Raw genomic sequence first — 144179 nt, 5'->3', positions numbered from 1 at the left:
TATAAAGAACGTCCAAAACACAGTTCGTATGCAAAAGTTACGACAATTATAAGAAAACAAACCAGTAAAACACTGGTTTTCTTTAAACTGCTAAAACCGAATCAATCCGTGAAGGCACTGGCACGCCTCAGATGGAAATTCTGAGAGCATTTTTGGATTCAAGTTGTGATCTAATATTTAATTTCATACTTGTCACACCCCCAAACCAGAACGGCGGAAACGTCTGGGGGCGGATGATTTCATGTACAATATCATAACAATTGAATATGAATTAAACATAGCAACCAAACATCACACATTACAATATACCAACATTCATTGTTTTACAAATTATACTCGTTTAACAATTACATAAAAATAACATAAAGTAGGATGGCTCAAAAGGTAGTAAAATAATCCAGATCCAAGGCTTGAGTACATGTTCATTAAAGTCCCTGAGAATACAAGTCGTTTGAAAAGCGTCAACATAGAATGTTGGTGAGTTCATAAGAATGTTTGTAGGAAAAACTTTGTAATATCGTTGCTTATAATAAATTTCAAAACTCCAGAAAATCCAATATTTTGTATAAAAAAAAAAAGTAAAATAGTTTGTGAGTATCATTCTAAAACCATGTATATAATTGCATGCATGTTCTTTGTTATCCTTTCTTTATATTTGAAAAGAGTGTATCCCTAGAAAATCTTATATTTTCTGTATAGAAGGGTGTTGTGGTCTTAAAACCCTAAGACTCGAGTGGTGAAATCAGTTTACAAAGTATACGAAACATAGTTTGGTATTTTGTAAAAAAAAAAAAAAAAAAAAAAAAAAAAAAAAAAAAAAAAAAAAAAACTAGTAGAGTGGAATCCTTTGTAAATCCAAATAATGTTGTTACTCTCTACGTGTCTTTTCCTTGGAGAGTAAAAATGAATGTGTCCAGAAAATCCAATATTTTCTTAATAGCGAATTGTAGTCTTAAACCCTAAGACCATGATGAAAATGAATATTGTACAGCCATTTGCATGTATAGTTTCATTTGTTTTAATAAAACTAATGAAGTAAAGTTTCTCGTAAACCAAAATGGTGTTTTTATTCCCTATGTGAGTCGCTATAACTATACTAACATGACGGAGTGCCTGTCTTGATGCTCATCAGGCGTCGGTTTGGTTGAAGATATTTGTCACCCTAGACTGCCCTAGTCTAGCTGTAGCGAACAGCTCAGGTGTGGGATGTCAACCCCGTATAGATCTATACACAAACTCTCGTTCTCCCTCCAGGAGACTCTAGTTATAACTAACAAGACTTATCGCGTACGCTAGGTAGGTACGACTAAAGGTGAGTCTCACAATAGCCTTAACATATTTACGTAAACTATGACTTCTCTTTCTTGTAAAACGACTTGAGTATATCTAGTGTAATTGAAAAAATGTATATATTCAAGTATATAAGCATATGCAAGTTATCATGTCTAGGTGTTTTCAAAAGGTTACAACCTTTAAACTTACATCTAAACACAAGTATAAGCACTTTTAGTATGTTAAAACAATTTTCTGGTTTTTGGCTTTTCTGTCCCTGTTTTTAGAAAAATTATAGAAAAATCATCGTAAGTCGAAATTGGGATCCGTAAACTCTGGGAGTTTGGAAAATGAGTTTACTTGGTTCAAATTTTTTCTCACAGACTGGTCCGAGATTATTCCTGAAATGATAGGCAGTTTTGTAAAAATCGCCAAAAATTGTAGAAAAATCGTATGAATGCGTGAGACTAGTCATTTGAAAGTATAAACCTGAAATCTTTTCATGTAAAACAGTTTTGAAAAATATTACATTAAAGGTGGTCAAAACAGTTTGTGAATGACACATAACTTTTCTGTTGATAGTTATTGGTTAAGTTTAGGTTATGCATGTTTGAATACAACACTCATTTTTGGTATATTTGAGTATATAACCCACTTTTACAGGTTTACATGTAACATATATGATAACACATACTTTTATCATGATTTTTATGAAGATCTATATGATAAACTTCATGTTCAAGTAATAACCCAAAAGTTAAACACATAACACAATGGTCCATGCAATTATCCAATGGTTAACCGAAACTTTGACTTGTATCCCCCCCCCCAAAGAGTATGAAAACATGAAAAATAAAGGGGTATGATGTGACATCCCCATTTTCACGGCCAGAAAAGACCGATTTTGTTTATGCTTGTTTGAAAATCAGAGTAATATTTTTCATAAACGTGTTGCGGAATTTGTTCCCAAAATAAAATATGATAAAGATTTATCAAAGCATTTCCATAGAAATGTATTTCATTAAAAAGACTCGGGATGTCATGTTCCATACAGATCAAAAGCATAAACAGTACAATATAAGCCTTACTACATTATTTCATATCTGCAGGCCTATATCCGTAATCCCTGATCCAAAACATCACATCTATGCTCATGCGTCACTACCTGTAATACAAGAAACTTAGTGGGTCAGGCTTGGGAGCCTGGTGAGCACATAGGGTTTTCAACCCACAATAAATAAGTTATTTAATTTCATCAACCAACAATAACCCGATTACCCGTTCCCGTTATCCTTACTTTACTTCCCTAAACATCTATCATAAGGGACCTAGCCTAAGGATCATCATCGGGATGGACACCATATCTAAGGGGATTCCTCGGCAATAAATGTCCTTAAGACAACCATGTGGGGGATGGAGTACACCGGTGAACACATCGTTCACAGACACCTACAGGTTGCGAGCTACTAGTGTTCTATTGGACTGTCTAGAAGAGTCCATGGTCGTCATCCATACTCCGCTAGATGACAGAATCAACAACAACAACATCGAGGCCTCTCATCATTTTATCACACATTGTCTATTACATCTACCCATGTTTTACCCCAACATTTTTTGTAGATATAAAATACATATACAGTTTAAATCATTGAAAACATGTATACAAATCGTTCATCCAGCATAGATAGCAAGTATACAGATAATATGCACACATAGCATGTAGTTTATATAAAATACTTCATATCCATCTGTAAGATGAAAGTGACTATGCACTCACCTGATAAGGTGGTGATTCTGAATTCAGACAGCGCTTCGTTACTTCTTAAAACAATTTCCTTCGACAAAAACCTAGTATCATTTCCACTAGGGTTTAGTTTAATATTCACCGAGACTAATTAATAGTATAACTATTGTTAATATTATATAAGCGTTAAAAAATACTTATATAACCCATAATAATAGCCCAAGTACTTATTATAAGTTCCTAATAACATTACTATATTAAAACATACGCTATACTAAAGATAGGTTAGGCGTATCTCACTTACAACGTGTTTTTTCTCAAAACCAGGCTTCACTGGAGCAGCGTTTCCGAGCCGAAAGGCTCTTCTTCTCAGGGCCGTCAGGCACTCCAGGGCTTCCGCCTCGTGCTAGGGGGTTCCTAGGCTTTTCGGGGGGTTTTAGGGCTTAAAGAGAGAGTATAGAGAGAGAGGAATGAAGTGTTAAGGTGTGAGGAATGAAGGAGAGGGGCGTCTCTATTTATAGGAGGCTGAAGAGGCTTTCACGTTGTGGCCAGCTGGGTACAGCCAGGCACAGCCTGGTACTGACACGTGGAATCACACACAAGGTAGATATCAACCGATTTTCAAAAATTCATAACTTTCGCATACGAGCTCCGTTTTTAACGTTCTTTATATCCATGCGTAGGTAAAAATAAGATCTACCACTTTCATTTCGACTCTGTAGGCTAATTCTCGACCGATCTTAAATTTAACAGTAGAAGGAGATTATATTGTTAAATGTCCGCGTAAAATTCATAACTTCTACATACGGACTCCGTTTTCGTCTGTCTTTTTATCATTGAGTTCCTATTAATGAGATCTTCAACTCTCATTTAGGTCGCGTAAGCCAAAAACCGCTCGAACTAAAATTCGAGTTTCGGGTCGTACACTACTAAGCCAATTCTTAGAAAAATCATAACTTCCTCATAAGAAGTCAGATTTGGGCGTTCTTTTTATGGACGCTCTCAGGTTAACATATTCTATGACTTTTATTTAGATCACTAAGGCCAAAAAGTCCTCTATCATAAATTCACTATTTTATGTTTCCCGGTGTCGTGCCGTTCTGTTGCGAAACTTCGACGGGTCATAACTTCTTCGTTATAACTCGGATTTCGGCGTTCTTTATATCACCGGAATCCTTGATTCGACCAATACATCTTTATGTAAAGATATAGGGCTTATCTCATACTTTATTTTTGACGCTTATTTTTATTCTTTATTAATTATACTTTTATAATTAAGTTATAAGCATGCAAATACACATCATTCACATAGTATTCAAATATGTCATCTTTATTACTTCAAAAAGAGTTACAATAGTTGGCCTAGACTATTACATCATCTAAAATGCTTAGCCCCGAAACCCGGGCGTTATAATTCTCTCCCCTTTAGGATGATTCCGTCTCGGAATTATGCATCAGCAAACAGATGCGGATAACGACTCATCATGTCACTCTCTGTTTCCCAAGTGAGATTCGGCCCATTCGTATGTTTCAATCGGACTAGCACTAAGTCGACCATCTTGCATTGTAACTTCTTAGTCTTACGGTCAACATTTGCCTCAGGCTCTTCGATCAACCTCTTATTCTTATCCATTCTTAACTCTGAGATTAGAATTATGTCGGGAACTTCTCCCGTGAACTTCCTCAAATAACACACATGGAAAGTGTTATGAATACCATCTAGTTCTTCTGGTAATTCGAGCTTGTAAGCTTGGTTCCCAATCCTCTGAAGAACTTTGAACGGTCCAATAAACCTTGGACTCAACTTTCCTCGTTTCCCAAATCTTATAAGTCCCTTCCACAGTGAGACTTTAAGCAAAATTGAATCCCCAACTTCGAAGGTAATTGGCCGTCTCTTATTGTCAACATAGCTCTTCTGACAATCCTGGGCTGCTAACATCCTTTCCCTAATCACCTTCAACTTCTCAGCAGTCTCATGGACTATTTTTGGGCCCATAAACTGCTTTTCTCCAACCTCAAGCCAACAAGACGGCGTACGACACTTCTGTCCATACAAAGCTTAATAGGGTGCCATCTTGATGCTCATGTGGAAACTGTTGTTGTAGGAAAATTCTACCAGAGGTAAGTGCTCGTCCCAGTTCCCTAGGGACTCCAGGGTACATGCTCTTAGCATATCATCAAGTGTTTGAATCGTTCTTTCGCTCTGACCATCAGTCTGCGGATGGTAATTTGTACTCAAACACAACTTCGTACCTAATTCCTCTTGTAGACTTCTCCAGAACCTTGACATGAAACGACTATCACGATCTGATACAAGCGTAATAGGAACACCGTGAAGTCTTACTATCTCCTTCACATAAGCATTTGCAAGCTTATCTATAGACCACCTCTCATTGGCTGATATGAAGTGTGCACTCTTAGTGAAACGATCCACGACCACCCAAATCATGTCGTGACCGTTCTTCGTCTTGGGCAGTTTAGTCACAAAATCCATGGTGATGTCTTCCTATTTACCCATCGGTACAGGTAAAGGTTCTAAACTCCCATGCGGTTTTTGATGTTGTGCCTTAACTCTTGCACAAGTTACACACTCGGCCACATACTTTGCAACATCGAGCTTCATCGTCGGCCACCAGTGGTAGGGTTTTAGGTCCCTATACATTTTAGTGCTACCAGGATGAATTGATTACATGGTCTTGTGCGCTTCCTCCATCAAAAGATCTCTTATCCCTCCCGTCTTAGGTACCCAAATCCGATCTTGGAATACCTTCAGCCCTTGACTATGTGTACCGAATTCCAACGTCTTGCCCAAACGTTCTTCCTTTCGGTCATTCTTTACTATAGCTTCTTCTTGAGTTTTCTTGATACTTTCCACAATCTTCGAGACAACTTCTATTCTCAACGCTCTTTGCCTTTTCCTTTCAAGATTGACTTTCTGACTGAGAGCATCAGCGACAACGTTTGCTTTCCCGGGGTGGTAAAGTATCTCACAGTCGTAGTCCTTGAGTAATTCTAGCCAGCGTCGTTGCCTCATGTTCAATTTTTTTTATTAAAGAGATATTTCAGACTCTTATGATCAGTAAAAAGCTTGCACTTCGTTCCATAGAGGTAATGCCTCAATATCTTTCTATCGCCGCCAACTCCAGATCATGAATGGGGTAGTTCTTTTCATGCTCCTTCAATTGTCGAGATGCGTATGCTATCACCTTTTCTCTTTGGGTCAGAACACAACCCAACCCATCTCCCGACGTATCGCTATACACCGCGAAGTCTTCAACTCCATCGGGTAGAGAAAGAATCGGTGCTTCGCATAACTTCTTCTTTAGCTTCTCGAATGCCTCTTCGTGTTTCTCGCTCCATGTATATGTGGCTCCTTTGTGGGTCAACGCTGTCAATGGAGAAGATATCAAAGAAAAGCCTTGGATAAATCGTCGAGAATATCCGACTAATCCTAGAAAGCTTCGAATCTCTGTGGGACTCTTTGGACATTCCCACTTCATTACAGCTTCAATTTTTGCTGGGTCAACCATTATTCCTTCCTGGTTAACCACATAACCCAATAATTGGACTTCTCGGACCCAAAAATCACACTTGGAGAACTTTGCATACAACTTCTCCTTCTTCAGCACTTCTAATACTTCTCGTAGATGCTCGCCATGATCCTCCTGACTTATTGAGTATATCAGAATGTCGTCTATGAACACTATCACGGATTTATCGAGGAATGCTTTACAAACCCTATTCATCAAATCCATGAACGTTGTTGGTGCATTGGTTAGTCCGAATGACATAACCAAGAACTCGTAGTGTCCATATCTTGTTCTGAATGCAGTCTTCTCAATATCCTGCTCTCTTACCTTCAGCTGATGATATCCTGACATGAGATCAATCTTTGAGAAATAGCTCGAGCCTTGCAGCTGATCGAATAGGTCATCAATCCTTGGCAATGGATACTTGTTCTTCACCGTTACCTTGTTCAGCTCTCGGTAGTCTATACACATTCTCATGCTTTCGTCCTTTTTCTTCACGAATAACATCGGAGCTTCCCAGGGTGATGAACTAGGTCGAATGAAACCATTGTCCAACAACTCCTGAAGTTGCGTCATGAGCTCCTTCATCTCTGTCGGTGCTAGTCAGTATGGTGCTTTTGCTATTGGTGTTGTCTGTAGCACCTGATTCCTGGTATGTATTCGTGATTATTAAATCTCTTTATTTTGCATAATTAGCCTTGGAATCGGCGAGTTGAGGGACTGAATCACCGAGTAGAAGCGGGACTAGACGCGGGATCTACTCGGTCTACTCGGCGAGTAGGTCCGATGGACTCGGCGAGTAGACCCTGTTTGGACTTAAACCCTAACCCGGGTGTTTGCACCATATTTAATCAATCTAACCCAGCCTCCACTTCCCTTAGCACTCCCAGAGACCTGTAGAACGAAACCCTAGCCTCCTTTGTGTCCTTGTGGGTGATTGTTAACATTTTAAAGGTGTTTTGGGGCTTGGGAGAAGAAGTAGAAGATTGAAGAGTGCAAGAAGGGAAGGAGATCCGGAATCTACTCTGTGAAAGGCCTCCATTCAGGTAGAAAAGACCCTAACTTGATCTTTAGCTCGTTGGTCCCCTTTTTGTCCCTAAGAAAAGAGGTTTTAAGCCCTAAAAACCTAAATCTCTATTTGTTTATGGCTAATGTTCTGCAAGGACTTCGGATGTGGACCTTTTGGACTTCATAGTAGCATAAAGTCTCTGAGGTTGAGGTAGTGGAAGTCCCCAATGAGCATAGGACCTCTTGTATAGCTTGGAAGTGCATGTTTGAGCTCATAGGGCCATGCATGCACGTAAAGTTTACAACTTTACGTGGTAAATGAACCCCAGGACCATGGATCTGTCGTCTGGAAGTGTTGCATGTCCTAGATTTGGCCTACTCAGGAAGTGGGTCGAAGGACTCGGCGAGTCCCAAGGTGGAACTCAGCGAGTTCTATGAAGATGGTCGTCGACTCGGCGAGTTGGATGAACAAACTCGGCGAGTCCTATGAAGATTGCCTGGAACTCGCCGAGTAGTTCTTCAAACTCGGCGAGTAATATGAACATCCATAGAACACGAGGGGTTTAAGCGTCAAAGGCTCAACCCTTCGTACCTGTGCACGGAATTAACCGTATAACGTAGTCTCGAAACCCCCAAACCCTCGAATGGGGTGTTTTGGTGTGGATTAGAAGCAAGCAGAGGACCTGCTCGAGGAACTCGGCGAGTTGGTACTCGAGTCGGCCCCAAAGTCCCGGATAGCGAGTCAGGGGTGACTCAGTGAGTGAAAGAGGGACCTGGTGAGTGGGACCGGATCAGTGAGAGATGGACTCGGCGAGTCCAGTCAACTGGAAGTTGACTTTGACCTGGTCTTTGACTTGGTGAAGGGTAAAAGGGTCATTTTACCCTAAGAACATCTAGCGTGTTTGACTGATCGTTTTGTGGGAATTACAGTCGAGGGACGTTAGCAGCAGCAGCAGTAGACAGCCAGTTCCCACACAGACCAACAGCCTATTCGAGGTGAGTTACCTTCCAATAGCGGTGGGTCTAAGGCCACAATGCCGACCCACCAGTAGGAGACGTATGATAGATGATTGTCTTTGTGATACCATCTAGGTTGCTACCACCTGATATGTTATATGCTAGCATGATATGTTGTATGTGATAGTAGTCGAGTTCGGTTGTTAGGACCGAAGTGTAGTCAGACACCCCAGTTACGTCTGACAGTATGTGATGATATGTTGCATGCTGGCTTGCTATGTTATATGCGATAAAGGTAGTATGAGGGGACCAGTCCCTGTGTTCGGTTGTTAGGATCGACGGGTAGTCAGCACCCCAGAATGGCTTGACACGGGTAGTCAGCACCCCATAATGGTTTGACATGGGTAGTCAGCACCCCAGAATGGCTTGACACGGGTAGGACGGCACCCCAGAACGGCCGTACCGGGTAGTCAGGCACCCCAGAATAGCCTGGCAGTATGCATGTTAATTGTTTGTATAATATGTGGTACGATGGGGGAACTCACTAAGCTTTGTGCTTACAGTTTATGGTTTTGGTTTCAGGTACCTCTTCGTCGAAGGGGAAGGAGCCGGCACGGTAGCGGCACATCATGCACACACACGGATTTCCGCACTTACGAGATTCTCTGGGATTTATACTCTGATATTATGATGATTGTATGATTTGATTTTTTTTAGACATGGCTTACGTTTTGTTATGGTTTGATCAATCAATGTGTTTAACAATTAATGTTTCTCTAAAGTAATGTTTTTAAAATGAAATTTTTGGGCGTGAAATTTGGGTCGTTACAAGTTGGTATCAGAGCCCTGGTTTGAGGGATTCGGACACACCCTCGGAAGTGTCTGAACTCAAATCGAGGGATTAAAAGGTTTTCTAAAGGAAAAATGTTTTCTAAAATTGAGAAAAAAGTTTTGAGAAAGAACAAAGTGTGTGATGTGCGCGACCGGCCAAGCTCAAGTAAGTATTCCCCAAAGTACCCATACAAGTTTATGTTATGTTTATCAGCTTTTGTAGAACAGCATGCTAGAATAGGACTAAGGACCTAGGAGTGATGCCTTATGTGCCTGCTTTATGTGTTCCAGTTGTATGAGAACTTGCATGCTAGTTATTGAGTAAACAGTAAGTAGGATAGCCTGATTAGGTTATGCCTGGTAGTATGAGCTTAGCACTTTATGCTAGCTCAGTTCTTGAAAGTAGATAGAGTTAATTGAGATTGTTACCCTTATCTGAATGTTGCTTGCTTCGTGCTATGTGGGACTCTGAATAATGGGAGTTAGCCATTAGGCGAATGCGTCACGTCACATGTGATCAGGGTTGAATAATCTTAGAGTGCCAGATTTGACCCTACTGCACTACTCTTGTTTGAGTCCAACCGTTGTAGGGACGAGTCAGGTACTCGAAGGATTATCTGAGCCTCGTCACATGTGATGGTATTCGAGTAATGGCTAATTGGCATTACAAGGAGGCCTGCAGCAGCTGAGGACTGGTTAGAGTGGGATTAGAGATTTCCCTAGGGCAAGCCTAGGACGAGTATAGCAGTGATCAGCAGTAGTGAAAGGGATCTGGTGGAGTCGAGGCATTCCTTGAAGAAGGTACGGATAGATGTGGAAGGTAGTATGGGCCCGTACTACTGAAAGCAGAGGATCCGAACCCGAACCAAGGAAGGCCAAGATAAGACCAGGGAACTTGTAAGTAGTTGTGATCCCTTAGGGAGTATCAGTATCACTAATGACTGTTGTGATGTATTGCAGAATGGTGGTACTTCGATTGAGGCTGGTAGATGGCGGTTCAGGAGAGGGGTCAGGTTCAGGATCAGATTCCGAGCCGATTGATGAGGGACTACGCGAGTTCATCGCGTCTGAGATTACCAGAGGCATCCTTGAGTCGACCCCCATTCTTTTTGGGTCGATCAAGGAAGGGATCATGGAGTTGATGGAGGATCGCCTTCGGGCATTCAGGAGTGATATGGCATCTAGCCAGTCAGGATCTCGCACGCCGTCCTTCAAGGACTTCAGGGACAATGGTGCGCCGGATTTCCATGGGGTGAAAGACCCCATTGCTGCCAGGCGATGGATTGCAGACATCGAGTCTGCCCAGTTGACTAGCTTCTGCCCCGAGAGGTCGAAGGTGAGGTATGCAGCAGGATGTTTACGGGACCGAGCCCGGGATTGGTGGGAGTCAGTGGGTGACTCGTTGGGAGCCTCAACTATCGAGGCGATGACCTGGTCGGACTTCGTGACCAGGTTCAGGGCAGAGTTTGCGCCGGCTGTCGAGCTTCAGCAGCTGGCCAGGGAGTTTCTTGACATGAGACAGACGACGGAGACTGTGGCGGAGATCACCGCCAAGTTCCGGGAGAGGGCTTTGTTGGTGCCCCAGTATGCCGGTGACGAGGACATGAGGAGGACTCGTTACCATGATATGCTACAAGCTGACATCCGGGAGCATGTTAGCTTTTCGGCTTGCCCTACCTTGGACTCTATGATTGCCAGGGCGAGGGAGAGGGAGATAGATTTAGAGCACATCCGGAAACGGAAATTGGAGGAGGGACAGGCAGGAGGGGCTTCGGGGAAGAAGCCCAAGGGATCAGATGGTAGGCCGAAAGGCCAGTCAGGACCGAGCCGCTGTAGGAAATGCGGCAGGCCGCACGAGGGGGCGTGCAGGATGGGATCATCAGGCTGCTACAAGTGCGGCAAGTCTAGGCACATCAGCAGGGATTGCACTGCTCCGGCAGCAGTTATCCAGACATCAGAATTGCTGTGTTTTCACTGCAACCAGAGGGGCCACAAGAAGGCCAATTGCCCCCAGTTGATAGTTTCAGCGCCGGTGAAGGCGCCAGCTCCAGCGACCCTGCGGATCATGGATGGCCGGCAGGGCAAGTCAGAGGCTCCAGTGGTGAGGAGCCGAGCATTTCAGCTGACTACCGAGGAGGCACGCTCCGCACCCGATGTGGTGACGGGTATGATTCTTTCCCTCTATCTTATTTTTATGATGTTATGTTATTGATATGTGCTCTGTATGTATATGTATGCATTAGGATCGTTCCATGTGAACGGCCTCCCAGTTCAGGTGTTATTTGATTCGGGTGCATCCCGATCATTCGTTTCCCTTGCGCTTAGCAAGAAGTTTCATGATCCATCGGGCGAGTTAGGTTGCCCTTTGGAGGTGGAGATTGCTGATGATCGATCGGTGCGGGCATCGATGGTATTTCGAGACTGCGTGCTGCGTTTGTTCGAGGAGCGCTACTTGGTAGATTTGGTTCCCATACCGTTGCGTGGGAACAAGGTGATTATAGGCATGGATTGGCTGAGCCCTAATGGGGCTGTGATAGATTACGCGCAACAGCTAGTGCGGGTCAGGACCCCAAGCGGGGGAGAGTTAGTGATTCATGGTGAGAGGCCCCAGTATGGACCCGCTGTATGTTCAGCAGCGAGGGCTAGGCGCTACCTTCAGCAGGGATGCGCAGGATATGTCGCGTATGTGATGGATACCCAGGAGGCGGGTAAGGCGATAGTGAGCGAGGTTCCGGTGGTCCGAGAATTTGCAGATGTTTTCCCAGAGGAGCTTCCTGGGATACCTCCAGAGCGACAGGTGGAGTTCAGGATTGACCTTGTTCCTGGTGCGGCTCCGATAGCCAAGGCACCGTATCGGTTGGCTCCTCCCGAGATGCAGGAGTTGTCTACGCAGATGCAGGAGCTGCTAGACAAGGGATTTATTTGTCCGAGCAGTTCGCCCTGGGGAGCCCCGATTCTGTTTGTGAAGAAGAAGGACGGGTCACACCGGATGTGTATAGATTATCGGGAGCTGAACAAGGTAACGGTGAAGAACCGTTACCCGCTTCCGAGGATTGATGACCTCTTTGACCAGCTTCAGGGAGCATCTTGGTTCTCCAAGATTGATTTGCGTTCGGGTTATCATCAGATGAGGGTCAGGGAGGAGGATATGCAGAAGACCACATTTTGGACGCGCTATGGCCATTATGAGTTCGTGGTGATGTCGTTTGGGCTCACCAATGCTCCTGCCGCGTTCATGGACCTCATGAACCGTGTATGCAGACCGATGCTGGACCGGTCTGTGATAGTCTTTATCGATGATATCTTGGTTTATTCCAAGACTTGGGAGGAACATGAGGAGCATCTGAGAGAGGTGTTAGAGACCCTGAGGAGGGAGAGCTTGTATGCCAAGTTCTCCAAGTGTGAGTTTTGGTTGCGCGGGGTGCAATTTCTTGGACACCTCGTCAACCAGAACGGGATTCTGGTCGATCCGGCCAAGGTCGAGGCCGTGATGAGATGGGAGGTTCCGAAGTCTCCATCTGAGATTCGGAGTTTCCTGGGATTGGCAGGCTACTATCTGAGATTTATTCAGGATTTCTCCAAGATAGTCGTGCCCCTGACGCGGCTGACGAAGAAAGCCGTGGACTTTCGGTGGGGGCCCGAGCAGCAGGCTGCATTTGAGACGCTGAGACAGAGATTGTGCGAGGCGCCAATCTTAGCCCTGCCAGAGGGCGTGGAGGATTTTGTGGTTTATTGTGATGCATCCATTTCTGGGTTGGGCGCGGTACTGATGCAGAGGGGGCATGTTATTGCCTACGCTTCGAGGCAACTCAAGCCTCACGAGGCGAACTACCCGACGCATGATTTGGAGTTGGGGGCGGTGGTTTTTGCCCTCAAGATTTGGCAACATTACCTCTACGGGGTTCGATGTACCATCTACACGGACCACAAGAGTTTGAGGTACCTCATGGATCAGCCAAATCTGAACATGAGGCAGCATCGGTGGTTGGATGTGGTGAAGGATTATGATTGCGAGATCCTTTACCACCCGGGGAAGGCCAACATGGTGGCCGATGCGCTCAGCCGCAAGGTGGCGCCAATCAGGTACGTCTGCTTGAGGATGACCGTGGTGACTCCCCTGTTGGAGCAAATTCGGGAGGCTCAGCAGGAGGCTATCAAGGAGGAACATCGGAAGAGCGAGCGTGTGGTGGGTCAGGTTTCCTCCTTTGACTATGATAGCCGAGGATTATTGACTTTGCACCGTAGGGTATGGGTGCCGTATCACGGGGGTGTGCGCCAGACTTTGATGGAGGAGGCGCACAAGTCCCGATTCTCTATTCATCCCGGGGCGACGAAGATGTATAGGGATCTTCGTCTGGGTTACTGGTGGCCCTGCATGAAGCGGGATGTGGCATGGTACGTCGAACGGTGTTTGACCTGCAGGAAGGTCAAGGCCGAACATCAGAGACCGCATGGCAAGATGCAGTCGTTGGATATTCCACTGTGAAAATGGGAAGATATCACGATGGATTTTAGCACGAAACTTCCCAGGACCGCACGTGGAGTGGATTCAATTTTGGTCATCATGGATAGATTGACCAAGAGTGCTCATTTTATTCCGATTCAGGAGAGCATATCGGCCGAGAAATTGGCCGACATCTATATCAGGGAGATTGTGGCACGGCATGGGGTGCCAGTATCGGTGATCTCGGACAGGGATGTGCGTTTTACTTCCAGATTTTGGAAGAGATTCCATGACGAGTTGGGCACTCGTCTACATTTTAGCACTGCCTTTCACCCGCAGATGGATGGTCAGAGCGAGCGGACCATCCAAACTCTGGAGGATATGCTGCGGACGTGCGTGCTAGACTTCGGTGGTAGCTGGGATACCTATCTTCCCCTGGCCGAGTTCTCCTACAACAACAGCTATCACGCGAGTATCGACCGCCCTCCCTTCGAGATGTTGTACGGACGGAGGTGCAAGACCCCGATATGCTGGGGTGAAGTTGGCCAGAGGGTCATGGGGAGCACTGAAGTGGTGCTCAAGACGACCGAGAGGATCCAGCAGGTCCGGAGCAGGCTTCAGACTGCTCAGAGTCGGCAGAAAAGTTACGCGACAGGCGTCGATCCGACTTGGATTTTCGAGTCGGGGATATGGTTCTCCTGAAGGTGTCGCCTTGGAAAGGCGTCATCCGATTCAGGAAGCGGGACAAGTTGGGCCCGAGGTTCATAGGACCGTTCAGGGTTGTAGCCCGGGTGGGCAAGATGGCGTATAGGTTGGATCTGCCAGCCGAGCTCAGCCAGATCCACAGCACTTTCCATGTCTCTCAGCTACGAAAGTGCTTAGTGGACGATTCAGCGGTAGTGCCGCTGGAGGATATTCAGGTTGATGACAGCCTGAATTACATCGAGTGCCCAGTCGCAATCCTCGACAGGAAGTCGAAGGATTTAAGGAACAAGAGGGTGGAGCTAGTGAAGGTGCAATGGCAGCACCGCAAGGGTTCGGAGTGGACTTGGGAGCCGGTGGACGAGATGATGGAGCACTATCCCGAGCTGTTTCAGGATCGAGCAGCAGACTTCGAGGACGAAGTCTAAAATAAGTGGGGGAGATTTGTAGCACCTGATTCCTGGTATGTATTCGTGATTATTAAATCTCTTTATTTTGCACAATTAGCCTTGGACTCGGCGAGTTGAGGGACTGACTCGCCGAGTAGAAGTGGGACTAGACGCGGGATCTACTCGGTCTACTCGGCGAGTAGGTCCGATGGACTCGGCGAGTAGACCCTGTTTGGACTTAAACCCTAACCCGGGTGTTTGCACCCTATTTAATCGATCTAACCCAGCCTCCACTTCCCTTAGCACTCCCAGAGACCTGTAGAACGAAACCCTAGCCTCCTTTGTGTCCTTGTGGGTGATTGTTAACATTTTGAAGGTGTTTTGGGGCTTGGGAGAAGAAGTAGAAGATTGAAGAGTGCAAGAAGGGAAGGAGATCCGGAATCTACTCTGTGAAAGGCCTCCATTCAGGTAGAAAAGACCCTAACTTGATCTTTAGCTCGTTAGTCCCCTTTTTGTCCCTAAGAAAAGAGGTTTTAAGCCCTAAAAACCTAAATCTCTATTTGTTTATGGCTAATGTTCTGCAAGGACTTCGGATGTGGACCTTTTGGACTTCATAGTAGCATAAAGTCTCTGAGGTTGAGGTAGTGGAAGTCCCCAATGAGCATAGGACCTCTTGTATAGCTTGGAAGTGCATGTTTGAGCTCATAGGGCCATGCATGCACGTAAAGTTTACAACTTTACATGGTAAATGAACCCTAGGACCATGGATTTGTGGTCTGGAAGTGTTGCATGCCCTAGATCTGGCCTACTCAGGAAGTGGGTCGAAGGACTCGGCGAGTCCCAAGGTGGAACTCGGCGAGTTCTATGAAGATGGTCGTCGACTCGGCGAGTTGGATGAACAAACTCGGCGAGTCCTATGAAGATTTCCTGGAACTCGCCGAGTAGTTCTTCAAACTCGGCGAGTAATATGAACATCCACAGAACACGAGGGGTTTAAGCGTCAAAGGCTCAACCCTTCGTACCTGTGCACGGAATTAACCGTATAACGTAGTCTCGAAACCCCCAAACCCTCGAATGGGGTGTTTTGGTGTGGATTAGAAGCAAGCAGAGGACCTGCTCGAGGAACTCGACGAGTTGGTACTCGAGTCGGCCCCAAAGTCCCGGATAGCGAGTCAGGGGTGACTCAGTGAGTGAAAGAGGGACCTGGTGAGTGGGACCGGATCAGTGAGAGATGGACTCGGCGAGTTGCTCTGGACTCGGCGAGTCCAGTCAACTGGAAGTTGACTTTGACCTGGTCTTTGACTTGGTGAGGGGTAAAATGGTCATTTTACCCTAAGAACATCTAGCGTGTTTGACTGATCGTTTGGTGGGAATTACAGTCGAGGGACGTTAGCAACAGCAGCAGCAGCAGTAGACAGCCAGTTCCCACACAGACCAACAGCCTATTCGAGGTGAGTTACCTTCCAGTAGCGGTGGGTCTAAGGCCACAATGCCGACCCACCAGTAGGAGACGTATGATAGATGATTGTCTTTGTGATACCATCTAGGTTGCTACCACCTGATATGTTATATGCTAGCATGATATGTTGTATGTGATAGTAGTTGAGTTCGGTTGTTAGGACCGAAGGGTAGTCAGACACCCCAGTTACGTCTGACAGTATGTGATGATATGTTGCATGATGGCTTGCTATGTTATATGCGATAAAGGTAGTATGAGGGGACCAGTCCCTGTGTTCGGTTGTTAGGATCGACGGGTAGTCAGCACCCCAGAATGGCTTGACATGGGTAGTCAGCACCCCAGAATGGCTTGACACTGGTAGGGCGGCACCCCAGAACGGCCGTACCGGGTAGTCAGGAACCCCAGTTTATGGTTTGTGCTTACAGTTTATGGTTTTGGTTTCAGGTACCTCTTCGTCGAAGGGGAAGGAGCCGGCGCGGTAGCGGCACATCATGCACACACACGGATTTCCGCACTTACGAGATTCTCTGGCATTTATACTCTGATATTATGATGATTGTATGATTTGATTTCTTTAGACATGGCTTACGTTTTGTTATGGTTTGATCAATCAATGTTTTTAACAATTCATGTTTCTCTAAAGTAATGTTTTTAAAATGAAATTTTTGGGCGTGAAATTTGGGTCGTTACATTGTCCCTAGTAACAAGTCTATTCGAAACTCTACTTGTCTATCAGGTGGTAATCCAGGAAGATCTTCGGGAAAGACTTCCGGATAATCACACACGATCGGTATATTCTGCACCTCCTTCTTTTCCTTCATAGCATCCATCACAAATGTCAAATATGATGCACATCCTTTGGACAAACATTTTCTGGCTTTCATCAGGGAGATAATTCCTGAATTTACTCTGCGTTTGTCCCCGTACACCATGAATGACTCTTTTCCGGGTGGGTTTACTCTTACTATCTTCTTTCGGCATAATATTTCGGCATCGTTGGCGCTAAGCCAATCCATTCCAAAAACGATATCAAAACCGTTTAACTCTATGGGTATTAGCTCCTTGTGGAATTCGTTTCGGTTTAGGTCGATGACGATGTTCCTAATACGATCACTAACAGGTATGAACATGCCACTGGAAACTTCCACAACTAAGGCATTATCAAGTTTTTCTACGGGCAATGTAGTTCCCCACCAAACTTATGTGACTCAAAGGAGTTGTTTGCTCTAGAATCAAACAGTATATTGAAAGGCAAACCATTTACAAGAAAGGTACCTGAAGCGACGTCTGTTGCCTCCTTCGCAGCCTCGAGCGTCATCTGGAAGGCTCTTCCCTTCGGCTTCGGTGGAATGTTGGGTCTTCCTACCTCCTTCTTCTTCAGGCAGTCCCTAGAAATGTGCCCTTCCTTGTTGCACTCATAACAGACCTTCTTAGTGAACGTGCACTCGTTAGCATAATGCCCAAGCTTTCCATATTTGAAACATGTGACCCCTCCGTCACATTTTCCTTGGTGCTTCTTCTTGCATTTTTTCGCACCATTTTGCTTCGGCTCCTCCTCCTCTCGAACCAGACTTCGAAAATTTGCTTTTCTTGTTGGACCTTGAAGATCCATCGAATTTCCTTTTCTCACCAACCTCGGCCCTCTCCATACCCCTTTCCTTCTGCTGGGTCTCCATATTCTTAGCCGCTCGAACAGCTGATTTCAGCGTGGTTGTCATCTTGACTGTTGGGCCAAAGTCGGCTGACAATCCATTTGCGAACTTCTTAATTTTGGAGTGTTCGGTTGGCACAAGGTATGGAAACAACTTCATCTTTTCCGTGAATGCAGCAACATAGTCGTCGATGCTCATTCTCCTCTTCTTTAAGTTTTGGAACTCATTGTTCAGATCAATCAGATCTATCTCTGAACAGTACTGTGCCTTCAGTTGTTCCAAGAACTCATCCCATGACATCTTCAGAGCTTCTCCTCATGGCATTGTATCCGCCAATAGCTTCCACCAGCTCAAGACTCCAGTTTTCAGTTGTCTTACAGTGAAGACGGTCTTCTGTTTCTCGCTACAGTCGCAGCTCTCAAACACCATCTCCATCTCGGAAATCCAATCCATAATCTCAACAGGTTTTGGGCTTCCCGAGAGACTCGGTGGTTTTGCACCCAAGAAATTCTTGTACATTCGCCCATCCTTTTCGTTTCTCCTCTCCGGGCCATCCCTTAGTTCACCTTGAGTCCCCACTTGACTCACTTGGCGGCTGTAGTTCCCTTCCTCCGATTTCTCGGGAATCAGCTTGGGTTTCTCTATGGGCATGGTAGGTTCGTCCCACTTTTCGTGCAACATCTGCCTCATTTCCTCCCTTTGTTCTACTAACAAAGCTCGAATCATGGCTTGTACTCCAGCCATGGTGATTGGCTCGGGTGCAACTTCTACTACAACAGGTACTTGCCGAATCACTGGGTTTGATTCCTACTCCCATTCGCATTCCCAGCTCCACTGCGGGTTCTCGTCATTTTGATCTTTACACCGAATAAGGTGAATTTAGATCTTTATTTAGGATTGTCATTTAAATCATCATTATCCCTCCGAAACATTTATATGCTAGTTCTAATATCGTAGTCATACATTTAGAATCCTAAACACATAAGGTTTCCAGATTTGGTCAGCAACAGACCATAGATCCGAACAAATAACAACATATCAGGCACAAAGCATTTAGCACATAAAAACATTTTAGGCATAATTCCTAAAATAACCTAGTGCTCACATCTCGCGATCATCGCTTAGCATTATAAGTTTAAGTCTACAAATCCTACAAATTCCTAGTTCGCTTAAACTAATGCTCTGATAACAACTGTGACATCCCAATTTCACGGCCAGAAAAGACCGATTTTGTTTATGCTTGTTTGAAAATCAGAGTAATATTTTTCATAAAATTGTTGCAGAATTTGTTCCCAAAATAAAATATGATAAAGATTTATCAAAGCATTTCCGTAGAAATGTATTTCATTAAAAAGACTCGGGATGTCATGTTCGATACAGATCAAAAGCATAAACAGTACAATATAAGCCTCACTACATTATTTCATATCTACAGGCCTATATCCGTAATCCCTTATCCAAAACATCACATCTATGCTCATGCGTCACTACCTGTAATACAAGAAACTTAGTGGGTCAGGCTTGGGAGCCTGGTGAGCACATAGGGTTTTCAACCCACAATAAATAAGTTATTTAATTTCATCAACCAACAATAACCCGATTACCCGTTCCCGTTATCCTTACTTTACTTCCCTAAACATCTATCATAAGGGACCTAGCCTAAGGATCATCATCGGGATGGACACTATTTCTAAGGGGATTCCTCGACAATAAATGTCCTTAAGACAACCATGTGGGGGATGGAGTACACCGGTGAACACATCGTTCACAAACACCTACAGGTTGCGAGCTGCTAGTGTTCTATTGGACTGTCTAGAAGAGTCCGTGGTCGTCATCCATACTACGCTAGATGACAGAATCAACAACAACAACATCGAGGCCTCTCATCATTTTATCACACATTGTCTATTACATCTACCCATGTTTTACCCCAACATTTGTTTGTAGATATAAAATACATATACAATTTAAATCATTGAAAACATGTATACAAATCGTTCATCCAGCATAGATAGCAAGTATACAGATAATATGCACACATAGCACGTAGTTTATATAAAATACTTCATATCCATCTGTAAGATGAAAGTGACTATGCACTCACCTGATAAGGTGGTGATTCTGAATTCAGACAACGCTTCGTTACTTCTTAAAACAATTTCCTTCGACAAAAACCTAGTATCATTACCACTAGGGTTTAGTTTAATATTCACCGAGACTAATTAATAGTCTAACTATTATTAATATTATATAAGCGTTAAAAAATACTTATATAACCCATAATAATAGCCCAAGTACTTATTATAAGTTCCTAATAACATTACTATATTAAAACATACGCTATACTAAAGATAGGTTAGGTGTATCTCACTTACAACGGGTTTTTCTCAAAACCGGGCTTCACTGGAGCAGCATTTCCAAGCTGAAAGGCTCTTCTTCTCGGGGCCGTCGGGCACTCCGGGCCTTCCGCCTCGTGCTAGGGGGTTCCTAGGCTTTTCGGGGGGTTTTAGGGCTTAAAGAGAGAGTATATAGAGAGAGGAATGAAGTGTTAAGGTGTGAGGAATGAAGGAGAGGGGCGTCTCTATTTATAGGAGGCTGAAGAGGCTGAAGAGACTTTCACGTCATGGCTAATTGATGCCCACGTCGTGGCCAGCTGGGTACAGCCAGGCACAACCTGGTGCTGACACGTCGCATCGCACACAATGTAGAAATCAACCGATTTTCAAAAATTCATAACTTTACCATACGAGCTCCGTTTTTTACGTTCTTTATATCCACGCGTAGGTAAAAATAAGATCTACCACTTTCATTTCGACTCTGTAGGCTAATTCTCGACCGATCTTAAATTTAACAGTAGAAGGAGATTATATTGTTAAATGTCCGCGTAAAATTCATAACTTCTACATACGGACTCCGTTTTCGTCTGTCTTTTTATCATTGAGTTCCTATTAATGAGATCTTCAACTCTCATTTAGGTCGCGTAAGCCAAAAACCGCTCGAACTAAAATTCGAGTTTCGGGTCGTACACTACTAAGCCAATTCTTAGAAAAATCATAACTTCCTCATAAGAAGTCAGATTTGGGCGTTCTTTTTATGGATGCTCTCAGATTTACATATTCTACGACTTTCATTTAGATCACTAAGGCCAAAAAGTCCTCTATCGTAAATTCACTATTTTATGTTTCCCGGTGTCGTGCCGGTTCTGTTGCGAAACTTCGACGGATCATAACTTCTTTGTTATAACTCGGATTTCGGCGTTCTTTATATCCCCGTAATCCTTGATTCGACCACTACATCTTTATGTAAAGATATAGGGCTTATCTCACACTTTATTTTTGACGCTTATTTTTATTCTTTATTAATTATACTTTTATAATTAAGTTAAAAGCACACAAATACACACAATTCACATAGTATTCAAATATTTCATCTTTATTACTTCAAAAAGAGTTACGGTAGTTGACCTAGACTATTACATCATCTAAAATGCTTAGCCCCAAAACACGGGCGTTACATATGAAGCTCACCTTGGTGTTTTCAAGATCTAGATGAAAAAGGAGAAGGATTTTTGAGTCCTAGCTTGCTTCTTTGAGGAGATCTTTAAATTTATGGTGTTCTAAGAGTATAAACACAAAAAATGGAGTGTAAGAAGAAGGATTCTAGTGTAAACTTGGACAAAACAAAAGATTTTTACCATGGGCTTACCAAGTTCTTGAGGTGTCTTGATGAAACTTCACAAATGGCATGCATTCATTCAAAATTTTGGAGTGAAAAAGGGAGGAAGTTATAGTGAATTAAGCGAAGGAAATGAAGTTTGTGGGGGGTGTGTGTGTGTATGTATGCTGAGAGGTAGAGAGAGGAGGGAAAGAGATGGATCTTATAGCCTTGAGACATGTTGGACATTTAGCAAAGTGCATAGATGTTTGTGGGTTACTTTCTTAGATATTTGATGTGTAATAATGAGGTGTCATGCCTTTTACACAATTATTACTTATTTTATTTTTTTTTATTTTTTGTTTAAAGGCCCACAAATATTATTTGTTGGCCCAATTAAAGCCCATGTGTGTGTTTTTGGCCCAAAAAGATGTTAAATAAAAGTTTTCGGCCCAAATAGAAGATCCAATAACAAATTGTGGCCCATTAACGCTAAAATAAGGTTTTTTGGCCCAATAATGTTTTTGGAAGGGTATTGGCCCAATTAAGGGTTTTAGTTTGAAAATTTATGGGTTAAGGCCCAAAAATGATTGGGCTTAGCTTACTGGATCGAGTTTTGGGTTTGAATCACAATATATGAAAGTATGAACTTAAATGACATCGTAGTTTGAATTTTACTAGCTAGGTCCTTATAAGTTTACATGGAGGAATCATCTCGTTCGCGGATTAAGATCTAACCCTAATTTGATAGTTGTGACAATACTTAAAATATTTTTAGCGAAAATATTTTCAGAAGTTGAAAATCGAGCGTTTCAGACCATTTAGATGCAAAATTTTAAACGCGATTTCCTAGAGTTCTACAACCCGAAAAATTAATATGTTCAGGATTTTGGAATCCTTGAACTTGGTTCTATCAAATGACACTTTCAGAAAATTATTCAATGTATGGATCTCGACACACCAAACTAGGATTGTTTTTTAGGACTTTTGCTAAACATGACATCATTGTGGGGCTCAGCTAACCTTTCCAGACAAAAAATCATATTTCCTTTGATGTTCTTAGGCATAACAAAACAAATTTAAAACTCTTAAGTGTGCATGAAACCTAAAACAAGATCTATGTTTTAACTATTGAACCTATAACTAAAAACATCAGAATAAAAACCCTAGAAACCCTAGGTAATTTTCGAAAAACACAATAAAGGGTTTAGGATTACATACCTTATTGTTATTATAGTAAATAACAATTATCCTTGACTTGTAGAACCTTTGGAAGCAAGCACCATAAATGACGTATCTTTAATGTCTCACATCCAAGCTTGCAAGAAGGAGATTAAGGATATGGGAGGAGGAAGGCTTAGAATTTTGGCTATCTCTCTTAGAGAATGAGTGGTCGAAAATGTGAAGGTGAGGAGTCCTTATATGGTGCAACTAGAAAACCCCAGATAAGCCCAAAACCAATATAATAATATTATCTTGAATTGGTAATTATCCAACTTCTTAATTGTCCTCCAAAGATAATTCCAGAAACCCTAAAGGCCTATAGAAACTGTCAACCCCATGTGTGGAAGGTTCTGGAGCCTTTTGTTCAACTATTGAACAATTGCACTTTAAACCATACACTTTTAATTAATTCCATTAATCCTGAAATTAATTCCAATTAATTTCTGGTTAATTATTAATAAAATATTACTATTTCTAATTAATATATTGTTCTCATAATATATTAATATTTATTTCAATTTATTAATCAAATAATAAATCAACCTCTCTCTCCAAAAATCATCATGTCCAATTGCTAGGTTTGAGGGCAACCCAAAAAGATTGTGCTACTATCAATTCAAGTTTATACCAATTGTAGTTATGTGCTTAGTCACCTAGTCCAACATCTTTCCCCTCCTTACCCTAACCCACGCGACCATCCATTCCTCGACACCACCTTACCTCTTCCATTCTTCTTCTTCTTAGCTTACACACTCCCCGAAAAAGGTACAAGCATGGAGTGATGGAGCATGGTCTTGTAAGAGTTTCCTACACTATAAATAGAGGCTTAAGGCTCCCTCAAATCCTCACAAATCACAACGACATCAACTCCTAAACTCTCCATATCCATCTCTTTTCTTCTTGATTTAGAAAACATCACCTTTCCACCACCGAACCACCACACCACCTCCTTTATCCACTATTTTAGCGAGACAACACCACCCAAAACCACCCTCTTCCCTCCTTCCACCAACAACCTACCCCTCTTCATTTTTGGAAGCATAAAACTAAAGAAGGAGGCAACAAGAGGTTGTCGGAGCCCCTCACCACCCCTATTGCCGCTAGAGTTTCGGCCACCACCACCTTTTACGTGATGTTGATTCGTAAGTCCACCACACTTAACAAGAGAATGATATATGAGAGAGGAAGAGGGAGCTTTAATTTTTGGCTACTCTTCTTAGGGTTTCATGTGGCTAAAAATACCAAGGGTGAGGCTCCTTATATAGTAAGGTGACTTAGAGCTAAAGCTAGTGTTTTAGGAGGAAACCCAAATTCCTTAGCTTAAGGACCAAGCAGCCCATAACCTTCCATTTAATAGCCCTTGGACGAAAATTCTAGGGCCTTCCTAGATGTTTTCGTCCAAGCGTCTTTAGGGAGGTTCTAGAGCTTCTTTCCTCAACTATCAATAAATTGTCAAACAGCCCCTACACTTTTAATTAATTCAATTAATCTTAAAACTAATTCCAATTAATTTCTGATTAACTATTAATTAAATAATATAATTTCTAATTAATATATTATTTCCATAATACATTAACAAATAATAAATTCTTCCTCTTTCTCAATATGTCATCCTGTCTAGTTGCTAGTAAGAAGGCAACCCAGAAGGACTGTGAAACCATCAATTCAAGTATATACCAATCATAGTGATGAGCTTAGACACCTAATCTAATAGTCTCCCACTTGGATAAGTCTAATAACTATAGTTGTCAGTATAACTTCAAAAACTGATTAGCAAATTGTAGCTCTCAAAGCTGCTAATGAACTCTAACCTAGTCAGTAATGTGTCCTAAGACAAGTGATCATATAATGCTCCATTCTGCAAGATATTGTGTGGACAAAAGACATGGAACTAATTTATTCTCATTGTCCAACAGTTTGTTTCTCGATTTCTGATTTGTAATGACAAAGAACTACAATTGAACACATCAATTGAATCCTTGTCGGGCTCGACACTATAAGTCAACACCAAATCATCGAGGGACCAAGATATTGCTTTTCCCATTTTAGGGCAAAAGGAACAGATAAATTTTGACTTATATGCTTGCACTATTTACTTGTCAAATCATGCACAACAATACCTTTTATAACATCAAGTTACTGATGCGTTTACCGTATCATCAATGCACAGTCAACTCGTAAACAACAACTCCTATATCTCCATTTCAAGATTATAAGATATTATTGTCTCAGAATTACTCGTGATAAATTCCATGAAGTAGTTTTTGAGTGTGGGTTAATTTAATACTTAAATTCTTCATTTCAAAAGTACTCATGAATGTTGCATCAAACCATTGTTATGTCTAAACCCTTAGACAATCTACAATCCAATTCATGACAGTCTTGATTCATTACTAAATTCTAAAAGTGTGATCGACTATGGATGTTTAAATAATATAATTATTCGGGAAGTAAAACATGCAAAATGAAACAAAATAATAAACGATTGACTAAAGATAGTAAACAATACTCATAAATAAAACTCTATTATTTAATTATCAAAAGTCAATTACATTTACTTTGTTACAAGTTTCTAAATATCTATCTAACCACTAAAACTAATGTCATCCTTCAGACCAATGTTCCTTGTATGCTGAACGTAACCCTACTTAGACCCTTTGTGAGGGAGTCTGCGGGATTCTCTTCTGAGGATACCCTCTTCACGACGAGGCGTCCTTATACTCTATGTCTAATAAAGTGGTATTTTATGTTGATATGTCTAGATCTGCCATGACCTCTTGGTTCCTTTGTTAAGGCAACTACTCCTTCATTATCATAGAAAATCTTCATTGACTCCTTTATGGTTAGCACAACTCCAAGGTCTTTGATGAAGTTCTTCAACCATATAGCCTCCTTCGATGCTTCGCTTGCTGCAATGTACTTTGAATCACATGTTGAATCATCCACCGTTTCTTGTTTGGAATTCTTCCAAGTTACCGCTTCTCCATTAAAGGTAAACACCCAACCAGATTGAGAATGGAAGTTGTCTCTGTCTGTCTGAAAGTTGGCGTCACTATACCCTGTTCCTCTCAAGTCATCATTGCCACAAGCATAAGGACCCAGTCCTTAGTTCTTCGCAGATACTAGAGAATATTTTTGACCTCTATCCAATAAGCTCTACCCGGATTTTCCTGATATCGACTAACCATGCTCAAAGCAAAAGCCACATCAAGGTGAGTACACGTCATAGCATACATGATTGATCCAACGGCGGAAGCATATGGAACTCGACTCGTTTATGTTATTTTTGCATCAGTACTAAGACTTACTCAACTTCGTAATATTCTGGATATGCAACTCTCCTTTCTTGGAATTCTCCATGATAAAATGTTTTAACACTTTATCCAAATACATACTTTGACTAAGTCCAATTAGTCTTTTACTCTTGTTTCTCAAAATCCTTATTCCCAAAATGTAAGCAGCCTCTTCCAGATCCTTCATAGCGAAACACTTTCCAAGACAGGACTTAACTTCCTGCATGGTTGGAATTTCATTTCCTATTAGGAGTATGTCATCAACATACAACAATAGAAAGGTTATTATACTCCCACTAACTTTGACATATACACAAGATTCATCTTCGCTTCTAGAGAAGCCAAACTCTTTAACTTTCTCTTCAATGCAAATATTTCATCAGCGAGAAGCTTGTTTCAATCCATAGATTGATTTCTCAAGCTTACACACTCTATTGGGGTACTTAGCATCCACAAAACCCTCTGGCTGACTCATGTAAACATCCTCAACGAACTTCCCATTAAGGAAAGTGGTTTTGACATCCATCTGCCAAATATCATAGTCATGAAATGCAGCTATGGCTAGCATAACCCTAATAAATTTAATCTTAGCCACTTGTGAGAAGGTCTCATCATAGTCAACCCCTGGGGTTTCAGTAAAGCCCTTTGCAACCAAACGAGCCTTGAAAGTGTGCAATTTTCCATCCACGCCGGTCTTCTTCTTGAAAATCCACTTGCACCTAAGTGTCTTACGACCTGGTACATTGTCAACCAAATTCCAAACTTGGTTGTCATACATGGAATTGATCTCGCTGTCCATTTCCTCTTTCCACTTGGTAGACTTAGGACACACTATGGCTTCATTGTTGTTAGAAGGTTCATCCAAATTTACCAGTGTACTATCACTGATAAACGTATCACCATCTGTAGTAATGTGGAAACCATACAACTCAGGTGGAATTCTAACTCTACTGAACGTCTAAGAGGTAATGACTCGTCAATTGGTTCAGCTAGAATTTTTCCTCAGGTTGAGTGCTAGTATTAGAGGTTCCTTCATCGGTTGACTCTTGAATTTCTTCAATATTAATTGTACTCCCGCTGTCCTCTATTCATATGATCTCTCTCTCTCTCTCTCTCTCTCTCTCGCGCGCGCACACACGAAGGACTTCTCTCTGTGCTACGAAGACCATGTTCTCACTAGGTCTGTAGAACAAATATCCAAAGCACTTCTGTGGGTATCTCATTTCGAGGTTCAAAATTGTCGTGAGTCTCTCGTCTAACAAAAGCTTCACAGCCCCAAACTTTGATATGTGCTAGCGAGGGAACCTTTCATGTCCACATCTAGTGATGTGTTTTGGCAACCTTCTTAGTCGGGGCTAGATTAATAATGCGGGCGGCAATCTCAAAGGCATACCCCCATAATTAGATTGGAAGTGAAGCTTGACTCATCATGGAACGAACCATGTCCAACAAGGTCCGATTTCGCTTCTTAGCTACACCATTAATTTGTGGTGTCCTAGGAGGTGTCAATTGTGAAACTATTCTACATTCCTTGAGGTAGTAGTGGAATTCAATACTAAGATACTCACCACCTCTATCATATCTGAGCATCTTGATCTTCCTGCCCAATTGATTCTTGACTTCTTGTTTGAACTCTTTGAACTTTTCAAAGGTTTCTGACTTATGCGTGATTAAGTAGATATATATCCATATCTGCTATAATCATCATTAAAAGTCACATACAATCTATTTGCATCCCTTGTAGTGGATCTGAAGGTTTCACACACATTTGCATGTATGAGATCCAACAATCCTTCACCTCTTTCACATGAATCAGTGAAAGGTGATTTAGTCATCTTTCCAAGAAAACAAGACTCACATGTATCATTCGACCTTAAGTCAAATGATTCCAACACTCCATCCTTTTGGAGTTGGGCAATGCGCTTCTTGTTGACATGTCCAAGAGGACAATGCCACAAGCATGCTTTGTCTAAACCGTTAGACGAATCATTTGTTAAAACATTATTACCTAAATTGTCTACTATCATCCAGCTTGAGACTTTCCCTTCCAACTTTGTTTAGGAGGACCTTTCCTCTTCTTCACTTTTCCTTGCCCTATGGCCAAGACAGGAGCAGCAGCAGTAGGAGTGGAGGCAACACTTTTTCCCTTCATTCCACTTTCAGCAATTTACAACAGGTTCTGAAGTTGAGCCAATGTGGTCTCTTGGTTGTTTAAATGATAATCCATGATAAAATGATCATAACAACTGGGAATGAGTGCAAGACTATATCAATAGCCAATTCCTCATCAAATTTCACATTAAGCTTCACCAGGCGTTCCACGTATCGTTGCATTCGTTGCAAGTGACTATTAACGGACTCTCCATCTTTCATCTTGTTGGTGATGAGAGACTTTACTACCTCATATTTCCCTTAACGAGCTCGTTGGTGGTACTTTTCCACCAAGTCCTTGTTCATATCATACGGTCAATAATCCTCATAGAACCTTTATAGCTCAGGAGTCATAGTAGCCACCATGATGCATGCCACTTTGGTAGCATGATTATAGTGCCTCCTATACTCAGCTAGTTCTTTAGGAGTAGCTTTTGTTTTATTAATCTCGAAGAGTTCCTTTTCGAGCATATACTCCTTGTCCTCAAAGCGTAGAGCCATCTAGATGTTTAGCATCTAATCATTGTAATTGGTGACATCAAAGGTAACCATCGAGCGGATGTTCAAGAGTGAGAAATTGTTTTTGGAGGAGTTGTTGTTGGAGGAGGAACCAGAAGCATCATTGGGAGCTGACATCTTGAAAAAGAAGAAGGACAAGTTTTGGTTAGATTAGAATATTCCTCAATATAACACTCAAATGAAATATTAAAGCTAGGATTCAACTAGACATTTCACAACTTAGAAAAGGCATGTCGTAATCTAATTGTAAAATAAATAAAGGTATGTAAATGATGATTTACCAATTTCACCACGAAAAACAAAATTTAAACGAATTAGGTTTTAAATGAAATTCCTATATCTTTTGAGATTCATTGAACTATTCAATGACATGTTTAATCTCGATTATGCTCTTCCAGTTGTGATTTTGATACCGAGGATCACAAACAAGATGTGAATAATCATGCAAATTAGTTTGGTACTCTCGATGTCATTTATCATCTAGTTAATGTGTCGATTAGCCACACGCGCTCCATCAATCAATTATAATTTACGAGACACTCATTGCCACCCATTATTAGTCCATATTAGTGTGCCTGTTAACCACACACGCTCCACTAACAACTTATATAAAGTGCAATGTGTAATTTCATGGATTAGCATCAAATTCACATTTTTCCTAAATTAACTAAGATTGGTAATTTTTTTTTAAAAAAAAAAATTAGTTACTTTATAATTTCATTAAACTTATTAATGAGAATTGATTCTCCTATCAAATTCGTTCGGCTAACGACCCTCCACCAATCAAGGGAGCAGTGGGTAAGAGTGGATACCCAATGGCGGTCATTTTATAGGTTGCTTCCTTAAACTCCCCTTATAGATCGGCTTTGTGAATGAGACGTACTAGCGGTTCGACCGAGTTTTCTTATATATATATATAAACCTTTTAATGTTACATGTAATATAAGGTTGTATTTTTAAAACTTTTCAAAAATACTAGGTTATATTTAAAAATTTTCAAAATAAATATTCAATTAATTAAATTAAAATATAAAATCAATCATGAATTCAAGATAAGGATATCAAATTACATTTTAGAAAATTCAGATTTATAGAATTAAACAATACTATAAAAGGTAATTGATAGGTGCATTTTATGCACCTATTTTGCATGTTTATTTCCGTCCTTTCATAGCATTCTACTTCATAATTCTTGTATTTAGTTAATTATTAGGGCAATTGCATATTTCTTTAAGAATGTCTGATACTTCACTATTTTTGATTTATTTTGCAGGCATTATGGAGCGTGGAGCTTGGAAGCATGGAGCTTGGGAGCATAAAGAAAAGATGAACCGGTCATGTAATGGAAGAGAACAAGAAGACAGAACCCGAGTCATTATGCATTATCATCATAGCAAAGGATCGCATTTGAAGCACGGTTCTTGTCACACTGACATGGGTCATGTTTGTCTTTTCTCATCTTATATTTAGAGCAGCATGACTCATGGTGAAGCTAGACTAAAGATAGAGCCAACAGTGAAGACTTATTGGACTTTTAGCAAAAAGCATGGGTCATGCCAAAAACACATGGTCAAAACAAATGGCCATGCCAAAAACGCATAGGCAAAAGGCATGACCATGCTAAAAACGCATGGCCTTATGGAAAGCATGTGAACATTAATAAAAACAAGTGAAGATATCGTCATTTCGGAGAGGACAGTTTCTGGAGCAATTTTGGGCGATTTCTTGGTGTTTTTGAGAAGATCTAATCATTGCAAACACTTTAGATTTCATTTTGTAAGCATTAAACATTTCCAATTCCATCTTTTTCCTTGATTGATTTGTTCTTAGCCATGTGTGGCTAAGAAACCCTAGTTTCTAGTTCTTGTTCAAAACATGTTGATTGCTTGACTTGAAGCATATGATTTGATGTTTGATTTGTGATTCTATTATATTGATTATGTTCTTGTTTAAACTAGAATCCTTAAACTTGATTTGTGTTTGATTGGCCACTTCCATGGATTGAATTTTTGTGTAGTTAATTAACTTTTAGGGCACCTAATCGTTCTATAAAGTTAATGATTGGTAACAAACAATAGGTTTCCTTATTGTAGAACATTATTCACATGTTTTCACACTTCCGAGTGTATGAGAAGAAATGAACATTGTTGGGAAGCTTGTACAAGACTTAATGCAGTTTTTCAATACAATCTAAGAGCGTGTTTAGGTTGAATTAGTAAAGCTAGGTCTAGTCAAAGAGCGTGTTTTGGTTAGATAATTTGGCAAGCGAGAGTAATTAGAGCGTGTTAATATCTTTCAGTACCAACTTAGATTAGCAATCACAAATTACATCAAGTCATAATCAGGTTAAATGACAGCATTAAGAACTAGAATTGGAAGCACTTTTACAACTTGTTTACAAACCTATTTCATTTTCTACATTTTTCAAAGTTGATTGTTATTTTCATTATTTGACTTTTGCAAACAAATCCCCCTTTGTGACAAAAGTACCTTGCGCAAAGAGGTATAAACTTTTATTTCGTGTCTCTGTGGTTCGACCCTTCTTGCCTTGTACTATTTTTTAGAGCATTAAAGCAGTGTATTTGGAGTCTATTGTACCCCTATCATTTGTTGGGTTTGACACGCCTAACAAATTGGCGCCGTTGCCGGGGACACAGTGTTATTAATTGTTTATACCAAGATTTTTGTGAGCAGGTACATCTCTATAAAAAAACGAAAAAAAAAAACAATAACAAAAAGTGTGGCTCGGAGATGAACACTCCTTACATTAAAGACCAACTTTCTGAGCTAGCCCAAATTGTTATGATGATTGGAAATGACCAACGTATGTAGCCCAAACCTATCCTTTGTGATTTTTGCACTCAAAATGGACATGACACCAACATGTGTCCATATTTACAAAGGGAATGAGAGGAAGTGAAGGAAAGGGGAAGCTACTACTGGCCAAATCAATGGAGTTATGATCAACCTCAACATGATCAATGGTGGGGAAACAACCAATGCCAAAACCCATACCAAGCTTGGGGAAATGACCAATACCAACCAATTCCACAGTTCCAACCACCATATTCTGCACCTCCCCAACAAGCTGAAACTTCGAGCATGTCCTTAGAAGACATTGTGAAAAGTATTGCAACTACTACCCAAATCTTCCAGGAAACAACCAAAGCTAGCATCAAAAGCTTAGAGGAACAAATTGCACAACTTGCTCAATCTGTGAGTATATTGGAAACTCAAGGCAAATTACCATCGCAGACTGAAGAGGACCCAAGGCATACCGTTTCTACCGTTACCTTGAATGATGGGAAAAATTTTGATGACCCAAGATTGCAATTTGAAGACTGGGAGGAGGAGGAAAAAGTAGAAGTGGAGAAGGTTGTCAAGGAAGAAGTAGAAATAGAGAAGGATGACATGGAAGTTGTAAAGGATGTATTGGAGGTTGATGAAAAAGAGACTGTGCCACCCACTACCAATGAGAAAATCATATCACTGGTAGACCAACTATTAGAGTCGGAAACGATAAATCTGTGGGACCCTTTAAAGGATACATATCCCGAGAAAGAAGACACCCAATCAGTCATCAACTCAACCACCTTATCAAAAGAAAAAAAAAAGTCACTAGGACTAAAACACACAAAAAATGAAAACCAAAAAGGACCAAACACAAACAATTTGATAGTTGTACTGAATCAGTATAATTTAACAAATCAAATAGACCAATGTCTAATTTTATCTATTGAATTAGAAAAAACTAATCGATTAAAAATAAATGTTATTCCCTCCGTCCCAATATTATTGTCCACAGAGAAAAAACACACAAATTCTGAAAAACATTAATTACCACTAATGTTATTTAATAAAATGACAGTTTTGTTCTTACGTTGCATTTAATGTTTCATTAAATGTTTAGTTTATTAAGTAATAATGAAGAAGTATTTTCATAAAAATATTATTTATTTTTAGAAGTAGACTATTATTTTGAGACAAAAAAAATAGACTATAATTTTGAGACGGATGAAGTGTTATGCCATTAAAATCCGCTCGAAGCCTGTTAAAATCCAATTATGGCACCAAAGGCCCTCAATGAGTCAATGGGTTTTTGGATTATGTTAAATCGGTTTTTAATACATAGAATTTGGGCTAGCTTCTAAAAGTTTTATATACAGGAATAATTTTAGGCCCAACAAATATCAAGAACAATCGGACACGAACACTAGACCAGAACACGAAGCTCTGTCTCGGCTTCTTCCATACTCACCTCTCTAACTCAAGTAAGTTTCAACCTAATTTTGCTTTTTTATTTTGTAAACCCTAAATTACTTGTTGGATTAGTATTATGGTGTATTATATGTTAATTACTTGTTTGGATCAGTGTATATAGGCTCTCAGTTTTAATTTTTGTCGCTTGTTTGAAGTCATGAATTTGTGAATTTCGTGCCATGAACCAATTTATATATGAACCTCAATGTTAACTGTTAAACAACTTAGCCGCGACACCTTAGTAGGCTGTTCTATAACGTCAGCTTACCTGATGATCCCTGGGCGATTTCTCTTTTACACAGCATTTGTTTATCACTTTTACTTATTTCCCACTACAGATATGTCGTTTTGATAGTTTTCTGTTAATTGATATCGCTTTTTAATTTGATTTACCAACAAATTGCTGGGTATCAATGGTGTGAGATCAAATGGAGCACAGCTCGTTAACTCAACTTCAATCGATTTGGAGTTTTTGGATTTCTACATTGTGAATTTGTTTGAACACGTTAATATATTAGTATATTTGTCTTGTGAAAAGCCCTAGGATGGATCAACATTACCTAACAAAGTTACGCCCATGAGATGTTTGATGAAATGTCTCAACAGAAAACATGAAACTTAACTCCGAAACTTTCATCTGACATTAACAGGTAGCTCAAAAATGGCAGCAAGTTCTTTTTCCAAATGTTTTCGTGGTAAGTTTTGAATCTTGTCTCTCAACAAACTTTTCCATTTCATGATTCTTTCTGACCTATTTTGTATAGTGGGTCATTCTTTGTTGTCTTCCAGTATCCAAAGATCATCATCATCACAAGAAGCCACCTGCAACAATCTCTTAACTCAGGTTTTGTACTTTAATGTATAAAGTTTGAACCTTTTTAAACCATTTTACAAAATCTTGAATCTTTTTGTACTTTTCAACAGCAAATAAGGACATTCATACAGATGAGGACGAATCTGAAAGTTGTAGATAACTCAGGGGCAAAACGGGTAATGTGCATACAAGCTTTAAAGGGGAAGAAAGGGGCAAGATTAGGGGACACGATAGTTGCATCAGTGAAGGAAGCACAACCTGGTGGGAAAGTGAAGAAAGGGCAGGTTGTTTATGGTGTGGTTGTTAGGGCAGCTATGCAAAAAGGGAGGTGTGATGGAAGTGAAGTGAAGTTTGATGATAATGCTGTTGTGCTTGTGAATAAACAAGGTGAGCCTATTGGGACACGTGTCTTTGGACCTGTCCCACATGAGTTGAGGAAGAAAAAGCATGTTAAGATATTGAGTCTTGCACAACATATTGCTTGAAAAGGTATTGGTTTTTTACCTTTTTATGTGAAAGGTGAAATGAATAAGATTTTTCAGGATTTTATGTTTTTTTTGGAACGAAAAGTTATGGTATTACTATTATGATGTTAGTATTTATCTGATTTAGTCAGTGTATTCTGTTTTTTAGAATGATTCTTGTTAAATTACTTGGATTTTAATTGTGACAGTTAAATTGATGTTATGGATAAGGGGTTGTTTCTTTTTTTCATTGTTAAGTTCTGAATGGGTAAGGTGTCCTAATGAGTAATGTTTGTTTGGATAAAGTGTTTTATACCATATGGTCTTGACTTAATGAAACTAAATAATCAGTTTATCCTTGTATTCCAAAAAGCTAATTTCAGAACATTCATAGTGGATGAAAAAGTTTGATTTTAAACTGGTTAACCCCAATTTTTATAGTGGATTATCAAATTACAATGTCTTAATAAGAATATAATCTAAAACTACACAACATTCACTTATATTTTAAATTTAACTTTTTCCTATCTCTCTTTTTTTTTTCGATTCTAAATTTATCACATGAAAAATATTAAACATTTCATAGTCCCCGTTTCTCAAAACCCTACGAAATTGTCAAAACGAATGGTCGTTTTGTTCTTTAATTTGTGTCTTATTTTCAAAATATATTCCTAATTTCTTATATTTAGCCCAAACTTAACAGGTTCAAATTCAGAAAAAAGGTGGTTTATTTCTTTTTTCTTTTTTTGCTCTATTGCTCTTTCAAAACATTTATACGACTCACATATCTAAAACAACATGGCATCATAGACTCTTAAAATTTAAACATCGATTCAAATCTTACATACTCAAATGGAAAACCTGATTTTACTCAAAACATGTCTTTCTTTTTTAAATTGATAATACAAATATTTGATTTTACTTTAATTCTAAAACAGATCAGATCACCTTCCTCTTCCACCACCAGGAGGCCCACCTCCACGCCCTGCAGCTTGAGCCTGCATAACCATTACTCCATTACTCCCAACAACTTTAAAAATAAAAAATAAAAAATGCAAATAACATTTTTCAAAAAAAAAAATAAAAATATATGCACTTGTTTTTTTATTTATTTTTCAAATTAACTGTAATACTTACTCGAGCTCGCATAGCAACAGCGCGTCCCCGACCAACACCAAGTGCTGAACCCTTACCCTGAAAAAACAAAAAAAAAAATATTTACATTAATAATAATAATAAAAATAATAATAGCAATAATAATAATAATAATTACCTTAATTCTAGCTTCTAAACGCTTGAACATAGGAGCATTCTTAAGCATGTCTGGTATGATCATAAACCTGCAAGATTTATTTATTAGGAATATTTTAACATTTCCACTAAATAGTGTAAGAAAAAACAAAATATTATTGTAAATAGAGAGAGAAAAAAAAAGGGTATAAAAATGAAAACTTGTACTCAAAAAATCATTTCAAACCTGACTTTGCTGCCACGAATGAAGACATGTTCAAGTTGAGCCACCTTCCCATCCTAAAAATGTGCACAACAATATCAAGCTAAATGCTTTTCAAGAATATAAACTTAATCTCACAAAAAGAAAAAAAAAAAAAAAAAGTTCATGTTTAAAGTTTTGTATATATGTTGAGCACAGCTACAAATGGTTGTTTCTTACAAAAACTGGATTAACCCATTCAGCCATAAGTTTAACTAGCTTTATGCTTCATATCTTCTCCATATTTCTGATGACATGTTTCTTATAGTAACAATGTTTCATAAAAGCAACACAACAACTAACAGACAAGGATCTTGAAGTACAGTTTTCTAAAACAATTTTTAAAATCGCATGCAATATTCTCTCATAAAGAAAGTGACAGGTAACATTCTAGCAAAACAAGAAGTTTTTCCTTCAAGAAAACTTGTGTCATTTGCAATTTTCTTCCACTCCATAATTTCTAAAGTTTAGTAATTAGTATTATGACTTATGATTAACTAAACATACCAGTCAAAACATTATAAGAATTACACTCACAGAAATTTTGCAAATATATGGACACAAGCAATCAGTAAGAAAAGAGAACTGTATTAACCTTGGAATATACAAGAAAATTAAAGAGGGTACTAATCTGAGTGCTTCAAAATCCTATCTGTAGGTGAGAAGTCAGTGATAATGGTATACAAAACGGTAACTCCATGGAAGAGAAGAGATAGTGACAGTGGAAAACATGAAACAATACCTATTGGTGATTGCAACTAGGAAATGGAAGTCACACACCAACACAACAGAAGAACAATATATTGGCCTATATCAATATCTAGACTAACAAAAAAGAGCACTCCAAAATCTAAACCTGCTAGACCTATGAAATCTTAATCCATTTTCGTGACTATGAAAATTACACAAACGAAAAGGAGTATGGTCATATACCCTAATGGTGGTAAATCTCCAAAGCAGATATAATTCGAAAAATAGTTTCCAGAATTTCATATTGTTCTACCAGACAATTAGATAGAATTTCTCTATGAATAAAAATAATCTGAATTTCTGCTATACAGTGGAGGTACTGTCAATGCAAACTTATTTTAACACAATTATTATGGGTTCAAGCACATTCTTGAAGATATTGTTTATGGTATAGGTTTAGGAACATTCCCGAATTGTGCCAGCATTTGGTTGTATACAATCATAAAATTTTACCCTTTGCAGAGCCACCCCGAAAAAAAATGTATATATTAGGTTTCGAGTGCCTAACGAAACCCCAGAAAACGCAAATCGAGAAGAGATAAATCAAGCGAGGAATTAGAAACTACAAACAGGTTGCATTGAGATCAAGAATCAGGTGTACTAACCTTAGCAGTGAAAGTGATGTTTTCTAGTTGGCAATTCCAGTTATCTTCGCATTCTATCATGCTTCCTCTGTAAACTTCACCGCTCTTGAGTTCTACCGTCACTATGTGTCCGGCAGCTTCGTGCAGCAGCTTTACCGGAATCCCAAGGCTCCGACTCATCCTGGCCTGATTCTTTGTCTCCCTGTAGAATCGTGTGGTGATCGGCGGCGAGGGTTGCGGTTGAAGGGTTTTGAAAGTGGAGAGTCCCGCGATTGGTCTATTTACAGTGAATTAAGGTCAAGGGCATTTTCGTCAAACGAACAAAATTCTTTTCTTCCCGTCAATAGCATATATTAGGGTTTTGGCTGTGTGACGTTATTAAATTGTTAATCCAACGAGTATCCATATAATTTTGTTTCTTAGAGATTTTTCAAAAAACAAAAACACACATAAAATTTAGGTATGTTTGGCATGTATCGTTTGCAAACTTCTAACTTTTAACATTTAATAAAACGTTACATTTTAAATAAAAAACATCGTTTGACACTAAATGTTTTTAGCATTTAGTTTAAACAATACTTTAAATCTAAAAGTTATTAAATATATTAAAATATAATTTAATAATTATATTAATATTTAAAATAAAAAAAATATTTTATTAATTTAATTAAAAGCCATTACGTACTTGAAAACGACAATTAAATTAAAAAAAATACAAAATAAGTCTACTTTCATAATTTATTCTTTTGCCTCAAACCTATAACAAGTTTGTCTCCTGAAAGATTTCGTTGTTTCGTGTTAAAGATCTTATATCGCGACCTTTTGTTTTACTTCTCACATTTTTATTTCTTCTCTTATGCTTTTTTTCCTTAGTCAATTTCTTTTCTTCTTGGTCTTGAACTCTTGATGCATTAGAGGAAGACCTATCTTTTTTACCTTATATCTACCAATCAGGTAGACTATATCTTTGAAATCAAGTTAGTCAACTTGGTTCAAGTTAAACCCGAGACGAACATGTAACTTGTTTCATAAATTTTTGTTCGTTTTGAACCACCTTTTTTTTTCAATAGACTCTTTCCATTTTTGGTGATTGGATAAAACTTCTAAACATCGACAAATTTTAACGGCCTCTAATATTGTTGATTTTAAATATTTCAAGCGTTGTATCGAAAGCGTTCGCATCAGTTTTTACACTTTTTCTTTGGTTTTTCAAGTTGTTGTACATCCCGTTGAACTTTGTAACTATCTCTTTCATTTCATGAAACTTGGTTATACAATTGGTGCTTTGAATGGTACTTGCCAATACAACACCCCGTTTTCGTCTTGCAGTATAAATGACTGAATACGTAAAATAGACTTTTCGATAGAGGACTATGTAGGACAGATAGTCTTGAAAAAAAAATTGTAGTAATCGTAAAAGCGAATTCATACATATAAAAAAACGCACAAATTTGATTTCGTATGAGAAAATTATGATTTTTAGAAGTTTTAGCGTATCACGTGTACAACACAGATACTTAAATTAAGATCGATCGGTTGTTAGGAAAAACAATCTAAATGAGAGTCGAATATCTCGTCCATATCTATCCGTCGATATAAAGACAGTCGAGAATGAATACCGTATGAAAGAGATATATGATTTTTACACAGACTTTAACAGTCCAATCCTGTAAAAAATTAACTTTAAAAATAAAGTGAAAATTATCCGACTGAGTCTAAACAAAAGTTGTAGATCTCATCGATAATTTCACGTGGATATAAAACGCGTCGAAAACGGAGCTCATACGTCGAAAACAAAAGTTGACATGTATACTTTCTCGACCTATTCAACCAACTAGTCAAATAATTTTATTTTTATTGAATGATAATGAAAAATTGGAATAGACACTAAAATTACAAAAGAAACTATTTGAGACCAAAACTGGAACTTTTGACCAAACTCATGGACCAAAATGTAATTTACTCTACAATATAAATCTAAAGATATGATCACATCACGGATAAATGTAGGGGTGAGAATATTAACCAAAAAACAGAATCATAACCAAATTAACCAATATAACTGAACCATTACTAAAATATATGAAGCGGTTTCTATTTTTGATTAACCGAATACATATGGTTCGGTTATAGTTTTCATCCAAAACCGAATCACTATTAACCGAACCGAACCAATAATATTAATAAATATTTTTAATATAATATAATATTAAATACTCTTTCATCCCATATTTATTATCCACTTTTGACTTTTGTCGTATTTATTCTTCTACTTTAACGTTAAACATTTATGTTTTTAATATATATAACTTGACGCAAAATATATAAATGAATTGTTTTTTAAAATGTCTTTTTATTTTTATAAGTTTCATCAAGTAATTTATAACACAAATAAGAATATTTAAGGTCAAAGTTAAATAATAAATACTTCAAAAGTTAAAACTGAACAATAAATAGATGACAGAGGGAGTATAATGTATATAATATATTGAGAATTGAAAATTTAAAGGAAATTACTTGGAATTAGATATGATAAGTAATCTTCTATCAATATAGTTATATATACACAATCTTTCATTTTTTATAACAATGGATTTATGTTTTTCAATTTTTATAGAAAAATATTTTGATTTTTATGTCATTTTTGGACCATTATGGTTAACCGATATTAACCGTTAACCATAATCATTAACCAACGAAAACTGTTATCCAAAACCAATATTAACCGTTACCTAATGGTTATTGAAATACATTAACCAAATGTAATGGTTATGGTTCGGTTTTGACCAATAACCGAACCAAACCGCCCCATACACACCCCTAGATAAATGAAACAGACACGACTCAAATCGTTCATAATGTCATATAATATTTTATTATAATAAGTCAAACAGAACATTATAAATCTCACCTAGCCAAAAAACAATTTTTGCTCATACACAAGTTTGGCTTTCTCCCTCAAAACAACCTTTTGTGTTTTCCCCGTTGATGTTTTAAGCAAATCATCAAACACCACCATTCATGGGGTCATATTTTCTGGTAATCGACTTCGTCAATACTTTATTACTTCATTAGCATCCACGACATATCCTTTTTTTCAACTTCACAAATGTACAGAGCACTTCCCCTAAACGATCATCACTTCATCAGGAACTCCAACAACTGCCACCTCAAGCACTTTTGGATGACTAAAGATCACAACTTCCACAACGATTGAGCTAATGTACTCACCGGATGATAAGATAATGTCACTAGACCGATCTTTTAGTTCTATGTAACCATCCGTGTGTTTAACTCCTAAATTTCCACTTTTGTACCATCCACCTTTAAATGCATTTTTAGTTGCTTTCACGTTTTTTATAGTACCCACTAATTCTTGTGTTGCCTCTAAGCATGATCTCACCTATGCTTTCAACGTTCGATGGGACGGTGTTCATCGTAAATGGGATCTTTCACATCGACTTCCTCCATGCCAACATGGTTTAACCCATGTCGAGCCTTGAGGTTCGCTTGTGATTCTAAAGGTAAAATATTTCACTCAGGTTTCCATGTACATATGGTCCCTGGACCATAGTACGCAGTACTCCCATAACAGTGATATACCTTAAGCCCTAATTCCTCCATTTTTAAAAGTATTTCTGGCGGAGGGGCTGCACCACCTGTCATGACCTTTATGATCCACACAACAGGGATATGGTTATTGTAACATCCCAAAAATCGAGACCAAAATTTTTATGTTTTAATTATAGTGCTTATAAAATTTGTTTGAGGAAAACATTACTGATATCATATGAATTCATAAACCATAGTTACATTTCTCAAAACCATATGATCAAATAGTAATAATGTCAGAGTACAATCTCAGAAATCTCAAATGCGGAATCATGTGTGTGCGATGCGCTGCTACCCTGTCGGCTCCTTCCCCTTCGACGAAGAGGTACCTGAAACCAAAACTGAAAACCGTAAGCCCAAATTTTAGTGAGTTCCCTCATCATACCACATACCATACAATCATACATACCACCAAGCAATTCTGGGGTGCCCGACCTACCCATGTCAAACCATTTTGGGGTGCTGACCTACCCGTGTCAGGCCATTCTGAGGGTGCCTGCCTATCCACCGGTCTATCTCAACCGGGCACGGGGACTGTTTCACCCCTTACCACTATCACATAATGTAACACCCAAAGTCAGGAAGGCCAAGAAAGGAAAGGAAACCCTAAGTTTAAGGGACGACTCGGCGAGTCCGAGCGGGATCCGGGTCGAGGAGTAAGTGACCGACTCGGCGAGTCTGGTCTGTGTGAGGAAAACCCTAAATCCGGGACTTTGGGCGCTATTTAAACTCCAAATTCTCTCCATTAGGGTTCCTTAGAGCCTCCCTCATACAGAAAACGAACCCTAAGTCTCCATTGTTGTGCATTCAAGCTTCCAAGCCATTTTTGGGTGATTTGAAGGAAGAAGAAAGAGGGGAATCATTGAAGCTTCAAGGATTGACCTTAGATCTGGAGTTTGTGGAACCTTTCTGAGTTATTGAAGGTATTAAGTCGTTTTCTTCCTTTAGATCTTCTATGGTTGTGAGATTTGGGGATTTTTAAGCCATGGTTAGTCATCCATTTGAGTTAGAAGCCGGATCTGGAGTTACTACTTCAGATCTAAGCATATTTTGGTCTTCGGAAGCATAAAGTTTCAGCCTTTGAGTTGATTATGGAGCCTCTTTGCCTTAAACCCTAGTTTATGGTGTATTTAGCCTAGATCTCCTTCTCTACACGTAAAGTTTGCAACTTTACGTGAGGAATAGGCTTGGGAAGGGTAGATCTACAGTTTGGGGTCCATGCATGACTCAAAAGTCCTCTGCATGTATGTAGATCTGAATGGACTCGGCGAGTCCTTTGAGTGGACTCGGTGAGTAGCATGAAGATTAGGAGGAACTCGACGAGTGGGATAAACAGCTCGTCGAGTCGGATGAAGTTGGGCAGGATCTCGGCGAGTTGGAAGAACAACTCGGCGAGTCTGTTGAAGGTTGTCTTAGACTCGGTGAGTCTGTTCTTGGATTTGGCGAGTCAGGTCGCGAAACCCCAAACCCTTCGAGTTGAGACTCGAATCAGTGAGTCGAGTGGAGACTCGGTGAGTTGGACAGGTCAGGACTCGGAAATCGGTAGACTCGACGAGTCGAGTCACGAATGGAAGGCTCTGAACTTATGAACTCGGCGAGTCAGTAGGTTGACTCGGCGAGTAGGGTTGACCTGGGAGGTTGACTTTGACCAAGACCTTGACTTGGTTGTCTTTCGGGGTCAGTTAGACTAAGTGTTGCATTGATATTGGTAGCTCGGGGAGCTAGTGGAGCAGGAGTTCAGAGAGTTGCCGGTCAGCAGCTAGTGGGAACATCAGCAAGTTCAGCCAATGCAGGTGAGTTTCCCTTTTGTGTGAATGGGTCTACGGCCACAATGCCGACCCATGTAGTTATGAGTAAAAGACCCGGGGGTTAGCCCTAGGCACAGTATGCTAGTATGATATTCAGGACGAGGTCCAATGATAACGGGCAGGTGCCCAAGGAATGGTTTATGTGATAGTTTATACTTGTTGTATGTGTGATACTTGTATGTGTCTGGTAGGGAGGTGAGTGTGGGCGTGGTCCCGTATCTCACCAATAGTAGAGTGTGGATGGTGTTCCACATCTCATTAGCAGCAGATCAGGGGCGAGGCCCAAGTTAGGGAAAGAGTGAGTGTGGGCTGGGCCCGTATCTCACTATCAGTAGGAGCATGGACGGGGTTCCATGACTCATCAGTAGAGTTCGGTTGTTAGGACCAGAGGGTACTCAGACACCCCAGATACATCTGACAGTATGTGATGTTATGTTTACATGCTAGCATGATCTGTTATATGAGTTAGAGGCAGTAGGGGGAGATAGTCCCCCAGATTACCGGTCGATAGGGCCGAAGGGGCGGTCATGCCCAGACATGCTAGATGGATTATGTGATATATGTGTTATGTGGTAGTAGTAGGGGTGAAATAGTCCCCAGTACCCGGTGGAGAGGACCGAAGGGGAGACCAGCACCCAAATATGCTAGTTAGTATCCGGTCGAGAGGACCGAAGGGGAGGCAAGCTCCCAGATGTACTGGTTAGTATCCGGTCGAGTGGACCGAAGGGGAGGCCAGCTCCCAGATATATTAGTCAGTATCCGGTCGAGAGGACCGAATGGGAGGCAAGCTCCCAGATATACTGGTCAGTATCCGGTCGAGAGGACTAAAGGGGAGGCCAACTCCCAGATATATTAGTCAGTATCCGGTCAAGAGGACCGAAGGGGAGGCAAGCTCCCAGATATACTGGTCAGTATCCGGTCGAGAGGACCAAAGGGGAGGCCAACTCCCAGATATATTAGTCAGTATCCAGTCAAGAGGACCAAAGGGGTAGGTCGGGCACCCAGATATGCCTGACAATATATGTATGTTATGTGATTGTATGGTATGAGGTATGATGGGGGAACTCACTAAGCTTTGTGCTTACGGTTTTCAGTTTTGGTTTCAGGTACTTCCGGTACCGGAAGGAAGAGCTCGGGGTGATCGCATGGCACACACCATAGAATAGACAGCCTGGGAATGTTTTACTCTGATAACGAACACGTGTTTTAGAAATTAATACTCTGATTACATTCTGGATTAATGATTTTACTTTAAGTAATGCTTTATTAAAAGAAATTTTTTAGTCTTGAATTTTGGGACGTTACACATAATAACATATCATAATCAAGTTGTCAGACATATCTGGGGTGTCCGATCTACCCTTCGGTCCTAACAACCGAATCGGGGGACTATTCCCCTCCTACTGCCACTATCACATATGACATATTATACCGACACATAAGACGCATCAGGTAGTAGCAAACCTAGACAATTATCACAAAGACAATCATCTAAAAACAACTCCTGCTGGTGGGCCGACATTGTGGCCGTAGACCCACCCCTACTGGAAGGTAACTCACATCGATGTCGTGTAGTGTCTGCACTGTCCTTGGTGTGAAAATCGACTCCTCAATCCCTACACAACATCCTTTCTACATTACCATTTCATACTCATAACCCTTACAAGGGTCACTAAATTCCAAGTCAAAGTCAAGGTCAAAACCCTGGTCAAAGTCAACTTTGTTTAAAGTCAACATCTGATTGACTAGACTCGCCGAGTTGGTTCACCAACTCTTTGAGTCCCCTCGTCCACGAAAAGTTACAACTTCGTCCTTACTCGTCAAGTCTAGCAAGAGCTCGACGAGTTCGCCTTCAGCAACACATCGGACCTTCTTCAACCAAATCGTCAAGTTCATCCTTGAACATGTCGAGTTCATCTTCATCTGTATGAAGGAGTTCAGTTTATGACTCGCCGAGTTCCCCTTGAACTCGTCGAGTCTGCCTTCATGTGGTTGGGACATTGTCTTGAACTCGCCGAGTCCGCTCATACACTCGCCGAGTTCCATGATTTCCAGGTCCCTAATGAGCCTAAAAAATTGAGTGTTTTTCTATCTTAGTGTAGCGCCCGTGTTTCTAGGCTAGACATTAGTATCGATGTAATAGTCTAGGTTAACCTTTGTAACTTATTTTGAAATAATAATAATGTATTATTTAAGTATTATGTGTTTTATGCTTAATTGTGTGGCTTAAATGAATTAAAAATAAAAATAAGCGTACAAATAAAATTTTAGATAAAACCGATATCGATACATGAAGACGTAGTGGTCGTGGCAAGGTTTCCGAAAATATAAAGAATGCCGAAATCCGAGTTATAACGAAGAAGTTATGATATGTCAAAGTTTCATGACAGAACCGGCATGACACTGCACGACGGAAATAGTGAATTTACGATAAAGCGATATTTAGCCTTAGTGATTTAAACGAAAGTCGTAGAATACGTTAAACCGAGAGCGTGCATAATAAAGAACGTCTAAATTTGACTTCGTATGAGGAAGTTATGATTTTTCGAAGTTTCGACTTAGCAGTATGCAACCCAAAGTTCGAATATGAGATCAAGTGATTTCTAGCCGAAACAATCTAAACGAGAATCGAAGATCTCTTCGATAGTAATGCAACGGTAAAAAGACACACGAAAACGGACGTTAGATGAAGTAGTTATGAATTTCTAACGGAGTTTTTCTGTCCTAGCCTACTAAAAATAATATAATAAAAGTTAAAATTCAAAATTAGCCGACAGAGTCTAAACGAGAGTTGTAGAGCATAATCTCATCTTCGTGTGGATATAAAGAACGTCAAAAACTGAGCTCGTATGTGAATGATATGAATTTTTGAAGTTCAAGGCACGCTTACCAAATGGGGAATGCCCCGCGTTCGGAGCACAGAGCCCGTCCAGTCACATGTGAAGTCCAAAGTTCGTAAGCCATGACGCATAGCGGAACGCGCTGCGTTCGTCCAAGGAATGTGTTGCGTTCATTTAGGGAACGCGCTGCATTCGAGACCAGATTCATCCTATAAATAGACTACAAGTGCAGCCGAGTTTGGTTGCCAAATTTATTGTCTCTCACTTATATTACCTCGATTTACGTGCAAGATATACCCCGAAGCCCTCGTATCATGTAACGACCCAATTTTCATGACCAAAAATTTCGTTTTAAAAATATTACTTTTAGAAAATATAAAAGGCTAAAACATTGTCTGATCAAAATATCACACCAGTGAACCATGTCTAAAAGCCAATTCATACATTCAATTAAAATATCAGAGTACAAATCCCAGTGAAGCTCGTAAATGCGGAAACGGGAGAGTGTGTGCGTGACATGCCGCTACCGCGCCGGCTCCTTTCCCCTAGCTGAGGAGGTACCTGAAACCCAAAACTGAAAACTGTAAGCACAAAGCTTAGTGAGTTCCCCCATAATACCACATACCATGCAACATATAACAACCATTATTCAGCTAGGAGTTACGGGCCTTGCCCACACTCGGGAAGATACGGGCCCTGCCCACACTTCGCTAGCCGGGAGATACGGGCCTCGCCCACACTTGTGAAGATACGGGCCCTGCCCACACTTCGCTATCTGGGAGATACGGGCCTAGCCCACACTCCGACCTCGGAGAGATACGGGCCCTGCCCACACTCAACCACTAACCCATAACATACAAGTATCACGCAAACAACAAGTATAAGCAATTCTATCATATTAACACATATATCGTACTTAACTACAACAGAGATACGGGCTCGGCCCACACTCTAGTACTAGCATCTCGTCTACACGGGTTGGCCTTGGTGCCTTAGATCCATTCCTACTGGGAAGGAAACTCACCTCGAAATAGCTGCTGGTCTGTGTGGGAACTGATCACCTACTACTGCTGCTGCTGCTCCGGAAACCCTCCGGCTGCAATTCCCACAATATACTCAATCAAACACTGTTCACTGACCTTTGGGTAAAATGACCATTTTACCCCTGACCTTGCCCTAAGTCAAAGTCAGAGTCAACTTTCAGTTGACCTCGACTCCCCGAGTTGGCTTTCCAACTCGCCGAGTCCCTACGCAAACGACTGCCCTGAATCCCGATCCTACCCGTCGAGTTAGGCGACGACTCGACGGGTTCGTCTTCATGACCAATATTCAAGTCCTTCATCCTACTTGCCGAGTTGTATGAACAACTCGTCGAGTTCATCTTCATCCGAAGAACACTCATGCTAAGACTCGCCGAGTTGTATGAACAACTCGTCAAGTCTGTTCTTGATCTAAGGAGATTGCCTTGAACTCGCCGAGTCAGGGCATTGACTCGCCGAGTACCTCCATAGATGGGTTAAGCTTCCGACTCACTGAGTCACACCCTGTGACTCACTGCTCACTCGACACTACGAAAAGGGGACAAACTCGAAGACTCGCGAGCAGACTCGCCGAGTCACATGAACGACTCGTCGAGTCGTTGCCATGCACTCCTAAAATATACCGATTTGCTCGATTCCAGTCCATGCCATTCATAGATCTGGACTTCTAGGACACGAATCACATGTAAAGTTTCCAACTTTACGTGTGGATATTCACCAATATGGATTTTAGGGCTCAAAATGTCTCAAAAGGGTAGATCTAGGGCTAACAAGCAACATGGAGCCAAAAAGCTAACAGATCTGAGCTCCTGGAGCTCAATCTTGCCTAGATCCAAAGGCCAAACGCCTTATTACAACATACAATGGACATACAAGCTTGGGGATTTGATCAAGAAGGACCCAAATGAAGTTTTAAGCATAGAATCAAGGGGAAAACGGGTTATACCTCAAAGGAACTGTTGGAAGAACACAAATAATGCTTGGATGGCTTCCCTTCTTCTGGATCTACTTCCTTCCTCTTTCAAAGCCTTCAAAAACACACCCACTAACCTCAAACTCTCAAAGAATAGCTTAGAACGAGAGATATAGGGCTTTAAGGGTCAATGGGGCCGGCTTGGGGCTGATAAGTCCTTTAAATAGGGTGCAAACCCCTGAAACTTAGGGTTTCATCCAACAACTGTGACTCGCCGAGTCCAGGATATGGACTCGCCGAGTCACCAACTTAAACGTGTTCCGGGTCCCGCATCCACTCAGCGAGTCAGACCTATGACTCGCCGAGTCCAAGGCTAAAAGAAATGAAATACTCAAATAACATTTACGTACCAGGAACCGGGTGCTACAAATCTCCCCCACTTATTTTAGACTTCGTCCTCGAAGTCTGCTGCTCGATCCTGAAACAGCTCGGGATAATGCTCCATCATCTCGTCCACCGGCTCCCAAGTCCATTCCGAACCTTTGCAGTGTTGCCATTGCACCTTCACTAGCTCCACCTTCTTGTTCCTCAAACCCTTCGACTTCTTGTCGAGGATTGCGACTGGGCGCTCAATGTAATTCAGGCTGTCATCAACCTGAATATCCTCCAAAGGTACTACTGCAGAATCGTCCACTAGGCACTTTCGCAACTGCGAAACATGGAAAGTGCTGTGGATTTGGCTAAGCTCGGCTGGCAGATCCAGCCTATATGCTACCTTGCCCACCCGGGCTACGACCCTGAACGGTCCGATGAATCGCGGGCCCAACTTGCCCCGCTTCCTGAATCGGATGACGCCTTTCCACGGCGACACCTTCAGGAGAACCATATCCCCGACCTGGAACTCTAAATCGGATCGACACTTGTCGGCATAACTTTTCTGCCGACTCTGAGCAGTCTGAAGCCTGCTCCGGACCTGCTGGATCCTCTCAGTCGTCTTGAGCACCACTTCGGTGCTTCCCATGACTCTCTGGCCAACCTCACCCCAGCATATCGGGGTCCTACACCTCCGTCCGTACAACATCTCGAAGGGAAGGCGGTCGATACTCGCGTGATAGCTGTTGTTGTAGGAGAACTCGGCCAGGGGAAGATAGGTATCCCAGCTACCACCGAAATCTAGCACGTACGCCCGCAGCATATCCTCCAGAGTCTGGATGGTCCGCTCGCTCTGCCCATCCGTCTGCGGGTGAAAGGCAGTGCTAAAATGCAGACGAGTGCCTAACTCGTCATGGAATCTCTTCCAAAACCTGGAAGTAAAACGCACATCCCTGTCCGAGATCACCGATACTAGCACCCCATGCCGTGCCACAATCTCCCTGATATAGATGTCGGCCAATTTCTCGGCCGATATGCTCTCCTGAATCGGAATAAAGTGAGCACTCTTGGTCAATCTATCCACGATGACCCAAATCGAATCCACTCCACGTGCGGTCCTGGGAAGCTTCGTGATAAAATCCATCGTGACATCTTCCTATTTCCACAGTGGAATATCCAACGGCTGCATCTTGCCATGCGGTCTCTGATGTTCGGCCTTGACCTTCCTGCAGGTCAAACATCGCTCGACATACCATGCCACATCCCGCTTCATGCAGGGCCACCAATAGTCTAGACGAAGATCCCTATACATCTTCGTCGCCCCGGGATGAATAGAGAATCGGGACTTGTGCGCCTCCTCCATCAAAATCTGGCGCACGCCTCCGTGATACGACACCCACACCCTACGGTGTAGTGTCAATAATCCTCGGCTATCATAATCGAAGGAGGAAACCTAACCTACTACACGCTCGCTCTTCCGATGCTCCTCCTTGATAGCCTCCTGTTGAGCCTCCCGAATCTGCTCCAACAGGGGAGTCACCACGGTCATCCTCATGCAAACATCCCTGATCGGCGCCGCCTTGCGGCTAAGCGCATCGGCCACCACATTGGCCTTCCCCGGGTGGTAAAGGATCTCGCAATCATAATCCTTCACCACATCCAACCACCGACGCTGCCTCATGTTCAGATTCGGCTGATCCATGAGGTACCTCAAACTCTTGTGGTCCGTGTAGATGGTACACCGAACCCCATAGAGGTAATGTCGCCAAATCTTGAGGGCAAATACCACCACCCCCAACTCCAAATCGTGCGTCGGGTAGTTCGCCTCGTGAGGCTTGAGCTGCCTCGAAGCGTAAGCAATGACATGCCCCCTTTGCATCAGCACCGCGCCCAACCCAGAAATGGACGCATCACAATAAACCACAAAATCCTCTACGCCCTCTGGCAGGGCTAAGATCGGCGCCTCACACAATCTCTGTCTCAGCGTCTCAAATGCAGCCTGCTGCTCGGGTCCCCACCGAAAGACCGCGACTTTCTTCGTCAGCCGCGTCAGGGGCACGACTATCTTGGAGAAATCCTGAATAAATCTCCGATAGTAGCCTGCCAATCCCAGGAAACTCCGAATCTCAGATGGAGACTTCGGAACCTCCCATCTCATCACGGCCTCGACCTTGGCCGGATCGACCAGAATCCCGTTTTGGTTGACGAGGTGTCCCAGAAATTGCACCTCGCGCAACCAAAACTCACACTTGGAGAACTTGGCATACAAGCTCTCCCTCCTCAGGGTCTCTAAAACCTCTCTCAGATGCTCCTCATGTTCCTCCCGGGTCTTGGAATAAACCAAGATATCATCGATAAAGACTATCACAGACCGGTCCAGCATCGGTCTGCATACACGGTTCATGAGGTCCATGAACGCGGCAGGAGCATTGGTGAGCCCAAACGGCATCACCACGAACTCATAATGGCCATAGCGCGTCCGAAACGCGGTCTTCTGCATATCCTCCTCCCTGACCCTCATCTGATGATAACCCGAACGCAAATCAATCTTGGAGAACCAAGATGCGCCCTGAAGCTGGTCAAAGAGGTCATCAATCCTCGGAAGCGGGTAACGGTTCTTCACCGTTACCTTGTTCAGCTCCCGATAATCTATACACATCCGATGCGACCCGTCCTTCTTCTTCACAAATAGAATCGGGGCTCCCCAGGGCGAACTGCTCGGACGAATGAACCCCTTGTCTAGCAGCTCCTGCAGCTGCGTAGACAACTCCTGCATCTCGGGAGGAGCCAACCGATACGGTGCCTTGGCTATCGGAGCCGCACCAGGAACAAGTTCGATCCTGAACTCCACCTGTCGCTCCGGAGGTATCCCAGGAAGCTCCTCTGGGAAGACGTCTGCAAAGTCCCGAACCACCGGAACCTCGCTCATCGATGCATTACCCGCCTCTCGGGTATCCATCACATACGCGACATAACCTGCGCATCCCTGCTGGAGATAGCGCCTAGCCCTCGCTGCTGAACATACAGCGGGTCCACACTGCGGCCTTTCTCCATGAATTACTAACTCTCCCCCACTTGGGGTCCTGACCCGCACTAGCTACTGCGCGCAATCTATCACCGCCCCATTAGGGCTCAACCAATCCATGCCAATAATCACCTTGTTCCCACGCAACGGTATGGGAACGAAGTCTACCAAGTAACGCTCCTCGGACAACCGCAGAACGCAATCTCGGAACACCATCGATGCTCGCACCGAACGATCATCAGCAATCTCTACCTCTAAAGGACAATCTAACTCTCCTGAAGTCTCATGAAACCTCTTGCTAAGCGCAAGAGAAACAAACGATCGGGATGCACCCGAATCAAACAATACCTGAGTTGGGATGCCGTTCACATGGAACGATCCTAAAGCATACAGAACAGATATCAATAACATAACATCATAAAAATAAGATAGAGGGAAAGAATCATACCCGTCACCACATCGGGTGCGGCGCGTGCCTCCTCGGTAGTCAGCTGAAATGCCCGGCTCCTCACCACTGGAGCCTCTGCCTTGCCCTGCCGACCATCCGTGATCCGCAGGGTCGCTGGAGCTGGCGCCTTCACTGGCGCTGAAACTGTCAACTGGGGGCAATTGGCCTTCTTGTGGCCCCTCTGATTGCAGTGAAAACACAGCAACTTCGATGTCTGAATAGCTGAAACTGGAGCAGTACAATCCCTTCTAAAGTGCCCTGCCTTGCCGCACTTGTAGCAGCCTACTGAACACATCCTACATGCCCCCACATGCGTCCTGCCGGATTTCCCGCAGCGGCTCGGTCCTGACTGACCTTTCGGCCTACCATCTGATCCCTTGGGCTTCTTCCCCGAAGCCCCTCCTGCCTGACCCTCCTCTAGTTTCCGTTTCCGGATGTGCTCCAAATCTATCTCCCTCTCCCTTGCCCTGGCAATCATGGAGTCCAGGGTAGGGCAAGCCGAAAAGCTAACATGCTCCCGGATGTCAGCTCGTAGCATATCATGGTAACGAGTCCTCCTCATGTCCTCGTCACCGGCATACTGGGGCACCAACAAAGCCCTCTCCCTGAACTTGGCGGTGATCTCCGCCACAGTCTCCGTCGTCTGCCTCATGTCAAGAAACTCCCTGGCCAGCTGCTGAAGCTCGACCGCCGGCGCGAACTCTGCCCTGAACCTGGTCACAAAGTCCGACCAGGTCATAGCCTCGATAGCTGAGGCTCCCAACGAGTCACCCACTGACTCCCACCAATCCCGGGCTCGGTCCCGTAGACATCCCGTTGCATACCTCACCTTCGACCCCTCGGGGCAGAAGCTAGTCAACTGGGCAGACTCGATGTCTGCAATCCATCGCCTGGCAACAATGGGGTCTTTCACCCCATGGAAATCCGGCGCACCGCTGCCCCTGAAGTCCTTGAAGGACAGCGTGCGAGATCCTGACTGGCTAGATGCCATATCACTCCTGAATGCCCGAAGGCGATCCTCCATCAACTCCATGATCCCTTCCTTGATCGACCCAAAGATAATGGGAGTCGACTCAAGGATACCCCTGGTGATCTCTGACGTGATGAACTCGCGTAGCCCCTCATCAATTGGCTCAAAACCTGATCCCGAACCTGACCCCTCTCCTGAGCCGCCATCTACCGGCCTCGATCGAAGCACCACCATTCTGCAATACATCACAACAATCATTAGTGATACTGATACTCCCTGAGGGATCACATCTACTTACAAGTTCCCTGGTCTTATCTTGGCCATCCTTGGTTCGGGTACAGATCCTCTGCTTTCAGTAGTACGGGTCCATACTACCTTCCACATCTATCCGTACCTTCTTCAAGGATTGCCTCGACTCCACCAGATCCCTTTCACTACTGGTGATCACTGCTATACTCATCCTAGGCTTGCCCTAGGGAAATCTCTAGTTCCACTCTAACCAGTCCTCAGCTGCTACAGGCCTCCTTGTAATGCCAGTTAGCCATTACCCGAATACCATCACATGTGACGAGGCCCAAATAATCCTTCGAGTATCCGACTCGTCCCTACAACGGTTGGACTCAAACAAGAGCTGCGCAGTAGGATCAAATCCGGCACTCTAAGATTATTCAACCCTGGTCACACGTGATGTGACGCATTCGCCTAATGGCTAACTCCCATTATTCAGAGTCCCACGAAGCACGAAGCAAGCAGCATTCAGATAAGGGTAACAATCTCAACTAACTCTATCACCTTCAGGAACTGAGCTAGCATTGTCTAATCAAAATATCACACCAGTGAACCATGTCTAAAAGCCAATTCATACATTCAATTAAAATATCAGAGTACAAATCCCAGTGAAGCTCGTAAATGCGGAAACCGGAGAGTGTGTGCGTGACGTGCCGCTACCGCGCCGGCTCCTTTCCCCTAGCTGAGGAGGTACCTGAAACCCAAAACTGAAAACTGTAAGCACAAAGCTTAGTGAGTTCCCCCATAATACCACATACCATGCAACATATAACAACCATTATTCAGCTAGGAGTTACGGGCCTTGCCCACACTCGGGAAGATACGGGCCCTGCCCACACTTCGCTAGCCGGGAGATACGGGCCTCGCCCACACTTGTGAAGATACGGGCCCTGCCCACACTTCGCTATCTGGGAGATACGGGCCTAGCCCACACTCCGACCTCGGAGAGATACGGGCCCTGCCCACACTCAACCACTAACCCATAACATACAAGTATCACGCAAACAACAAGTATAAGCAATTCTATCATATTAACACATATATCGTACTTAACTACAACAGAGATACGGGCTCGGCCCACACTCTAGTACTAGCATCTCGTCTACACGGGTCGGCCTTGGTGCCTTAGATCCGTTCCTACTGGGAAGGAAACTCACCTCGAAATAGCTGCTGGTCTGTGTGGGAACTGATCACCTACTACTGCTGCTGCTGCTCCGGAAACCCTCCGGCTGCAATTCCCATAATATACTCAATCAAACACTGCTCACTGACCTTTGGGTAAAATGACCATTTTACCCCTGACCTTGCCCTAAGTCAAAGTCAGAGTCAACTTTCAGTTGACCTCGACTCCCCGAGTTGGCTTTCCAACTCGCCGAGTCCCTACGCAAACGACTGCCATGAATCCCGATCCTACCCGTCGAGTTAGGCGACGACTCGACGGGTTCGCCTTCATGACCAATATTCAAGTCCTTCATCCTACTTGCCGAGTTGTATGAACAACTCGTCGAGTTCATCTTCATCCGAAGAACACTCATGCTAAGACTCGCCGAGTTGTATGAACAACTCGTCAAGTCTGTTCTTGATCTAAGGAGATTGCCTTGAACTCGCCGAGTCAGGGCATTGACTCGCCGAGTACCTCCATAGATGGGTTAAGCTTCCGACTCACTGAGTCACACCCTGTGACTCACTGCTCACTCGACACTACGAAAAGGGGACAAACTCGAAGACTCGCGAGCAGACTCGCTGAGTCACATGAACGACTCGCCGCGTCGTTGCCATGCACTCCTAAAATATACCGATTTGCTCGATTCCAGTCATGCCATTCATATATCTGGACTTCTAGGACACGAATCACATGTAAAGTTTCCAACTTTACGTGTGGATATTCACCAATATGGATTTTAGGGCTCAAAATGTCTCAAAAGGGTAGATCTAGGGCTAACAAGCAACATGGAGCCAAAAAGCTAACAGATCTGAGCTCCTGGAGCTCAATCTTGCCTAGATCCAAAGGCCAAACGCCTTATTACAACATACAATGCACATACAAGCTTGGGGATTTGATCAAGAAGGACCCAAATGAAGTTTTAAGCATAGAATCAAGGGGAAAATGGGTTATACCTCAAAGGAACTGCTGGAAGAACACAAATAATGCTTGGATGGCTTCCCTTCTTCTGGATCTACTTCCTTCCTTTTTCAAAGCCTTCAAAAACACACCCACTAACCTCAAACTCTCAAAGAATAGCTTAGAACGAGAGATACAGGGCTTTAAGGGTCAATGGGGGTCGGCTTGGGGCTGATAAGTCCTTTAAATAGGGTGCAAACCCCTGAAACTTAGGGTTTCATCCAACAACTGTGACTCGCCGAGTCCAGGATATGGACTCGCCGAGTCACCAACTTAAACGTGTCCCGGGTCCCGCATCCACTCGGCGAGTCGGACCTATGACTCGCCGAGTCCAAGGCTAAAAGAAAGGAAATACTCAAATAACATTTACGTACCAGGAACCGGGTGCTACATATCATCCCAACACCCGAAGCAAGTCTTGAAGCCCCGAAGATCCCGACAAAAAGAGTTGTCGAGCCGAAACTCTGCCCGCGAGAAGCCCGGATTTTGGAAGATATCCCGGTTTCATTGAAGATTATTACTTTAAGAGCCGTAGTGTTGTCCGAGCATCGTCTTATCAAGTGGATGTGTAGTTGCTTTCTTCTAACACATAGATATGAATTATTTCTCTATAAAATATGTGTTATGTGTTTATATATTATATGTTATATGGAATGAGTATTGAATGAATATATTATACTGGTTTTAAGTTGTGTATGAATGTGTATATATATATATATATATATATATATATATATATATATATATATATATATATATATATATATATATATTATCTACAAAAAATGTTGGGTAAAGCATGGGTAGATAGTTTATGTGTGATGAAATAAAATTGATGAGAGGCCTCGATGTGATTGTGATCTAGTCGTCCAACATAATATGGATGACGACCACGAACTTTTCTAGACAGTTCAGTGAAACATTGGCAGGCTCCCTATATTTAGTATAAATTTTTATCATTTATTATCTAATTAATTGCATATTATGGACAAAAGGTACTTAATTATGTTTGAATTATATTTTCAGTCCAAAAGAAGTGCTCGGAAGCAAAAGGAAGCAGGAGCAGCTATCGGGAAGCTTTGGAGTGAACAAAAGAAGAAAGGACCAAAAAACCACAAAAGACTCGGCGAGTCTGGCATTGACTCGACGAGTTCTCACGAAGATTCGTGAAGCAGAAGAGTCCTTGCCTTGCCGTACATGGGAATTTAATGAGGGACTCGACGAGTCGGTCTTGGACTCGACGAGTCAAGTCGAATCTATAAAAGGAGCCTTCCAGATCGATACAAGAAGTTTTTAGAGAACCCTAGAGAGAGGAGCCGTGATTCAGAATGAAGAACGGCATTTGGAAGAGTGAATATCCAACCCAATTCCAATTTTGAAGGATAACTAAGGCATAATTGGATTTCTCTTAACTAGATCTAGTACCTAAACCATGTTTATGTTATTGAATTTCATTTTTGAGTTTTCTACTGCCTTAATCATGAGCTAAACTTTTTAGCTTCTGTTTGGGTAAGACAATTTTGAGACTATGGTTTGATTAATGGTAGGATTAACTTTAAATTGGTATCTTGTTGAATTAAGCTTGTTAAAGATCCTTATGCATTAACCATAACTATTTTCTGTTAATAGGAAGACAATTAGGCTGCATGAACATCTCTTAATTGTTTACCTCATGTGATTTATGTGAACACTTCATTATGTGCCTAGGATTAGTGAATGTGAAATAGGATTAACTAGAGGATGGGTAAGTTAATGTGTGAGCTTGTTTGATAAACCAACAACAAGAGGCTAATTGAATTATTAATTTTATTAACCATTACAAGTCTTACTTAACCCGAATAAATAACCTAGAATTAATTAATTTAGACAACTGGTCACTGCTTGAATTAGTTTATTTTCTAAGGATTAGTGATAGCGAGTGTGAAACTAATCACCTGAATCGGTAGCCAATAAAAGGTTAATCCATTGCATTATTACCATTAAATCAACCATAGTATCAATTAAGTCAAACCTGAACAGAAGTCCCTTTAAATATTGAATTTAGTTGTTCTTTGCTTGCTTAGTTGTTAGTTAAGTTATTTAGTTTAAGTGTTAGTAAGTTTCTAGTCTTGAAAAACTAGAGAAAACCCCTCTTTTATTATTTGTTCTTATATAATTTTAGTAATTAGTTTAATTGCCGTTCCCTGAGTTCGGTACCCTGCTTACTAGATCTATACCACCAATTGACAGGTCAACTGCCTTTGTGTGTTAATTTTATAATTAAAAGCAAATTTAAAACTAGTTGAGTTCACACACATCATGTAGTGAACTTGGGTGTTCATTTGCTGTATTTTATCCCCCTGATGGTTGCTTTAGGACATTCGTTGCTGAGGAAACCCCTTTGCAGTAGTGTCCGTCCCGATGAAAATCCTAGTTTATGTCCCTTGTAATAGTTGTTGTCATAGGGACGTAAAGTGAGGATAACGGGAATGGGTAATCGGGTTATTGTTGGTTGGTGAAATTAAATATAACTATTTATTGTGGGTTGAAAACCCTATATGCTCACCAGGCTCCCAAGCCTGACCCACTTAGTTTCTTTGTATTACAGGTAGTGGCGCGAGAGCATAAGTTGGAGAATTTGTGAAGATGTTTTTTTTGTTTATAGACCAGTAATTGTATATAACTGTGTAAGGTCTATGTTTTAATTGTTTATGTTTTTGTGTCTGTATCGGAATATGACATCCCAAGTTTTGATATGTAATGAAAATACATTTCTTTAAGAAATGCTTTGATAAATCATATTTATCATGTAATATTTTGGGGACAAATTCTGCAACTCTTTTAAATAATTGGATTTACTCTGAAATTATTTTAAAAGCATAAATGAAACCAGTCTTTTCTGGCCATGATTTTGGGGATCTCACACTTAGCATCTGGTCCATCAACAGAAGGATTTGATGGGAAATACGACCCGAATCGTCGAGTCCCTCTTTTTCCAAAACTATACAGTCGATTTCAGTGGGTCTCAAAGCATTTAAACCATAGATCTGACCATAATACACGTAAAGTTACAAACTTTACGTTCATGCATGGGCCATTTAGCTCAAAAGGCCCTAAAATGGAGTCTTCAAGATGCATGGGGATCTCATGGCAGTAAAGTTGGCACCTTTATGCCATGAGAACCCTCCTAGGTTCCAGATCTAAAGTTGTTTCTCTACATAATAACCCAAAGCAGAAGGTAACTTAGAAATGCCCCAAAAATGACAAGATTCAAGCCCTAAAGAGGATCTAACAAATGGAAAGTCAAGGTTGAAGCTTTTTACCTCAAATGAGCTGGAAATGGGACACAACCTTTGGATCTACAAGATTCAACTTGAACTCCCAAGCTCCTTCTTCCTTCTGAAGCTTCACAACCACAAAAAATGCACAAAATGGCTCAAGAATCACTCAAACAAGGTTAGGGTTTCGATATAGGGTTTCTATGAGTTGGGAGGGATGATGGGGGTTGGGTTGAGGTAGAATAAGTTGTTTAAATAGGGTGCAAAACCTTAATATTATGGTTTTATCCAGACAGGTCCTACTAATCGAGTCGGTCCCCCGACTCGTCGAGTTGGTTACTAAACTTCCCGGTCAAAATCGAGTCTACTCGACGAGTTGGGCCTCCAACTCGCCGAGTCCCAGAGCAAAACATGAATTTACTTGAAATTAAATACGTACCAGGAATAGGGTGTTACAGTTATGAGGTAGCACATTGGCAATCATGTTTAGAACTGTGGGTGCACCGGCCATGTGTGTCACGTGGTGCTTCGAAATGGATTCGAAAATGTTTTTTTCGGAGGCAAACCTTGAACATATGTTTCTTCCTCCTTGTGCGGCCATGACCCACATACTACACACATAAACATACATACATATGTAAGATATTGGGGTATAGAAAGGCTTGGAAATTCTGAAAACTATGGTTTCACTTTTAGATTAAAGTATTTGGGTGGTACTCCCAATCTTTAATCGGATAAGGCTCATAATTGAGAGCAAGAACAAAAAATATGGTTGTTATGAATTTCATGATTTTCATTGTACCAGGAAAAATGATGACCAAAATGATTAAGTAGTTCATTTGTCTGAACGAACGAGGGTCCGGGGCAGTGCCCTTGGGAGCGGGGTCCAAGGGGTAGAGCCCCTAGCTGGGGTCAAAATGCATTAGAAATCTGAATTTTTTGAAATAAACCCAGTTTTTGACTTTGTTTTGACCCTTATATAAATAACCCGGATAAGTGACAAGTTTCAGACATCGAACTGTGTTTTGTGACAGTTTTCAGACATACAACTGTCTAGTGACAGTTTTTTAATGGAAATGTTACTTAACTAATTTTTGGTCTTCATTTGATGGTACACACACGAAATTCATAACACCCAAATTTTTTGTTCTTGCTCTCATTTCTGAGTCTTTTCCGATTAAAGGTTGGGAGTACCATCCACATGCTTTAATCTGAAAGTGTATACACAATTCTTAGAATTTCCAAGCCTATTATTATCTCAAATTTCTAACAAAAATGAAGTAAAAAACCGGGTTCATATACAAAAAATTCAGATTTCTAAGGCATTTTTTTATATAGCAATATAACCAATATAAAAAATTTCAATGGGCTCTGCCCCTTGGACCCCCCGCTCCGTGGGGTGCTGCCCCCAGACTCACGTTCGTTTAGGGCTTCTCCCCTAAATAACAACTCACTTTGAATCTTGAATAAACTTAAACAAGTGTGCACTCCGCACATTCCTTACTTGTTTAATATTCATCAAGATTGAATTTTGGTCAACAAGTCAATCCATATACACTGATGATACAAAATCACCAACAACATACACATACATACATACATACATACATACATACATACATACATACATACATACATACATACATACACATACAAATGTACATATTTCCCATTATTATCATCATTTTTCATTATTTATACATTAAAAGTAGGTTATTTCACCTTATTGACATGCTAAACGTAGTTTTTTTTTGTTTAATCGATTGCATGTTAAACACATTCGTTACCATTATTATATATTATAATTATGTTTATAAATATTATTATTAGTATGATTTTTAATTATTCGTGTCTTAAATATGTAAAAAGAGCAATCCAAAAAAAAAGTTTTAAGACAAATAATAATAATAATAATAATAATAATAATAATAATAATAATAATAATAATAATAATAATAATTTTAATATTAATAATGGATTTATTTCCGTCGTTAATCCGTAGCTATCCCATTACTAAATTAGGGTATCTCATTTCGTTGGTATTCCGAAAGTAATTACCTACATAAGTTTTCCGTGTTGGATTAGTGTCTAAGTCCATAACTATTTTGGTATGTACTTGACCCGATGGTGCATGGTCCTTTTGGGTTGCCTTCACCAAAGCAACTTAATAGGATGAATTATGGAGAGAAAGGATTAAATATGATTTATTAATATATTATGAGAATAATATATTAAAGGAGAAATCATATTGTTTAATTAATATTAGTCAAGAATTAATAAGAATTAAGTTTGTGACTAAAAGACATTAATATAACTTAAGGGACTAGAACTGCCAGTTGTATGATAGTTGAATATTGAGCTAATGGACTCCATATTAAAGGAGTGGACGAATTCTATGGGGAAACCCATTAGAAATCGTCCCAAGGCCTTTAAGGAAGGAGCCCATGGGTTGCTTAGGGCTTAAGCATCCAAATTAAGGTTTCCTAGTTTGATAACCCTAATAGCCTCACTATTTAAAGAACTCTTATGCCCCAAAAACATGGAAAAGCTTCCTTCTAGGGTTTCCACACGTTTTGGGCAGCCTCCTTCTCTTCTCCTCTTCATCCTCTTGCTCTTGGTGTTTGTGAACCATTAGAGGAGTGACATTTATGACTCTAAGCTTTCTAAAGTCAATACAAGAAGGAATTGTGATTGTTATTGCTACATAACAATCAAGGCATGATCTAAACCCTAATTTATATGTTATATTGTTTATCATATGCTAGATCTGGGTTTATAGTCATGGATAACTTGTATGTACAATAGAGAAACCTAGATCCAAGCATTAGGGTTTGTATGAGCACATAAGATGTTCTTATAGCCAAAACCAATAAGTGGTATCAGAGCCTTGATTGGTTTCTATTGTATTGATGCCTTGTTAACTTGTTCATGCTTGAGAAATTCGATTTTGGTGAGCCTGCTTGATGAACTCGGCGAGTCCCATTGTGGACTCGACGAGTAGGCCTCTACTCGGCGAGTCCATATGGGTACTCGGCGAGTTCGAGCGTCAGAAAGAGGGGATTTCGGGATTTCTTGCTATTTTACTCATGGATGCTTGCCTTATCTGTTTTAGGTCATTAAAATCCAATTTTAACCAATTTTATGAGTATATCCTTGACTAAACAAAAGATAATTACCAATTGATTAGATAATAACTTCCTTATATGATAAAGTTTGATTATTTGTATTAATTGGGTAACTTATTTTGCAAGAGATTTAAATTAGGTCAAATATAGATAATGATAATATTAATTGTTTAATTTATATTATTTGTTATTTGATCCTTGTGTTATGAAAAGTTTCAATTTTCCCCTTTAGGTTTTATAGTTTAAATTTGAACTCAAAAGTTTTGTTTTGAAATTTAAATAGTTGAAACCCTAATGTGTTGAAAAAGGTTTCAAAACTTTCCCTCAAGTTTTGGAATTTAAAAGTTGATTAAAAGTTTAATTTAGGAATGTTAAATTCTAAAACCCTAGATGTTTTGAAAAGTTCATATTACACCCTTATGGTTTTATTAATTAATTAAGGTGTATAATTAAAAGAGGTTTAATAAATCCATAAAGTTTTGGTTTACAATTTAATTGAATTAAAAGTATAATTGTTAAATTTGACCACCTAGTATTTTAAAAGTGTAAAATACACCCTATACTATATATAACATTAAAAGTCTAACATTATATATATGTATGAGTAAAAGTCAGTCTTACCGTTAGTAGGCCTCATTCACGAAGCTGGTCTATAAGGGGTGTTTAAGGAAATTGCCTATAAAATGGAGATTGAATGGGTATGCACTGTTACCCACCGCACTCTTGACTAGTGGAGGGTCGTTAGCCGAACGGGTAGGATAGGAGAGGACTTTCCATTATAAGTATAATGAAGTACAAAAGTAACTAAATGTCTTACCAATTCCTAATCTTAGTTACTTTAGGCAAAAAGTGAATTGATGCAATTCCATGAAATTACACTTTGTGCCCTTGCGAAGACGTTAGTGGAGCGTGTGTGGTTAACCGGCACACTAAATGGTTCTAAGCAAAGGTAGCAAAGGGTGACTCAATGTTTGTCATAGTTCGATGGAGCGTTTGTGATTTACCGGCACATCGAATAGGTGACTGTAACATGTGGGGGCACCATGTAAGTTTGCATGGTTATTCACACCCACTTTGTGATCCTCGGCATCCCAGTCACAAACTAGAGGGGCATATCGAGATTTAAACATGCCGTTGAAATGTTCAATGAATCTCAAAGGATCTAGGAGTTTTCATAGATTTAAAACTTAAGTTTCTTTTTCGTTTTTCATGGTGGAAATTAGTGAATCGTCATTCACTTACCTTCAAATATTCTACAACTAGATTACGGCATCCCTTTTCTAGGTTGTAGCGTATTGTGTTGGGTCCTAGCCTTAATATCTCATTTGGGTGACTTATTAAGGACTCAATCAATCAACTAACTTGAATTTGTTTTCTCCCGTTTTGTAGATGTCAAAGTTCGACAACTATGGTCTTCCCAAATCCCGTGGAACAAGCATTCCACATGAAGATGATATTCCACGATTCGATCGAGGAACAAGATATCATGCTTCACTTCCTCCACCTCCTCCAATCATTCTCCCTAACCCACAAGATCGAAGAATTGAAAGCTTCAATATCACTAAATCCCTATTGGAAATGAAACATGAAGATGGTAAACCTGTGTGTGCCCACGTTTTGGGAATGAAATCACACATCGATAGGTTGATAATGTTGGGTGCGTCATTCCCTGATAAGTTGGCTGTGAACTGGGTTCTGCAGTCACTTCCTGAATCATATAATGAGTTCAAAAGAAAGTATTACATGATGGATCATGACGAAAACCTCATTGACCTAACTTACATGCTCATTGCTGCTGAATCAGAAATGATTTGGCAAAGCAATGGAGCATATTTGTTGGGAAAGTCAACCAACCATGCTTCCGAGGATATTCTAGGAGAATTGACCTGCGTTTGCTGCCAAGAGAAAGGGAGTTGGATACAAGTCTGTCCTAAGAGCCTGAAGAGTCCAGAAGATGGGAGAGTCAAAAAGTATGGTTGTACTTCAGGTAAAATCCACTATCTAACTCCATTAAGTTCCTATTCATTGATTCTTAATACATAATGTGATAAGATTGCATTTGAATGTTTTGCAGGATCAGTGAAAAGAGAGGAAGCTTGATGAAAAAGCAAGATGAGTCTAATCACAAAGAAATGGATCTCGATCGCATGGACTTGAAGATTAGATTTTGAGCTTAGAAAGTTATGATAGAATTGTTAGGAATATTTGACTACATAGTTTTTCAGTTGATTTTGCATTGTAATGACAAATGTTTTCCGCTGCTTTTATGAATAAAATAAAATTTTGATTTGACTTATTTATTTATTTATTTCCTTGCAATGAAATCGTTATGAAAAATTGATGTTTGCATATTTCTACAACGAATGGATAAGATTCTTAATTATGTTAATAGTGGAAATGTCAAGAATTTACCAAATAGGGAGAGTTTCTCATCGCCAAAGTTTCAATTGGACAAAAACTTGGAATCATGCAACTTGGTTGCACAATGAATGAGAAATTTCATATTTGTAAATTAGACTAATTCATTAACAAAGTGTCAAGTGAAAGACTAGGAGATCAAGTACACAAAGTTGTGTGTTGATTAAGTCTACCACAAGAGTGACAAAGATATTCGTCATGATGTGATTATACTTACAAGATTAAGTGTAATTCTGAATTGATTGAAAGGTTTAAATCAATAGCAGAACGAATAAGAAGAATCAAGTAGGCAGAAAGATAAAAGTTTCTCTGTTCTAAGAAGAAAGGAGAGTACCTTTTATGCTTTATGATATGTCTTAATGATTAAGAACCATATCTCAATTAATCCTATATGTGAGTCTTAATACAATTGTATGTCTGAGAAGAGGAACCAAGAATTGAAGAAATGGTTAAATCAAAAAGTCAATCATACTTCATTCCAAAACAAGTCTTAGAGTTAAGATTGTAATATTGAGTGATAAGTCTTAAGAAGGTTTATAACATTCATCAAATGTAGAATTTGGAAAAAGGCTTTCCTATTCTCGCACATTTGAAATTGGAAAGTTGTGATGTCTTGGATAAGACAAAGACCAACTAGGACCAATTTTATGAAATGTTTTGTCTTGATAAAGGCTACACTAACTCTTGAACATTTGTTTGTCCAGAAATGTTTATTGACAAGAGAATCTTATATGTCAAGGAGTCAGTGGGAGTCTTAATGGTCTTGAAAGGTTTCAAGAACAAATCAAGAATAAACCATATCGATCATCACTAGCACACGAGTTGAGGTTTACAACCTATCGTGTTGACATTACCTTGTTTCTGTGCCATTCCAATTGAGTTAATTATGCATGTGAGCCTATGAGTTCTCATTTGAACGCATAAAAGGCAAGCACCTTGATCAATGAAAAGTACATTGATAGGAAAGGGTGAGCTGCTTAACTACTTGGAAGACATGGTGGGCAGTTGTGTTACCATAAGGCAAGAAATCAAGATTAAGAAAGTTCGGTCCATATGAGTTTGAATTTGTCGTAAACTTTGGTTTTGAAAATTCACATGGATAGGAACACATACACCATTAAAATCTAAGTGCCATGAGATTCCCTCCTTCATGAAAATGACTGTGAGGAAATGCTTTCACTAAGAGAGATTTTAAGAAGATAGCGATTGTGAAAATTGGATTCTCGGATTCGATTATGGTTACGGTATCCCTTTCCATGATTCGAATTGTGAGATTTGGCAATTAGTCTGAATTGTTTTAGATACACATATGAGCTATCTAAGACAAAGGTGTATAAATTCAATAAGCCTTGATAAAAGATTATCAAAGCATTGGGTATTAGAAATATGAACTTAAAGAAATTCAATAGGCATTGTTTTTTTTTCTGAAAGTTAAGCTATTTCTGAATACATGTCAAAGCTAGTGGGAGCATAAGTGTTATGTTTGTAATAATCATCGTGATAGTGGGAGCATAAATGTTATGATTGCATGATTATTAAGGCAAGTATTGCAAGTTAGCAATATTAATTATAGAAAACAAGAGTCATACTTTGCAAAGTTGTAAGGGTTGAATAGTTGTTTTGCTATAATTAAGGGAGAGAATATTATGCTTCATTTCAAATCTAAAGGCTTAGGTTGTGGAATATTAATAATATTAGTCAAAGGATACGTAGTGTGTTCTTAAATTTCGATTATGATTACGACATTCCTCTTCATAATTCGAATTATAAGAACGTAGCACATAAAATATTATGGCAGAAGATTGATAAAGTATCGAATCTTTATGTAAGACATTATGCATCGTGTCCTATACGCTTCGGGTTTTGGATCGATTGCAAATGCTATAATATTTGACCATTCTAAAATTTTCCAAATGTCTAGTGCATTTAGAGGGAAAAGGACAAGAATCGGTTTTGACTAAGATAATTAAATAACTATCAAAGGACAATCCAAAGTTCGCCGAGGATTGATCGCTTGTGAGTAGTTGGAAGTATAGTATTGGATGGACCGTATCGACGTTATTATGAATAGAAAAGATTCTATTGAGAATGAGTTGTCATATGGTAAGTATGGAAAGGTTTCCATGTTGGGAGTTGGATATTGAGAATCAATGTCTAGATTAGAAACTTTTATGCAAAAGGATGTTCAAAGGAATGTACTTTGAGTGAGAGACATCATATCTAAGGAATTGTCTTGTAACAATCTCCGATAGAGGACTTTGTAACTTCATTGGCAATAGTCATTGTGACTTTAGTGCAATGACATTACGAAAGAATCATTGCATAAAATGTTAGAATCTAACATATTCTATAAGTGGCAAGAATTTGATATTCTTTCACTTGTGAAAAGGATTAGGAATTGTGAAATGAGTATGATTGGAAATGTGTTCATTTGATATATTTCACAAAGTAATAACCATAGGTAAGCATTGTGTGCATGCTAAGAGCATGGGACAAGTGTAGTAATAATTCAAGTAAGAAGTTGATTACCCGAAACAACAAATAATGAGTAATCGATATGGTGATAAATAAAAGGTGTTTTATTTATACTCAAAGGTTTGAGGCCATATGGGATTAGTATTATTCTTGTGTTTCACTTTGCATGTTTTGACTTCCTGAATAATTTAATTGGTTGAGAACAGTTAAATTATTCGAACGGGCCACAGTCGTTCATATGTTGGAAGTAGGTATGAATGAAGACTGTCGTGAATTGGTGTGTGGATTGTATAAAGAGCATTAGACATAAGCAAATGTTTGCTGCAACGTTCATGAGTGCTTATGAATATGATTTGAGCTTTGGATTAAACTCACGCTCACTTGGATCACTTCATGGATTGTATCACGAGTGATTAGTGAGACGATAACATCATATATTCTTGAAACCGAGATGTGTGAGTTGTATCTTGCGAGTCGATTGCATATTAATAATATGTAAACGCACCAGTAACTTGGTGTTATAAAACATATTGTTGTGTGTGATTCGGTGAGTGAGTGCAAGCGAGCATTGAGTCGAAGTTTATCTGTTCCTTTTATTCAAAGTAGGATAAAAGCGATGTCTGTGGGCCCCTCGATGATTTAGTGATGACATCTAAGCACTTGGCGGCTTGGCCAAGTCGGGACTAATTTGATGTGTTCAAATTGTAGTCTGTTGTCAGTCGTCATAAATCTGAATTCGGGAAACAGCACATAGACAGAGAGAATGATTTAGATCCATGTCTCAGTCTATACGATATCTAGAATGGAGGAATATATGATCCCTTATCTAAAGGACACGCATATCTGATATGATCAGAGTTGACAACGGCTTTGGAAAGCTACGATTGCAGATCAGGATCTGAAGCCATACGCAGAATAGTTATTAGACTTATCCAAGTGGGAGACTATTGGATTAGTGTCTAAGTCCATAACTATTTTGGTATGTACTTGACCCGATGGTGCATGGTCCTTTTGGGTTGCCTTCACCAAAGCAACTTGATAGGATGAATTATGGAGAGAAATGATTAAATATGATTTATTAATATATTATGAGAATAATATATTAAAGGAGAAATCATATTGTTTAATTAATATTAGTCAAGAATTAATAAGAATTAAGTTTGTGACTAAAAGACATTAATTAAACTTAAGGGACTAGAACTATCAGTTGTATGATAGTTGAATATTGAGCTAATGGACTCCATATTAAAGGAGTGGACGAATTCTATGGGGAAACCCATTAGAAATCGTCCCAAGGCCTTTAAGGAAGGAGCCCATGGGTTGCTTAGGGCTTAAGCATCCAAATTAGGGTTTCCTAGTTTGATAACCCTAATAGCCTCACTATTTAAAGAACCCTTATGCCCCCAAAAACGTGGAAAAGCTTCCTTCTAGGGTTTCCACACGTTTTGGGCAGCCTCCTTCTCTTCTCCTCTTCATCCTCTTGCTCTTGGTGTTTGTGAACCATTAGAGGAGTGACATTTGTGACTCTAAGCTTTCTAAAGTCAATACAAGAAGGAATTGTGATTGTTATTGCTACATAACAATCAATGTATGATCTAAACCCTAATTTATATGTTATATTGTTTATCATATGCTAGATCTAGGGTTTATAGTCTTGGATAACTTGCATGTATAATAGAGAAACCTAGATCAAAGCATTAGGGTTTGTATGGGCACATAGGATGTTCAGCCAAAACCCATCATTCCGTAGCTATTTTATGTAGCAAAACACTATGTTTTCTAGTAGTGGATATTTAATAATATAGAAAAATGTTAACTCAAATCGATAAATTATGTGGGAATATAATCTTTGAAAATCTAACATTTTTGGAAATATTTTAATTTAAGCACGACCGTTCATTAATTAATATGTATTAAAGATAGTAATGGATTTAAGTTGGTTCACAATGCAGTCACACGTAAAATATATCATAAGTATTTAATTATAATTTATTTGTCCAAGTCTTTTATTAAGGGACTTAACTAACGTTGTAGATTTGAAAACATGAAAGATGTTTGTTATGTGAGGCTTTAATTATGACACGTAGGACAAATAAAATGTGAAGAAAATAACAATAAGAGAGACGGATGTGGGCAACGGGAAGCCCCGTTATAGGTGACATGACACCTAATAACGGCGCCATAACGGGAGGAACACCCCCCTCTAGCCGTTATTAGGTGTTATGTTATAACGCGTTATGGTGAACACGGGAGATAACGTCGCGATTTTGCTTGTGTTTTTATTCAACGAATATTAACTTCGACCGTTTGTTTCAAACGGTAACATAAAAAAAATAAAGTTTTATATATACTATCACATAATCTATATTATTTTTACCTACAAAACACATACTTCTCTACATATTTCTTTCAATATTTCAAAACCAAAATATGGATCAATTTTATTCGGCCCATCCGTACAACGATGATAACGACGAAGACGATTTGTTCGTGAGTATGATGTACCGGTATTATACAGACAGCCTACTACAACCAGATTCAACTCCACTACTCATGCGACGTGCGACCTTAAATAGAGACCGTGAGGAAGGGCATAGACAACTAGTTAACGATTACTTTGCGGAAAATTGTGTCTACCAGCCAAACGATTTCAAAAGAAGATTTCGTTTGCGAAAAAATGTGTTTGAAAAGATAGCCAACGCTATGCAAGCAAGGTATCGTTTGTTTCAACTTTTATAATTTATAAAATGTCACTTTTAGATAAAATAAATACAATTTTTGCATCTTTAATATTTATTTAAGTATGAATTTTTTCAATTGAGATATGATGCTAGAGGCAAACGAGGCTTCACAGGTTGCAAAAATGTGTTGCTGCAATTAAACTTATGGCAATGGAGGAGTCGCCCGATTCTGTTGACGATTATATGAGAATGTCTGAGAGGACCGCACGATAAAGTTTGTATTTATTGTCAAGAGATGTTGTCGAAACCTTCGGTGACCAATACTTGCGCAAACCTTCGTTGCATGATATGCAACAATTATATGCGGCGCATGAAGAAAGACATGGTTTTCCGGCTATGTTTGGGAGCATTGATTGCACACACTGGAAATGGAGAAATTGCCCCGTGGCATGGAAATGCCAGTATTCGAGCGATCATCATGGAGCGCCTTCGTTGGTATGAGAGGCTATTGCTTCACAAGATTTATGGATTTGACATGCTTTTTTCAGGGTTGCGGGTTCTAACAACGACGTCAACGTTCTCGATCAATCACTAATATTTGACGATCTTTTGTCAGGAAAAGCCCCGGATGCTCCTTTCACAGTGAATGAAAATGAATATAATTTTGGGTATTACCTTAAAAACAGAATATATCCACAATATTCGACGTTTGTGAAGGTATTTCGACACCCAATAGACCCAAGGGATAAATATTTCAAGAGACGACAAGAAGGAGCACGTAAGGACGTTGAACGTGCTTTTGGGGTTTTGAAATCAAAATGGCACATAGTTGAACATGCGGCGAGACCTTATGAGTTAGATACTCTACGATATATCATGTATGCGTGTATCATAAGGTATAACATGGTTGTCGAAGATAAAAAAACACAATATTGCAATGTATTCGCCTACGAAACCAAGACGTGTGCAATTTCAACCAGTGACATTAGAATATTTACATAGAGTCGTTGATATTCAAGATCAACGAAAACACAAGCAACTCCGTGAAGACTTGGCGGATTACATCTATGTTGGTCACGAAGATGAAGATGAATAGTTTTAGGCCAGAAAATGTAGGTTTTATCATTTTTTTTTAGGTTTTTAAATGTTTTTTTGTGTTTTGTTGTACTTTTTTTTAATGTTGTTTTTAATTTAAGATTTATTAAAATTTTATTTTTACTTTTCAAATGTTATTTTTAATTTATGATTTAAGTTATATGATAAATATAAATAAATTAAAAAAAAAAAAAAACAAATTCGAAATATAGAAAAAAAACATAATTTTTTTAAAAAAATAGAAAATAATTGGTGTTATCGTGGGTTTTATAACACTCATGTATGAGTAGGATGCTGACATTACACATTTTGGGTGTGGTAACATGTAATAACATATTGCCTACCTTGGGTTTTATAACACCCATGTATGAATAACATGCTGGCATGACACCTTTTTGGATATGGTAACGTGTAATAACATATTGCCCACACATAACAGTCTAAAAGATTATGTGTTGCCACGGTTAATGTAGTTATGATACATCAACTGACTAAATAAAATTACGTTGTCTCCACGGTTTAATTCACTTCCGACTTTAAAGCTGCCTAAGGGGGAGCCAAAAAATGCCTCTTCCTAGAGCGGTACACAAGACTCATAAAGATAAAAGGGAACAATCATATATATATATATATATATATATATATATATATATATATATATATATATATATATATATATATATATATATATATATATATATATACTAGGTGAATCATCGCGCGTTGTGCGAGAATATAATTATATAGTTAAAATAATAACTTTTACCAAATTATTATTTAATATTTCTACTTTGAAACAAAATGTTAGTAGTAAAGCAAACATATAGTTAACATATTAGTTTTATTAAACATTATAGTTTAACTTTTAAGCCATTGTGATATATACAATTATTTGATAATTTTATAAACCGTTTAAAATTGTATAAATTATATATCAAACGAATGATAATATAACGGGTAACAAAACGTATGAACAAAAATATGAACTGCAACTTTTAGTAACATAAAAATAGAAAAAACATTTATTATAACATTTGTATTAAAAAAAGATATATATACAACGAATAATAAAAAATATGAAAAATAAACACTATAAATTTTAATAACATAAAAACACTAAAACATATATTATAACATTTATATTAACTCTTCATATTTAATTCATAAATCTCTTCAAATACATTAATGTTTTTAATGAGCAAAACTTTACAACCTTATAAAAGAAAGGAAAATAAAAAGTTATTAGTGATTACTAATTAATAATCATAAGTTAAAAACTCTTGAGTTTTAACTAATAAATATACATAAATTAGAAAACTCTTGAGTTGTAGTATGAGTTTCAAATGAATGCGGTACTTGGAAATGTATATTTATTATTATTATTATTATTATTATTATTATTATTATTATTATTATTATTATTATTATTATTATTATTATATCCTTCTTAATAATTGGTTTTGATGCATCATTTTAATCTCTTCAATTATTAAACATAAAGATATTTAATTATAAATTTATAACATACATATGTGCATATACATGTTAAACAAACCATGCACACACACACACACACATATATATATATATATATATATATATATATATATATATATATATATATATATATATTCGTAAATGTCATATGTAATTCTTATGGTAGTAATATGGATACATTACTTTCATATGAAGAACATATCATGATAAGCCTATATAATTACATATTAAATGTTCAAAATTATGTTATCTTTTAAATAATGTCATTTAAATATGTTGTGTAGGATAACCCAACAAAAAATAATATAAAATAAACATAATCAAAATAGAAAAACTACAATCAAATAAATAAGAGCAATTGGTGGTTGAAGATATAAATAAAGATGTTGCATAAACATACATTTAAATCAAAAGAAAAAACTAACATTCGTCAACTTTGCTCAAACAAAAACACCTATATCCATTTTATGAATATTCTTTCTTCATTTAACACCATTCAACCATCGAAACTTGATGACAATTCTTCACTAATCTGCATTCAAAATATTTTTCTTAAAAAAGAAGAATCAGAAAGATATTACAAGCAAAACATTTATCTTTGGAGAGTCACATTTAAGATTGAGTAATACACACAAATCACATATAAAGATTAAATGAGAAACTGAATATAAAGAAAGAATAGAAATGTTTCATTTGTTTTGGTTGAAAGGAAAAATCATATTATAATTACCATCGATGCGACATAACCTATTTCTTCAAATCATCATATTTGGATCGTGAATGCTTCAACTATATGAAAACTTTTTAATCACAATATCTTCAAATCCTTCTTACATGTAAGATTTTATATAACACAAAAGACACAAAAGATTGGCCTTTGATAGTAAACTTTTTACAAAATGCTAATTAAACATAATATAAGTTATAAAACTTTTGAGTGTTAAATCATAATTAAGAAAACTTTTGAGTTGCATTAGTTAAAAAAAAGGGATTTCAAATAAATGTGGTTTGAGAAAGTTAAAAAAGAAGGTTTCAAATGCATGAGATTCATGAAAAAATGCTAGCTTTATAAGTATATATATATATATATATATATATATATATATATATATATATATATATATATATATATATATATATATATATATATATATATATATAATCAGACGACTCCACAACTCAACGTATTATCAAATACTATATAATGGATTTGAGTTATAAAATAAATTTATTTATCAAATTTTATATAATATCCCTTGACATTAGTTATCTATTATTTATGTATATTCAACTACTAGTTAAATTAAATATTAATCAAATTTTAGGGTTGTTGGATTATATGTTATAACTATACATTACTTTTATTTAAATACTTTTCATTAAAACTATTGTTTAAAAAAAAACATATATTTAGAACTTCAATTGAATTATTAATTTTTATCAAAAATATCTAGAATATGTATCTTATTTTATGATTTCCTTGTATTTTTTTTCTTTTTAAATACTTTTTTAAATGATGTGTTTTTAAAAAAAAAGTTAAATACGTTTAACATATAATTTAAACGAATGAAATCTGATTATATGCAATTAATGTAACGATGTACCTTTATCTAATTAAAATTTATTTTTATAAAATAATATTTTTTTTATGTATTTATCGATATGATATAATTTACTTTTTTATTTATAAATAACAAAAAGCATGTTTGATTCATTTTATTCTATCGAGTCAACCAAATATTACAATGAAAAGTAATCATTCATATCATTAAGATGTTTTTCATTTGATTAGTTTGTGATTCGATTTCTTTGTATATAAGTTGTCATTGCCGGTAGTCCCTGTTTATCTTAAATTGTGTCCGGGGAATTAAATTATAAATGGTTTTTAGATAATAAGTATTGTAAAATTCGTACAATATATGTTAAAACTTAAAGTGTAAATTTTCACAAACAAATTATTTATTTTATTGTAATAATGTTATATTGTGAGCATATCTTAGAGAATAGAAAAGCACATATAATACAATGATCAATTAGAAGGAAAATAGTGTAAATTGTAATGGAAAACATATTCAATCATTTATAAGCAACACTAGAAATAGAAAGTATAAGAAAAAGTTAAAATTAAAACCATATCGAAATACTAGATTTCACTTGATTTAATTGAAACAAGATAACAAAAATCAATCAAATAGGGCGACAAACTTCTAGATTTTAAGAAAAAAAATTCAAAATACCGAAAAATGTTATAGATTTTAAGCTTTTATTTTAAACAAAAAACTTTAAATTCAGAAACAACCTCAAATACCTTTTCAGAGCTTTTATCTTTCATGTTTTGTCATTTTATACATTCAAAAGCTTATACCTATTTTAGCCAAACACTTATACTCAGATAAAAAATTATAGTTTTAGCTAGTTTTGAAAGATACTTATAATGAACATCATTAAAAGCTTATAGATCTCTAACTCTCGATTTAAAATTTATGGTTGTTTGAAATTAAGGCATTTACAAAGTTGTCACTACTCTATAAATGAACTATACGGATATTCGGAATAAGTAAAATAACATAGTAATATTGTACAAAATGTAGCTAATATTCTTCAAAAGCAACAATGACATCAAATTAATCTCTCGTCTTCTTCTTCTTCTTCAAGGGTATTTTTGGGATTTCCACTTTGCTCGTGAGTTGCTTCTTGGATTTTCTCAACATCGTCTAAATCTCTATCATCAACATCATCTTTGGCTTCTTCCATAATGTCTTCTTCAACCCGAAAATAAACCTTCATAAATCAATTTAAAATTCATGGCTATGAACAAGCCAAGGCGTTGCTTCTTTTTTACTTAAAGGGCTTAATGAGTTAAGCCCTTAATCAAGGAGACTATACATGGCTGTTTCTTTTTGACTTATTCGGAACATAACGACTTAGTAGGTTAAGCCAAAAAAACTTGGCTTAATCTATTAAGAAACTAACCTTTTACCAATTGTCCTTACCTCTTTTTTTTCCTCCCAACTCCTCTCATGTTAAAATTGATGCATATTGTGAAATATGTTTTTTTAGGAATGTAAGGGTAAAATGGTCATTAAGTCTCTTAATACAACAGTTATAAAAGATGATGCAAAGTAGAGATCTAACCACACAAGTCCTTGGCGGTGAAAGAACGTTGAACGAATTCGGACGGTTGTTGAAATTCGTTTCAGGGAGTCCCGGGATTCCTTCAGGCCAAGTGAAATGATCCACATCATGACCAACCTAAAAAGTCAAAACACAAAACCTTGACCATATTTACATCTAATAATTGACTTTGAATGTCAAACGATTTTTTAAAATAAGTTGCTATTTTTACTTACTCTTCCATGCCCACCAAATTCCCAAGCATCACTGTCTAAAGCAACTCTATATTTCCCTGGCAAATCGCAACCAACCTTGTACCTATCAAATCACAATTTACACTGATTTACTAAAAGGGTATTTTGGACATTTTAATGTTGCAATTTTGTAATGGAGGGGAAAGATCATGTACATACCCATCGTACGTATTATCTGCATGGAAATTGAAAACAAACACTAGATCTCCCCTTTCAAACACTATAACCTGTGAACCATTTAAAAATATATATATATATATATATATATATATATATATATATATATATATATATATATATATATATATATATATATATATATATATATAAAGATTTGACTTTCAAAATTAATCGGTTTGACCTTAAAAGTCAAATAGACGAGGAAAAAAAATTGGTGTACCTTGTCATCTTCATCTGTGCTGCTTACAATCTGCTTGGTGGATGAGAGGAAGGAAAATTTTTCATCAAGCAAGTTCATAGCTCTATCAAAAGCGTTCATGAACTGCATTCAAAAACTCATGCTTTTAAATTTAAAATTTAATTGTAACAAAATGTAGATATAAAATTATAATATATAAAAGTATCCAACCTTGTATCTTAAGTGCTCTGTATCAACAAGTTCCCATTGGCGTCTACACTTTTCATAGCTCCAATTATTGCCTGATCTTGGGAAATCAATCCACTCTGGATGACCAAACTATATAAAAAAGACAATTTAAAATATTAATATATCATGAGAGAATAAAAATATATTTTTTTTATCTTCCAAATTATAAATAGTTGTCCATGTATTCTTAACCTCGTTTCCCATGAAATTAAGGTAGCCTTCTCCTCCCAATGCCATTGTTATAAAATGAATCATCTAAAACCAAAAATAAAAAATTAATCAAACAAATCAGTGTAATAGTTTTGACCAAAAAAGTCAAAATTGGGAAAATCGAACCTTGTGAAGTGCAATGCCACGGTCAACAGCTGGTGAAGCCTCGGTCAAACAAGACATCCCAGAATACATTTCATTATCCATAAGCAAAAATGCAATTGTTTTATCTCCTACAATCGACTGCATTCATTGACCATAATAAGTCAATGGGACCCACATAATTAAAATGTAATTTTCTTTATACCTGGTCATGACTCTCAGCATAAGCAACACATTTCTCATTATACCTCCGATTAGTCAAACATGTAGCAATATCCACCATTGACCACTCATCATCATTCTTATTCTTCAAATAATCGATCCATTTATCAGGAATCCCCATAGCCAATCGGAAATCAAACCCGACCCCACCTTCATCCACGGGCCTACCAAGTCCAGGCATTCCGGAAACATCTTCAGCAATCACAATCGCATCAGGCAACAACAAATCAATCAAACAATTCGCAAGCATCATATACACCACAGCATCAACATCAATCGATTCACCAAAATACTCATTATAATCACCAGTAAACGCAAAGTTAATCCCATGGTGATTATACAGCATTGAAGTTATCCCATCAAACCGAAACCCATCGAATTTAAACTCTTCAATCCACCATCGCAAATTCGATAAAAGGAAACGAAGAACTTCCCAATTTGAGTAATTGAAAAGCCGACTATCCCATAAAGAATGATACCCTCGTGGACCCGTATGGAAGTAGGAATCTTGTGTGGGCTGGCCCACATCGAACCCGTTGAGCCCGTCTGTTATATTGTTACTGACGTGGCTATGAACAACATCCATTAAAACACGTAACCCTAAACTATGTGCTTTATCGATTAGGTATTTGAGATCTTCGGGTGTTCCTGATCGACTACTTACAGCGAAAAAGTTTGTAACATGATAACCGAATGATCCGTAATAAGAATGCTCCATTATTGCCATTAATTGGACTGTGTTATAGTTGTTGGCTTGAATCCGAGGTAAAACATTGTCCGCAAATTCTCGATAGGAATTCACTCGGGGTTCGGAATCACTCATTCCGACGTGAGCTTCATATATCCGTGGTGCGTTGGGTTTTGGTGGACGGGGGTACTTAAATTCATACCTACATTGGAATTGGAATTCACCATTTTTTAGTGTGTGTTGGTATATTAGAATGTAACCACGAAGGAATGGAATGAACAAGATAATGGAATGGGTTGTTACATTCCATTATTATGTTTGATTGACTTGAAGGAATGCAATGAGTCATTCAAGCATGTTGTTTAGAAGAAGGAATCACATTCCATTCCTATGTCAAAACATACCAACATGTTCTATTCCCTTTTTACTTACTTATTGCATACCAAACACTATCTTAATGTAAAAGTCAGCATACATGATTAAAAAAAAACAACAGTGGGCTTAGAGGCCAAATTACTTTTATACCCTTACAGAAGTAGGGTATGATACTATGATTTTATACCTTTCTGAAGGCGGTGGGTCCCAGTGAACTCCATCGTAAGGGGCAGCAAATCTAGTGGAGTCCACAGTGGCATATTTTATCCAAGCTGGAATTCGATCAACCCAAACTCCATTGTTGTGCTTGAATCTGAACTTAACTTTTGAATTATGAGGAATTGATGAGTTTCCATCATGATCAGGAATCTTGATGCTCCATACCCCAAATTCATTTCTTTCCATCTTGTGGTTCGATCCATCCCAATCATTAAAATCCCCAACTAATTGTGCTTCTCTGATCATTTATAAAGCAAACCCTGATCAGAATTTTAAGGAAAATTACCTATCTACCCTTTGTGAAATGATTATGTGAAGAACATACTCGGCAGCTGGTGCCCATTCACGATAAACAATGCTTCCATCTTCTCTGTTAAGCCCGAACTTTAAATAACCTGATGCATATCATGATTAGTAGAAAGACGTAAAATGACTTATCTACCCTTTGTATTATTATTACCTTTTGCAAATTCTTCAACACTTCCTTCATATTGATCAATGAGCAGTTTCTGTTCTGAAAATCTTTTCATTCTATATTCAAAGTGATCTTTGTAGGGTCCTAAAGCAGGATCGAGCTCCAGTATTTTTGGAGTTTTCATTTCTGCTTTGATGTTTGTCATTGGTGAAAGCTCATCAGTCACAACAGCAGAATCATGATTCGCCTAAATTAATAGCAGCATCAACAAGAGTTAGTGATGACAATGGGCAAATAAGTCATTTTAGCTATAAAAAGGATAGAAAAAACTGTCATAAACTGTCTTCTAATTAGCCTGGATAACAACGTAAAAGACAATCATACCCTTGTTGGAGTTGAAGATAATCTTGGCTTATGAGGAAGTCTTGAACTGACTTTCTGATTTCTGGGTCCCACACTAAGTTTTGTTAGCTGTGATGGAGCAATATAAAAGTTGCTTCTTGTAGCCTGTCAAAAAAATTGTCAAGCAAAATGACCAAAAAGGACACTGCATATATTGTGATTATTATTAGACGAGGGAATATAATATATAAGACACACATGTTTTAATGTTCTTTTTTTCTTCAAATATTTTGACAAGTCAAGAGTCAAGACCTTCAAATGAATATGAATCAAAAGTTCGAAGTATAAAAACTCAAAAAGCCAAACAGATTATTATAACAAGATCTTCATTTCATCTTTGTAGTGCACTAATTGTTGAAATTACAAGTAAATGAAGATATGAAACAGATTAGTAACCATTTGCAGCAAACTTATGTATGAACAAAATAAAACCCGAATGCCAAAAATGAAGGGAAATAATATAGAAATCAAATGAGAAATCTTGACTAAAACCCTAAATCGGGTTTTGGAAGCGTCACTCGAATCCTAAAAATTGAAGAGAAAGCTAATTAAATCAAGAAGTAGAAAGAATTATGATAGCCAATGAGGAATACTGATCAAACCCTAAACGAGGTATAGGAAGCAATGATTTTACCCAAAAGAAACCCCTAACAAAACCTGAATGCTAAGAATCTTGATTAAGGCCCTAAATCAGACAGCAACAAATAGCTATGAAGAAAATGAACCACAATCCTAAAAATGGGAGAAAAAGGCAAGAACACATTAAGAAATCAAAGAATCTGCTTTACCATTGATGAATTTTTACTATAGAATTGTGTTAAAAATCCAAGATCAGCAGCTCTAGGAAGCGTAACCAAAGAACAGTACATCTCTTCACAATTTCACACACAAAAACACACACTCACTGTGGTTCTAAGGGGGAAGGGTTAATGATTGAATGACGATTGAATTATAGAACCATTAAAAAGTACTGACCTCGTATAAATCCAGATGATTTGATGGTCAAAGACATTCAGAAAAATACATATTTTACAGGGATTTTCAGTGACCCACATTGAATTCTCAAAGGAAAGCATATGTTTGTTTTGTTTCTCACTTTTGCATTGGTTTGATGGATATGAGAAGGGAGGCAAAGCATATGCCAAGAGTATGTCTTGAAGATGCATGTGACCTTCGAACGCAACAAATATAAAAATACATTTTGGTAGGACAACAAAAAAATATATATATATATAAAGAGGAAAACTAGTTATTTTTTGGGTTTAGTCCTACAAAATTTTCATGTTAATTTTAAAACCTTTATTTTATTTATTTATTTATTTATTTTTGTAGTTTAAAAATTGTTTTCACTTGCTTTGGAGACCATTTAACATGTTATAATAGATTTTAAGATTTCATCTCACCTCTTCCAACCTCCTCCCTTAACTATTAATGTATCCCCTCCGAACTCTCATTCAAGTATTTGATGTTTACCATTCCTAATCCATCTACACTATCGATCGTCGCCGATCGCCACCAACTCCAATGTTCGACGTCGTTCTTGTCAACCAACTTGCAGAAACGTAGTTGCTTGTTGATAATCATAACTTAACCCCTAATCTTAGTTTCTTCCTGTTTTAATGGACGACGTCAACGAGTTTTCAGCTTATGTCGTCGTCATCAGATGGTTGATGTACACCATAGAAAATTAAAAACCTTGTGACAACGTCCGTACAACTCCAAATGTAAACACTCTCGACATTTTTGGTCGAAAAAAGCTTGAATAGTTCAAACTCATAATTCAATCCGGAGGGAGGGGAGTCAAACCCTGTTACCCAAGATTCTTGTTTCCAAAATCTTTTCCTCTAAGTTACGTTAGTATTTCATCATTATATATGAATCTACTCCTCACGGCTTACCCCAATATCGAGTTTTTAGATCCAGAAATCACCATCATTGATGTTCATGTGGCAGTTGAATTGACGAGTCAGTAACCTCTATTCAAGAGGTAACCAGATTATCCCTTCACTTTTCCAATAATGACGTTTTTAACCCATAAAAATTGAGTTTAAGCCCCTAAACATAAAAAAAATAAAAAATAACATTAGGGATATTTTAAAACAAACACGAAAAGTTTGTATGGCTAAAATAACATTTCACGTTATATTTTTAATGAGATTTTTTTTGAGTTTACAATTAGTCTTAATATTTACGTCTCCATTTTTGTTTAACCCCAACATTTTTCTTGTTTTGTATTTACCTTTACTTTTTAGAAAATTTCATTTTTAATCCTTAACTGGCCACCAACATATATTTTAAAACGTAATAGCTTAAAATGAAAGAGAAAAAAATGTGTTAAAGGGTTGTGAGATCATCATCCCTATGTCCCGTTACTCTTTGAAGTCAATATAGACAAGTGAACAAATCTAACTATTGTTGTGGAGATTGATCCTAAAACACAACTCTAAGGCCTTCTATATAATATCCATATTTTTCGATGTTCTTTGATGCAAGAAGTTTCTTACACGCTTATGATAATGGACATGCTAATATCTGAGCCAGTGAATACCTTTCTTAATTCATTCATAATTCATGTATATATAATGATACATATTTTAATAAAATTTAGGCATATAGCAGATATTTTCATCTCATTTATTTAGTTTCTCAACAAAAATGTCAATAGAGATAGTTGGTTGTTTCTTATATGAATTAAGAATGAATAAACAAATATATTCATTGGTTCATGTATTAGCATGACATATTATTTATTAGATGTCCTCGGTTCAAGACTTACATTATATGTTTTCCCTTCATTCTTAAATACATGTATACATTAAATAAAATAGACATCAATAATGGAAACAAATAGAATAATCCTTGGATCACATGCTAGCACGCCCCGCTACTCAAGGAAAAGTCGCGGGTTCGACTTTGGTCTTCGTCTCCTCTTATTTCACTTTAAGCTATTACGTTTTAAATATTTGTTGGTGACCGGCCAAGGGATCAAAATGTTATGAAAAATAAGGGTAAATGTATAACTAAAAAATGTTGGGGTTAAACGCAAACTGAGACGTAAATGTTGATGCTAAATACAAACTAGAAAAAAGTCATGTCAACCAAACCGACACGTCATCATAATCTATTGGCGATCAGCTAAGACTTAAAAAAGAAAAAGAATTTCGAAATATAATAGAATATAAAGAATAAGAAAAACGTTTGGACTAAAACATAACAAGACCGTATAGAATAATGACTTTTGTGAAATTAACCCTAAAGTACATGACATAATTTGTCATTTGGTTTGTTATTATTTATGAATCAAGTTCATTTTCTTTAAACACATGAAGAGAAATACTGTCACAACTAGAAAATTTTGGGTCAAACCTAGCCTAAGGGGTCTTGGGTATAAGTTATCTATAATGTTTATCTGTGTAACTTTGATACAATGATGTTTATTGAAAGCCAAGAGGACACCATTTGTATGATTAGAGATGATACACATTTGGAAAATTCATGTTGAAATAATCCTTGAATGATCAATGAAAATCAAACATGAATCAAATGTTTTTAACACAAGAACTTGTATTTATGCCATAACCTTGAACGCTCGATTTTTAAGGCCACCATCCTTGTGAATTCTATTGCTCAAAACCGAAAACATATCTATGGGAATCATTACAAGACCGAAATCACTATCCATGACTCATTAAGGCCGAAAACCCTAAAGGGTGAGTCCATTAAGGCCGAAAACCCTTAATGGGTGATCACTAAAACCGCAAACCCTTCTCCTCCATGCAAAGCAAGACCGAAAACCTTTTTCCATAGCAAGGTGATTACGGTTGGGTGCAAGACCCAGCAAGTTGACTTTGGTGATTTGATATTCTAGCTTTACATCCTTTACCCTCTATATCTCTATACCATGCATGCACATACACACCAAGTATCTATACATGACCTCTAAATAACCACCAAATAACAATGAGCCAACTTTCCCCTTCTCGTTTTAAACTCACGGGCGAGAGGGGGTTGTCCCCACTTTCACCATCTTTTCTTCACTTTAACTCCATTCTTCTCTCATATATTCTCTCAAAATCGAACAAGGATCCTCAAAGATTGAATCTTCATCAAGTGGTTCCTAGAAACTTGGTAAGTGTTTCCAAAATATCTTACTGTTTGTAAGCCTTTTATCTTAGTATCATCGTATTTACACATATTTTCGTGTGTTAAACTACTAGGATATTTACACCTCCAAGAAGCTCTTCAAGTTCATACAAAAAGTTAGGCTTGAAACTCTCATCTCTTCCTTCCTACCACCCACAAAAATACCCAAAGGTGAGCTTCATACCCCCAATTTTTTTTTCGAGTTTTACATGCTTTTAGGAGGGGGGGATACAAGTCAAAATGTGTTTGTCCTTGGATATTTGCATGCTTTATTCTTATTATATGAATATGGAGTAATCTTTGCATAAAACGTAGATGTTATTTTTTTATCATATAAACATCGTGACTCATGAGTTTGATAAGCAAAAATGACCAAAAACATAACTCATTTTGTGGTAACAAATATCAACAAGAAAAATATGGGTTGTACAAATTACAAGTTTATGGAATTTTTTACTAAAAATAGTTTTTCTTGTAAAATTGTCAAATTTTAGTCATTTCAGTTTTGGTGGGTTAAAACCCATGAATATTATGTTTTAATAACATATATTAACACTAGACAAGTATTCAATTTGATATTTATATAAATTTTATATAAATAGTTTACACATAAACATACACGTCAAGCTATAATTGGTATAGTTTGGTAGTCACAAAACCATACTTTTATAACATTTCAATGGTATGATTATTTCATTATACAAGAAAAAGGGAGTCGTAGTTCACGTAAATTTGTTAATGATCTAGTGAAACATTCTCTTCACCGTACCTACCTAGCGTACACTTTAAGTCCTGCATTATAACCAGAGTCTCCTGGAGGGAGAGCGAGATACTTGTGTATAGATCTATACGGGATTGACAACCCCACACCTCAACTGTTCGCTACAATTAGACCGGTAAGTCTAGGGTGACAAATATTTACCAATTCCAACGCCTGAAGAACGTCGTACATGCATAACAGTCACATTAAAACATGGTTATAAAAACTCACATAGGGATTAACTGTTGGATTAGTGTCTAAGCTCGTAACTATAACGCCCGTAGATCCGGGCTAGTCAATTTAGAGATAATAGGGGTCGAAAACGAATTTTCGACAAAATATTATTTAGAATAAATAATCTCAACCAAGTTGTATAATATGTCTCAAGGGTTCCGTACATATAAAGAGCGCCGAAATCCGAGTTATAATAAATAAGTTATGGTCCGTCGAAATTTTTCGGCAAAACCGACACGACACCGGGAGACATAAAATAATAAATTTACGATAGAAGAATTTTTGGCCTTAGTAATATAAACCAAAGTTGTAGTATACGTTAAACCGAGAACATCCATAAAAAGAACGCCAAAATCTGACTTCATATGAGGAAGTTATGATTTTTCTAAGATTCGGCTTAGCAGTGCACGGCCCGAAACTCGAATTTTAGTTCGAGTGGTTTTTGGCTTACATGACCTAAATGAGATTTGAAGATCTCATTAATAGGAACTCAACGGTAAAAAGACAGACGAAAACGGAGTTCGTATGAAGGAGTTACGAATTCTTCGTGGTCATTTAACAGTCTAATCTCTTCCTACTGTTAAATTTAAGATTGGTCGATAATTAGCCGACGGAGTCTAAATTAAAGTTGTAGATCTTGTTTTACCTACGCGTGGATATAAAGAACTTCGAAAACGGAGCTCGTATGCGAAAGTTATGAATTTTTGAAAATCGGCTGATTTCCACCCTATGTGCGATGCCACGTGTCAGCACCAGGCTGTGACTTGGAGCCCAAGCTCACTCACGATGTGAACATCAAGAGATTCATGACATGAAACTTCCTCCAGCCCCTATAAATAAGTGGTGAGGCCTCCATTCATTCTCACACCTTCCTACTTCTTCCTCACTCTTTAGAACCTCTCTCTAGCCCTTGAAACCCCCCGAAAAGCCTAGGGAACCTCCCTAGCACGAGGCGGAAGCCCCGGAGCGCCCGAAGGCTCCGAGAAGAAGAGCCTTTCGGCTCGAGAACGCTGCTCCAGCAGAGCGCGGTTTTGAGAAAAACCCGTTGTAAGTATGCTACGCCTAACCTATCTTTAGTATAACTTATGTTTTAATATAGTAATGTTATTAGGACATTAAAATAATTATTTAGGCTATTATTATGAGTTATATAGAGTGTTGTTTAACGCTTATATAATAGTAATAATAGCTATACTATTAATTAGTCTCGAAGAATAATAGACTAAACTCTAGTGGTAATAATACTAGGTTTCGTCAAAGGAAATTATTTTTAAGAAGCGAAGCGCTATCTGAGTTCGGAATCACCACCTTATCAAGTGAGTGCATATTTACTTTCATCTTACACATAGGTATGAAGTATTTTATATAAACTACGTGCTATGTGTGCATATTATCTGGATACTTGTTGTCTATGCTGGATGAATGTTTTTATACATGCTTTAAATGATTTAAATTGTATATGTATTTTACATCTATGATAATGTTGGGGTAAAACATGGGTAGATGTAATAGATGTAATATGAGTTGGATGATGAGTTGAGAGGTGTTATATACCACGAGGTGAGGGTGAGAGGTGGACGATGTGAGAAGCCTTTTCCCCAAATGATGGCCCCGTCATTCAGCAGAGTATGGATGACAACCACGGACTATTCTAGACAGTCCAGTGGAACACTAGCAGGCTCGCAACCTGTAGTTGTTGTGAATGATGTGTTCACCCGGTGTACTCTAAACCTTGGCGATCATGCAGACTTGATGCCTAAACTCTGGCGATCATGTAGACTTAATGCCTAAACCCTAGTGATCATGCAAACTTGATGCCTAAACCATGGTGATCATGTAGACTTGATGCCTAAACCCTGGTGACTATGCAGACTTAGTGACCGTTGTGTAAACTGTGGCAACGATGGACTTCATGCCGATTCCTTAGGAATGAGTGAACGAGAAATAGCTTATTCTTAGGGCAGATCCTTGAGAATAAAGAAGATAATGAGGATGGGTGATTGGGTTGATTGCTTGATTGTTTAAACATAATAATTATATTATTGTGGGTTGAAAACCCTATGTACTCATCAGGTTTCCCAACATGACCCACTCAGTTTATTTATATCATAGATGTTGATATGAAGTCACATTACGCTGAGAGATTAAGGAGATATAAATCACTAGTGATAATGAATGTAAGTTCTATTTATGTTTATGTTTCTATATTGACGATGACATCCCAAATGTTTTAAAATGAATAAAAATACTTTTCTTCGGAAATGCTTTGATAACTTATTTATCATGTTTTACTGTGAACAAATTCCGCAACATTTTTATTAAAAGAGGTACTCTGATTTTTATAAAACATAAACAAAAATCGTTTTTTCTTTTGCCGTGAAAATGGGGATGTCACAGTAACTATATTTGGTATGTACTTGACCCAATTGTGCATGGTCATTTTGGGTTGACTTCACCAAAGCAACTTGATATGATGATTTATGGAGAAAGAGGATTAATTATGATTTATTAATATATTATATGAATAATATATTAAAGGAGAAATCATATGTTTAATTAATATTAGTCAAGAATTAATTAAGAATTAGTTTTGTGACTAAAAGACATTAATTAAACTTAGGGGACTGGAATTCTAATTATAAGATAATTGCAATTAGGATATGGATCACCTTGGAACATAGGTTGGACGAATTCTATGGGAAGCCCATAAGGAATTCGTCCAAGGGGTGTTCTAAAGGGAGTCCATGGGCTGCTTGGAGCCTAAGCAGTCAAATTAGGGTTTCCTTGTTTGATAACCCTAATAGCCTCACTACATAAAGACCCATATGGCCCCAAAAAAACATGGCTAACTCTTTTGGAAGAACCCTAGGACGTTTTTGGTGCTCCTCCTCCTTCTTATTAGTCATTCTCTTGCTCTTGGTGTTTGTAAACCATTAGAGGAGTGACATTTGTGACTTTAAGCTCCAAGGAAAGAAGATTGAAGAGATTTAAGCCATTCTACAAGAGGTAATCATCTAGATCTGTTCTTACATGTCAATTTCGAAATTAGTATGCTAGATCTAGGGTTTATAAGTCTTGGATGAATTACATGTACAATAGAGAAACCTAAATCCAAGCTTTAGGGTTTGCATGAGCACATAGGATGTTCTTTTATATAACACCCATCATTAACAATACTATCTTGGTTTACGGAAAGCTCACACTTCATTAGTTTTATAAAAATATATAACTATATACTACCTTTTAGTACACTATTGCTTACATTTGGTCTTAGGGTTTAAGACTACAGTTCATACATAAGAAAATATTGGATTTTTTTGGAAACACGCATACATATTCATTTTACAAGGATAAATATACAAAAGACATTCATACATTTTTAGTCTTGGTTATTAGACTAACAACCTATTTTATAGAAAATATCGGATTTTTTGGAAGCATACGAAACTATTTTAAACAAAGCAGTTACAAACCTTTTTTCATACAAAAATGCTTATGAACTCACCAATATTATTGTTAACGCTTTTCAAAATCACTTGTATTCTCAGGGAACCAGTAATTAGGTATCTACATCTTTGAGAACAGGAGTTGCTGTATTATGGGATTTTACTTTTCAGTCATTGTTGTGTAACTTTTGAACAAACACAATATGTAAACTATATAAGTTGGTATTCTTAATGTATGTTGTTTGGGTTGCTATGCTTCATTTATATTCAACTGTTATGATACTATACAATGACGTCATCCGCCCCCGGACATTTCCGTCGCTCCGGTTCGGGGGTGTGACAAATACCTTAAGCATAATGAGGTGTAATGTACCACTTGGAAGTGGCCCTTATAATTTTTTTCATAGACCATGGTCCCTATTTACAAATGAGAAGTGATGGGTTTGATGCACTTATGTTGGATATCACATGTTTTTGTGACAATAATGACATTCAAATGTTAAACATGGAGGAATATTCTGTTAATCTAAGAAATCGAAGAAAACATGTTAATATCCGAAATCAACATTATTGCGAGATTTTTTTTTTGTTTTAACCAAATTTTGAATATGCAAATTCAAGCGTTTGGCGATCGTTTTAGTGAAGTAAGTTCTGGATTGCTTATTTGTGTAACAGGATTGAATCTACATGATTTATTTTATGACTTTGATTGGTTCATCTTGTAACTTTGACCCATCGAAGATATGAAAGTTGATTGATTTCTATCCAAATGATTTTAGTTACCAATATAATGCACATTCTACACGAACTTTCTATCTACCCCATTCATATGTAACAAGATCAAAGATTTGCTAACTTGAGGAGTATATTTTATCTTGCTAAAGTGATGGTGGAAACGAAGATGCATCGGTTTTTTTTCTTTGATCTATTGATTAGTGAAGTTGACATTGGTTTTGTCGGTGACAACCAAAACCATGGAGAATTGTAAAATGGCATTAAGTTCAAGGTTTTACTTTTTTTATTTTAATTATACAGTGGACCTGGTTGACTTTCGTGTGTGGTTCGGTTAGGCCAATGGACATGAAAGTATTAGAAAGAGATGAAGTTTTCTCAATAGAGAATTGATGTATGTTAAGTTAATAAGTTTAAAGTACATTTTAAACTTCTATTTTTTGCAAGTAGGCAGAAAATTTCTTGAATTATTTCAGATTTTGATTTTCATTAATAATAACTTTGTGGTTCAATATGTCATCGTAGTTTGAAATTCGATTTTGCGTCATAGTCGTTTTCCAAAGACAAACACACCTAGCGGACTCTCTTGGAAGGAAAACTAACCCGACAAAATTCCCATGTCTTTCTCTTTATAGATCCATCTCTTTCTCTTTACAAACGAAACTAAATTTAACTCTCATACATACTTCCATATTGATCACGAAGTTGAAAACCTTACTATATTGGTAACATCAATTGATGGGGAGAAACAGAAACTGTTGAATTTTGGTGATTCAGATGGCGCTTTTTCCTATTCGTCATCGTCGTCTCCGTTTCACGATTTTACCCTTCTGTTTGATGTTGTTCTATGCTTGTTTCTCGATCGTTGATTGTAGAAGGAGCGTTAATTATGTCTCGCATCAACAACGACAACCTTCAATCACGCCAATCAATCGTGATCTTTATCACACTAGGTAAAACTCAACGCCTCTTCATTTCATTTGGTTTTCAATCTAGGGCAATTGTTTCTCGACGTTGATTGTATGATACATACACGATAGACATTGTTTGAAATCGTTGTTCCTTTTTCCAGTGCGACATTAATGGAAGAGATAAAAAAACTGGTTCATCGTCACCAAGATAGATTCCATGTGAGTTTTGTGTCTTTCCTTTTCCCTTTTTCTAGCATTTATACTTGTTTGTTTGACTTTCCAACAGATGGAGACATTTACAGGTTCAAATAAGGGCTACCAGGCTGAACTCAACGTAGTTACATATTCCCAGAACATAAATGAGATTGAAGAAGACAAGTCAAAGTTCCGAATCCTTCTTGTAAGTTCAGTTCATTCACAAATTTACATTACATGAAAGGAAATATAGACAATATGTTATGTTGTCTGAGGTTATGATTGGTAGCTGATCTTTTTGACAGATGATTACTTGTCTTCCAGAGTTTTGGGCAGCATGCACGAGAGCTTATTACATCTGAACTTGCACTCAAGATCCTCTACATCTTAAGTGAAGACCAAACTTTACCTAAAAGGAATCCACTCTTGCTCAACAGAACCCTCCAGAATACCATTATAAAGGTTAATTTCCTTCTTTTTTTCTAATATATTTTTTCATTAACACATAAAACATTCACAGATTTCATGATATATAGATATATTATATTATATTATGTTAATCTCTATGTATCTCTCAGGTGGTGCCAATTGAAAACTTGAATGGACGCAAAAAGGTTGAAGCAGGAGAGCTTTGTGAACGCAGAAATGGTCTTTCTCTTGCAGTTTAGTGTTTTATATTAATATATGTTGTAATTATTTTTTTATTATTGATTTTAAACTTTTACTTTTTAGGGAGAGGAGTTGATCTCAACAGAAATTGGAGTGTGGATTGGGGAAAAAAAGAAAAGGTTGATTATGAATATGATCATATATGATATATGAAGCAACGTACCTTAGTTAAACAAATGATAACCTTAAAACTTAATATTTGCTTTCAGGATTATGATCCTAATGAAGAGAATCCAGGGAGTGGTCCTTTTAGTGAGCCTGAAGCTCAAATGATGAGGAAGCTTTCAAGATCATTTAAACCACATTTATGGGTCAATGTGCATTCTGGAATGGAGGTCAATCATAATCTTTAACTTTTCGTCTTCTACTCTTTTTTTTTTTAATGATTAATTTTTTAAAATGTTTGTAGGCTCTGTTTATGCCTTATGATCATAAAAACACTACACCTCCTGGAGAGCAATCTGAGAAAATGAAGTTGATGCTTGAAACATTGAATCACCTTCATTGTGAAGATCGTTGTGTGGTTGGATCAGGGGGAGGATCTGTTGGGTTAGTTTAGTATTCCGTTTTTCCTTTTCTTGTTCTTTCAAAATATGAAAACCTAATGTTTTTTTTTTTTTTTAATAAATTTCCATTTTTAATAGTCATACATACATGTGTTTAATAGGTATCTAGCACATGGTACAACAACAGATTACATGTTTGAAGTTGCAAATATCCCCATGGCTTTCACATTCGAGGTTTATAATTATAAACTCTACACCACCATTTTTAAGCATATATTTTATGGTTATTTTGTGACATATATATCGTTTAATTAATGCCAGATATATGGAGATGAAAAAGCATCCTATAAAGACTGCTTCAAAATGTTCAACCCCGTTGACCAACCTACCTTCAATGTACAAAATTTTGATTTCATAATTAACAACGTGGCTCCTGTTATAAGTTACTAATATGGTCCCTCTACCTTTACTCAAAATAGCAAGTTCAGTCCATTTTTTGAAATCATTCTTACGTTTGGTTTTTGTTTCCGTACTGGTTACCAACACATGTAAAATGACCTTTTTTCTCTTATGAGATATTTTCAACTTTTTTTTTTTTCAGCCCTTCAAGAAGTCCTACATATTTAATAATAATATCAAATTAGACAAATAATAAAAAAGTTAAAAAATAACATAAGGGTAAAAAGGTCATTTTACATGGGACCAATGGTGTGACAAAAACCAAAATCTATGGACGACTTTGGGAGGGTTTCAAAAAATTGGACCGAACTTGCGATTTGAGTAAAAAGAAAAGCACACAGGGACCAAATCTGTAATTTACTTAATAACTGGTGATTGTTATAACATTAAAAAAAATTGCAGAGAGTTGTGAACGAGTGGTCTGCTGCATTTTTCAGTATGTTTGAAATGGGAGCACATGAGATGAAGATGAAGTTTATGGAAGATAGGGCTCCTTTTAACGTGGATAATTTGATCTCTATTGATGATTATTTAAAAGGCTATTTAATAGAAAGGAAAAACAGATATGCAGAAAAAACAGAGTTGCTTGAGATTGGTTTGCAGGAGATGAGAACATATTTCAGACTGTTCTTGCTATCTTCAATTTTGTTGATGTTTATGTTCTGTTCAAGGATCCCAAAGAGTAGCACCAGTAGATCCAATATGCCTCCCGTTACTCCATGAAATCAATAATACAACAAGAAAGGTGTGTAATAATATGATTTTTCAAGTCGCTTCAAATATGTGTATCAAAAAATGGTTGTTTTGTTGCATGTTGATGTTACAATATCAAGTTATGTGCAAGTATGCTACAAATGTAACAAGCTTTTCTTATCTGTATGCTCGTTTGTTGAGACAGAAAGTAGGGCCCACAAAGTGGTGACCTGGCTAAAGGGTTTGTGATTTCAATCGTTGTCTCATATACTTCAATGCAGACCGTAACTTAGCCCTAGCTTTTCGGTCTGGAGTGCATCCAGACATTATCATCTCTTCGTAAACTCCAGGGACCTGAAACGTAACATCTTGTATTTTAAAGGGGTTGTTTTTGAACTTTAATCAAATTCCACTTTTTAACACTACGAATCCGATAATACCTCATCAAATTTCTCCACGCGAATTAAAGCTTTCATAAGAGTGGTATATGTCACCACATCCGGCTTCAAGTCCTGTAATTCAGAATATATCAAATTTGTATTTAAGTGCTTAACTCATTAAGCTTGTTTAGTAAAAAAGAAACAATCCCTTACATTTTCCTTCATTGATCTCAAAATTGCAAAGGCTTCAACATCTCTTCTATCTTCACAAAACGCGTTTATTAATGCATTAAGAGCTAAATTACTAGGCTTCAAACCATCGCTTCTCATCATCCTAAATGCATTCAGTGCATCATCTGATAAACCCTGCCCCCAAAAAAAAAAACTTTAATCATGATTCATGAAGATGTGATTGTGAATAATGAAATACGAAAATACCCTTTGAGCATATGCATTAATCAAGGCATTATAAATTGTTGAAGTCGGCTTCAAGCCAGAAGCTTTCATATCCTCTAAGCATTCAGTGGCATCCATGAACCTTCCGGATTGTCCATATATGTCAACCAGTGTAGTATAAGTTATGACATTAGGCTGCAAGTTTTGAGTTTTCATCTTTCTCAACAAGCTCCTTACTCCCTCCCACCTTTCCTGTTCACCAAATGAGTTGATCATGATGTTATATGTTGCAATACAAGGCAAACACCCTCTTTGCTGCATTTCATCAAACAGGTCCTCTGCTTTGTTATGATCTCCAGATTTACAATGACAATCAATAAGTGTGTTCCAGGTAACATTATCGGGCTCAATCCCTTCATTTCTCATTCTTTCCAATATACCCAATGCATGATCAAGACAATTATACTTACCAAATGTATCAATCATAACATTGTAGAATTGTCTATCAGGTTTCACACCACACTTCTGCATCTCCTTTAGAACTTGAAACAATCTTTGCCACTCACCTCTGTCACGATAACTCACTATAATTCTACTGAAAACATATGAATTTGGCTTTACGTTGTTTGCTTCCATCTCTTTCAACACGATTCTTGCGCTCTCCCACCTGCCTGCGTTCCCATAAGCATCAATCAAAAGGCTGTAAGTATGTTCATCTGGAGAAACACCATTTCTCTCCATTTCATTCACTATCCACTCTGCATCCCTCAGATCACCGTTTTTCACATATGCTTTTAGCACAGCATTGTAAGCTCTGGTTCTAGGTTTCAATCCACCATCCTTGATCTCTTCAAAAACAGCTTCGGCCTCTTCAGCTCTCCCCAAACTGCCCAGCTCTGAGATAATGGAAACCACGGTGGAGGTTTTGGGAGTCAATCCATACCCTTGAATCATACCTAGAAACTGCATAGCTCTGTCAACGTCGCCTGACTTCGTGAATCCTATAACTATGTCATTCAATAACTGCACATCTAGCTCGATTGCATCTGATATCATTTCTTCGTATAACTTCTCCAACAAATTCGAGTCGATTTGGTTGTTACGAACCAGTGATTGAATGATTAAACTGTAATTCATAAAATCCGACTGGTAACCCTCCCCGCGCATTTTGTTCATCAGGATAACGGCTTTCTCCAAGTCATCGTTTCGCGCGCACGCACCTATGAGAACGTTGTAAGTTAATGGGGTTAGGGTTTGTTTCTGTGAGAGCAAAAAAGCTTCGTATAACATCTCGGAGTGTCCGAGCGAGTGGATTAAGATCGAGTACAGTAATTCATACGAGAAGCAGAGATTGTGCCTATGGAGCCAATCAACGAGCGCGTAGCTGGTTGAAATCGAGGTCGATGAAGAAGGGGAAGATGCTAGGGATTTGAGAAGGTAATGCCATAGTGAAGCTGGGACTAATCGATATGACTCGGCGAGTTTTGAGTCGGTTGGGTCCGAGTATGCTAAATCGTTATCATCAGGGATATGATTCGAGAGGAATTGGAGCAAAGGGGCGAAGTCGTACCGGCGGTGGGAGTAGGGTGAAACGCCGTCGTCTTCTGTAACTACATCGTCTTCCGATAAGGAGAGTGAGGTGACGGATGAACGGAGAGGAGAGTGTTTATAAGAGGAGGCGGAGAGTGATGGTTGAGAGAAATTGAGGCCGCGGAGGAAGCGAGCGGTGGTGGCGGACGGTGGAGGGAGAAGCAGAGCATTCATTATTTGCACTTTCTTCTGCAAAACCCGTGGCTGGGTCATGGTGACAGTTTATCCGTTGGATAAATTATACATTTAGTCCCTGCACTATGAGTTAGTATCAAAGTTACCCTTAAACCATTCCAGTTTTTATCGTTGTTGAACGTCTAAAAAAAAACTAAAATTACATTTTTGTTTTTTACTGACATATTTGATAAAATTGTTGGTTCATTCATTTTTGACGAATTTTCCCAAGTATCTAGTGCAATTTAGTAATGATTTTGCCGAATGTTACTTAAGAAGAAATTTTAATTGATTATATATATATATATATATATATATATATATATATATATATATATATATATATATATATATATATATATATATATATAACAATCAAGGAGTCTAGATCATCTTGTATCACAAGTTATCAAGATGACAAAATCAACCAAAACTTTTAAGTACAACTTTTTGAGCACAAATCAAGTTATGCAAAAATTAGCAACGACCTTCTATTTATTTATAGTAAATTACACGAATGGTCCCTATGGTTTAAGATAAGTTATGCGTTTGGTCCCTAACTTATTTTTTTTAACTCGGAAGGTCCTTACTATTTGTTTTTGTTATGTGTTTGGTCTCTGTCTTACCTAAAAATACTATTTTGCCCTTGATTTTTTTAACTTATTTAAATAAACACACCCCCAACCCCACCCCTCACCTATCTTACATACCCCACAATTTTTTCTTATTTAAATAATAATCTTTTTAGATAAGACAATGACCAAACGTGTAACAAAAACAAAGATTAAGGACCAAGCGCATAACAAAAACAAACAATATAGACTTTTCGAGTTAAAAAATTAAGTTATGGACCAAACGCACAAATTACCCCAAACCATAGGAACCATTCGTGTAATTTTATTTTTATTTCAATCTGTTACAATATTATTTACTTAGTTATGACATTGATATTTAAATACAAATCAATTTTCTCATCTTATACTTGGGTAAATTTTGTTCGGTAATTTTGTGTTAGTTAACTATTTGGTGTAATTGTAGTTTACATGGGTGTTATAAGACTTAGACAATAATATTATAGAAATAAGTTTTATGTGGAGTACATGGCTACTGGCTAGTTTGATTGCGAACAACCGAACAAGACAAATAACTTAGGCCAAACAAGAGGGTCAATGCCTCAATGGGCATTACATGGACAATGGAGAAACATGTTAAGAAGTAGCATATCATTATACAAGAATGGAATTTGGCTAAAGAAAGAATTATTTTAGTCAACAATCCAAGCACCTTCTATCAAGAGCCTTCTAATTTCATAAGAAAATGAGAAAAATTTCGAACCACTAGAAGAAAAAAGAATCAAATGTTAAGGTTGACGATGACATAATGAACAAAAACATACCCTAATGTAAATTTAATAGACACATCGATGGCAAATTATAGTAAGCAATTAACACATGTCCTTAACTTATGGTAATACTTATGGTAATAATAACCTAAACACGGAAAATATGTAAAGGATCTCTACATTTGGATTGACATCAAAACATTTATATACAAATTCATAACAAAACGGTTAAATGTTGTTTATATGATAATACTAATCCCAAAACCTGCAAATACAAATACAAAACCATTTTATCCCAAATCCATGTGAAATCCCAAAAAATGTGATAAACTGGTAATTCGTAATATTTCAACCCATTATAATAAATTGTATGGTTTGATGGTAAATATCATGCAACGCCTAAAATGCCAAAAATCATTTAGCCACACTCATCGCATAACGTGCACCCAAATGTTTATAGCCAATTTATTAGCAACAACTAGCATAGGTTTAAGGTGTGGTTAAACAAAAGAAGTGAAGTGAATATGTGACCGATTGGGAAATATATGCACCATATATAAAGGGGGTGTTTAATTTTCCGTTAAGTTTTTGGAATGGATTTTTTCATCGGTTTTCTCCTATCACACAACAATGCTTTCATTTTTTAAGGATAGTGTTTAATCACATTTTCATTTTTTTATTTAGAGCATCCACAATAAGATGTCGATGAAAACGTTCAATATAACGTTCAATATTTAGACTCGGTCTCAAAACTAACATTTTACCATAGAATATAATGCATTTTAGTGTAGATGTAAATTGTAAAAAGTCGAAAATAGTGTATTGTATTGTTTCGCATTTTATGTTATTTTACTAAGTCATTTTGTGTGCGAAGTGAAAATGTATAGACTTAGTATATTTTTTTGTATGTATAAATAGGGACTGAGGCTAGAAGTAGAGAGAAAAAAAATCGAAACTCAAATCTCTCTTCTGCTTATTTTGTAATCAGTCTTAATCAATATGAGATCTGATTAATATTTACTCTTTGTGTTCTTCATCTTCAATCGTTCAAATCTATCTTTTCTTTTCTCAATTCTCGATAACAATTCTCATCAATTGGTATCAGAGCAGGATTCAAACTGCTTAGATCTGATTTTCGTATAAGAATCATTTGCTTTTTGGGTTACAAATTTACTCAAAATTTTCCGCGCATTTTTGGTTTTGAAAATCATTGTTGATCTTCAGATTTGAATTGATTCTGTATTTGAATTGTTAAGTCGAGTAATCGATTAGTGATTTGTGATCAATTCATTTGATCAAATTCTGAAATTCATCAAGTTTTCGGATATTTTCTGTGTTCATCAATGGCGAACTTCAACATGAATACAATGACTTCTTTCTCTCACTTGCTTGGTTCCTCAACCAAAATTCCGATGTTAATTCCAGAATATTATGATCAGTGGGCTGATAGAATGGAAGATTACTTAAATGGAATTGATGAAGAACTTTGGAATTGTATCGATGGAACAGTACAAGCTCCTGCTAATGTTCAACCAATTGGATCATCCACTGCATCTACTGATGTTGAAGAACAACGAAAACGACTGAAGAATAATGAAAAGAGGTGCATGAGGGAACTAAGAGGTGCTTTACCTCCTGTGGTTTACAATTACATTCGTAGTTGTAAAACAGTCAAAGATATCTGGAATACTCTAAAAGAAAAGTATCAAGGTAGCGAAAAGACTAAGATCAACTCTGTGAAGCAATGTCTAGTTGAACTGAAGGAATTCAGACAAAAGGATACAGAAACTCTCGAAAATTACTATGATCGTCTGAATGAGCTTATGTTTCGCTGCAATAGGTATGGTATCACTAGATCTCTCATGGAATTCAATTTAACTTTCATTATGGGTCTTCGCAAGGAATGGCGAAGTGTGAGCATGATGATTAAGAATCAACAAAGTTTTGATACAACTACATTGAATGATCTTTACAATCAACTGAAAACACATGAATGTGAGGTCTCAGAAATGTATGAAGAATCAAAACAAGCTATTGGTGGTCCTTTGGCTCTTGTTTCAAAGGTATCAGAAACTGATGAAAAAGATGGTTCAGATGAAGAAGGATTTTTGATGAACTCCGATGATGAAGCTGTAGCATTCTATTCAAACAACAGAGTTAAGAAGTTTTTCAAAAAGCCTTTTAATCCAAAAGAAAAGAATAGTGATGGGAAAAATGTTGTCACAAGAACTGGAGGGGAGGAGAGGAAGAAAATGGAGAAAATAGATGAAAAACATAAAAATGCGAATGAAGAGAAAAAGTTGAAAGGTGATTCAGGAATTTACTGTCACTATTGCAATGGTGCGAATCATTTCGCAGCTGATTGCATGTTGTGAAAGAAAGAAGAGAAGAAAGAAAAAGTTAAAGATGAAGCATACTACTCCGAAAAGATTGAAGAATTACGTGCTAAGACCAAAGGAATGTCTTTAGTTGCTAAGGGAGAATCTGCTGAAGAAGAAAGTGGAACTTATCAGATCTGGTCTTCAGGATCTGATGACGAGGAAATGAGGCATCCCACACATGGGGCAATGTTCGCAAGTTTAGAGGATTGCGAAGAGAACATTACAGGGCGATGTTTTGTGTCTAAATCCACTGACAAGTCACCCATGACAACCAAGGTACGTGCAATTCTTGAATCTTTTAATATTCCTTTATCTGCTTATGATGCTGAAATTGTTTCATTTGATGATACTGTGGCTTATTTTGATTTTGTTATTGTGTCTGCTAGTAATGAAGCTAAGAAATTAAATGTGCAACTTAGTGAGACACGAAGAGATTTAGAAATAAAGAAGAGCAGAGTTGAAAAATTGGAAATGCAAGTCAAAAATATAGATTGTGATAGGAATAATCTTACTAATGATGTTAGGTTGTTGCTAGCACAAAGAAACATATATTGTAATTCTGCAAAACGACTGTATGCAAAATTAACAACTTTACATCATTCTTCTGATATTAGCAAAGAACAACATAGGAAACTTTTACCTTTTCTTGAGTATGAACGTGAAAAAGTTGATGTTGTTTCTTATGATTGCGAAAGTACAATTGCTCAATTTGACAAAATACCTGATGATAGATATTCATATGGTATTGTCAAAATCGATGAATTTCTGAATGCTGATGAGTTGGTTAACATTGTCAATGAAAGTTTGACAAAGAGTGAACAAGTGAAAATCATAAAGAAAACCGAAAATTCAACTCTTGCCTCACAATTCAATTATGCTGATATTGATGAAAATTCTGATAATGTGAGTGAAATCAGTGAGATAGAAGAGGAAGAAGAGGTTGATTGTTCTCAATTGTCAATCATTAATATCACATCGAAGATCAAAGATAAAGAAATAATAGTTGATTCAATAGTAAAGGATGAAATTGATAAACCTTCAACTTCGCAACATTATAAGTTTGATAATGTGGAAGTTGAAAGCTGGAAATCTGATGACACTGATGAAAATAAAGAAGAAAAGAAAGTTTCAACTGAAACACCTCAAAGGGTTGTGGTTGATCAAGTGTTTGAAAATACAAAAGAATTTGACAAAATTTTAAATGACAAAGGTGCACATTATTTGGAAACCAACACAGTGGTATATCCAAATTTTGTATGTACTGATAAAACCATTTTTCCAAATCAAGTTTTTGTCACTACTGGAAATGCTGAGAAAGTTCATCCTGAGTTCAATAAAATGATTGAAAAAGATAATCAAAAGTCCACGACTGAAGGTTTTTTCGCAAATCAAAACACAGAAGAAAACAATTTAACCCAAAATCCTTATGTGTTTCAAAAACAAAAATCATTACAAAAATGGGTGGTTAAAGGTGAAAAATCAAACAAAATTTTTGAAAAAGTTGAAAACTCAAAGGTTGAAGTGAAACTAAATTCTCATGAATTCAAATTGATGGTTGGAAATTATTCAAGAGAAAATAATGTTTCAAAAAGAAAAGCAAGAAAAGCAATATTCTGGCAAGTTGTGTCTAATAAAAAATCAAGAGATGAAAAAGAACAAATTTCAAAAACATCATCAAAATTTCAAAACAAAAACACACAAACATATTCAAGTTTTCATAAACAAATAAACTCTGTTGACAAGGTTCTATATATTCGCAAATATGACAACAATCGAAAATTTGAGAATTCGCAAAAATTTGCAAATAATCAAAAGTTTCAAAATGTTGGCAAATTCACGAATACTTCATCAAGTTTGAAGAACTCAACTCAAGCCAAAGTGAAATTTTCACCAAAACAACCAAATTTTCCAAATCCTTCAATATCAAAACCAACCAAAGTTTCATACACAAAAGGAAAATCTGATGTAAGTACGATCAATCATTGGTTTGAAGGGAAAGGAAAGAAATATCAAAGTGGGAAGTTTTCAGAAGAACAAATCAAAAGTGCATTTGATAAGTTCACAAATAATTCTTTAATTGCTAGTGCATCATCTCATAATTCGCAAGTTACGGTTCAAAAATGGAAACCAGTTATCAAAAATGTGAATGTTGTGAAGGATAAGATTACAATCAATGGGAATCCAAAATTATTGAATGACTATATCTCAATATCTAGAACTGATGATGTTGATATAATGGATTCTGTTACAAACAAAGTGAAAACATGGTTTTTAAATTCCAAAAAATTGTTTCATTCTACTAATGATGAACCCAATAAGTCTTGGGTTCCTAAAATTTTTCAATAAATGCAGGTGATATGTGACGAGCAATATGATATGAAATGGTATATTGATAGTGGTTGCTCTCGTCATATGACTGGAAGAAAGGAAAATTTGCGAGATTACCGAAGCTTGGAAAATGCTGGAGTAGTCAAATTTGGAAATAATCACAAGTGTCAAGTGAAAGGGTATGGGAAAGTCACAAATGGAAACTTCACAGTAAACAGAGTTGCCTATGTTGAAGGACTTCAACATAATTTGATAAGTGTATCACAACTTGTTGTGGGTACTGGAAATCAAGTTGTATTTAATGAAGAAGGAAGTATCATTTTAAATGCAAAGACAAATGAAATACTCCTCAAATCCAAAAGATATGGTGATATGTTTACACTGGACATCAAACCGATTGTGGGAAAACCAGCTGTGTGTTTACTATCAAAAGCATCTAATGATCTCAGCTGGCTTTGGCATAGAAGATTGTCTAATTTGAACTTTCGAAATATAAATAAACTTGTAACTGAAGATTTAGTTCGAGGGTTACCAGTACTAAAATTTGACAATGATTCTTTGTGTGCAGCTTGCGAACAAGGAAAACAACATCGAAAAGGTCATCCGATTGTGATAGATTCAAAAATAGTAGATCCATTGGAACTTCTTCACATTGATCTATGTGGACCATCAACTGTTGCAACAATAAATAAAAAGCGGTATATTTTAGTTGTTGTAGATGATTTCTCTAGATTCACGTGGGTGTTTTTTCTCAGGTTAAAATCTGAAGTTGCTCAGACGATGATTGATTTTATCAAAAAGATTGAAATTAGTCTGAAGAAGAATGTACGAAAAATTAAAAGTGATAATGGTTCTGAGTTTAAAAATCAAACTCTTGACATTTTTCTCACAAGCAAAGGCATTTCGCACAATTTCTCATCACCATATACTCCACAGCAAAATGGTGTAGTTGAAAGAAGAAATCGATCTCTATGCGAAGCAGCCAGAACCATGTTAACATATGCGAATCTACCTCAATATCTTTGGGCAGAAGCAGTGTCCACAGCTTGTTTTACTCAGAATCGATCATACATTCATCGAAGATTCAATGTTACTCCATATGAAATAATCAATAATCGGAAACCTAATGTAAAATTCTTTCATGTTTTTGGTTGCAGGTGCTTTATCATGAATCTCAAAGATAATTTGTCCAACTTTCAAGCTAAAGCTGATGAAGGCATCTTCTTAGGATATTCACAGAATTCAGTTACATACAGAGTGCTTAATAAACGAACAAGAAAAATTGAAGAAACTTTCAATTTAACATTTGATGATTACTATCTTAAACAAATTGATAGTAAATTCGATAATAAACCAATACTTGTGGATTCAAATACTCAAATTGATAATTCTGAAATCAATGATTTTGATTATGACTTAATTTTCGGAATTCCTGACAGGGCAATTGATGCAGAAAATAATGCTCCTGATAATCAAACATCAGAATCCTCAAAACATACTGATGAATCAACGATAACTACAACATCGATAACTTGTGAAAGCACATCAGATGTTCTTATGGAGGAGGAACACACAAGTATTCGTGAAGATTGCCTGCCAACTTTTGAGGGGGAGAAAGAAATTATGAATCATCAAGTTGAGGGGGAGCATTCGCAAAATCAACAGGAACATCATTTTGAGGGGGAGTATCAAGATGCAGATCATGTTGAGGGGGAGCATGATGAAACAGAGACAATTAATCTTGATAAAAATGAAGAATTTCATGAATTTAATGATAACTTTTCTGTTGTAGGATCTGAAAATGAAGATATGTATGAAGATGCACCATTAGAATTTGATCCAAATTTTCTACCACTTGAGAAATGGACAAGAAATCATCCAAAAGAACAGGTAATTGGTAATCCACAAGAAAGTGTGTTGACTAGAGCTCAACTTCGTGCGAAAAATAAGGTATTGAATGCAAACCAAGAACTTTGTATGTTTAATGTCTTTATTTCGAAAATAGAGCCAAAAACAGTAAAGAATGCTATGGAACACTCAGATTGGGTTGTTGCTATGCAATCTGAATTGGCTGAATTTGAACGAAACAAGGTTTGGAGATTAGTTTCTAAACCTTCTGATGTTTCAATTGTTGGATTAAAATGGATTTTTAAAAACAAAACCGACAAAGATGGCAATATTATTCGAAATAAAGCAAGACTAGTGGTTAAAGGTTATTCGCAACAAGAAGGCATTGACTATGAATAAACATTTGCACCTGTTGCAAGACTTGAAGCAGCTCGCATATTTTTAGCCTATGCAGCTCACAAAGACTTTGATGTTTATCAAATGGATGTTAAATGTGCATTCTTAAATGGAAAACTCGAAGAAACAGTGTATGTTGAACAACCACCAGGATTTGTAAACAATGAGCATCCTGATCATGTTTATATTTTAGATAAAGTTGTATATGGGTTAAAACAAGCACCAAGGGCCTGGTACACAACACTTACAAATTTCTTGAAACAATCTAAATTTAAACAAGGATCAGTCGACCCCACATTATTTCACAAGAAAGTTGGGTGTCATCTAATGCTTGTTCAAATTTATGTTGATGATATTATCTTTGGTTCAACTGATCCAACATTGTCAATTGAATTTGAAAATTTAATGAAAAGTCAGTTTGAAATGAGCATGATGGGAAAAATTAATAATTTTCTTGGTTTAAACATAAGACAGAACAGGTAAGGAATCTTAATTAATCAAGAAAAATATACGAAGAACTTGCTTGAAAAGTTTGGAATGCTTAATAGCACAAAACTCAGAGTACCTATGGCAGTAGGAACAAGACATACTCCTTCGTTAGATGCTCCTGCTATTGATCTAACATTATATCGTATCATGATAGGGTCTTTATTGTACTTAACTGCAAGTAGACCTGATATTATGTTTTCGGTTTGTTGTTGTGCTAGATATCAAGCTAATCCAAGAGAACCTCATTTGACTGCAGTGAAAAATATTTTTCGCTATCTAAAGGGAACTGTTTCTTTAGGACTTTGGTATCCTGCGAAAACATGATTTTTCATTCAAGCTTTTTCAGATTCCGATCTAGGAGGATGTACTTTGGATAGAAAAAGTACGACTGGTGGATGTCAACTATTGGATGGAAAGTTGGTGAGCTGGCAATCAAAGAAACAGACTTGTGTGGCTATATCAACCGCTGAGGCAGAATACATATCTGCGGCTACTTGCACTTCGCAAATTATTTGGATTCAGAGTCAACTTCGTGATTATGCAATAAACATGAAAAAGATTCCTTTGTATTGTGATTCACAAAGTGCAATTCGCATTTGTCACAATCCAGTGCAACATTCAAAGACAAAACACATTGCTCTTCGATATCATATTATCAAAGATCATGTGGAAGATGGGAATATTGAAATTCATTTTGTCAAAACAACTGAACAACTTGCTGATATTTTTACAAAACCTCTTGATGAAAAATCATTTGTTAGAATTTTAGCAGGTTTGGGGATGATTAATGCGAATTCAATTTCATCAACACAAGACTAAAAGTTTTGTTCAGCAGATATGAGTCAACATTATTCAGAGGTTACTGTTCATTCAGAGGCTTCGCATGGCTTCGCATCCACATCTTTTCGCATCTGAGCTCATAACAACTAAGGTAAGATTTATGAATAATTTTTTTTGAAAAATCAAAAATCCAAAAAGATTTTTTTTTTTATGTTTTTACTTTTGAAAAATCAAAAATACAAAAAGATTTTATTTTCTTGTGCTTTCAATTTTGCAAAATTAAATATCCAAAAAGATTTTATTTTTTTTTGTTCTTTAATTTTGAAAAAATTCAAAAATCACAAAAATATTATTGTTTTCTTTGTTCTTTAAACTTTGTGTGCTGAGAATTTAATACAGGGCTAAAATGCGAAGAGGTCATACATTTTTGTTTCTATGGGAAGGTATTAAATTTTTTTAAAACTAGTTAGGATGTCCCTAGAAGCATGCTGCTGTATGTAGACCAAAAGCGTCAACACGACTCTATGTGTGAAAAGAAAGCCTTAATGAAATTATCACATGAAAATTTCTTCCCAAAAAGGCTTATATTCGCATAAGTCTAAATGAGCTACCTTACTCTTCTCAAATGAGTTAAGAGTTTTCTGTTTTGTTCATTATAACAGAGGTACACTTCGATTCTTATCCAATCTTTTTAAACCAAACAATTCTTACACTCCAAATTTTTTTGAAGAGATTTGTCCTTGAGGTCTTTGATCAAACCAATCAAAACCTAGACAAATCACAACTCTGTGTTTATGATCTAACACCATGAGTCCGTGATGAAAGTGAAACCCAAAAATCATAAACCTTAAGGAATTGACGGGGAACTTTGTTCCAGATTTTTACGAAACCTTTGTTTCAGTATCAAAAATTTCGAAACTTCAAATCATATTCAATTCGCATGTGTGGTCTTGATCAAATATTCACAACCAAGAATGTTTGTTACCCAACAAGATCCAGAACAAATTTTCTTTTGAATATGATTTCAGTGTAAGTTTTATTCGCAAATCCTTGTCATGATAAATATTTTCACAAGCCAACTTGTCACTGACTACACTGGTCAAACAAGTAATTTCATTTACAATTTCTCACCTTATGTTAAGGCTGATATGTAATGAAATTTCAAACCAATCCAAAATGACTTTTAAAAGAAGCCCTTTGATACTTCTCTACAAGTATTCGATGGTAATTCACGGGAAACTACACAAGCTGTTGATTATCTCTCTTGATGATTAACGAAGCAACCTTTGCCTGGGGTTTTACTGTATTCATGTCAAATTGAATTTTTGACATCACAACATTACAAATTTTTTTGTTTCTTATCTTATTCCGTTGGCACAATGCACACACGAAATCCTTGAGGTTCTGAGTAAAACCAACTCAGACTGATGATTTCGCAAGTCTGGCATATGACTTCACTTTAAATCCCAAAAGTGAACGAGCCTTGCTTCCATGCGAAGGGTTTTAGCGGTTCGGATTCTATAACGGATACTTGACAGGCTGTATACTCAAAATGGTTGGTATTCTATCCGGTTTTCGAGGAGATTTGACAGTTACTTTTTGAAACATAGTTATCTTTTGCAGTCATGATCCGAGTTTCAAGGTGCCACATCGGATAACATTAAATGTATCCCGCTTTAATTTCAAATCAATTTTGAGTAACCTATAAAAGGGGGATCAAGAACACTATGTACGGTTACGCAAACAAGAACTCTCATAAAACTTCAAAGATTAAACCTTGATCCAAACTTCAACTTTCTCTCTCAAAACCCTAACAATGGCAACCACTAATTCCAACACTGATGAGGTTCTTTCTCAATCACTGATGAAGATTCAAAGCACCAATTATCAAGTTGATCCAAACGTTTCTGCTTATCTAGAAGAATTGAAGATGCTTATCGTTGCTCTGAAACGATCACCTTTATCAACTGCCATGTTCAGTTCATTCTCTGTTCCAATGGTGTGGCTATCTCGTGCAGCTTCAACGGCATCATACAATCACACGGCGGATGTGATTACTTTCAATTTAACCAACAACAAACGGGTTAAACTGTCCAAGAACTTGTTTGTGGAAATCTTGCAGATTCCAAACAACCCTCCGTTTGTCAAACCTGTCAACTCGCAGATCATTCATATGTTCAATGAGATGGGGCATCAACCGGAGTTGGAGAAAATAAGTGACTTCCGAAAGTCTGGATTGCCATGTATCTGGAATTTCCTATTTGGTATTTTTCTAAGGTGTCTTACAGGAAGATCAGTCGGACTGGATAGAGGAAGAGTGGAAGTATATGCTATGGTAATGGGCATATACTATGATATCAATGTTGATTATGCAACTCAGCTGTGGAAGGAATTTGTTAAAAGCCTGGAAAATACAAATTCGGAGAAGGGGATTTCCTGTGCAAGATATTGGAGCTTAATTCTGGAAAAAGTCTATCAGAAAGAAGCAATTCCAGTGATGACAAATGTTGAAGTTGCTGAATTTTCCTTCTATCAATTTCCAAAAATTGTAGAAGATGATGAGGCAATTTTTTCTCGTGTGGCTCGTATTCCAGATGCGATGTTTCGCAAAGTTTCTCCAACTCACAAAGTTTTGGTGAGATATTTGCGAAATATTGATACAGCTGATCAGACTGGAGTATTACCAGACGTTGCTACTCCATCAAAGAAAAAGAAGGTTAGCAAGAAAAATGCGAATGGTTCATCCTCACCAACAGTACAAGATGAAGCTATTCCAACCGAAGAAACTTTATCAAAATCGAAGAAGGAACTCTTACCTTCTAAGTCTGGGGTACTGAAGCAAATTCGCAAAGCTGAAGTGAGTAGTAAAGGAGTTACTATTCGCAGTATTCCCGCACCGGTGTCTCCAGGCAAGAAAAGACAATGGGCTGAAGATGTTGCCAAAAATATGCAACGCACGCTTGTCAAACGGAGAAAGATGGTGATTCGCAATGAATCATCTGATGAAGAAGTAGTTCCGGAAACTCCACCCGTCACATCTATGGTAAATGTTTCTTTACCAATAATTCACACTTCGCAAATTTCTACCACTATTCCACAAACCAAACCACTCGAAATAGTTCTCACCAAATCAGTTTCTGAGGAGGTACCTATTTCCGATACGGTTGTCAACGTATCTGATACGGGGGCACCTATCCTGAGTGTTACACCAACAATCCAAACATCTTTACCCATTTCATTACATGTTACAACTTTATCCACCACTTCATCCATATTTGATCATGCCCTTCAAAACCCATTCACAACACTTTTTCCATCTCAATGACCCGAAAATCCTCAACCTTCGCAACAATTGTCTGATACTGAAGTCGAAGGAGGTGCCTTTGGAGGGATACTTGATGATATTCCTTTTGATTCAGACGAAGAAGATATTCCTGATCATATGCTGATGACAGGAAAACAGTTTAAAATTCTGAATCAGAAGTTAAAGACCATTATCCAAACACAAGCTGATTCTGGTAGAATGTCTTCAATATCAGCCATGGAGGTTGATGTTATGATAAAAGGAGCTGAGAAACGGATCATGGAGAAGATTGATCAATCAGATAAAAATAATGAGCTCAGACTGAAAGCACAAGGGGGCAATTTTACTTCTGCTGTTCAAGATCTCAAAGCTGCTACAAAAGAACGTCATATTCTTTTTGTACAATATGTCAAGAAAGTTCGTGAGGATGTCAACTTCAAGATTCAGGAGTTGAAGTCTAAACTTGCGAAGGATCTTTAGGATGTTCATACGAAACAAGCAGATGTTCAAAAGCAAATTGTGGAGATTTCTTCTCAACTCCAAAAGCTTAATGATATTCCTGTTCTTGAAGCTCATAAAGCCGCAACAACGGAGAAGTTTGATCAGCTGATAAAGTTAGTCACTGAGCTTAAAACAGCAGTTTCACATTCTTCATCATCACAAATCCTCACTCCTGAATTCTTGTCTCTAAAGATTAATACTTTAGAACAAGCTATTCAAAAAGCTCTTGCTCCACTTACGAATTTCACTTCTTTACTACCGAAGAGTGCTCCACCTATTTACACAGGGGTGCAAGGGGGAGAGAAAAGTCGAAGTAAAGAAGAGGAGGCAAAAACAGTTGGAAAAGTGATATCGACTCAGCTTGTAGCTACTCTTCCTATTCCTACGAAACTGATTTCTTCAACTACAATTACCACAAAAACAGTTTCCAAAGGTATTGTTATTGGAGAAAACGAAGGAGGTTCAAGCTCAAAATCTCAGAAAGATGTTGTAGGAAAAGGAAAAGGAATATTATACGAAAAGTCGAAGGAGGAGTTGAAAGCTGATGCATAGGCTGAGTTGGAGAGGATGAGACAAGTTCAAAGCATCATGAGACAAAGAGCAAGTGATCCTCCCTCCATGAACAAAGGAGATCCTGCAAAACTTTACTCTTATGAAACAATAGAGTCGAAAGTTGTGGGTAGGGAGATGTATGAGTTCGAGAAGAAGCCGAAAAGAAGTTATGATATTGCGAACTCAGATCATTGTCAATTGGATTTCCCGATAAACGAAATGCTGTTCATCACTGCTCAATACAAGATCAGTGAGAAATTTGATAATCCCGATGATTATACTCATATGAAAATCAGATTTCATGCAGTCTTGGGGAAGAATCCAGATGAAGTTTGGTCTTTAATGAAGATCAAAAAGGTGCTGACAATAAAGAAGGATGTTGTGTTTGAAGATATGCTTCAAAATTTTCGGTATTTTGTTATCAGAGCAGACAACAAACAATATGACTTCACAGTAGCTGATTTTTCATTGATGAACTGCAATGATTTAATTCAAGTAGCTCTGATCCTGAAGCATATGGAAGAAAACAATCTTAAAGGCTCTGAGACAGATGTGTTCAAGGTTGGCTTCGCACATGTGAAGACATTCATCGATAACTATTTCGATTGTTTGGCTCTTACAGATGAAGAATTAGCAAATGTGTTGGGAAGAGAAGTAAAAGTTCCATGGGAGGATACTTTGACTCAATCTGCTTTGTCGAAGTATGTTGTTGGTGAAATATGCCTGAAACCATTTGGCATGGTGTTTTCGGGAAGAGATACAAAAGGAAAACCAAAGAAATTTTTGTTCAAAGTCTCAGAGATTGAAAGATATAATTCTTCGCAATATACGCACTTCATTGTACGTATGAATAACTGCAAGAAGAATAACGAAGGAGACAAGAAAGATCTGAAGAAGGTGATCTCCTGGTATGGAGAAGTGCGAAGGACAATTCACTCTGCAATTCAAAAGCTATTGAGTTGAATTGCATCGACTGTTTACAAAGGGGGAGAATGTAGATGTAAATTGTAAAAAGTCGAAAATAGTGTATTGTATTGTTTCGCATTTTATGTTATTTTACTAAGTCATTTTGTATGCGAAGTGAAAATGTATAGACTTAGTATATTTTTTGTATGTTCCTTATAAATAGGGACTGAGGCTATAAGTAGAGAGAAAAAAAATCGAAACTCAAATCTCTCTTTTGCTTATTTTGTAATCAGTCTTAATCAATATGAGATCTGATTAATATTTACTCTTTGTGTTCTTCATCTTCAATCGTTCAAATCTATCTTTTCTTTTCTCAATTCTCGATAACAATTCTCATCATTTAGTTGCATAATTCAACCACTCAATATGAATTAAATGTTTTTTTGAATTTGTCTTTTATACAACTAACATCCTCTTTAATAAATGATGTTCATTTTATTCTCTAATTATAATTAAACTTTTAATCTTTGTTGTTTATTAAGTAATTCATTTATTTTAATAAATATTAAATAATATTTCGATTTTAATGTTTGATATTGAATATTATTTTTTTAATTATAATATAATACTTTTTGGTATTTTTATAGCTATATACGTAAGAACTTGTAACATCCCGGAAACACGACTCAAAATTTTCATTTTTTTAAGTTTACCAAAAGCACAAACATAAGACATCATTAATCTCAAAATCATGAAACACAAGATAGTTATAGTGTATGATCAAGAAAATTTGTGGAAAAACATTATCAGAGCATAAGTCCCAAAATCTATGTTGCGGAAAAACATAGTGTGATGCAACGCGATCAAGCCGGCCCCTTCTCTTTTGAGATCGAAGTACCCGAAACATAAACTAAAACAGTAAACACAAAGCTTAGTGAGTTTCTCCACCATACCATAAACCAATAATAAACATACTGGCAAACATATCTGGGTGTCGGCCTACCCCTTCGGTCTATTTCAACCGGATACTGCTGAGCATATCTGGGTGCTCGGTCTGCCCTTTGGTCTATTTCAACCGGATAATGTTGAGCATATCTGGGTGCTCAGCCTGCCCCTTCGGAGTATTCCAACTGGATACCGGGTCTATTTCACCCTTACCACTACTATATAATAGCACACATAAATCACATGATCATTAAGCAATATGTGAACAATGATAATTATCACACAAACAACCATCATACTATATAATAAATGAAGGGTCGACCTTGGTGCCTTCGACTCACAACATTCACGAAAGGAGACTCACCTTAAATGCGAATGTTAAATCGTACCCCTTGGACAACTCGGAACTCCTCTCCCTATAGCATAACAACCTTCCTAATTAGACATTGGATCTAAACCTGTCCCCAAGGCCCAAACCCTTATTCATGAAATAAGGCAAATGTTCTCTAATCTCTGCCCTATTGGGCCTCTTCCTTCCAAGGCCTAACTTTCAAATTAAAATGTCCAGGTCCATCCAACTAAGCTTTAAGGCCCAATACCATAAATCCTAGACCTAGGCCCAAATGCGTTAATCCACAGGTGGGCTTAAGGCCCAACAAATCTAGGCCCAAAACCACATTTGACCCACTACATGCGTACGCACGACGTACTTGGCACGTATGCTGAACGTACGCTGGTCTTGACCAGATACGGGAGGTTGAGTTAGTACACACAGCGTACTGGCCAGCCACCTTAGAAGCTTCATTGTGACTTAATTAGTTAAGTCCTTATGTCAAGAACATAGATCCAGGCCCTTACAGACGTCCTAAACCATAAAGTTAAAAACTTTATGTTGTTTCATGCATGAATGGGGATTAAGACATGATTTAAGTCCATAAACACCCTTTGTGGCCATTTAACACTCGCATGGTTGAGGCTATGAAAGACCCCTTTCACACTTAACATTAACATAAAGTCAAAACATGCTACATGCATATTCATAATTATAATTTACATTAGTGGTCTAATTACAAAAGCCTGTATACAAACCGACTAACAAGGTTTTTACAAAGTTTCATAAAATACATAACTACCCATGAATTTATAACACATATACATATACATATATGTATGATAATTACAAACATAGTAGTGTTAACTATTCTAAGTCTTCCAACAAAACATGTTTACTCTGGATGCTTATCACCTGAAATAATTAAACACTAAGAGAGATAAGCGGGTGACGCTTAGTGAGTTCAACAATAGATACAATATAACGCTATGTCATATATATAACAATATGACAGGAACAAAAGAAACAAAGGACAACAAAGGCATATGTGTATCATATGAAAGGCTTTCCATAAAAACCAATGATTAGATTCAAGGGTTTACAATCAATGAGATACAACAATTTAGGATCATAAACATGATATTCATCATAAAAACTGCAACCCAAGTGGCACAGAAAATACAATTTCTACTTATCATATTGCTAGAATATACATGCTTTCAGCCCTACCTAGCCCGAAGCCAATACCAAAGTGATACGAGTCATGCTCTACATGGCGAAAGGCATAAAGCCAATACCAAAGTGATACGAGTCATACTCTACATGGCCAAAGGCACAAAATCTAATGACAAGTAATAGCCACTTAAACCAATAACACATGAAAGCACATTGCACATATAACACATAACATACAATTGTCCCTATATTGAACTCACCGTGAAATAACCGAATGTTGCGGTGAAATTACCCCTTAAGTGCGTTTTGCCGATAGAATCTGACTAGACACTGTCAGTAGTTAACGATCGTTGGCTCGGGAAAATGGCTCAAAATCAGCAATACGGGAGTGAGAGTTGCGTTTTTGTGTAAACGGAAACAAGAGGGCTGGTCCTTTATTTATAGGTCGAAATTTTGACTCTCACGTTGTGAGACAAATAAGCTCACGTCGTGAGTTTATCCTGATCAGATCGTAGGCTTGCCACGTGTGTTCTAGGCTTGAGAGGTATCGATGGACTACCTCACGTCGTTAGTTATACTTGCTCACGTCGTGAGCTTTGTTAGATCTCGAAGTTTGTGCTCCGAACTTCAAAAATTCATATATTTCGCATACCAGCTCTATTTTTGACCTTTTTATATCCACGGGTAGGTGAGACTGTGCTTTACAACTTTCGTTAAGACTATGTCGGCTAATTTCGACTTTATTTTTAAAGTTATATTTTTAATAGGTCGAGACAGGAAAAGTCCATTAAAAAGTCATAACTTCTTCATCCAACATCCGTTTTCGTCTGTCTTTTTATCATTGAATTAGTATTGACGAGAACTTGGATTCTCGTTTAGGTTGTGTCGGCTAAAAATGGCTCGATCCATAATCGAATTTCGGGTTGTACATTGTTATGCCGAATTTTTAGAAAAATCATAACTTCCTCATACGAAGTCAGATTTGGACGTTCTTTTTATGCAAGCTCTCGGTTTAACGTATACTACGACTCTCATTTAGATCACTTAGGCTAAAAAAATATTTTACTGTAAACTCACTTTTTACGTCGTATAGCGTTGTGCCGGTTCTGTCGTGAAACTTTGTTAGGCCATAACTTTTCGCTCGGAACTCCGTTTTCGATGAGGTTTTCACCTATACGTTTCTAACGAGATAATTTACAACTTTCAATAATATCAGTTTTACTTATTTCTAACTTAAATGTTATACTTTCGTTAATTTCGATAGTTGATTTTTTGATCGGAATGACATAAGACTCCCATTACTTCCAAAACTTTTCGAATGATTCTAAACATAGTTTTACTTCAAATCTCATAAACTATATTGTTAGAACTCAACGCTCAAAACCATATATTATTTAATAATATTCGATTTTAAACTAACAAACATACAAAACACGATAACTGAACAAGGTTAGTAATGTGTATGTTACATGCTAAACCATCAAGGCCCAATTTTTATGGCTCCAAACACTTCCAAGAGCCTAAAAGGAAATCTCATATGGACCGAAACTTCTAAAACTCAAGAAACCTCAACTATGAAGCCAAAATGCAACATAAAACACCCAAAACTAGATCTAAGCATGCAATGGTCAAGGTTAAAGCTTTATACCTCAAACGAGTTAGAAATGATGCCAAACTTTTGGATCTACAAGCCCTCTTCACGTTTTACTCTTTCTTCAAACTCCTTCTTCAAAATCACCAAATATCACAAAAATGCTCAAGATTAGATCAAATGTATGCAAGAGGCTTAGGGTTCGAGTTTAACACTTTAGGGACAGTGGAGGCTGAGAAAATGAGGGTTGGGTGGAACTTAAGTCGTTTAAATAAGGTGCAAACCCTAAAATTTAGGGTTCGCATTTGGCCAGCTTACGCTCAACAAACGCATGGGTACGCCCAGCGTACGCAGGGGCTTCCCTGATTCGCGCCTCACCAAGGTACGCCGTGCGTACAGTATGTACGCTCATCGTACGTCCCCCTTCTCATATTATTATTATTATTTGATTAAGGGAATACCTGGCAACCCAAGCATTACAAAACTTATCATCTTTAGTCCTTCGGGAAAGAGCGAAAAAAGTTATATTTTTGTTTTTGGTAGTGTAATATTTCATTTTTGAAAAATTGACATTCGAATAAAAATAACAAATTTGGATGTAGGGGTATATAATATATTCCATATAGATGAGAATATATTAGTTAATTAAAGATATTTTTTTTTTCAAAATGGTCGATGGTTGAAATGGGTTTAAGTTGATAAGTTTATGTTTGATCAACTTAATTAAAAACTAATGCTTCTAAATAAAAAAATCTATGTATAAGATCGATGTCTATGGATGCTCTTATGATCCTTCTTTGTAGGTTTTTTTTTCTAGTGCTTAGCTTTAACAATAAAATTTTAAGAAATTTACTAAAATAACCAAAATTCTTAATGCATTAACCTAAAATAGCAAAAAACTAGCACTTATCCAATAATAGCCAACAAAATTGCAAATGAGGCAAACACTCACATATGTGGTTTCTTCAACTTGTTTGCAGGTTCATCATTTTCCCCATTTTCAAGTATACAAAATTGTGGATGGCATATGACCATCTTTGGTTCCCTCTCACATCATATGTGATTTTCCCTTCTTTGAACATAAAAAAAATATGAACAAAATCGCAGAGGGCATGGCAAGCTGCGAATGTACAAGTTCGTAATGCACATTTTGTGCATTGACGACTTGTATATTCGCAAATGACCATGCCATATATGCTTCATTCATTTTTTTTCTTAGACAACTAGCAAAAAACAAAATTACTAGATGATTAGGTGATACTATATAAGAATGAAACCCAAAAAATCTATACAAGATCGAAAAAATGAACGAAACAGTAGATGGCTATGTCATCTCCGATTTAACGAATCATTAATGCACATGGTGTGCATTAAAACTTTTACCATTGTAGATGGCATAGTCATATCTGATTTTGTTCCTTTCTGTTTTGATTTTTATGCAACAAACATACTAAATACTATTAGATTTCAACATATAGGATCAAAAACAAACAAAAAATTTATGTATAAGAGTAGTTACCTGGTTGTTAATTAATTGGAGCCTTCATAGAGATAAATTTGGTAGCTTTTGAGCTAGAAAGGTTTTTTTACGATATATATAATGGGTTAGTGGGCCACATAACCGCCGACGGGCCGCGGATCCACAATCCATTTGATAAAATCACTATGAGTTACCGAGACAAATATGAAATCATAGGCGAGTTGATAAAACCGCAACTCATCTATGGTTTCATTGGCTATTTTGAGATAAATACTTATTTTTGGTTATTTTTAGCTAAGTCATTAATTTTTTTGGCTATTCTAATAAATTTATCTAGATTTTTTCTTTCGGTCAAAATAAATCATGTCCTCGTCTTTCATATTGATCTTTCCTTTCATACTATATTTGTAAGAGCAACTTTGAGTACCATGCATAAGGTCATAAATAAAACCAATCTAAAACACGTCGCCATAACTACAGTAGCACGTGTTGACATTTTGCCATAAAAGATAGTTTACCGCTATAAACTAAAAAGTGACAACTGACAAATACGAAACTATATATAATTATATATGATACATATTTAATGGTTTCCGTATTCTTTTATAGGACCCTCTGTTCTTTTACACACATATCATATGGTTTTAACAAATCATGTTGGGACTTTCGGTAAGGAAACAGAATATGGTTAACAAAAGCATTTGTACATACTCTATTTAGAGTAGAGTCTGCATTTGATTATCATACTATTTGGATAGATGTATAATAAATCGTTAACAAAAACAATATTAATAACCCTTGTATAAAACCCTTCACAAGCATACAAGGAAAAACCGCTATACAATCAGTCATGTTAGGAAAACCAACTTATATGTTAGCTTTTAGATTAGAGCATCTCTAATGGTTAAACTATGTGCATCATATTCTAACGATGAACAAGTTTTAGCTGTGATGCGAAAGGAAATTAAATTGTGGTCGTCAGTGTCCATCGACGATAGGAGATTACCGAAGGTTGCGCTGCAGGTGTCTCGATTGGTTCAGTTGAAGTAGATGGATTTCAAATGAAAGAGAAAATGGGTTTGGCCGCGTGAAGAAAATGACGAGTGATGGTGATCTTTATTTATAGTTTATTATTATTCTTTTCTGGTAGTTGTAATGCTAAAATATATTTTTCCTCGGTAAGCATTATCCGTGAAATGACTCATTTCCATTATTGTTTTCACTCCAAAAGAAAGAGAAAGACTCGGGGAAGGGCGGACTGGCGGGAAGGGTGGTACTAAATTGAATTGAGTCCCGATATCCTTCGAAAGTACCTTTTGATAACTATTATTTGTTTTGTTATGTACCACTTAAAACCATTGATTGCATCCACTTTATTTGTTTATTTGTATTGACCACTAAATAAATATATATTAATGGATCAATATATTTTTATGCTTAGTACATCCTTAACCGTTAATTCTTTAAACATATTTCATTTTGTCTCGTTAAATATATCTTAGTTTTAAATATGTGTTATTTTCATGCTATTTTTATTATATATTTAATGACAATTCATTTATGAAATATAAATTTTATGAACCAATAATATTTTCCTATTTTATTTACAAAAAATAAAGATTTGACATAGTTGTATCTATAATTTTGTTTGTTTGTTTGTGACATTTTATATATAATGTATGTTTATAAGGGTTTGCAAAACATTTTAAATATATCGGTTAATCTTTCAAAAATGTTTTTTATTCATATTCTTTTAGGAATCATGTGTTTATCGACATCATTATCAACATGACCTACCATCGCCACCACCGACGCTTGACCATCAACCGACTACACTACGTGTGATTCTTACAAGAATATATCAAAAAAGAAAGAACAAAGATCATAAAATTACGAAATAATATCACATTCATAGAGAATTAAAAACGTTATTTTTTTGATCTCTTTTAGTTCTAAAGAATGTTTTTTTGTATTTTTCTGTATGAAAAAATTTCACTCTTTCAAAAAAGGTTGTATTCGTTCATTGTATTCTTAAAAAAATATATGTATTCTTTGAATGATTGTATTTTTATTATATTTTTGTAAAAGTAGGGATTATTTTTTATCAATAATTTTTTATTTATGGATTTGAATGGGTTCCCTACAATCTGTCTTTCTTTTTTATCTTTTAATAATTTGTTTGGTTATAAGTGTTATTTTTAATTATTAATAAATGTATATTTCATTAACAATCTTCTTACAAGATTAATTATTTTATTTTATATTGATCCAATAGTTAAAATCTTGTTAGGCATTGATACAATATAATCCACATTGGATCCTAGCCCCTCTAATGGTCTCATCAAACATTACACCAAATGTTAAACTAGTTTATTTGCCTGAAACATAGTGATAGTCTTATAAGTGTAGACTATTTTAGATTCTTTATAAATACCAAGATAATTCTTTTTACACACGTTTCTATGAATAAAGTAGAAAAACATACATTAAATTCACATATTTATTGTAGTTTTAGATTCACATATTTATTGTAGTTTTAGATATGTTTCTAGTTGTTCAGTAGTTATTCAAAATTAATGGTGCAGGGAGTTGTCGCAGGGAGCTTTTTTTTTTTTTTTTTTTTTTTATATATATATATACCATATACCACTATATTGCTTAACCTCATTCCTGTACCACCCAAGTTCATCTATATATCTTTGCATTTCTTCACTATGGTTTTCCTTGAATCTTTGGTCATTCTCATTTTCCTTTGTTTTTTAGTTTTTCATTACAAACCTCAAAACCTCAAAACCCTTCTGGATAGAAATTGGATGCCTCTTGGTGTGTTTTCTAAAACCCTCACAAAGTTGCATCGACTCCATGATTTACTCACTAGGATTCTAAATTGTAGTGGTGGGACTTTCATGTTTAGAGGACCTTGGTTCGCTAACATGGATATGCTTATTACCACAGACCCATTAGATATCCACCATGTTTTGAACAAGAACTTCTCTAATTATCCAAAAGGCCCAAAATTTCGTAAAATATTTGATATCCTCGGAGATGGAATCTTTAATGTCGATGGGCATTTATGGGAGATCCAACGCAAAACCATCATGTCCCTCTTTAGGCAACCCAATTTTTTAAGTGTTTTCGAAGTGATTGTTTGGAATAAGGTGGAAATAGGGCTTTTACCGGTGTTAGAATCTATTTGCAAACCAGGCAAGGAGACAGATTTGCAGGATATATTCCAAAGGTTCACTTTTGACACTATATGCACGTTGCTCTTAGCTTTTGACCCAAAAAGCTTGTCTCTTGATTTCCCTTTCCTTCCTTATGAGAAGTCGTTATCGGACATTGAAGAAAGTATATTGTATAGGCATTTTACGCCCCCAATATTTTGGAAATTGCAACAACTACTTAGAATGGGGAATGAGAAGAAGTTAAGTGATGCATTTAATGCTTTTGATCACTTCGTGTGCAAGTGCTTAGCTAGAATACAACACGAGTCCAGTAGTATTGATATAGAAAGTGAACATGGAAGGAAACATTTTGGATTAGCATCATTGATTAGAGAATTCAAACACCAAAGTGGAAGTAGTGGAGACCCCAACAAGTTTTTAAAAGAAACCATAATGAACCTAATTGGTGTTGGGAGAGATACAACTAGCACAACTCTCTCATGGTTTTTCTATCTCATTGCAAATAATCCCATCGCAGAGGACAAGATCCGAGAGGAGATTCACACGTTTCTGCAGGTGAAAGTAAAAGATCAGAAGAACTGGAATTCCAAAGAGTTAGGCAAACTGGTTTATCTTCATGGGGCTCTATGCGAAGCCCTGAGGCTTTACCCTCCTGTTCCTTTTAACCACAAAACTCCATTACAGCCAGATATACTTCCAAGTGGCCACCACGTTAATCAAAATACCAAGATTGTGCTATATTTCTATGGCATGGGAAGGATGAAAACGATATGGGGTGAGGACTGCATGGAATTTAAGCCTGAAAGATGGATTTCAAAGGAAGGAGGAATCAAACATGAAGCTTCTAACAAGTTCTCGGCATTTAATAGTGGGCCAAGAACTTGTATTGGTAAGGACATGAGTTTCACTCAGCTAAAGATAGTAGCTTCTACGATCATTTATCATTATCACATTAAGTTGGTAGAAGGTCACATCGTGTGTCCAAGTGCTTCAATAGTACTTCAGATGAAGCACGGGTTAAAAGTGAGGTTAAGCAAACTAAGTGAAGTGAATATATGAGCCAAATATTCTGGAAAAAGGTGATATATCTTGTGTGAGACTACAATATATGCTTTGTTTCGTTTATGAATTTTTAATATTTCTTAATAAATCCTCACGGATATATGTATGCTAAGAACATATACTCAACTATCACATCATGTTTCTAAGTATCCACATAGAAGCTGGTATGCAATATGTATCTCATATCTCAGTTTGTGGAATAATAAATTAAACTTTACCGTTATTTTTTCTGTTTTGATTTTTGGAGAGATAAATTGAATGGTTGTATGTGCTCAGGCCATAGGGTATGGAATAGCTTTTTACGCGTAATGGCCGACGTGGAAGGGATGTTCACGCGTGAACACTGCCCCACAATGGCGTAAATGTGATGCGGATTTACTGCTATCACAGGTTATCACAACCAATGAAATCCATTTATCTCAAACAGTCAAAAATACCACCGTTGAATGCATTTTATGTATATAAAAAAATTACTTTTCATATTTAGTACAAACACTTACATTATTAAATACCAACACTTTTATAACCATTTCACACTTCAAAACCACTCAAATCTCTCTATATTTTCTTATCTTTTTCTGAAAGTATGGATTCAAATCAAAATACCCCAACCACTCCAAACACCTCCATAACCCAAAACACTCCAAATGATCAATATTAACATCTTAACTACATGCAAATGTTAACATCTCCAATCCAACAACAACCTCTATTTACCAACATTCCATATCAACCAAACTACTTCCAACAACAAAGACCACAACAATTCAATCAACCCCAATTCAAAACTTTTCAACAATTTTAACCTTAAGCTTCGCAACCTCAAAAATTTCAACCGCAAACTTCTCAACCTCAACAATTCCAAACACAACCATCTCAAGTACCATATCTCAATCTCAACCTATAAACCTCGACAACGACGAAGACGAACGGGTCCAAGAAACACAAACATCTAGAAGAAGGCAATCAAAATGAAAATCTACAAAAAAACGAGGAACGGCTTGGAACAAAGATGAGGATGAAGCTTTATCTAAAGATTGGATTTTTATATCGTGTCACTCGAGGACGGGCAATGCGCAAACGGGAAACAATTTTTGTCTTCGTGTTTTAGACCACTTTCATTTACTTTTGACCCGTTCAACCTGAGCGGTTTTTATCGGTTCACATGAATACTGGTTTTGTTACCTTTAAGAACCGGGTGCGAGACAAGTTCTTGGTTGAACCGGCCGGTCTGGTCCGGTTTTCATAACATGACAAATAAGAAGAACCCAACACATGAGAAACGTTTATTATAATATTTCAATATATCAAACATTAATCTAGTGTTCTTGTATACGAGACTAGTAACATGCAAAATCATTACAATATTAAATGAAAATATTCTTAATCGATGCACTAAATTAAGTGTAAAATAACTTATACATTAATATTGATCCTAAAAATAACTTATACATCGATCCTTAACTATTTTTATTCCATGTAATAAAAACCTATAATCTTAATAAAATCACCCTAAGGAACTAAAATAAGTTATATAATTTCAAATTAAAGAATATGTGATTGGAATTTCACCATCTTTCTAAGTTCCCAATGATTCATAGACGAGTAGGTGAGTCATGTAGTTGGTTCCTCATCAATAATTCAAGGAGATCATCAAAGGATCTTAGTCATCAGCCCGACTTAATGGTATGTGTAATTATCCTTTAAGGGTAGTGTTCACTACTAGAAAAAGACAATGCTCCTACAAAATATTTTTAGGAAAAAATCCTTGGAAATTCCTACGTATTTCCAAGGGAAATTCTCGCAAATGAGAATAAAACACGTTTAAGATACAATACCTCGAAAACCCCTCGAATGTTCCTATGCATTTATGTGACACATGTGTTCCAGTTTGGTTAAGCTTATTATTTATCAAGGACCAAAGATGGGGTTTTAGGAAAAACTATGTGTCATGATGTGGTGCAAGGATGACCACGACATGGCATGGATTATTTGGAACACGTGTTTTAATGAGTGCCATAGTGTGGCAATAGGTTGGCAATGACATGACAACTGTTCTGGAAAAAGTACGTAATTTTAGGGTTTCCTTGTAACATCCCAAAAATTTCAGACAAAAAGTCCATTTTTTTAAAATTATTTTCAAAACATCCAATAGTCATGTCAAACAACAGAAAATGTATCACAATGAAATAACATCAGAGTAAAAAAATCCTAAAATTACATAATGCAGAAAACATGGGTGGATGCGTGTGATCAAGTCGGACCCTTCCCCTTTAAGCTGGAAGTACCTAAAACATAAACTGAAACCGTAAGCACAAAACTTAGGGAACTCCCCAAAATACCCCATACCATACATACATAACAGTCAAAGCATAGTTGGGTCTATCTTACCCCCTTTGGTATCTTTCAACCGGTACTAGGTTTATTTCACCCCCTTCTGTATATTTCAACCGCACCTAGGTCTATCTTGTTGGATTAGTGTCTAAGTCCATAACTATTTTGGTATGTACTTGACCCGATGGTGCATGGTCCTTTTGGGTTGCCTTCACCAAAGCAACTTGATTGGAGAAATAAATAGAGAGAGAGGTTATTATGATTTATTAATATGTTATAAGAATAATATATTAAAGGAGAAATCATATTTGTTTAATTAATATTGGTCAATAATTAATTGAGAATTAATTTTGTGATCAAGTGTAATTAATTAAACTAGAGGGGCTGAATTGTAATTATGTGATAGTTACAAAATAAGGTAAGGATTATCTTAAATATAGGGTGAACGAATTTAAGGAGATAACGCCTTAGAATTCGACTAGGATAAGGGTTTCTAAGACTTATCTTATGGTTGCTTGGTGGGCAAGCAACTAGATAAGGATAAGGACTAAAACCCTAATCTTTACACCTATATAAACCCCCTAAGGCTCATGAATTCGTCCAAGCCTTCCCAAGAAGTCCTAAGGACGAATTCTTACCTCTCTCCTCTCTCTTTATACCTTCTCCATTTGCTCTTGGTGTTTGTAAGCCATTAGAGGAGTGACACTTATGACTCTAAGCCTTCCAAAGCCAATTCAAGGAGGAATTGGGATTGTTATTGCTACATAACAATCAAGGTAATATCATAAACCTAATTACATGTTAATATTGATTTCCATATGCTAGAATTAGGGTTTATAGTCTTGGATTCAAAGCATGTACAATATAGAAACCTAGATCTAAGCATTAGGGTTTGTATGAGCACATAGGATGTCTTACCAAAACCCATCAGTGGTATCAGAGACTAGCTTGGTTTCAATTGTATTGATGCTTAACATGTTTGAAAAATTCGATTTTTTGGATTCTGGAGGCTAGACTCGCCGAGTCCAAGGTGACTCGACGAGTCCAAGCCTGACTCGACGAGTCAACTCGTCAGAAGGAGGGTACTTCGGGATTTCTTGCTGTTTTTGCTTATGGATAGTTACCTTATCATGTTAGATCATTATTAATCCGATTATATGATATAATTGACTATAATTTTGATCTAATTGAAGATATTTATCAATTAATAAGATAATTGTTTCCTTATAAGATAATTGATTAATTATTTTGAGTAAATTGATAAATTGTTTTGCAAGAAATCATTAAACAAATCAAATATGGATAATTATGTGATTAAATGTTAATTTGAATTATTTGTTATTTGATCCTTGTTGTTATGAAATGTTTCATATTTTCCCCTTTAGGTTTTATAGTTTAAATTTGAACCCAAAAGTTTTGTTGTTTTGAAATTTAAATAGTTAAAACCCTAATGTTTTGAAAAAGGTTTCAAAACTTGCCCTCAAGTTTTGGAATTTAAATTTTGATCAAATGGTTTAATTTTGATGTATATTTAAATTCTAAACCCTAATGTGTTGAAATGTTTCAAAACTTGCCCTCAAGTTTTGGAATTTAAAAGTTGATTAAAAGTTTAATTAGGAATGTTAAATTCTAAAACCCTAGCATAGTTTTGAAAAAGTTCAAATCACACCCTTATGGTTTTATTAATTAATTAAGGTGTATAATTAAAAGAAGTTTAACAAATCCATAAAAGTTTAGGTTTACAATTTAATTGAATTAAAAGTATAATTGTTAAATTAGACCACCTAGTATTTTAAAAGTATAAAATACACCCTATACTATATAACATTAAAAGTCTAACATTATATGTATGATTAAAAGTCAGTCTTACTGTTAGTAGGCCTCATTCACGAAGCTGGTCTATAAGGGGTGTTTAAGGAAATTGCCTATAAAATGGCGATTGAATGGGTATCCACTCTTACCCACCGCACTCTTGACTAGTGGAGGGTCGTTAGCCGAACGGGTAGGATAGGACGAAACCTTCCATTATAAGTATAATGAAATATAAAAGTAACTAAATGTTTTCATAAAATTCCCAATCTTAGTTACTTAGGCAAAAGTGAATTGATGCAATTCCATGAAATTACACTTTGTGCCCTTGCGAAGACGTTAGTGGAGTGTGTGTGGTTAACCGGCACACTAAATGGGTCTAAGCAAAGGTAGCAAAGGGTGACTCAATGTTTGTCATAGTTCGGTGGAGCGTGTGTGGTTTACCGGCACATCGAATAGGTGACTGTAACATGTGAGGGCACCATGTAAGTTTTCATGGTTATTCACACCCGCTTTGTGATCCTCGGCATCCCAGTCACAAACAAGAGGGGCATATCGAGATTTAAACATGCCATTGAAAGTTCAATGAATCTCAAAGGATCTAGGAGTTTTCATAGATTTAAAACTCAAATTTCTTTTTCGTTTTTCATGGTGGAAATTAGTGAATCGTCATTCACTTACCTTCAAATATTCTGCAATTAGGGTTACGGCATTCCTCTCCCGAGTTGTAGAATATTGTGTTGGGTCCTAGCCTTAGTATCTCATTTGGGTGATTTACTAAGGACTCAATCTAACAACTAACTTGAATTTGTTTTTCTCCCGTTTTATAGATGTCAAAGTTCGACAACTATGGTCTTCCCAAATCCCGTGGAACAAGCATTCCACATGAAGATGGTATTCCACGATTCAATCGAGGAACGAGAAATCATGCTTCACTTCCTCCTCCTCATCCTATTGTTCTCCCCAACCCACAAGATCGAAGAATTGAAAGGTTCAATATCATTAAAGCCCTATTGGAAATGAAACATGAAGCTGGTAAACCCGTGTGTGCCCACGTTCTAGGAATGAAATCACACATTGATAGGTTGATAATGTTGGGTGTGTCATTCCCAGATCAGTTGGCTGTAAATTGGGTTTTGCAGTCACTTCCTGAATCATATAATGAGTTCAAAAGAAAGTATTATATGATGGATCATGACGACAACCTCATTGACCTAACTTATATGCTCATTGCTGCTGAATCAAAAATGATTTGGCGAAGCAATGGAGCGTATTTGTTGGAAAAGTCAACCAACCATGCTTCCGAGGATGTTCTAGGAGAACCGACCTGCGTTTGCTGCCAAAAGAAAGGGCGTTGGATACAAGTCTGCCCAAAGAGCCTGAAGAGTCCAGAAGCTGGGAGAGTCAAAGAGTATGGCTGCGCTTCAGGTAAAATCCACTATCTAACTCCATTAAGTTCCTATTCATTGATACATAATGTGATAAGATTGCGTTTGAATGTTTTACAGGATCGGTGAAAAGAAAGGAAGCTTGGTGAAAGAACAAGATGAATCTAATCACAAGGAATGGATCTTGATCGCATGGACTTGAAGATTAGATTTTGAGCTTAGATAGTTATGATAGAGTTGTTAGAAATTTTCTTTTGAAATACATAGTTTTCAATGGATTTTGCATTGTAAGGACAAATGTTTTCCGCTGCTTTTATAAATAGAATAAATTTTCGTTTAACTGATTTATTTGTTTATTTCCTTGCAATGGAATCGTTCTGAAAATTGGTGTTTGCATATTTCTACAACAAATGGATATGATCCTTATTTATGGTGTTTATGGAAAAGTCGAGAATTTACCAAATAGGGAGAGTTTCTCATCGCCCAAGTTTCAATTGCACAGAAATTTCGTATTTGGAAATTAGACTAATTCATTGACAAAGTATCAAGTGAAGGACTAGGAGATCGAGTACACAAAGTTGCGTGTTGATCAAGTCCACCATAAGAGTAACAATGATATTCGTCATAATTTACTAAAGGTTTAGTAAATATGATTATACTTACAAGATTAAGTGTAATTTTGAATTGATTAAAGGGTTTAGATCAATAGCAGAACGAATAAGAAGAATCAAGTAGGCAGAAAGATAAAAGTTTCTCCATTCTAAGAAGAAGGGAGAGTACCTTTTATGCTTTATGATAGGTCTTAATGATTAAGAACCATATCTCAATTGATCCTCTAAGTGAGTCTTAGTACAATTGTATGTCTAAGAAGAGGAATCAAGAATTGAAGAAATGGTTAAATCAATAAGTCAATCATACTTCGTTCCAATAACAAGTCTTAAAGTTAAGATTGTGACATTGAGTGAAAGGTATTAAGAAGGTTTGAAACTTTCATTAAATGTGGAAAGTTGTGATGTCTTGGATAAGACAAAGACCAACTATGACCAATTTATGAAGTGTTTTGATAAAAGCTACACTAACTCTTGAATATTTGTTTGTCAAGAAATGGTTTTTGACAAGAGAATCTTATATGTCAAGGAGTCAGTGGGAGTCTTAATGGTCTTGAAAGGTTGCAAGAACAAATCAAATAAACCTTATCGATCATCACTAGCACACGAGTTGAGGTTTACAACCTATCGTGTTGACATTATTTTGATTATGTGCCAATCCAATCGAGTTAATTATGCATGTGAGTTCTATGAGTTCTCATTTTGAACGCATAAAAGGCAAAGCACCTTAATCAATGAAAGGTACATTGATAGGAAATGGTGAGCTGCTTAACTACTTGGAAGACATGGTGGGCAGCTGTGCTACCATAAATGCAAGAAATCGAGATCAAGAAAGTTCGATCCATAAGAATTTGAATTTGTCGTAAACTTTGGTTTTGACAAATTCACATGGATAGGAACAAATACACTGTTTAAATCTAAGTGTCATAAGATTTCCTCCTTCATGAAAATGATTGTGCTACCATAAACGCACTAGTAACTTGGTGTTATAAAACATATTGTTGTGTGTGATTTGGTGCGTGAGTGCAAGCGAGCATTGTATCAAAGTTTATCCATTCCTTTCATCCAAAGTAGGATAAAAGCGATATCTTTGGGCCCTTCGATGGTTTAGTGATGACAAACGTAAATGCTCGGCCGGGCTAGGGCTAATTTGATTTGTTCAATTAGTCAGTCGTCATAAATCGGAAATCGAGATATAGTACAAAAAGAATGATTTGAAGTCATATCTCATATGATATCTAGAATGGAGGAATATATGATCCCTTATCTAAGGACACGCGTATCTGATAGGATCAGAGTTGACAGCGGCTTTGGAAAGCTACGATTGCAGATCAGGATCTGAAGTCATACGCAGAATAGTTGTTAGACTTATCCTAGTGGGAGACTGTTGGATTAGTGTCTAAGTCCATAACTATTTTGGTATGTACTTGACCCGATGGTGCATGATCCTTTTGGGTTGCCTTCACCAAAGCAACTTGATTGGAGAAATAAATAGAGAGAGAGGTTATTATGATTTATTAATATGTTATAAGAATAATATATTAAAGGAGAAATCATATTTGTTTAATTAATATTGGTCAATAATTAATTGAGAATTAATTTTGTGATCAAGTGTAATTAATTAAACTAGAGGGGCTGAATTGTAATTATGTGATAGTTACAAAATAAGGTAAGGATTATCTTAAATATAGGGTGAACGAATTTAAGGAGATAATGCCTTAGAATTCGACTAGGATAAGGGTTTCTAAGACTTATCTTATGGTTGCTTGGTGGGCAAGCAACTAGATAAGGATAAGGACTAAAACCCTAATCTTTACACCTATATAAACCCCCTAAGGCTCATGAATTCGTCCAAGCCTTCCCAAGAAGTCCTAAGGACGAATTCTTACCTCTCTCCTCTCTCTTTATACCTTCTCCATTTGCTCTTGGTGTTTGTAAGCCATTAGAGGAGTGACACTTGTGACTCTAAGCCTTCCAAAGCCAATTCCAGGAGGAATTGGGATTGTTATTGCTACATAACAATCAAGGTAATATCATAAACCTAATTATATGTTAATATTGATTTCCATATGCTAGAATTAGGGTTTATAGTCTTGGATTCAAAGCATGTACAATATAGAAACCTAGATCCAAGCATTAGGGTTTGTATGAGCACATAGGATGTCTTATGACCAAAACCCATCATATCTCACCCCCTTCGGTATCTTTTAACCGCTACTGGGTATATTTCACCCCCCTTCGGTATCTTTCAACCGGTACTGGGTCTATTTCACCCCTACATCTAAGCATACAATCATATCAACGAAAGTCACAAAGACAACATGCATAAACAAACATAACATTAAATTGTCACAAAGACAACTATCATCCTACTAACATAATCTAGTGGGCTTACATTGGTGCCTTTGACCCACAAGTACAGTGGAGGAAATACACCTCAGTTTGAAAGTAAAAAAAATCACACCCGGGATGCTGAATCGCAAAGTCTTCTCACTAAATCACAAATAATAGAATCCCTAATTAGCAATTAGGTCATTAACCCAACTCCAAGAGTCCAAATCCTAAGTCCCGATTTCAAGGGTGAAATAGCTTCTTTACCTTTCCCTTATTAGGCCTAACATACTAAGGCCCAATTCCAAATAGCCCAAAGACCTAACGACACTCCAAGCCCCATATATGCTAAATCCATAAGTCCCAGCTCAGAAATATTTGTGGCCCAACAAGGGCCCAAATCCCTTAAGCCCAAGGGGGTCCGAAACCTAAAGCCATAAACCCCTCTGGCGAGTACGCTAAGCATAACATTAGTACGCCCGACGTACTCGAGTGCTTCATAAGGTCGGGACCCCAGGTGCGTACACTTAGCGTACACCTACGTACGCACCAGTTGGCCATAGTTTACTTTTAAGGTCTTAATCCATTAAGACCTAATGTCTAACTTCAGATCTAAGCTCATTAAAACGTATTAATCCATAGCGTTGCAAACTTTATGCTTTTGCAAGTCTCCTAAGGTTCTAAAGCCAACTTAAACACTTTATCCTCAAAGAATGGACGCCAACCTTTGCATGGTTCATCGTGATCCATCAAGATGATATTTTTAGGTACTAACATCGTCAAAAAATGATGAAATCTAACATTCTAAGCTCCTGGAGTAGCTCATACTCACAAGGATGACTCAAGGGACCATCATATGATAAAAGAATGCCCTAAACTAATACTAACACATGGATTCATCAAGGTAGGAGCTTTATACCTCTAATAAGCTAGAAAGGGTGAATAATCTATGGATCTACAAGCTCCATCTTATATAATGCTTCTCTACAAGTCTTTTCTCTTTCAATATGCACCACACACATAAAAACACACACACACACACTAGGTCAGTCTCTTTGGAAAATGGATTAGGATTTTGAGGTATAACTCAAGAGGAAATGGAGGCTTTTAAGGTGAAGGATTTAGGGGACTTAAGGTGTTTAAATAGGGTGCAAATCCTAAAGATTAGGGTTTTCCCCTGACTGACGTACACCCTGCATATGCATGAGTACGCCCAACATACCAGGGGGGACATCCCAATTCATGCAATTCCTTGGAGTACGCCCAGCGTACTCGAGTCCATAGGTTCATAAGAGGAATTTTATTTAATTAACTTTTACCTGACATCTCGGACATTACAATTCTTCCCCACTTGAATCAGACTTCTCCCTCAAAATCTACATCTGCAAACAACTATGGGTAATGCTCTCTCATCTCCTCCTCATGCTCGCATATCCATTCTGACCGCTTTTGGTGTTGCCTCAAAGCGTTGGCAATCACACAACCCCTCTCCATCAAAAGTGCCCCCAAACCCAATAAACCAAAAAATCCTTAACAACTTCTGGCAGGGTCAAAATCGGCGCCTCGCATAATCTCTGCCTCAGGGTCTCAAAAATTTCCTGCTGCTTAGGCCCCCAGCGATATGTGACCTTCTTCGTCAACCGAGTCAAAGGAACAACTATCTTGGAGAAATCATGGATGAATCTCCGATAGTAACCTGCTAAACCAAGTAAACTCTGAATCTTAGATGGAGTCCTTGGAACCTTCCACCTCATCACGGCCTTGACCTTGGCTAGATTAACCAAAATACCGTTCTGGTTGACAAGGTGCCCTAGAAATTGCCCCCCGCGCAACTAAAACTCACACTTGGAGAACTTCGCAAAAAGTATCTCCCTCCTCAAAGTCTCAAGCACCTCCCTCAAGTGCTCCTCATGCTGCTCCTAGGTCATGGAATAGACCAGGATATCATCAATGAATACAATCACAGACCGATCCAGCATGTACATGCATACGCAGTTCATGAGGTCCATGAACGCAGTTGGAGCATTGGTGAGCCCAAAAGGCATCACCACGAACTCGTAATGACCATGGAGAGTCTGGAAGGCCGTATTCGGAACATCCTCCTCTCAAACCCTCATCTGATGATAATCCGAACGCAAATTAATCTTGGAGAACCAAGATGCATCCTGAAGCTGGTCGAACAAATCATCAATCCTTGGGAGTGGATAACGGTTCTTCACCGTTAGCTTACTCAGCTCCCGGTATTCAATGCACATATAATAATACCCATCCTTCTACTTTACAAACAAGAGCGGTGCTCCCCAAGATGAACTACTCGGTCAAATGAATCCTTTATTCAACAGCTCATGCAGCTATGTAGACAACTCCTGCATCTCGGGAGGAGCCAACCGATACGGTGCTTTGGCTATCGAAGCTCACCTGGAACCAAATCAATCCTGAATTCAACTTGCCAATCTGGAGGCACCCCAAGTAAATCCTCCGGAAACACATCCAGATACTCTCGTATAATTGGTACATCATCCACAGTTGCCTTTTCCCTTATCCCGGGTATCAATAAATAGGTAATGAATCCCAAACAACCCTGATGAATATAGAGTCTGGCCCTCGCTGCTGAAAACAAAATCGGCCCATGCTAAGCTCGGTAAAACAAGCCCCGCCCAACATACTATAACATAAATCAAAATAATCACATACACATGCAATAATCACAAAGATACATAACATACATATATCTATTAGGCCCCGACCGACATCGGGCCTTAGCCTGGATGACATATACACACAAACACATGCAAGAGTTACAAACACATCTAGCATACTAACAACATTATATAAACATGGGCCGACCTTGGTGCCTTCGACCCGCTAATGTAACGCCCCGATTCGCAGGTATTGATTTAAATAAGAATTTCTTTGGTTTTAAGTCCTACTCGACGAGTTGGTCGCCCTACTCGTCGAGTAGCAGTGGGGTGGGATCGCGTGTTTAGTGACCTACTCGCCGAGTCCTTGAAAGGACTCGACGAGTAGGAGCTGGCAGATGAAATCCTAAATCCCAGGGTTTTGCACCCTATTTAAAAAGGCTTAAGCCTCCTTAGGCCTCTTTGCAGTCATTAAGAGCTCATAGAAACCCTAATTCGTGTGGTGCTTCCTTCTTGTGTGTCTTGAGCTTTGAAAAGAAGGTTTTTGGGAAGGAAGAGCTTGGAGGGCAAGAGACCAAGAGTAAGGAAGGTGTGGGAGTTAGAAATCTACCTTAGTTAGCATCATTTGGAGGTATCAAGTCGCCACTTTTACCTCGTTTTCCTTCTAGACCTCGGTTGGTTGAGATCTAGGGTTTTTATAGGTTGATCGTGATGATATTGTATGATATGAGCTAGATCTGAAGTTGTAACTTCAGATCTGGACCCTTCTTGGATCTTAGAGTCATAAAGCTCCGAGTTTGGCCATGTATGAAGCTTCCTTTGAGTATGAAACCCCATTGTGAGCTTGGATTTGACATTAAGAGCCTTTTTAGCTATGCATGCACGTAAAGTTTGCAACTTTACGTGAAAATATGCCTTAGAAGCTTGGATCTGTAGTTTGGAGCCGTTGCATGGCTCAAATGAGTCTGTATAGAAAAAAGGACTGAAGGGACTCGACGAGTCGCATGGTTGACTCGGCGAGTCATATGAAGATAGGAATGAACTTGACGAGTTGGAAGAACAACTCAGCGAGTCCGTTGAAGATTGCCATAGGCTCAACGAGTTGTATGAACAACTCGGCGAGTCGGGTGAAGTTTCCCCAATTTCTGTATGTGTGTGTAACCGTCGAGTTGCAAGAAGGAAACTCGACGAGTGGCCTTAGAGTTCGATCGTAAACCAAAGGAACTCGACGAGTCACTCCGGTGACTCGGCGAGTGGACAAGTACTTCAAGGAACTCAGCGAGTAGCCGAGGGTACTCGGCGCGTAAGGGTCAACATGGATTGTTGACCATGACTGGGGACTTTTGTTGGAATAGTGTCTAAGGCTACAACTATAGTTGGCAAATATTTGACCCGGTTGTGCATGGTCCTTTTAGGTTGTCTTCACCATAGCAACTTGACAGGATGATTTAAAATGAGAGAAGGAATATTATTAATATATTATAAGAATAATATAATGAATAATAATATTATTATTTGATTAATATAAGTCATAAATTAATTAGGAATTAATTTGGTGACTTAAAGAGATTAATTGAATAAAGGGGCATAAACTGTCAAATGTATGATAGTTATAGTTTGGGCTATAAATCCCTTATGGATAAAGGGTGGCCGGTTTTAAGGACTTTGGATAGGCCTTAAAATCGTCCAAAGGCTTATCATGAAGGGATTAGGATTGATTAGGGCCTAAGTTATCCAATTAGGGTTTAAGGGTGAAACCCTAGGAGCCTAACTAGTATAAATAGACCCTAGGGGTCAAGAGAAATCGGCACTTGTGCTTTGAGAAGAAACCCTGGCCGATTTGATCCCCTCTACTCTCTCCTAAATCATCTTCTTGCTAGTTGGTGTTTGTAAGCCATTAGAGGAGTGACAATTGTGACTCTAAAGCCTCAAGGACAAGAAGATCAAGCAAGTGATTCAAGGTAAACTTCTAATCTCTGATTTCATATTGTTATTATAGTCTATTAGCCATTAGAAGTATTGGATTCAATGTATGTTCAATTAGAGAAACCTAGATCCAAGCATTAGGGTTGCATGTGCACATAGGAATGTTCATATGGCTAAAACCCATCAGTGGTATCAGAGCCTAGATTGGTTTCTATTGAATTGATGCATTGATTGCTTATTTGATGCCTTCAAAATTTGAATTTTATGTTTCTGTCTGATGGACTCGGCGAGTCCCATAGTGGACTCGGCGAGTCCAAGCGTCAGAAAGAGCAATCTTCGGGATTTCTTGTTGTTTATCTTTGAGATACTTGCCTTAATCATATTAGATCAATATAAATCCGATTTTATGATATATATATATATATATATATATATATATATATATATATATATATATATATATATATGACTATTCTTGATCTAATTGAAGATATTTATCAATTAATAAAATATTTATTTCCTTATGTGATAATTGATTAATTATTTTAATTAAATTGGTAAATTGTTTTGCAAGAAATCATTAAATAAATCAAATATGGATAATTATGTGATTAATTGTTAATTTAGATTATTTGTTATTTGATCCTCTATGTTTTGAAAATTTTTAAACTTTCCCTCAAGATTTGAAATTTATGTTTTGTGATTAAAAGTGTAATTTAGACTATTTAAATTTCAAACCATAGAATTTTACAAGTTTAAAATTCAACCCTATACTAATATAATATTACAAGATTAATATATATATATATATATATATATATATATATATATATATATATATATATATATATGTATAATTAAAATGCTAGTCTTACCGTTAGTAGGCCTCATTCACGAAACCGGTCTATAAGGTGGGTATAAGGTTGCTGCCTATAAAATGGCGCTTAATGGGTGTACACTCACACCCACCGCTTGCTTGATCGGTGGAGGGTCGTTAGCCAAACGGGTAGGATAGGGCAACCTCGTCTCTTCATTAAAAGTATAATATGAAATACAAAGTAACTACATGTTTTTTTTCAAAAATTTCCCAATCCTAGTTACTTTAGGAAAAGTGAATTGATGCAATCCCATGAAATTACACTTTGCACCCTTGCTAAGAAGTTAGTGGAGCGTGTGTGGTTTACTGGCACACTAATTGGTTCTAAGCAAAGGTGGCAAAGGGCGATTCATTGTTTATCATAGTTCGATGGAGCGTGTATGGTTTACCGGCACATCGAATAGGTAATCGTTACAATGAAGGCACCATGTGAATTTGCATGGTAATTCACACCCACTTTGTGATCCTCGGTATCCCAGTCACAAATGAGAGGGGCATATCGAGATTTAAACATGCCATTGAAAAGTTTCAATGAATCTTATCCTAACCTAGGAATTCTCAATACATTTAGAACTTAAAGTTATGTTTTTATGGTGGAGAATTAGTGAATCGTCATTCACTTACCTTCAAATTGTTTGCATGTTAGATTACGACATCCCTTTTCTAATATGAAAATATTGTTGTTGGATCCTAGCCCTAATTTTTCTTATTGGGTGATAATTAGGGATTCAAATTCTAATCTATCTTTGTCCTTTCTATTTGTAAATGTCAAACACAAACAACGCTGCCGCTAGTTCATTCACATTGATGAGCCTTTGTCAAAAGGTGACTTTCGATGGGACGAACTTTAGCGAATGGATAAGATACATTCGCACAATTGCTCGCTACGAGGACAATGAGTATGTCCTCGATGAGAAGTTCGAGAAGATCAACCCAGAAATCGCTACTCCGACTGAAATGACTGCTTTTGAGACTCATGAACGTGATGCAACAAAGGTACATTGCATCATGATAGCCACGATGAACGCCGAATTCCAAAAGTCCTATGAGGACATGTATCCGTATGAAATGCACCAAGACTTGTTGGAGAGATACCACCAAAACGCAAGGCAAGAGCGTTACGAGATTTTCACTAACATGATTTCCGCCAAAATGGGTCATGGAGAATCTCTTACCGTGCACCTGCAAAAGATGCAAAGGTATGTCGATCGTCTTCTCAAGTTGAATGTTGACTTTAGGGAAGACTTGGCGATCAACATGGTGCTTCACTCTTTGCCTCCGTGTTACAATCAATTTAGGATGACCTACCACATGAACAAAGAAGAGGTCACCCTAAGCAAACTCCAAGGTCTCCTTAGGGTTGCTGAAAGCAACCTCAAGGACAAGTCGGTTGCACCCACTCCCAATCCACCCGCTGCTCCTGTTTTGGCCATTGGGAAAGGAAGAGGCAAGAAGAGGAAGGCTCCGTATAAGTGTTGGATAAGGTGTCTAAGTCCATAACTATTTCGGGCTTGTACTTGACCCGACCCGGCATGGTCCATTTGGGTTGCATGGCACCATGCAATTGGATAGACTAAATGAGAGAAATAACACTTGGAGATTATTAATATATTATAAGTTCTAATATATTAATAATATTATTTGATTAGTTGATCAAAGAATTAATTTGGAATTAATTAAGTGATCAAAGGATAACTAATTAAATATATGGGTTGATTGTGTAAATCATCCATATCTTGTATAGTGGGCTAAGAGGTTCCATGGATTATCAAGTTGGGTTCTACCCATAGGATGCTCCATGGATGCTCCATGGGAGTTACAAACCCATGGGTCATGGAAATGAAGAGTCATGACACATTAGGGTTTACATGGTGTAACCCTAGATGTGTCAACACTATATAAGAAACATATTCTCCACCAAAAATCGGACTACTAAGGAAACAAGAGGGCTTGGCCGATTTTGAGAAGTGTGTGTTATCTCAAGAGTCTTTCCAAGAGCATTTGGTGTTGTGTGAAGCATTTGAGGCATCACACTTGGGGTGCTAGGCTCATAAGGTTTCAAGGAACACAAGCAACAACAAGGTAAGTTATTCTATCTATGATTCAAGTTAAAATTGTTCCCCATGTATGCTAGATAGGAATATAACCTTGGAATTCAACTTTGCATGATAATTAGACAAACATAGATCCAAGGTTATTAGGGTTGCATGTACACTTAGGAAGTGTTAGAATGCTCAAAACCCATCAGTGGTATCAGAGCCTAGGCTTGTTTGTTTGTTATTTGTGCTTAAAAGTTGAAGAAAGTCGAAAATCTTGCTGTCTGACTGATGGACTCGGCGAGTCCATGGGGAGGACTCGACGAGTTCACGTGTATCTTCAACCTACTCGGCGAGTAGGTTTATGCACTCGGCGAGTAGGGTCGACAGAGTGCAGAATTTCGACTTGTGTTGCTGGAAATGGATTAGAATCATTACCCTAAAATGTTTTGGTACTTGAAAACTTATTTTAGAAGGTGTAATGTCTTTTCTAACTCATTTACAACAACTAGTTATCAAAATTACAAAGATTAAATGTGATTTTGATTCTTGAAAGTGTTCATGTTCATGTTCTTGTTCTTATGATGTTTAGATGATCATAGGAATTATTTGTAACCTATGTGGTAGATTAATTCATGATCATAATGTGTTTTAATGGAGTCCATAACTTGTCCTCAAGTTATGGAAAACCAAAAGTCTCTTGGATTAAAAAAACCATTAAAAGAACACAAGAGTTAGAAAAATGAAAAGTTCTCATTTTATTACTCTATTAAACTCATAAGTTACAAGAAAAGAAAAAGTTTTGAAAGTTTACAAAACTTGCCCTCAAGTTTTGGAACAAGTAAAGTTAAGTTAAAACTTTAGTTCCAACCCCTAGAATTTTAAAAGTTAAAATTCAACCCTTATACTTATATTATTATGATTTAATAATTATATATATATATATATATGTATAAGAACAAAGTCGTCTTACCGCTAGTACGCCTCATTCACGAAGCCGGTCTATAAGGTGGGTATAAGGTTGTTGCCTATAAAATGGTGACTTAATGGGTGTCCACTCTCACCCACCGCTTGCTTGATCGGTGGAGGGTCGTTAGCCGAACGGGTAAGACAAGGACTTATTAATTCTCATTCAAAGTATGATGAATATTATAAAGTAACTAAATGTTTTATTAAATTCCCAATCTTAGTTACTTTAGGAAAAATGTGAATAAGGTGCTATTCCATGAAATTACACTTTACACTTTGATTAAGTCGTTGGTGGAGCGTGTGTGGTTAACCGGCACACTAACTTGGACTTAACAAGGTAGGTAAAGGGTGACTTAGGGTTTATTATAGTATCGATGGAGCGTGTGTGGTTAACCGGCACATCGATTGAGTGATAAACTTTAAGGGTACCAAGTGATTTGCATGGTTACTTCACACCTCGTTTTGTGATCCTCGGTATCCCAGTAACAAAACTTGGAGGGCACACTCGAGATTGAAACATGCCTTTGAAAAGTTCATTGAATCTCAAAGAATCTAGGAATTTCTAAGAACCATTCAAAAAACCTAATAGTAAAATATTGCGGTTTTCGTGGTGGAAATTGGTGAATCGTCATTCACCTACCTTTCAAATATGATATAGCTTAGATTACGGCATACCTCTTCTAAGTTATATTATATTGTGATTGGATCCTAGCCTTAATATTACATTTGGGTGTTTTATTAAGGACTCTCTTATATCTAAACTAATCTTGTCCTAATTCCTTCAGATGTCTTTCAACAATGCTTCTGGCTCTAATCCTAATGGCTCCTTTTCCCTTATGAACTTGTGTGGGAAAGTCACCTTTGATGGATCCAACTTTAATGAGTGGATCAGAAACATCAGGATGATTACCCGCTACGAGGACAAAGAATATGTCCTTGACAAGGAGCTTAAGGAGATTAATGAGTCCACTGCAACTCCTCAGGAGATCGCTGAATTTCGGGCGCATGAAAGGGATGCTATGAAAGTGGCTTGCATCATGACGGCCACGATGACAGCGGAACTCCAAAAGTCTTATGAAGATTTCTATCCTTATGACATGCACCAAGATTTGATGGAAAGATACCATCAAAGTGCAAGACAAGAGAGGTATGAAATCATCTGCTCCATGATAACAACCATGATGAAGGACGGGGAATCCGTCACGAGCCACATGCAGAGAATGCAAAGGTATGTGGATCGTTTGCTGAAGCTTAATGTGAACTTCCCGGAGGATCTTGCAATAGATATTATTTTGCATTCCTTACCATCGTGCTATGATCAATTCCGCATGACATATCACATGAACAAGGAAGAAGTCACCCTCAGCAAACTTCAGGGACTTCTCAAGACCGCAGAAACAGGTCTTAAGGGGAAGTCGGTTGCTATCACTCCTACTCAAAACTCTACTCCGGTTTTGGCAATCGGGAAGAATCGAGGGAGGAAGAGAAAGAGCTCTTCTAAGGGTACCAAGGCTCGTACCCTTGATGGCTCTTCTTCAAGTGGAACCAAGAAAGGTTTCGTTACTCCTTCTTCTGACCCAAAAGAGGCTGAATGCTTCTATTGCCATGAAAAAGCTCATTGGAAGCGGAACTGCCCAAAATACCAGCAAGATGTGAAGGATGGGAAAGTTAAACCCAACCATGCAGGTATTTACACTATCATTTCTAATAACTCACCCCATTCTAATTCTTGGGTCCTTGATACCGGGTGTGGTATTCACATTTGTTGTGACTTGCAGGGACTAAGAAGAAGTGAGGATGTGGAGCAAGGAAGGATAAACTTGATCATGGGGAATAGGAAAGTTATACCTGTTACCAAGATTGGAGTTTATACTTTATCGCTAAGTAGTGGGTTTAGTTTAGATTTGAATAAGTGTTGTTATTCGCCAGGAATGGCAAGAAATATTATTTCCTTTCATGCTTTGTACAAACAAGGGTTTACCTTTTCATTTAATAATGAAGTTGGTTCTATAGAAGTTTTCTATAATAATGTCTTTTATTTTAAAGCATTACCTTGTGATGGTGTGTATGAAGCTGTATCTGTTGTAGATAACTTGGGAAATAATGTTTTGTGTATTGATTCTACTAATAATAACTTGGATAAAGCATCATTATGGCATTGTCGTCTTGGACATATAAGCAAGAAACGCATAGGCCAACTCCAAAAAGATGGAGTCTTGGAGTCGTTTGACCTAAAGTCAGATGATAGTTGTGAATCATGCTTACTTGGAAAAATGACAAAGTCACCCTTCACAGGTTCATGTGAGAGGGGTGAAGGTTTGTTGGACCTTATACACACGGATGTGTGTGGACCATTCAAACATGCCACAAGGGATGCTAATCGTTATTATTTGACTTTTACTGATGATTATAGTAGATATGGATATGTCTACTTGATCAAGCATAAGTCAGAGACTTTCGAGAGGTTTAAGGAATTTAAACAGGAAGTCGAGAATCAATTGGGCAGGAACATTAAGATGCTTCGATCCGATCGTGGTGGTGAGTATCTTAGTTCAGAGTTCCTCGACTATCTAAGGGTATGTGGGATAGTCTCACAATTGACACCTCCCAGGACACCACAGTTGAATGGTGTGGCTGAGAGGCGTAATCGAACCTTGTTGGATATGGTTCGTTCCATGATGAGTCGAGCTACGCTACCAATCTCATTCTGGGGGTATGCCTTAGAGACTGCCGCCCATATCCTCAACCTAGTCCCTACAAAGAAAGTTGCCAAAACTCCTCACGAGATGTGGACTGGTAAAGTACCTAAACTAGACCACATCAAGATTTGGGGTTGCGAGGCTTTCGTGAGACGCGAGACTCATGATAAGCTCGAACCTCGAAGCGAGAGGTGTATTTTCATCGGCTACCCACAGCATTCCTTTGGTTACCTCTTCTACAGACCTAGTGACAATGTGGTCTTTGTAGCAAGAAGAGGAGTCTTTCGAGAAAGAGAGTTTATAAGCCAAGGAGACAGTGGGAGGCAAGTTGATCTTGAAGAAATTCAAGAATCAAGCGGTGAAGGAACTTCAAACTCTAGCCCTCAACTTGAGGAGGAAACTCCTGTTGAGCCAATTGACAAATCTGTACCTCTGAAACGTTCCACGAGAGTTAGGAGTGCACCTGAGCATTACTATGGATTCCATATTACTGCAGAAGGTGAGACACTTATTAGTGATGAGACACTAGTAAGTCAAGATGACCCTAACAGCTACGAGGAAGCCATGGCAGGCCCCGAGTCTGCTAAATGGAAAGAGGCTATGGATAGCGAGATACAATCCATGTATGACAATCAAGTTTGGAACTTGGTTGAAAATGTACCAGGTCGTAAGACAGTAGGGTGCAAATGGGTCTTCAAGAAGAAGACCGACATGGATGGTAAAGTACACACTTATAAGGCTAGACTGGTTGCAAAGGGCTTCTCTCAAATTCCTGGAGTGGACTATGATGAGACCTTTTCTCCGGTAGCCAAGATTAAGTCTATTCGGGTTTTGTTAGCCATAGCTGCGTTTCATGATTATGAAATATGGCAGATGGATGTCAAAACCGCTTTCCTTAATGGGAAGTTGGCTGAAGATGTTTACATGAGTCAGCCAGAGGGTTTTGTCAGCAACGAATACCCTAATAGAGTGTGTAAGCTTGAGAAATCCATTTATGGATTGAAGCAAGCACCTCGCAGATGGAATCTTTGCTTTGATGAAAAGGTCAAGGAATTTGGCTTTTCTAGGAGTGAAGATGAATCTTGTGTGTATGTCAAGGCTAGTGGGAGTATAGTTAGCTTTTTGGTATTGTATGTGGATGACATACTACTCATAGGAAACGACATTCCAACCCTGCAGGAAGTAAAGTCCTGGCTTGGGAAGTGTTTCGCTATGAAGGACCTTGGTGAAGCTGCCTATATTCTAGGGATAAGAATCTTGAGAGATCGGAGTAAAAGACTAATTGAACTTAGTCAGAGTACCTACTTGGATAAGGTGCTGAAGCGATTCAGCATGCAGGATTCCAAGAAAGGAGAGTTACCCATCCAGAGTAACATCAGATTGAGTAAGACACAAAGCCCTAGCACTGAGGCTGAGATAGCAGAAATGAGTCGAACACCTTATGCTTCGGCTGTAGGATCGATCATGTATGCTATGACGTGTACTCGACCCGATGTAGCTTTTGCCTTGAGCATGGTTAGCAGGTATCAGGCGAACCCTGGCAAGGCACACTGGACTGCGGTAAAGAATATCCTCAAGTACCTACGGAGGACTAAGGACTGGGTCCTTACCCTCGGTGGGAGTGATGACTTGAGAGTTGTTGGGTATAGTGATGCTAGCTTCCAGACTGATAGGGATAGTTTCCGCTCTCAGTCGGGCTGGGTCTTTACCCTAAACGGAGGAGCAATTTCTTGGAAGAGTTCCAAGCAAGAGACAGTGGCTGATTCTACTTGTGAATCAGAGTATATTGCAGCTAGTGAAGCAGCAAAGGAAGCGATATGGCTGAAGAACTTCATTGAAGACCTTGGAGTTGTACCAGCTATTAAAGAGCCAATGGAAATTTTCTGTGATAGTGAAAGTGCTGTTGCCTTAGCCAAGGAACCAAGGGATCATGGGAGATCCAGACACATCGACAGAAAATACCATTTCATTAGACATCGGATCGAAGAAGGACTCCTCGTGGCAAAGAGGGTATCATCGGATGAGAACCCAGCAGATCCCCTCACGAAGGGACTGAGTAGGGTTAAGCATCTCCAGCATGCTCGGAGCATAGGGCTGAAGGATGATATAAGTTTTAGTAGTTAGATAACTCAGAAATTTGTAAAGTGTAATTGACATTTGATGATGAATAAAAGGTGTTTTATTTATGAGTAAAGTGTTGCTATCTCTTGTCAATCGTTTACTATATTTCTTTTGCATGTTTTGACTTCCAGAATAATTTTGTTTGGTGTAACATATTATTCAAACCTCCACAGTCGGTCATATGTCGGAAGTAGGTATGAATCAAGACTGTCATGATGGGTTGTAGAGGTCCAAGGTGTTGGACAAGGCTACAACAATCATGAGTGCTCATAAGTTCTGAGCATTGGACTCAACCCACGCTCACTGGAATCACTTCATGGAATTCTATCTCGAGTGATCGTGAGACGGTAATATCATATAAGTCTTCAAACCTAGAGATATGATTTGTTACTTACAAGTTGGTTATGCATTGACTGTACGAAACCGCATTGGTAACTCGATGTTATAAAACGTACTTTTGTGTGTAATTCAATGAGTGGTAGAACAAACATATGAGTCGAAGTTTATCTGTTCCCTCTTGGATTAGAAGCTGATATCTGGGCCCCTCGATGATTTTGTTTTGACCCATGTACCGGGCCCGGTCAGAACTAAGTTGATGTGTTCAATTAAGTTCTATGTCAAACAAATCGGAAATCGAGAAACAAATGCTGGACAATAAGCAAGACTATGTTCCATGTATTTGTCCGGCTGATATCTAGAACGGAGGATTATATGATCACTTATCTTAAATGGCGTACCATCATCTTCTCAAGTTTCGAGAAACCTTGTAAAGAGCTACGATTGCCGGTCGGTTCCTGAAGTACTAGAGATATAGTTATTAGACTTATCCAAGTGGGAGACTGTTGGATAAGGTGTCTAAGTCCATAACTATTTCGGGCTTGTACTTGACCCGACCCGGCATGGTCCATTTGGGTTGCATGGCACCATGCAATTGGATAGACTAAATGAGAGAAATAACACTTGGAGATTATTAATATATTATAAGTTCTAATATATTAATAATATTATTTGATTAGTTGATCAAAGAATTAATTTGGAATTAATTAAGTGATCAAAGGATAACTAATTAAATATATGGGTTGATTGTGTAAATCATCCATATCTTGTATAGTGGGCTAAGAGGTTCCATGGATTATCAAGTTGGGTTCTACCCATAGGATGCTCCATGGATGCTCCATGGGAGTTACAAACCCATGGGTCATGGAAATGAAGAGTCATGACACATTAGGGTTTACATGGTGTAAACCTAGATGTGTCAACACTATATAAGAAACATATTCTCCACCAAAAATCGGACTACTAAGGAAACAAGAGGGCTTGGCCGATTTTGAGAAGTGTGTGTTATCTCAAGAGTCTTTCCAAGAGCATTTGGTGTTGTGTGAAGCATTTGAGGCATCACACTTGGGGTGCTAGGCTCACAAGGTTTCAAGGAACACAAGCAACAACAAGGTAAGTTATTCTATCTATGATTCAAGTTAAAATTGTTCCCCATGTATGCTAGATAGGAATATAACCTTGGAATTCAACTTTGCATGATAATTAGACAAACATAGATCCAAGGTTATTAGGGTTGCATGTACACTTAGGAAGTGTTAGAATGCTCAAAACCCATGAATAAGAGCCACCACAAGGGAAAGTCCCGAGATGATTCCTCCTCTAGTGGGACCAAAGTTGATCCCGCTAAGCCTAAGCCTAACCCTAAGGAGGAAGAATGCCATCATTTCCATAAAATAGGGAATTGGAAGAGAAGCTACCCAGACTACCTGCAAGCCATAAGGGAATGAAAGATCAAGCCATCTTTCGCAGGTATATACACAATTAAATCTAACGATTCATCTCATGCTATTTCTTGGGTCCTTGACACCGGTTATGGTTACCATATTTGTTCTGAATTACAGTGACTAAGAAGAAATAGGGATGTGGAGCATGGAAGAATAAATCTAATCATGGGGAACAGAAGATCGTCACCTGTGACCACTATTGGAGTGTATTCTTTAGTGCTTAGGAATGGTTTGTGTTTAGATTTGAACAATTGTTTTTATTCGCCAGAAATGGCAAGAAACATCATTTCATTTCATGGTTTGTTTAGACAAGGTTTTAGATTTTCTTTTAATAATGAGAATGGTTCTATTCTTGCTTATCTAAATGGTGTCTTATATTTTGAAGCTATACCATGTAATGGAATTTATGAAACTGTTATGATTGTAGATAACTTAGGAAATGATGTTTTATGCATGGATTCTTCCAATAGTATGGATAGAGCATCCTTGTGGCATTGTCGTCTTGGACATGTCAACAAGAAGCGCATAGCCCAACTCCAAAAGGATGGAGTGTTGGAGTCATTCGACCTTAGGGAATATGACACATGCGAGTCTTGTTTACTTGGAAAGATGACCAAGTCACCCTTCACTAGTACATGTGAAAGGGGTGAGGGTCTATTGGACCTCATACATACCGATGTATGTGGACCCTTTAGATCAACCACGAAGGATGGAAACCGCTTCTATGTGACTTTTACTGATGACTATAGTAGATATGGGTATATCTACTTAATCAAGCAAAAGTCAGAAACGTTTGAAAAGTTCAAAGAATTCAAGAATGAAGTGGAGAATCAATTGGGTAGGAAAATCAAGATGCTTCAATCCGATCGAGGAGGAGAGTACCTAAGTCTTGAATTCCACGACTATCTCAAGGAGTGTGGAATAGTTTCACAATTGACGCCACCTAGGACACCGCAGTTGAATGGTGTGGCAGAAAGGTGTAATCAAACCTTGTTAGACATGGTTCGATCTATGATGAGTCGTGCTTCACTACCTATCTCATTCTGGGGGTATGCCTTAGAGACTGCCGCCCATATCCTTAACCGAGTCCCTACTAAGAAGGTTGCCAAAACACCTCACGAGATGTGGACAGGGAAAGCTCCCTCGTTGGTACATATCAAGGTTTAGGGTTGCGAGGCTTTCGTAAGACGAGATACTCACGACAAGCTTGAACCTCGTAGTGAGCGATGTATTTTCATCGGCTACCCGCAGAAATCCTTTGGATATCTCTTCTATAGACCGAAGGACAATGTTGTCTTTGTTGCGAGGAGAGGAGTTTTCCGAGAGCAAGAACTCATAATCCAAGGAGATAGTGGGAGGCAAATCGAGCTTTAAGGGATTCAAGAATCGATAGATGAAAGAACCTCTACCGCTGGAACTCAACCCGAGGAGGAAACTCCGGTTGAACCGATTGACGAGTCCCTACCTCTTACACGTTCCGAAAGAGTTAGAGTTCAACCCCAGTTTTATGGTTTTCATATTACTACCGAAGGGGATACGTATATTAGTGATGGTACACTAATAAATCTAGATGAACCTAATAGCTATAAGGAAGCCATGGCAGGCCCGGAGTCTATGAAATGGAAAGAGGCAATGGACAGCGAGATCCAGTCCATGTATGACAACCAAGTTTGGAATTTGGTTGATAATGTGCCCGGACATAAGACCGTTGGGTGCAAATGGATCTTCAAGAAGAAGACCGACATGGATGGAAACGTACACACATATAAGGCGCGATTGGTTACGAAGGGCTTTACTCGAACTCTCGGAGTTGACTATGATGAGACCTTCTCACCAGTTGCGAAGATAAAATCTATTAGAGTGATGCTAGCTATTGCCGCATTTCATGATTATGAGATTTGGCAAATGGATGTCAAAACCGCTTTCCTTAATGGGAAGTTGGCTGAGGATGATTACATGGCTCAGCCATAGGGTTTTGTCGATCCAAAGCATCCGAATAGATTGTGTAAGCTTGAGAAGTCCATTTATGGACTTAAGCAAGTGTCTCGTAGATGAAATCTTTGCTTTGATGAGAAAGTCAAAGAGTTTGGATTTGTACGAAGCGAAGATGAATCATGTGTATATGTCAAAGCCAGTGGGAGTATAGTAAGGTTCCTCGTTCTGTATGGCGATGACATACTACTCATAGGAAACGACGTCCCGACTCTGCAGGAGGTTAAGTCCTGGCTCGGGAAGTGCGTCGCTATGAAGGACCTCAGAGAGGCTTCCTATATTCTGGGAATAAGGATAGTGAGAGAGCGAAGTAAGAGACTAATAGGACTTAGTCAGAACACATACTTAGATAAGGTACTAAAACGTTTTAGTATGGAAAACTCGAAGAAGGGAGAATTACCGATACAAAGTAATGCCAAGTTGAGTAAGACTCAAAGTTCGAGTACCGAAGTTGAAATAGCAGAAATGAGCCGAGTACCATACGCTTCCGTAGTTGGCTCAATCATGTATGCTATGACTTGTACTCGCCCTGATGTAGCCTTTGCTTTGAGCATGGTTAGCAGATATCAAGGGAATCCTGGCAGAGCTCATTGGATTGCGGTTAAGAATATCCTTAAGTACCTTCGGAGGACGAAGGAATGGTTCTTAGTCCTCGGAGGGAGTGATGACTTGAAGGTGCGAGGGTATAGTGACGCCAGCTTTCAGACCGACAAGGACAACTACCGTTCGCAGTTGGGCTGGGTCTTTACCCTGAATGGAGGAGCAGTAACTTGGAAAAGTTCCAAGCAGGAAACCGTAGCTGATTCAACGTGTGAATCAGAGTACATTGCAGTGAGCGAAGCGTCAAAGGAGGCAATATGATTAAAGAACTTCATCTGTGATCTTGGAGTTGTACCTGCCATAAAGGAGCCCATGGAGATTTTCTGTGATAATGAAGGAGCGGTTGCCTTGACCAAGGAACCGAGAGATCATGGTAGATCTCGACATATCAACATAA

General features: G+C 37.7%; 7 protein-coding genes and 1 pseudogene across 9 annotated transcripts; 4 read left to right on the top strand and 4 right to left on the bottom strand.

Moving 5' to 3' along the window:
- The first annotated feature begins 32988 nt into the window (after positions 1-32988).
- Positions 32989-34611, top strand: LOC111878442 (50S ribosomal protein HLP, mitochondrial). Its single transcript, XM_023874943.3, has 4 exons — positions 32989-33100; positions 33740-33784; positions 33854-33933; positions 34014-34611. The coding sequence occupies exons 2-4, from the start codon at positions 33751-33753 to the stop codon at positions 34386-34388; spliced, it is 489 nt and encodes a 162-aa protein (XP_023730711.1). The 5' UTR covers positions 32989-33100; positions 33740-33750; the 3' UTR covers positions 34389-34611.
- Positions 34612-35156: 545 nt separating this feature from the next.
- Positions 35157-37495, bottom strand: LOC111878448 (small nuclear ribonucleoprotein SmD3b). Its single transcript, XM_023874949.3, has 5 exons — positions 37215-37495; positions 35845-35897; positions 35641-35707; positions 35505-35561; positions 35157-35365 (listed from the first exon to the last, which is right to left on the bottom strand). Exons 1-5 carry the CDS (start codon positions 37371-37373, stop codon positions 35312-35314), a joined length of 390 nt encoding a protein of 129 aa, XP_023730717.1. The 5' UTR covers positions 37374-37495; the 3' UTR covers positions 35157-35311.
- A 2609-nt stretch (positions 37496-40104) lies between these two features.
- Positions 40105-58489, bottom strand: LOC111878420 (butanoate--CoA ligase AAE1-like; annotated as a pseudogene).
- A 10468-nt stretch (positions 58490-68957) lies between these two features.
- Positions 68958-69683, top strand: LOC111878419 (uncharacterized). The gene is made up of 3 exons (XM_023874920.1): positions 68958-69082; positions 69136-69483; positions 69590-69683. The coding sequence occupies exons 1-3, from the start codon at positions 68958-68960 to the stop codon at positions 69681-69683; spliced, it is 567 nt and encodes a 188-aa protein (XP_023730688.1).
- Positions 69684-73652: 3969 nt separating this feature from the next.
- LOC111878429 (1,4-alpha-glucan-branching enzyme) lies at positions 73653-78918 on the bottom strand. 3 transcript variants are annotated; one of them, XM_023874931.3, is made up of 14 exons: positions 78763-78918; positions 77770-77892; positions 77431-77632; positions 77296-77365; positions 76939-77208; positions 75672-76578; positions 75491-75607; positions 75347-75409; positions 75137-75244; positions 74948-75049; positions 74707-74774; positions 74530-74611; positions 74315-74431; positions 73653-73960 (listed from the first exon to the last, which is right to left on the bottom strand). In XM_023874931.3, the coding sequence occupies exons 3-14, from the start codon at positions 77588-77590 to the stop codon at positions 73799-73801; spliced, it is 2226 nt and encodes a 741-aa protein (XP_023730699.1). In that variant the 5' UTR covers positions 77591-77632; positions 77770-77892; positions 78763-78918; the 3' UTR covers positions 73653-73798. The 3 variants fall into 3 exon arrangements, with proteins under 3 accessions (XP_023730699.1, XP_023730698.1, XP_023730697.1); XM_023874930.3 differs by lacking the exon at positions 78763-78918 and adding an exon at positions 78576-78740 and having other exon boundaries at positions 73653-73941; XM_023874929.3 differs by lacking the exon at positions 78763-78918 and adding an exon at positions 78576-78739.
- An 8658-nt stretch (positions 78919-87576) lies between these two features.
- Positions 87577-90721, top strand: LOC111878428 (uncharacterized). Its single transcript, XM_023874928.3, has 11 exons — positions 87577-88055; positions 88175-88232; positions 88300-88413; positions 88533-88670; positions 88787-88856; positions 88941-88996; positions 89087-89212; positions 89287-89426; positions 89545-89617; positions 89705-89779; positions 90245-90721. The coding sequence occupies exons 1-11, from the start codon at positions 87880-87882 to the stop codon at positions 90563-90565; spliced, it is 1347 nt and encodes a 448-aa protein (XP_023730696.1). The 5' UTR covers positions 87577-87879; the 3' UTR covers positions 90566-90721.
- On the bottom strand, positions 90589-93173 carry LOC111878427 (pentatricopeptide repeat-containing protein At5g42310, chloroplastic). Its single transcript, XM_023874927.3, has 4 exons — positions 91354-93173; positions 91129-91281; positions 90976-91047; positions 90589-90889 (listed from the first exon to the last, which is right to left on the bottom strand). Exons 1-4 carry the CDS (start codon positions 93112-93114, stop codon positions 90770-90772), a joined length of 2106 nt encoding a protein of 701 aa, XP_023730695.2. The 5' UTR covers positions 93115-93173; the 3' UTR covers positions 90589-90769.
- Positions 93174-116070: 22897 nt separating this feature from the next.
- Positions 116071-117872, top strand: LOC111878446 (alkane hydroxylase MAH1). Its single transcript, XM_023874947.3, has one exon. The coding sequence runs from the start codon at positions 116140-116142 to the stop codon at positions 117667-117669; it is 1530 nt and encodes a 509-aa protein (XP_023730715.1). The 5' UTR covers positions 116071-116139; the 3' UTR covers positions 117670-117872.
- The last annotated feature ends 26307 nt before the right edge of the window (positions 117873-144179 follow it).

This window comes from Lactuca sativa, chromosome 8 (genome assembly GCF_002870075.4).
Source record: "Lactuca sativa cultivar Salinas chromosome 8, Lsat_Salinas_v11, whole genome shotgun sequence".
Taxonomy (NCBI): Eukaryota; Viridiplantae; Streptophyta; class Magnoliopsida; order Asterales; family Asteraceae; genus Lactuca; species Lactuca sativa.
Note: the sequence above shows the minus strand (reverse complement) of the source record. Positions and strands in the feature narration are given on the sequence as shown.

Excerpts from the sequence above, each read along its gene's own strand:
- LOC111878442 (XM_023874943.3), top strand. The coding sequence starts at position 33,751 with ATGGCAGCAAGTTCTTTTTCCAAATGTTTTCGTG. Across the intron at positions 33,785-33,853 it reads TTTTTCCAAATGTTTTCGTG|TGGGTCATTCTTTGTTGTCT; the intron begins GTAAGTTTTGAA and ends TATTTTGTATAG. Across the intron at positions 33,934-34,013 it reads GCAACAATCTCTTAACTCAG|CAAATAAGGACATTCATACA; the intron begins GTTTTGTACTTT and ends ACTTTTCAACAG.
- LOC111878448 (XM_023874949.3), bottom strand. The coding sequence starts at position 37,373 with ATGAGTCGGAGCCTTGGGATTCCGGTAAAGCTGCTGCACGAAGCTGCC. Across the intron at positions 35,562-35,640 it reads GTTTAGAAGCTAGAATTAAG|GGTAAGGGTTCAGCACTTGG; the intron begins GTAATTATTATT and ends TTGTTTTTTCAG. Across the intron at positions 35,366-35,504 it reads CTGTTGCTATGCGAGCTCGA|GCTCAAGCTGCAGGGCGTGG; the intron begins GTAAGTATTACA and ends ATGGTTATGCAG.
- LOC111878419 (XM_023874920.1), top strand. The coding sequence starts at position 68,958 with ATGAAGAAAGACATGGTTTTCCGGCTATGTTTGGGAGCATTGATTGCA. Across the intron at positions 69,083-69,135 it reads ATCATGGAGCGCCTTCGTTG|GGTTGCGGGTTCTAACAACG; the intron begins GTATGAGAGGCT and ends TGCTTTTTTCAG. Across the intron at positions 69,484-69,589 it reads ATGTATGCGTGTATCATAAG|AGTCGTTGATATTCAAGATC; the intron begins GTATAACATGGT and ends ATATTTACATAG.
- LOC111878429 (XM_023874929.3), bottom strand. The coding sequence starts at position 78,656 with ATGTACTGTTCTTTGGTTACGCTTCCTAGAGCTGCTGATCTTGGATTT. Across the intron at positions 75,245-75,346 it reads TTAATTTCATGGGAAACGAG|TTTGGTCATCCAGAGTGGAT; the intron begins GTTAAGAATACA and ends TTTTTTATATAG. Across the intron at positions 74,612-74,706 it reads GCAGATAATACGTACGATGG|GTACAAGGTTGGTTGCGATT; the intron begins GTATGTACATGA and ends GTGATTTGATAG.
- LOC111878428 (XM_023874928.3), top strand. The coding sequence starts at position 87,880 with ATGGCGCTTTTTCCTATTCGTCATCGTCGTCTCCGTTTCACGATTTTA. Across the intron at positions 88,056-88,174 it reads CGTGATCTTTATCACACTAG|TGCGACATTAATGGAAGAGA; the intron begins GTAAAACTCAAC and ends TCCTTTTTCCAG. Across the intron at positions 89,427-89,544 it reads TCAGGGGGAGGATCTGTTGG|GTATCTAGCACATGGTACAA; the intron begins GTTAGTTTAGTA and ends TGTGTTTAATAG.
- LOC111878427 (XM_023874927.3), bottom strand. The coding sequence starts at position 93,114 with ATGACCCAGCCACGGGTTTTGCAGAAGAAAGTGCAAATAATGAATGCT. Across the intron at positions 91,282-91,353 it reads TTAATGCATATGCTCAAAGG|GGTTTATCAGATGATGCACT; the intron begins GTATTTTCGTAT and ends TTTTGGGGGCAG. Across the intron at positions 91,048-91,128 it reads TGAGATCAATGAAGGAAAAT|GACTTGAAGCCGGATGTGGT; the intron begins GTAAGGGATTGT and ends TCTGAATTACAG.
- LOC111878446 (XM_023874947.3), top strand. The coding sequence starts at position 116,140 with ATGGTTTTCCTTGAATCTTTGGTCATTCTCATTTTCCTTTGTTTTTTA.